Source organism: Biomphalaria glabrata, chromosome 6, assembly GCF_947242115.1.
Source record: "Biomphalaria glabrata chromosome 6, xgBioGlab47.1, whole genome shotgun sequence".
In the NCBI taxonomy this organism is placed as follows: Eukaryota; Metazoa; Mollusca; class Gastropoda; family Planorbidae; genus Biomphalaria; species Biomphalaria glabrata.
The window spans coordinates 39059821-39203999 of record NC_074716.1 but is presented as its reverse complement, the minus strand read 5'-3'; the positions used below and the strand labels follow the sequence as shown (position 1 = coordinate 39203999).

At 35.5% G+C, this 144179-nt stretch overlaps 3 protein-coding genes and 1 non-coding gene across 8 annotated transcripts; 2 read left to right on the top strand and 2 right to left on the bottom strand.

Moving 5' to 3' along the window:
• Positions 1-6999: 6999 nt before the first annotated feature.
• On the top strand, positions 7000-27633 carry LOC106056459 (uncharacterized). Of its 2 annotated transcripts, none has more exons than XM_056033175.1 (6): positions 7000-7179; positions 16620-16735; positions 20578-20853; positions 25100-25276; positions 26180-26273; positions 26612-27633. In XM_056033175.1, the coding sequence occupies exons 2-6, from the start codon at positions 16639-16641 to the stop codon at positions 27180-27182; spliced, it is 1215 nt and encodes a 404-aa protein (XP_055889150.1). In that variant the 5' UTR covers positions 7000-7179; positions 16620-16638; the 3' UTR covers positions 27183-27633. The 2 variants fall into 2 exon arrangements, with proteins under 2 accessions (XP_055889150.1, XP_055889149.1); XM_056033174.1 differs by having other exon boundaries at positions 7002-7179; positions 25100-25291.
• Positions 27634-30384: 2751 nt separating this feature from the next.
• On the bottom strand, positions 30385-35696 carry LOC106056460 (putative methyltransferase DDB_G0268948). Of its 3 annotated transcripts, none has more exons than XM_056033176.1 (7): positions 35634-35696; positions 33921-34247; positions 33507-33670; positions 32453-32561; positions 31813-31910; positions 31559-31690; positions 30385-31125 (listed from the first exon to the last, which is right to left on the bottom strand). In XM_056033176.1, exons 1-7 carry the CDS (start codon positions 35679-35681, stop codon positions 31029-31031), a joined length of 975 nt encoding a protein of 324 aa, XP_055889151.1. In that variant the 5' UTR covers positions 35682-35696; the 3' UTR covers positions 30385-31028. The 3 variants fall into 3 exon arrangements, with proteins under 3 accessions (XP_055889151.1, XP_055889152.1, XP_013068689.2); XM_056033177.1 differs by lacking the exon at positions 35634-35696 and adding an exon at positions 35295-35348; XM_013213235.2 differs by lacking the exon at positions 35634-35696 and adding an exon at positions 35073-35207.
• Positions 35697-39420: 3724 nt separating this feature from the next.
• LOC106056462 (uncharacterized) lies at positions 39421-135847 on the bottom strand. 2 transcript variants are annotated; one of them, XM_056032777.1, is made up of 46 exons: positions 135072-135847; positions 103028-103180; positions 72548-72678; positions 71070-71199; positions 70677-70757; positions 67658-67714; positions 67045-67140; positions 65021-65157; positions 63945-64149; positions 63485-63596; positions 62901-63055; positions 62674-62790; positions 61701-61885; positions 61149-61299; positions 60384-60518; positions 59575-59735; positions 58987-59079; positions 58367-58580; positions 57445-57555; positions 56336-56470; positions 55473-55805; positions 54581-54697; positions 54057-54158; positions 53846-53944; positions 53209-53389; positions 52593-52726; positions 51991-52065; positions 50862-51071; positions 50569-50693; positions 50166-50304; positions 49179-49364; positions 48876-48991; positions 48538-48715; positions 48021-48239; positions 47476-47576; positions 46105-46227; positions 45906-45996; positions 45687-45773; positions 44418-44603; positions 43826-43915; positions 43239-43398; positions 42704-42870; positions 42299-42466; positions 42074-42176; positions 41607-41774; positions 39421-41144 (listed from the first exon to the last, which is right to left on the bottom strand). In XM_056032777.1, exons 2-46 carry the CDS (start codon positions 103157-103159, stop codon positions 41008-41010), a joined length of 6333 nt encoding a protein of 2110 aa, XP_055888752.1. In that variant the 5' UTR covers positions 103160-103180; positions 135072-135847; the 3' UTR covers positions 39421-41007. The 2 variants fall into 2 exon arrangements, with proteins under 2 accessions (XP_055888752.1, XP_055888751.1); XM_056032776.1 differs by lacking the exon at positions 135072-135847 and adding an exon at positions 110430-110612.
• Positions 135848-138604: 2757 nt separating this feature from the next.
• Positions 138605-138676, top strand: Trnam-cau (transfer RNA methionine (anticodon CAU)). Its single transcript has one exon. It is a non-coding gene; the product is annotated as a tRNA-Met (tRNA).
• Positions 138677-144179: the final 5503 nt, after the last annotated feature.

Genomic DNA, 144179 nt, shown 5'->3' with positions numbered 1-144179 from the left:
CTATTGGCCTAAATATCACAATTTAGTTTTCACAAAAACTCACTTTCAAATACTTCTTGTAATATATATATATATATTTATATATTTAAATACCTTTGCTCAATGTTATATCAAGAAATATTACCTCAGTGGACTTACTCACAGCCACAATACTTGAATACAACTCAAAATTTTATATCACCTTAATTCAGTGGACTTACTTTAGACCACATAAACAAATATCAATACCTCAATACTTAATTCAATGGACTTACTTCTTGCCAATAAATACCCCTAGGACTATTCTAGTCACTAGTCTAGATTCAATACAACTTCAATACAACTTCAAATAGATAAATCAATATTATACCTCCAACAGTAAATCACAATCCAGTGATACTGACAAAAAATTTTATTCTGACCAATTAGACTGTGTTTAAACACATCTATAAAATAATGTCAACCGATTAATCGGGACAAAAGATCTATATATAAATAATTACTCCTTAGACTCAGTTGTCCTCAGGATAAAATAGATCTAAGGCTCTCATAGGTATAACAATTTAGTTAATACCTGGAAACAATCTAGAATTTATAATCTAGATTAAACGTGGCTTACCTTATCTACTTAAGATAAAATTAATAATATATAATAAGAATAATGTAAAATAAACGTAATAAGACACAAAAAAATAAATCTATTCTAATGAGATGAGACTTTTTAGAGGAAGTATACACTGAAAGAGACAAATAAAGATAACTTCACTTGACTTCTAAAAAAAATAAAATGTACGTGGATACGAACAAAACAAGACAATCTAAACAATCATCGAGACTTTATTAAATGGAGCAGGTCCACTTTCTAATGTGTCCTATAATGACGCCCTTATCAGGCAACCTGCTCTTAACAAAGATCTACTGTCCCTAATAGACTTAATTTAATAATAATGGAGAGAAAAAATAAACTTATCTTTAGTTAGATCCCCTTTGTTCAGTCCACGGAGCTACAACGGTCAGTTCCACACAAGTTCCCCACTGTCTTAGTCTTAGGCAAGGCAAGGTGTGCTCCCACAGGCTACTCGACAGGCAGTACTGAGTTAGGCCAATCTCTCCTGGTGCTGCCACGGTATGGTACGGTTCTCAGATAAAGTCCTCTGGTCAGGTTCCAAGGTTCCGGTTCCACTTGATGATCTGTTGGTGCTGGCTTCTGTCTTCAGGTCAGGAACATAAGTCAATACTGAGACAAGCTGGTGGTGCTGTCTCAAGAGAGGTAAAAAAAATGACTAAGTCCAACTCTCTCTTTTGATGAATATAAATTAGTCAACTTTACAAGTTGATTAGATGGTCACGCAGTGTGGTAGTAGGGTATACCATCACTCGTGTGTAGATTAGATTGTAAGCTCAGCAACACTGCAACAGTCAATTAATAGCTTGAAAAACAAACCTGACAAGGTGACTCGATCCAACGGTCAGCTTGTAGATACTAGATATGTAGACTCAGGTGACTTCCCGTACTCACAATAAACAAATAAACCTGACAAAATGAGGTATCTTCACTCTTGAGGTATAGCCTATAGATAGAGGTATACTGACGACGGACTGCCCTAGATCACTTCAACGGACGAAATAGTTCTGGATTCAGACACAATAGATATACTCAATATAGATCTATATATAGATCCAGGTTTAATCTAAAAATATCCAACATGGCTGACAAAGCTAGACGCTGGTAACGGTTTCGAATTTTCTCTAATAGAAAGTCTAGATCCACTGGAACAAAGATGCCAAAATCCAGCTGCAGTCCAGATAATTAGCACAGACGTAGGGTAGATCTAGTAGAAATAAACGAATGTTAATCCAGTACTTCTCCAGTGTACTTCGCCAAGTGTAGAATTGTAGATAGATATATCCAGAACACGAAGTTAACTAGATTGTAGATCAAAATGACGCCCTGGCCGTCGTGGGTCGCCACATCTGTTGATGGTCTATTTTGTTGATGAGTCTATCTATGTTACTGGTGCATGCGAGTCCATATGACACAACAACAGAATGAATCAAGAATATACTTAATAACGCAGGCTGATAACTTCAACAATTTAATAAACAATAAAAAGGGCACAGTCCTCTGTCGTCGCTAGCCTAGCGTCGTCCTCTTAGGCGTCTTGTCCGTTGTTCTTCTTGTTCATTATCCTACTCTGTTCTTACTCGTCACATTACTTAGGAAAAACCCGATTCACATCAACTTCTACGCATCTTGTGTCATTACACATGCAGCACTGTTCTCAAAGGGGGGTGATTTTTGAAATCTCATCTTTCTGTCCCACAAAGCTATTTCTAAGTTGCAGTACTGGTCAAACAATTAAACATCTTGCATAATCCTTTAGGTTCTGTATTCGGGACAATAGGCCTACATAATATATGCGTGAGTTTGTGTATTTAGACCAAAAGATATGAAGGTTTGATTGTTGTTTGAGGGATAATTTGTCATAGCAACAAACAACAGAGTGAACGCTGAACACTGTTACACTTAAAGACCACGCCTACCGGACGGAGAATACGACATCAAAAAGGAGGACATGTTATTCTTTTGCCGGACCACTGATAACTCTATTCATGTGATTCATTAGGGCAGAAATTCTCAGATTCCTTAATAGGCGTGGTGACAACAGCATAGGTGACACTTGAGTTTCTCTTAAGGTTTAAGGATGAACGTTTTAAGAACCCCAGAATTGACAGAACATTGTCCTCGTAATGGCCAAATGAACAGGGTGAAGTAACAACGTCGACAATATTCCCCCGACCCTCGGTCCTAGACTTATATTTATATATATATATATATAATAACAGCAAGTTTAGCTACCTCCTGTTGCACAAGGCAAGCAAATAATTACTTAACAGAGAGATGTTGAGAACTGAAGGACATATTTCCTGGATGTTTTATAAAAAGGGCAGGCGAAGACTTCTTCATCAGTTCATGCAAGATCTGATAGTGAGACGGCTGAACGCACTAGCGGATCCAGCGTGTGTGTGTGTGGGGGGGGGGTGATTTTTTTCAAAACCCTAACCCTAACGCCCAGTAAACCCTAACCCTAAGCATAAACGAGCGTACAGCACATACATACACACACACATATATATATATATATAACTCATAATCTCAATTGTTACTCTTATAATGAAAAATTTCGTATGAATTCTAAATTTTCCAAAACAAAGTCTTTCTTAAAATAACTAATTCGTGTCCAATTACATAAACTCTGTCGCCATATTTGACTATTCTGTTTTAAAACGTTATGTTTTTGTCTGGAAAGGGGAGAGGGGTTGGTGTGACTCGATATAAGAATTTAATTTATAACATAAATACATTATATTAGTGACATAGAAACAATCGCTCCCCACCCCCACCTCATTGAATCGGCTAAGATACCATTATAACATTATATAGTAATTCAACTAATGTTGTGGACTATCATTTCTCCGACCCCCCCCCCACTCAAAGGGTTTATGTGGGAAGGGCAGTTGATGTATTCGCCCCCCCCTTCTACCCAATCGGCTAACAGGGGAACGACATAATATAAGGATATGTTAAAATATCAATAACAAGTTTTAATTAAATAGATATTTAATTGATTCTGTTAAGAAGCTGTGATTTCTACAAATAAATTGGACCGCTCTACCCACTTGAAAGTTTATGGGGGGGGGAGGGGCGGGATTGATGTCATTGCCACCTCCCCATCCCACCAAATCGGCCAACATACCAGAGGGGGGGGGCGAAATAATATAAAAATATGTGGAAATATAAATAATTAGTATATTATTAACATAACTAACGAATTCATATACAAATTGTGTAATTAATTTGTGCCGAGTTGGGGGGGGGCTATTGCCCCTACCTCCCCCCCCCCCCCATGGATCCGCCAGTGGCTGAACGTGGGTACTTATGGATACTTCTGTAAAATAATACATATACCTATATTCTAGGTAATAGCTATGAAGCTTAACCTAAGCGTTTTGTTTTTAAATTGTTAAATAGGTTTAAAAATTTATTGTAAGGGGTAGGGAATATTTGCTATAAACTTAATTAACTTACAGGAATACGGGCGTATGCTATCGAACCTGAAAGTGCCCTGCGATGTCGCAACCTGTGGGTAGTTTAGACCAATAGTGCACCAAAACTGCCCACATGACCACATGTAGCGACGTCGAGGTCAGTAGTGTTTAGGTATGTTACATATATGTATGTATACAGAATGGCTTGTTTCTTTATATTTGTTATCTTTATAATAAGTGTGTCATTCGCGGCGGTGCAGAAGGTTTCATATGATGTCAACCAAAAAAGTGCAGTTACTTATAATTCATTCAATACGTCACTTCACGAATGCTGCTTACGTCACAGAGACTTTCGGTATATGGAATGCTTTGTTATTAATCTAATGGTTATAGTGCGATTCATCGCGTACAATGTGCACCGATTGTTTGAGATTATCCCCCTTCGCCTTTAAAGCAAAGAAACGATAGGGGGAGTGTGGGAAACTGGGTTATGAAAGAAAAAAATATATACCGTGCCAAGGGTATTATGGGAATGTGTGTAAAGTTGAACTTTCGTCTTTGTTGTTTACCTGGTCACACTAAAGGTAGCAGGTTGATTTACCTAGAGCTGCTTTACTTCAGTGCATTGGGTTTCTCAGGGCTGAAAACACTTGTTTTAAAGGAATCATTTAAATAAAAGAAACTCTTGCACAAAGGATAGAGCAGTGAGATTCATAATAAAAGAATATTCACAATTGGCTCGAGTAACACCTTTAATAAAATCATTAAAGTTAGAAAGCCTTCAGGATAGAAAGACTCAAAAGTAAATTAACAATTATACATAAAACCCTGAACCATAATCTTCAAATACAAAAACACAATCTAATAAAATACACAAAATGACACCAAACTGACAATACTAAGACTAAGACTAAGACTAAGACTAAGACTGCTTTATTGATCCTTACGGAAATTTGTTGTGATTACAAGGACTCGTTTCTCATATAAAGACAACACAACAGAAAAATACACATAAATACAACAGACAACATAAAGAGTTCATTCAGCGACTACACACAGGTATCTTGGTGCATTTCATGTTCCCTGATCAATGAGTGGCGGTGATAGAGTCTGACCGAGTGAGGTACGAACGAGTTTTTGTACCGCTCCGTTCTTGTTTTGATATCTCATCCCATATGCTAAGACAAATTTGTACAAGTGCTCCGTCTTCCATAGTGCTATTAGAGCATGCAATGGGTAGCCTGAGCCAGCCAGGAAAGCCAGTGACTTTGCAGAATTTAGGTCATTAGTATAATATGCATGACTGAATGCATGACGCGCACGACGTAATCATCTTTCTTTTTGAAGTAACGTCTATATTATATAAGATAAGTATGTTCTCACCACCAAGAATTCTTCCTGTATTGTCCTGGCGCGAGGTTTGGTTGTATTAACAACTTCTCCGTAAATCAGTGTGGATCATGGAAGGAAAGGGGTGGTTTAGAAATGTTGGAGGCTCATATGGGTAAACATCCACTACGTCGCCTTCATGCCTACTATACTGCTGATAGGAAACACTATTATAGATATCCCTGAAAACAGAAGTTATTTTTTTAAAGCAGCTTAGGATATCTTCTAAAAAAAAAAAACGTGTTTTTTTATTTATCGTGGGATGGGGGGGGGGGGGGGGGAGGTGCTTCCCACAATTTTGTTACACAACTTTAAAAGTAAGCTTCCATGCTACAACTCTTGTGCAGTCTTTCGTTTCCTCTTCTAATAAACGAAAAACCTGCGAGAGAAAAAAAAAAAAAAAAAAAACAAGACCTGCTTTGCTAATGAAGTAAAATTTGATTTTTTTTTCTAGATAGTTTAGACAATATTGAGAGTTCTTTATCGTGACTTTAGGATATATCTATCTACTATCTATTTCTCCATCTATTTATTTATATCTATCTTTTTTCTTTTTCTATCTATCTATCTATCTATCTATCTATCTATCTATCTATCTATCTATCTATCTATCTATCTATCTATCTATCTATCTATCTATCTATCTCTCTCTCTCTCTCTCTCTCTCTCTCTCTCTCTATGTATATATATATATATACATAGAGAGAGAGAGAGAGAGTGACAGAGAGAGTGACAGAGAGAGAGAGAGAGAGAGAGAGAAAATATGTAACTTAATTGAGCGGAAAAGAGAAGAAAAAAACAAATGGGAAAAAAATGAACCCATCCTTATTTTCATCCTTATTTTCTTAAATCTCCCCTGAAATATATTTAGTTGCTTTTCTTATCTACATGTAATAAAACAGAATAATTGAACACTGTCTTTATTTCTATATCAAAAAGTGAAAGCAATAAAAAAAAATTGTAGCTATTATTTTAATGTAACGTCTGTATATTATAACATAAGATAAGACGCTTTCTATCCTAAATGTCACGGACTGTAAAACAACGCGAATGGATTCTGGATGACTTGGTCAAATTATGAATCTTAGTAAACTAACATCACATTTTCAGTTTTCGAAAGTAAGAAGCAATTGATGATCATTGGGAGTATTTGAAAGAATTCAACTAAAAATTGCTGTGCAACAGCCTGAATATTAGGGGGAAAAAAAGGTTTAGAATGTGATGGCACGCAAAGAGAATTTAAACGAAAGTGAAGAAACATACTCTCCCGTCGTCGTCCCTCCCCCTTTTTTTCCCTCTCAGCGAATTAAGACTCGGAAGTCTTCAAATATCTTATGTAAACAAGGGATCTGGAAGCAACCCTGCGACATGGGAAATGTTATTATCATATACGAGTTGGGCGTATAACCCACTCCACCCGCGTTTACAAAAAAATGCAATGCTTATATATTTTTTTTTTTACGCGCGGGATGTAGAGGAAGATGGATAGAGCGTAGGGGAGAGGGTGGAAGCCAGAGAGAAAGCGAGGTCACAAGTAGTCACAACAGTTAAGCGCCTGCTCCATTTCCCATGCCCCTACGGGCCCCTCTCTGCTGGTGTTTCACCCTGGACTGAAGCGTTGCCACTACAACCCACCGTATTTCTTTTTTTTTTTAGAAAGGGTGGGAGCGTGTCGGTGTTGTCTCTTCTGCACATTCTCTTTGTTGTTGATTTCTGGGATTACTTGATTTAGGAGTACGTCATCTAAATCTATACGTCTAGGTATGCATTATTTTATCAATATAGATTTTATTCATCTAGGAGTAACCTTCTAGATCTATACAGGGTATGCTGCATTTCAAAAAAATAACGTAAACTTTGCCGATTTCGTTATTTAGTTCCAATCCAATCGATCATTCATTACTGGACTTTAAATTTGTTTTTGTTTTTTTTACTCATTTCAATTGTGTATAACCGAATTTTGTTTCTTTTTTTTTTAAGTGGAAAAAAACAACTCACTTACTTATGAAACAGAGCAAAATGTAAACCAAAGTATATTATTCCAGCACAAAGTAAAATAATTATGTTTCATCCTTTGGTTTGTATAGTATTTTTGATTATATTTGGTGTGCCTGCCGCGAATAATTAATGCAGGCCTAAATGCAGAGACAGGAGCTAGGTAGATCTATGTTAATATGTTGCTTATAAAAAGTAAGATGGTCGGAGGCTGACCGAGAAAGAAAGAATCAGACTTGGTGCGAGTGGGTAAATTATATATACATAAATAGATAGAAAGGGAGAGAATATATAGACGACTGTCTAGCAGGCATGAATGATCGGTAGTCATTCATGTGTAAGAGTGTGTCATAACAGACAGGCAATGTGAAAGACAGTGACACATGCAGGGTGTGTGAGAGTGACACATGCATAGTGTGTCATAACAGACAGGCAGTGTGAATGACAGTGGCACTTTCATAGGCCCCGCGCTAATTCTAGGTGTGAATTATTAAATTATAAAACATTATAACATGTATTATAACAGGGTTTCCGTGGCCTCCTGATTTTCCAGGACATCCTGTTGTCATTTTGGGGTGTCAATACTTCGCGCGATAAAAAACAAAACAGCAATGTCAGCTTTCATATAATAAACATTTATTGTAAAGACGAATGTATTTTCTAATACAAAATCTTAATTTTGACATTATGCAGTTATGCTTAACTCTACTCAGACTGGGCCCCGCGCAATCAATTTTGCACAGAGCCCCGACATTGTTAGGGCCGGCCCTGTATACAGATCTAGTCTTGTCAGTCTATAATATATTTTTCTAAAGATTTATAGCATTTCATTTAATATGAGAAAAATGCTGTTAACTGTCACGTATTTCTAACTATTAACCAATAATCAATCGCGTATAAACAGTTTGTGATAATTTTTGTTTACTGGGTCACATTGTGAACCAGTCAAAAAGAAATAAAAATGTACTGTAAATTGTCCCATCGATATGTAAGTTTGACAATTTTTCCGATTTTCAGTCGAATTTGGCAATCATCTCATTTAAAAAAAAAAAGTTTTCTTGTCAGAACAATGTGGTGCTATTTTTGATCGAGACCAATCGTCATAGAAGACCCCCAACACTGACCCGCAACGTCACAACCTTTAGGCAGTGGAGCTCCATAGCTAGTTGCCATGTCACAGGTCTGTACCACATAACAATGAGCTATTGGTCAAAAGTACACACAGGTTGTGACGTTGCAGGTCAGTGTTGAGGCCTACTGTAACGCTTGGTCTCGGTTTGGCTCGATGATCAAGCCCCGTCCCCCCCATTTCACATACAAACACAGTGTTGTACTTTATATATTGCCGGTATGCTACTTATTCCTTTTATCAAGGTACCAATAAAACATTCATTTCTGAACACAAAGCTATAGATCTAGATTTGTGTGTAATATTCCATCGTCTCTACTTTTTCCAACTGTTCACTTTTGATGTTAAAGTCAAAGTCACCATTTGATACTTTTACAATGAACAAACTACTAACAAGTGGGGGGGGGGGGAGGAATGTCTAGTGACATCGTCAGATTTGAACTTTTGAAAGATTGCATTCATTAAACTATGACATATCTGTTGTGAGGTGGTAGTTTGCTGTGCCTCTACTCACGTATGTTTTTAAGATCGTAACTTTAACAGCTACAGCACATTTTATTTTCAAGTCACATGGTTTTTACCTGTTGCAAGAAGAACAAAAAATCGAAGTGTGTTAAATATTTCCCCACCTGGCCAATTTCTTTCACCCTAGCCCACATTAAACACACATACACAAACAAAGTTATTGCTGGAAGACGGCCTGGGCCGGTATGGAGAACTTGCCTGGAAGATGCGAACAATGAAAGCACACCTGTAAAGTTAAGGGTTGGCATGATTGCCTCCCTCCTCCCTTGCCAAAGCTTGGCAAATGTCCTGCAAAAAAAAAATGATCTTTTACTTTTTTAGCGGCCCCCGTAAGGGGAAAAAGCCGCTATTAGGTTTGTGCAAAATGTCCGTCTGTCCGTCTGTCCGTCTGTCCGTCTGTCACACTCAGATCTCGAAAACTAGAAGAGATATGAAAAATATTATTTCATCATTAAATCCGGCTTGAAAAGTTTAGGTGCAACGGCTACTTTTGGTTTTCTAAAAGCAAACCGTTTAATTTATAAAATTAATTATGCAAGCGATTTTTTCATAAAAATACACCAATTCTAAAACAATTACGTAAATGTAAGGGAGGCAATGTTACAATATGCTAACAAAGATGGACAATTTTTGTGTATTTTCAGTATCACTTAGTCAAATATATTTTTAAAATGTACAGGAAATGTTTACAACAAATACAAATAATAGTTAAAGACGTTTTTTCTGGTCAACTAGCTGCTAAAATTAAAAGAAAACATTTCTGTTTGTTTATAAAGGCTAATAATGCACTTTGTATGTAAATATCACGCACATTTTTTTTAATGGACTTTTTATGCAGCGATTTTCGTGCAGTAGCGTAACGTCGCAACATGATCAGGTGCTAAACCAATTCCTTAACTTTTTTTAAAAATCAGATTTTATTTATTTTTTGTTTAGTGCCCCCATCCGAATAAAAGAAGATTATTTTTGTGCGTTTTGTCTGTTGGTCGGTCTGTCCGTCACGATTAGATTTAAAAAACTAGAACTCTAAAAGCTATTGAAAATCTGATTTACCCTTTAATGTTCCTCCCATAACATCTCAATAGTTTTAAGTATCTAAAATTGAATGTTCCGGATTTTTTGTGCAAAACTAATCAACGCCAACAAATGTTTGTTTGCTCTTCTAACTTATATTACATTCAATTTCCATGCTTTAACGTTGCAAAAACACATTATCAATAATATGTTGTTCCGTTTTTTATGTAAATAGCATACTAATGCTAAATCATAATCTCTATACTGACTTATATAAGGCTTTTAAAAAAAGTAATTTACTAGAATTGATTACTGAAAATTACTTTTTAGACATTTAATTTTCTTGTAAAACATAACATAGAAGTTTTGTAATCGATAAAGAAAGTTCCGGATTTTGTTTCTTACAAATCGTCGCCAGAAATTTCCGAATTTATTTAAAAATCTACTAACGCCAAATAATTGTTTGAACTCCCTCTTCTAATTAATAAACAAATAATCTTCTCATTTACGAAATAATGTTTTTACGGATTTTTAAGAAAAATATTTTAACTCACTACTCTCTTACAGTACATTTAACTTTCTACCTAAAACATTAAAAAATCTAATTATCGTTAATATTATGTTCCGATTTTTAAGGAAAACAGAATCCAAACACCAAAGTAAGGTATGAAAATCTCTCCACGTGGCTGTAGTACATCTAATTTTTATACGAGACCATCCAAAAAATTTAATTAACGGTATTACATTTATCTGAAATTCTCTTTTTCTTTTACTATTTATACAAACATCCGGAACAATCTATTATATAAACTTTTCAATTGTGTTCATACCTAAAAATTATTGCGATGTTTTGAAACGTAAAATAAAGGTTAATCAATTTTTAATAACTTTTAGTTGTTTTTTTTTATATCAAGATAACGGACAGACCGACTGACAGACAAAACGCAAAAACAATGTGGCTTTGATCCTTTTTAAATAATATCTATTAGAACTCAGTGCACCAATGTCTATGAACCCTCGTTAAATATCTCGTGTAAATAAAGACATTTTTTTTTATGGTACCGGTACTAGCCTATTGTGAGGTAATGGAATTTTTTTTCTTTGACGTCATATGAATGGACTCTTTAAATGTAATGTTAAAAGAACGCACTCGGTGCACCAATGTCTATTAACCCTCGAAAAAATTGCTTGTATTAATGAAAACATATTTTAGTCTAACTAAGCCGTGTGACGTAGTGTTTTTTTTTTCCTTTGACGTCACATGGAATGAATTCTTTAAATGAAATGCTAAAAGAACGCACTCGGTGCACCAATGTCTATGAACACTCGAGAAATGGCTCGTGTTGATAAAGGTGATTTTTAGTCTAGCTAGGCCTTGTGACGTAGTGTTTTTTTTTCCTTTGACGTCATATGGAATGAATTCTTTAAATGAAATACTAAAAGAACGCACTCGGTGCACCAATGTCTATGAACACTCGATAAAAGGCTCTTATAGATGAAGGCGATTTTTAGTCTAGCTAGGCCGTGTGACGTAGTGTTTTTTTTTTCCCTCTGACGTTATATGGAATTAATTCTTCAAATGAAATGAAAAAAGAACTCGGTATAGTAATGTTTATTAAGCCTCGTTATGTGACTCGCGTTTAAAAAAGGAATGATATCTTGATTTAGATCTAATCTAGATTTTTTAAACTAGATCTAGATTTTTATTACAGTATATCTAGATCTGGATTTATATTCTAATTAAAATTATTTTAGAGTCTAGATCTAGAATTTCTAGATCTAGTTTAGACTAAAATAGACTAGATTAAGATGTAGAATTTCAATTTCTAAACTTAAAGTGTAAAAAAAAAAGTGTAGATTTTCATTTCCAAACGTTTTGATCAATATTGTAATGTTTTAATATACTAAAACTAATCTACTATTTTTTATTAAATTTAAATTTAAATTTACGGCAAATGAATCTTTGAAACATTATTACTTTTGACCATCGGATGGCTGCCTGGTCGTGCGGTTTGCGCGCTGGACTGTCGTTCAGATTTATGGATGGCCCAGGGTTCAAACCCTGCCCGCTCCCATCCCCCGTCGTCCTGCGGGAGGTTTGGACTAGGAAGTAATTATCTTCAACTCTGAAGGAACATCCGAAACGTGTAAAACATTTTACATCAAAATTAAATCACCTCTTGAATATTATTTGCGAATATGCAGATCCGACAGGGATCCGACTTCGACGGGGGCCGCCTCTGAGTTTGTGTAACACAAACTCTCTTTGTAATCTTGTTAAAAATGTGTTTACTAAATCGACACAATGAAATCTTAGCAATTAAAGACACACACACACACATTTCGCAACAAAATAAAATCAATTATTGTTTTCGACCCTCAATTTAATTTGTAACTGCTTCCCATTGTAAATTAGAGATAATGCCGAGGTGACGCAAAGGACAACATATATAGGCCCTAATACATAAAGTCTTTAATTAAATTAAAAATACAACTTTATATGAACTTTTAATTAGGCTACATAATTTTATTTATCTATGTTATGAAATATGTATAAAAAACAACTTTCCTTCAATTCAAGAATAATCATCGGATCCCAAAATATAGGATTAATGCAGGATTTATAATTTATGCAGCTATGCACACTCAATATTAGTCCAATACTGTAAGTCTAAATTTAAAAGTTAAACAAAATATAGAAGTGCAAACATACATGTTGCTCACCATCATGTGACATTTGTTCACCATCACGTGACAAGATGTATATTTGGCTACTTACTAGATAAGTTCATTGTTTCGTTTCTCCTCCCTGGCGGGATTAAAACCTTTTTCAAAGTGATCCGAAAGGTATCTATACATTTGCTCAAATAATGCGCGCTGGACTGTCGTTCGGTTGTCTCGATAGTCCCGGGTTCATACCTTGCCCGCCGCCATTACCTGTCGTCCTGCGAAAGGTTTGGACTAGGCAATGGATTATCTTCAACTCTGACGAACCTCCGAAGCATGTAAAACATTTTACAAAGAAAGCCAGCTGTTTCACTTGAGTTCACCACCGTAAAATGTTGGTGACAACAAATTGAAATGTACAGTCTAAAAGTAAACATATTTTATGATAAGCATTAATGACCCTATTTATTGTGTTCAAGAAGTGTAATAAAAGTCTGTGTTATTATGGACATAACTGTTGATGTTAAAAGCCCGTCTACAATGTTCTTCTATAAACATTGATATAATTTTATATAATCTAAAGACGGTAACTATCCCTTTCCATGCTATACGATCTGTTGGGCAGATAATGCAAAGGTCATCTGCTTTTGTGCCTCACGGGTGTCATCTGACCAGCACAGCGACCAACTGGCTTTTTAAAAAACTAATATCAGATACCCATTAGACTGTTAGTTGGACTCGGGCACCTAAAAGTATCGAAATTAAAAAATCCCTGTCCTCAAAGAAATTCGAACCCAAAACAAAAAAAAAAAACATAAAAAATTGAAAGGTCTAATCTAAGATTAACTTTGTGTCGCCTAATCACCTAATTATAAAACATAATAAAGCATCTCTTTCCCCGCATGTTTAGGACTAACTTATTTAGTAACTCTTTCTTCGCAAGTGTCATAGAGCATGGTGTGAGTTGCCTGTATCAGCATGTAGAAACTATTGAAATTACTAATTGACATTAACTAGTAGATTAACACATGAAAGAATGGCACTATCTATTTTGAAGGAACGTCTGTAGTGATAAGATAATATGTGATTGCAAGAATTACATTGTGAATGCTATTTGTAACCGCGAGGACCTAAGAAATTCAATGCTGCAAATAAGACTTCAATTGAATTTTTTTTCCATTAAGGAAAGGGTTAATGCTTTTTTTGAACTTGCACAATACAATGATATTGACATGTAAGAAGAAGTAGTTAATAAGTTTTTATGTCCTTTTAAATAATAATTCAACATAAAATAAACAGAACTATGTTATATGGCCTGTCAATAAAATACCACTATAACTTTAAAAAAAAATAGTCTAGACATTATGGCTTTTTTTTTTCTATGAAATTTTGTATTTTTCTACATTCTATCGGTCGTTGTTTCCTCGTGGTCGCGTGGGCTTTCCTGACCCTGACCTATCCCCATCTGTTATGTTTTAAGTTGAAAAAAAAAGAAAAATCTAGAGCGTGGGCTGGGCTTGGGGGACACCAATCAGAAAAGGGGCATTGTTGTATTTCCCCAAACAAGGCTTTCCTTTCCCCTCCTATTCTCTTGTCCTCCTTCTTTCACAGCCCCCACCCCCGTCTCTTCACGTTTTAGATGGCATGCTCCCTCCATTGAGATCCGACCAGACCTGGTGCGTAACCTGCCGGTGACCTCCCATGGCAATTTTATTATTGAATATAAAATACAAAGTTCACTTGAGGAACTGAGGACTTGCGAGCTAGCAAGGATTCTCACATTACAGCTTTGTGTACCATATTATTATGTTACAAACGAACTACTAATCATTCTTTGGCACTGCTAGGGTCGAGATTCGTTAGAGAGAAACAAAATTCATTGCAGTCTCTTTAACAGTGTCCACTGATACATTTTCCAGGGATTATTATTATTATTATTATTATTATTATTATTATAATTAACTGCTATTAAATAATGAACTAGTTGTCATTCTATGTACTGACTTTGAAATCAAGTTATCAAAAGTGAATTTCAAAATGTATCTAAATGCCTAGTTTATGAATGAAAATAATACCCATCTATACTATAATCAGTAAATTCAAGATAAAAATAAAGTAGCAATTATACATAAAACATTGCATAATAAAATTCAAATACAAAAACAAAAGTAATAAAATAAGGGGCTCAGAAAGACACAAAGATAAAGGTACATTCCTTGTTCCATATGCTAGGATAAATTTGTACAAATGCTCCTTCTTTCCTAGTGCTTTTAGAGCATGGAATGGGTTGCCTGAGTCAGCCAGGAAAACCAATGAAGCAGAATTTAAGTAATTGATTAGTACGAATGAGGAACACGCGTAGGACGTAATCATCTTTTTTTTAATTACATCTGTACCGGTATTTCATAAGATAAGATAATTGTAGAAATGTCTACTGGAAATTTGAAACAATGTAATTGATTGCAAAAAAAAAAAAGTTTACTATAGATACAAGTGATTCCTATAATGTGGTAGATAGTTCATATAAAGAAATAATGACGAAATATTGTTACTAGCTAAGACCCGCATCCGCATTACAGGAAGCAGGCTAAAGAACACAACGGAATACTTACATATCCTCTCTTCTTATCTTATACAATACAGACGTTGCTTCAAAAAGAAGTTTACGTCCTACGCCTCATGCATTCAGTCATGCATGTTAACCAATGACTTAGATTCTGCCTAGTCACTGGTTTTCCGGGCTGGCTCAGGCAACCCATTCCATGCTCTAGTAGCACATATACTGCCTGACTCAGGCAACCCATTCCATGCTCTAGTAGCACATATACTGCCTGACTCAGGTAACCCATTCCATGCTCTAGTAGCACATATACTGCCTGACTCAGGCAACCCATTCCATGCTCTAGTAGCATATATACTGCCTGACTCAGGCAACCCATTCCATGCTCTAGTAGCACATATAATGCCTGACTCAGGCAACCCATTCCATGCTCTAGTAGCACATAGACTGCCTGACTGAGGCAACCCATTCCATGCTCTAGTAGCACATTGTCTGACTCAGGCAACCCATTCCATTTTCTAGTAGCACATATAATGCCTGACTCAGGCAACCCATTCCATGCTCTAGTAGCACAAATACTGCCTGACTGAGGCAATCCATTCCATGCTCTAGTAGCACATATACTGTCTGACTGAGGCAATCCATTCCATGCTCTAGTAGCACATATACTGCCTGGTCGTGTCAGCTTTGGCTGATGGTCCTGAGTTCGACCCCTCCCTCCTCCTGTAAGAGGTTTGGACTAGGATATAATAATCTTCACTTCCAAAGCAACGTTCGAAACTTGTAAGCTTAAACAAACATACATTCATGTTTGGGGTGTGTCCAAGTTGATGTGCTAGAGAGGGTGACCAGACACCTCATCATACGAGACATTTCATCATTGCAACATTTCATCATTATAGCAATTCATCACTTACGGTTAAGGTTAAGGTTTGGGTTAACTTGCTCAGTATGTTAATGACTTAATTACACCTACATGTACTTATGTTTGCAAAATTCACTTTATGCTATGATGAAATGTTATGGTGATGAAATGTTGCAATGATGAAATGTCTCGTATGATGAGATGTCAGGAAACCGCTAGAGAGATATGTGTAGACCATGCTGGTCATTCTTGTACCTACTTTGATCTGGTCATATGATGCTTTGTAATATATCTCTTCCCCCTGCCCCCCCCACACACAAAAGAAAGCTTTGGGAAATAGCTATTTTAATAAGATGGACAAGTTCCTTTGAATTGTCTAAAAAATGCGGTTAAGCTCTATAAACTATAAACATATTTAATTTCTAATGTTGAATTTATTCTTACAGATCCTATGGACTTCAAACAATGTTGGCAGGAGCAGTTGGTTGGTCTTGCAGCAGGGTAGCTAACCTTCTACTGGTTTTCTTACTGCAATTCCCTGGTCCATTGACCCTGGTGGCAAGTAAGTTTTTGCTAGCGATGTATGTGTTTATAAGTATTGGACATGTTCGTTTAAGTGTGACCTATGTAACTTGATAAGTTATTGATGTTGATAAAGACTACTTGTGATTATAATTCGCTCTATATCTCTTAGGGAAATCCTGGATGCATTGGTCTAATGGACCAAAAAATGTTGAGGAATTTTCAGGTTAAGTCAAAGTTGCGTACTTTGTAAAGTGTAAATAATATACTCTTGCAGGCCTGCTTTAAATTAATATTTCTATACTACTTCCCTGAGCCATGCAAACTATGAACCAACGGAACATTGGCTCGATCTGCACTCGGTTAATCTGCCTTGTTCAAGCCTAGGCAGAATCCATCATATCATCATAGCCATTCATAGCTGTTGCGAGTGACTGGGCAGTCATCGTGAGAATGCATTGATCTTTTTTTTTTTTTAATTGGCAATGCCTAGTCCAGAGGTATAGGGCCTACATTTCTAAGGAATCTCTTCTCTATGAGTTTTTTTTTTTTTTTGTTTTTTTTTTACAAAGCTTAAATCAACTCACTTCACTCTGTCTGTCTGTCTGTCTGTCTGGTTCGTACAGTTATTGATCCCATACCCATACTCGGATCAAGTTGAAACTTTGCACAATCATTCACTGGCGAAGACAATAAACGAATCATTAAGACTAAGACTAAGGCTGCTTTATGGAAATTTGTGGTGATTGCAAGGACTCTTTTCTCATATTAAAACAACACAATAGAAACATACATAAATAGAACAGACACAACATAAATAGTTCAATGAGCGACTACACACAGACATCATGATTCTTCTCATGTTTCCCGACCAACGAGTGGCGTTGATAAAGTCTGACCGAGGAAGGACGTTCCAAGATTTCTCCGATTTTTTTGAGACATTTTGTTCAAAAAGTTCCTTTACATCCGGTAGTGTTGTGCCTGTGATTTTTGTTTTTTTGATGCTTTTTAAAAAATAATATTGTCTTAGAGGGCAACAGTTTAGAGAAAATTATTTGTTTAATATCAGCAAGGAAAATTAATCCTTCAGTATTCGCAGATACTGCTGAATATGTAGGGTTTTGTCCCCTTAGATAATTGTACACGTTATTTCCATACCCATTATCGTATCAAGTTGACGCTTTAAACAATTTAAAAAATTAACCAATTAGTCAATTAATTATTGATAATTAATTATTTTGTTTGATTTTGAGATATATATTTGTATTTTTTTACTTGCATTTTTTTAGGCAAGAGTCTCGAAGCGGTTCTTTGGTTTCAGTTGGAACTGTCCTGCAATATTGCAGTCTTTCAGCTTGTCCACGTTAAACGGTCATTGTCGAATGACTCGTTTTAGTCGGCGTTTCAGCCGGAGCTTACATTTGCCACTGACAAGGTAGTGGTCTGAGCTAATATCCGCTCCTCTACGGCCTCGCACGTCAAATAGAGATGCAAATGTAATATATCTAGTTGAAGGTTTCTCCATTTTTAGGGATCGCCATGTTTTTTTGTGTGTATTTGTTAGTGCTCAAAATATGTCTCCGATTGGCTCACCATTAATTTATATTATTATTTTTTTATTTTAAAGCGTAAGGAAATATATTTTAAACCAGCACGTTAAAGGCATTTAAAGTGAACAACACATATAGGCCTAGATGTATACTTCTTTCAATAAAAGATAAAGCCACTGAACTAATAGGATAGGTCTACTATACAGGATGCCTGCCTGGTCGTACGGTATGCGCTCTCAATGGTCCCGGGTTCAAACCCACTGCCCCCCCTGCTATCACCACTCCTCCTACAGATTAGGATGTAATCATCTTCAATGTGACGATTCCGAAGCAGACATATATCGTATGTCATAACAAAGCAATATAATGTCCAGGTAATGTCATAACAAAGCAATATACTGTCCAGGTCGCCTTCTTATTGTTTACACTTCCCTAAGTATTGTTGAACCTTTTTAATCAAACAAAAGTTGTATATCATTGTTTATATGTCAACTAGTCTTTAAAAATTCGCTGACTGAGCACAATGTCACGCATCTGTTGTGACATTAAAAACTTCAGCATCCCCTGATTTCTGGCTAAATATATTTCTGTTGTTGGCTAACGGTCAAAAAAACGTCAAATAGAGTTTGGCCTAACAGTGAAAACTCTGGCTTGAATATTATAATGTTTCAAAATATAATCATCTTCAAATTAAAATTGGCGTAGATCTTGAACACTCATTCACTCTTTTTTTTAACGGATACTAGTCGACCCACGGCGTAACATACACCGTTATTTTGCAGGGCCGGCCTTAGGCAAATGCAGCCTATGCGACTGTAGTGGGCACCGCACTTTCAAAGAACCCCCGATAATTCTAGGTGTAAATTATTAAACTAAACCATTGTATAACTTATAACAGAATTTCCGCAGCCTCCTGATTTACCAGGAGCTCCTGGAAATCTCCAGAAATTGCAAAATATACGAAAAAATCTTTTGAAAACTCATACAATTCTCTTATAATATATAGACAAAAATTGTCATTTTGGGGTGTCATTCAACATGGAAAACGCCAATCCTACGCGCGATAAGTAAAAACGCTATTATGCGTTACCCGTAATTGTATAATCTGGTGAAAGAAGCTTCTCGCGCCTCAAACTAAAGAAGAATTACTTGAGGTCAACAATTCTCGTAGATAGATTGAAACATTTTGTAATTGAGCTTGATCTATATAGGAAACAGAATTATTATGATATACTCTATGATATTGTTATAACTCTGCAATGCGCACCGCCATCCAGGCTAGTGCTAATGTTATAGAATAGACTGGATGTCAACATTAGAAGAGGAGAACGATTTCCGCCCAAGTTGAGAGCCTATATGGAGAGATTGTGCCTAAGATAGATGTTGTTTTGTGTACCTGTGATCTCGTGTAAATAAACGTCTATGTCTCTTTGAGTTGCCTCACTACACGCAAGGCTCTTAAAGTAATTAGTAGGTAGTAAATGAATGAATAAAATGCAAAGACGAATTTATTTTCGAATACAAATTCTTAATTTTCACTTATTATCCGTATCCCTACTCAAACTTGGCCCCGCCAAATCTGTTTCGCATAGAACCCCACAACGGTTGATTCCAGCCTTGCTATTTAGTGACCGGTGAATACAGAGTAGATTACTTGTTCTCCCCTCCCCTCTCCCCGCTAAAGTAACGAGGGGGTAACTCTAGTCCGACTTGCAGAAATAAAGAGTGATCTTTCCATGGCTTCTTGGTCACAACGGTTAAGTCTGGCCCTGCTTTTTTTCTGACGGGTGAATACTACTTGTTCTCTCCCCCCCCCCTCTTTTTTTTTCGTAAGGTAACTCTAGTCCGTCCCCCACTTTTTTTTTCGCTAAAGTTACGTGGGGTAACTCTAGTCCGACATGCAGAAATAAAAGAGTGATCTTTCCTTTACTTCTTGCCTGTCCAAACGCTTGTGCCATGAAGATAATTATATATATAGATTCCCGTTAAAAATCTCAAATGGTTCTTTGAATTAGGTAAAGAGTTGATTCAGTAAATAGACATACATGAACATACATGAACATTTTGCGCACCGTCACTGTGATCATTAGGTGGATCATGGGTGGATTGTTAATAGAAGAACGTTATTGTGCAAAGTCAACTAGACAGAACTTTTATAATATAGAAGCATTACAAAAAATAAATAGAATGAGAAATTACATTCTATAGACCGCCATCAGCTTTATAAAGGAGAGTTGATTTACAAAATAACTTTTTTTAAAAAGTCATTTAAAGGCTATCTAATAACTTTTTTTTATAAATGCATTAAAAGGTTGTCATTAATTTTTCCCAGGTGGCGTAATTCGAATATGTTTTGATGGCAATGAAGATCATAATTTGGGACAGGTCAAGATCCAATGTGGGGAGGACGATGTAATCGATATTGAAGAGGCTTTGCTCGTCAGAAATAAATGGGGACGCTGCCTCTTCATGGATGGCGATTGTGTTGAGAAAACCCGCATCTTCAACAGTTGCAATGGCCAAACTATATGTAACAAGAGCTACAAGGTCTATTCTGCGAAGTGTGGATACAGCACTATGATGACGTTATTGTATTCCTGTCGTCCGGGTAAGCAACTGGGTTTCTTTATTCACTTCGGATGAAATAAGTTGTGTGTCACGTGTTTTTCAAATGATGGACAGGGAGATCACTCACACTGCTTTTCTATCCAACAGAACTATGAATGTTTAAATACGAAAAAAGACATTTTAGAACATTATCTAACAGAGCTGGCCTCTGGCATAGACAAACTAGGCAGCCTCCTTAGGCCTTCGATTGGTGGGGGCCTCACACAATACTCAAAACAACTTTTTTAGAAAAAAAAATAGCTAAACCTGTGCCTAAAGTTATTGTTGGAGTACATTAGCCTGACTAGGTTTTTTATACATTTTATTTTTCACTGTTTATTTTTTAATTTTTAAATTTCATTTCGAGCCACCAAATTCACTTTGTCGAGACTCTAGAGCCTCCAATTATCTAAGGCCGATCATGCATGCAGTGGCGTCACTAGGGTGGGTGTCACCCGGTGCGGTCAGCTCAGGGTGTCACCCCCCGCCCGCCACTTAAAAATGTTTTTTTTTTTCGTTAGTTCGTTGCAATGTAATACATATAGTTTACAATAACCTACGTTATTTGATTGTTCAACAACTATAAAATCAGGGTCTATTAAATTTTAAAATTCAGTTTGTTTATTACAATTTATCTACACTTCACTGGGTTCACGTAGTCATGTGAAACTCTGCATTTATCCTTAATCTTTGGAATCGAAGACATTGCCATTAATCTATAGTTCAGTTTTAGCAACAATGCAACTATTAGTAAATTACACTGTTGTTTTTTTTTTCTGGATTTCAAACTTAAAAACTTATCATTAACTTGATAAAAGTTAATGTCTTTAACGATCTTATTTTTAATAAAATTTCCCTTTGGGAAAGTGTAGTTTGTTCTTTTGTCTCAAATAGTTCTTAATTCTAATTTTAAAAATCCTTTTTCACATGACGCCAAGATTGGCAGATGGTAAGAAACGGTTGAAGGCTTTGTTAAATTGGTTTAGAGATATTTTTTAAGGTCTTTGTGGCTTATGAATCATGCACTGTCAACTTTTATTTTCTTCAAGAATAACTTTTGTTACCTTTAGATCCCTTCTCAGTCATGGTATTTCTGTTTGAATGTCGCATGTTGAAAAATTATTATATGTGCCAATATTTTGAACTAAAGAATTTTTCGGTTGGATTGCTTCAAATTTATCTGCTGCTTCAATTATTGCTTCCAATAAGAGTTTAAACTCAGAGTTAAAAAACGATTAATGCACATAAGAATAAATAGTGAGTCCGGCAATTGGTGATTGCTCGATTGACATTTTCTTCTTATTTTAATTTTTTTTCTGAACCACAGTGCTTTTTTTTTTTAGAAGAGTCTTTTTTTTATAACAATTTGGGCTAGCGTGTAATGCTTTTGTTAAAGAAAAGGTTTAATTAGTCAACACTTTGTCAATAGTTAAAAGATAGGCCTACTCTTGTGTATCTTTGGCCTTCTAGTTCATCTTCCACCCCCCAAAAAAGTAAATAAAGCTAGGTAAAATAAAAGATCTTAAGCTTCGCCTCTAGTGGCAATAATTCCAGAACGAAAAAAATATTTCAATCGTATTAAAAATGCTAGGCAAAAAGCTGATTTCTGAAAAAGTATGTTGACCACATACATTGAGTGAATGTTATACACATTTATTAAATGTCTTTTCTGTTGATCCTTTATAAATTTTCTGTACTCCTCCATGGTTCCAAACATTGAAGCTGCATTTTCATATCTTTGAGCTCCACATATAAAATCAAGCTCAACCTTTTGTAGACATTTTAAGATATTAAGTTAGGCTTATCAGCTTTTTTGTTTCCCTTAAAATCGTATAACTTCTGAATGTGGTCAGTGTGTGCTATGTTAGGTGTGCACTATGTCAGGTGTGTTGTCAGACAAAATACAAAGGTGCTTACAGTCATACTTTTACGTCGTTTGCTAAAACATTTATAAACTTTTTAACATGACAGATGTACTTTCAGTTATGGGTTTTATCTATATAACATGCCCATCATCTCGTGGACATTCTTTATTCAATAAAGACTCGTTGAGAATATGGTCACAAGTGTCAAATATTTTGCTTGTATAGAACAGTCCGTGCAATTTATCCTTCCATTGTTTTTTTTTTCTTTACATCAGTCATAACAACGACTTCCTTGTCAAATGTATTTGTAGCCAGATGCTCTTGTTTTCCAATTTTCCTTGTCAAATGTATTTGTAGCCAGATGCTCTTGATTTCCAATTTTCCAATCCAGATGAATTCTTCATAAGTCTTTTAATATTCCAATGTCGGACTTAATTTCAATCACACATTAAATTAAGTTACACATTTCTATTTCATTTCAATACAATTAGTTGAAAATAGTCGACTAAAAAAGATTACAGTTTTTGCTATTAAGTGACTAAATCGTCCCCAAAAGGAAGCATCAGAACCATTCTTGGCACTAGCCAATAAGAAAAATCCCCTAAAATATTCAACTAAATAATTCGACGGACAAACTGTAACATTTCATTCATCTTGGCTACAGAAAAATGAAATAACAGCATCATCTTCAGAAATCTCAATAGCCACTTATTTATTTTCCAATTTCCAATTTACATTAATTACATGTGAAATTTCAATAATATTTTATCCCTGAAGAAAGTCTTCATTTGTTAAACAGTGACTACTGGTTGGCATCCTGATATTACGGTGCTAGCTACAAAGTCATTAAATTCGATTAAAACATTTTTGTTTAATCAAAGCAGTGTTCATATACATACTTGCAGCTGCTATACAGCTGAAAGTAAGGTTTCACGTTTTTCTTGTGATATTAAGTATGATATAACATTTAAAACCTTTTGATAGAATTACAAATAAAAATAGGTTTAGTCGAAATGAAAACAAAAAGTAGATATTAAGTATGATATAACATTTTAAACCTTTTGATAAATTAAAAAATAAAAATAGGTTTAGTCGAAATGAAAACAAAAAGTAGATAGATCTACTTATTAATTGTAAATAGCATGTTCCAATATTTAGCCAATGACGTTTTTTTCTTTTTTTAAATTGTCAGTTATTTACAAAGTGCATTTTTTTACTTGGGTGTCACCCCCCCTAACGGGTGTCATCCGGTGCGGACCGCATCCCCACCTAGTGACGCCACTGCCTGTATGTAAATATAAAAATAATAACCCATCGACGTAGAGCAATTCTATTTTAGAGCCTTTTAAATAGACCTCCTTCTGTCACAGGGGCACCCGCAGTATTTTTTTTTAAGGGTGTGCAAGTTGCGACCTATGGCTTTAAAATTAGTACTTTAGTCGTAGCTTTAACTTTCTTATTACTTTCTATTTATGCAGATTATTAAAGAAAACAACTAATGCACTAGCAAACACTAAACAGCACTCGTAAATTTACCACCCAAGCTTTACCCCAGCAATGGAGAGGTCACTCCATTTCAAGTTGCAAAGGGAAAAGATCGTTTCTCGAGAAGTAAATGTCACAGACATGGTCGACCATCAACTCCTGATTAGCTTATACTAGTTTATTTCAATAGCTTATCCTTGCATCTGTACTTAAGTGGAAGTATTGCTGGTTAAGTTGCTACTTTCATGAAGTTTATAGATTTGAAGTGCAAAAGATTGTCTAAAATATGGTTACTTGGAATTCAGGAAAGGGGGGGGGTGCACGTACATGCTCTGCATCAATCCCTGATTGCTAGTTTTTTTTTGTGTGTGCAGTGCTCAAACTTTAAAAAAATTTCCTTCTCGATAATAAAGATTATTATTATTATTGCTATTAGATTAATACAATATTTTATCCTTTCAACTGTACTTCAAGCGAAAAAGCACCACAGTTGCTACTTAGAAAGAGTTAATAGATTTGAAGGTGCAAAAATTGGCTAGAATTCAGCTACGCAGAATCCAGGGGGTGCACATCCATGCACCCCCCTGCGGGCGCCCATGTTCTGTCATGTAAAAATAATCGTATTACTAAGTGTGGTGATGATTGAATAAGAACAAAGTCAGAGGTTTGAATGGAGATGACTGAGTGTGAGGATGATTGAATTAAGACAAATCATCTGTGTGTTCATTGTTTGGATTGCTGCATTTCGTGTAAGTTATGTGCTTGAAGGATTTTAATCTTTCCCGAGTCTATCTCTTTAGATTTATGAAAATACACATTGGCCCCTCAAAATACACATTTCCATTTAGCCATGTAGGCATCTCTGTTATAATTATATATAATGCCGTTTATTTACAGCCTTGTCTCTGCTGTCTACCACTTCAACTCCTGCACCTTCAGTGAAGTCCAGTAGGGAATCGGCGCCTACTAGTGTTAGCAGACTGAATGTTCTGAATATTGTTCAGAATAGTAGTTCTGAAAGACCATCAGTGTATACAGTGGCCCCAGAAGTCAAGGGAAAAAATGAACATGACGGTAAAGAGTTCAAAGGTTAATTGAAAATGATCAATATAAGATCTAATGTTGAAATCATTGTCACAATGCAAACTTTGAAAAGCTGATAGATCTAATTATAATCAGTTCTAGTATGCTGTCTCTGTTTCTCTGACAAAATCTAGATAGTTCTAATGAGTTACCTTTGACAAGTAGAAGAATAACACTGTTCTTAAAGCAAGGAGATTTCATTTCAGTTGGTATGAATACATTTTTAGAACATGTGGAAAATTAAATTAAAATACTAATCACATAATATTGTAAGCTATGAAACAGAAAACTCCCTGGGACTAAATGGTTGACTTATTAGATCACATTAGAATTTGTCATTTTCAGAAATTTGTCATTAGTCACTTAATTGTATAATATGCAACTCTATTCTAAACTAGTTGTCTGCCTGATTTGGTATGTACTTCAGATAGTCGTCACAATAATCATGGCTGTAAATTCTGCCTGCGTCTATCCCATGCTTTCCTGCAGGAGGTTTGAGCTTGGATTTAAAATCTTGAGATCTGAAGAAACTTATAGAAATTAACAAAAGAGATCCTTAGAAAAATAATATGTCCACAACATTGTTATATCTCCTGTTTCATTTTTAAACAGATTGTAGAGTTTTTATTAGTAAATATCTTTTTACACTAAACTTTAATCAATCTTAATCTTTATTTATTTTTGTAAAGTCTTGATTTTTAACCAGTACCAAGAGATGTATACATGTTTCATTACTCTAGTAACATAGTGAAAATAAAATTAGTTGTCAAACATTGTATTAATTATATTAATTATTAATTTCAAAGGTAAACTAGAGTTATCTAACTTTGTTATTAGTTAGTCATATTGTTCAATCATGTCAGTGTATGTCATGAGGTGCCTATTTACTTACAGAAACTGCCATCATTGTGGGATGTGTCATTGCATCTGTTGTGACAGTCATAGCACTTTTTGTAGCCATTGTCCTAGTTGTCAAGAGGCTATTGCAGTAAGTTTAAATTGATAAGTTAAATTATGCTAACAATTTAGGCCAAACCAATTTTAACAACCTTGAGAAGTGATTGTCTATATCCACAAAAAAAAAAAAATAATAGAATGAAACTATTATTCTAATTTGCTGATTATTTCAGTATGTATTTTTAGCCAACTGAACCAATAGCTATTTTTTTATAATGTTGTTTAAATAGTGTTTTTTTTTAACTGTCTAAAATCTTCAGACTATAGTTTTTTTTTTAATTGTAATTAATTTATATAAGAAAGAGAAGAAATATGTATTACATTTGTCAGTACATTTTTTTTATTTCCTATTTTGGCATGATATTTCAGAAAAAAGAATTCTAGAGTGGAAGACTCACATTCTGAGAAAGATTGCACAGAGACAACTTGCATAAATTTAGATGTGCCTTGCTTTACACCTGGTGCAACGAGAGAACAAGCTGAGCGAGATATCAAGACTGCCAAAAGGACCATAAACAAGGCTTCATCTTTCAGAACCTTTACTGGCAAAACAAAAACTCGCATGGCACCAGTAGGAGAGGAAAGTGTAACGGATCAAGTTACTGTCCACTGTGAAAACAACTTGCCATCCTCCCCCCAATCTTCTGCCAGGATGGTTTCATGGAGTAGTACCAGTCATCCAACCTCAGATAATATTGACAAAGATCTGACTGGGTCATTCGTTGATTGCCCTGCTATTTTACAAACAGAGGTACACATAAGACGATCACTAAAACGTGATGCCAAAAATAACAACATTGGACAAAAACTCAATGAAAATCTAAAAAGTAAATCAAAATCCAAAAATAATTTGAAAACAACAGATGATTTCACAAGTTTGGCTGCAAAAAATGAAGAGGCAGCATCACCTAGATTAAACCAAAAATCATGTAGGATTTAAAAATTTAGCTATAAAAATAGATGAACTTGTGCAAATTAAACCTGACAATGTTTCAAACAAAGCTGTCAATAATGAAAAAAGAAATACAGTATTCCTTGACTTAGTCCCACAAAACTGCTCTCTGGGTCCCATAGTTACCAAACAATGCTAACCTTTGGTGAAAATGTAAATATTTCAGACAAGATACACAGCAGACATCTTCCCATTTGAAAATGTAAGTCATTGTTATACAGGAAGAATTGTACACTTTGGTTTCTTATAGTTATAATGTTTTTTGTTTGGTGTAATGCACAAATTGTAAGACAAATTTCCTTACGGATAATAAAGATTATTATTATTATTATTATTATTATTATTAAAATGTTTAGATCTATGTGTGTATTACTATATTTTTTTAAAAAGTTTTAATTAGCTTCAATTCAATCTGTTTTAAGATTCAGACAATATCTGTTTAAAAGAAAAACAAAAATGCAGAAAATTTGTCATAAAAAAAAAAGTAAAATGATTGCTGATTTTATTGTTTGAAAATGTTAAACTTGGAGTAATAATTATAGCTACCAGTGAAACTAAACATCATATTTAACAAAATTATCTTTGTTTAAATTGCAAAACTAAATATCAGTTGTACATCAGTTTTTTTGGCAAGAATTTGTTACCTGGCAATCTTTAAAATCCCAAACATTCACAACTAAGATTATCTTATCTTATAAAATACAGATGTTACTTCAAAAAAAGATGATTACCTCCTATGCATTATGCATCTTGTCATGCATGTTAACCAATCACTTAAATTCTGCCAAGTCATTGGTTTTCCTGGCTGGTTCAGGCAACCCATTCCATGCTCCTATAGCACTAGGGAAGAATAAGAAGCATCTGTACAAATTTGTCCTAGCATAAGGAACAAGGAATGTGCATTTAATATTTTTTTTTAGATTTGTAAAAATAATCTATAAATCACTTGATTACTTCAGACTATCTAAAATCATAGAGACAATTTTTTTTCTAAAATATGCTCCTATCAATGAGGTATAAAAACTAAAAGCAAAGTTTCCCTTTCAGACCTTGGGATCTAAGGGGTCAATGATGTAAAGGTCATTTGTTTCTTTTGCCTACCATTAATGAGGTGTCATGTGGCTAGCACAACTAATAACCCCCTTTACTTTTCTCCAACTAATGTAAGGTACCTACAAGAACTGGGTGGACTCAGAGGCACCCTTAAGATCCTGAAGTAAAAAAAATCCCAGTGTTCACTAGGATTCAATCCTGCACTCCTTGGTTGCAAAACTTAGAGCTTAACAACTCCACCAACAGGGTATAAGTGGAAACAAGTATGATGTAATTATCTTCTTTGTATCAATAAATGAGAAAAAGATGAAAAAGATGTTGCTTAAGTGTCAATCTTCCCTCCCTCTGGTCACTTTCTGTTAGGGTCTAAAACTGGCTATGGTCACTGGCCCAATGTTGCTCAGGGAAGCTCCTCAAAGAGGTGTATTTCTGATGTTTCTTTCAGATTTGTCTAAATTGGTATTAGGCATTATTATAAATAAGATACAGACTAAAAGCTTTGTTTGGACTCATTTCTCTAATAGAAAATCGCATCAATAGTGTACACTTTCCTATTTTCTTTCTCCACATTTTATGGAGGAGGTCTTGTCGATATGTCTAGGAGGAAACTGTCAATAAAGCTTAAAACCTTTACTTTAATTGGACTACAAAGCAGCACTGTGTTTTTGTTATGCAAGAAAGAGTCTGAAATCAGTTTTTTTTACATGTATATAATTCCTAGCTATACTTTTAAGTTTTTTTTTCTTTTATATAAATTTTTTTTTATGTTATCATGAGTGCATCATGTACTTTCATAACAGACATTTAGTTGATATCCATTTCTTTCTTTACTTAAATAGTATAAACTTTAAAAAAGAAGAATAGCTTAAATTTACATCCATTGAGTATTCTCTGTACAGTTTCATTAACCACTATAAAATGTGTTGATGATTTTTCTATAAAACACTTCAGTTAATGAAGAAATCAGAGTTACAGTACTTCGGGTGAGCTTATTGAAATTGGAAATCTTCAAACCTAGAATGAACTAAGCAGTTCTAACTAGTAAAAAGTTATTATTATTTGTATATAATGAACAGTTATATTTAAATTGCTCACTATGTATGTATTTATATTCATTAACTTAACAAATGACTTTGTTCAAGATTTTACTTTTAAAAAAATATATACATTGTATTTAATTTAGTTGTCAAATCTAATTAACATGAAATGTCATGAGACTGCTCTGACTGGTTTTGAGGCTACCAGAAGGTTGTCCCCCTTTCAATTTCAGCTCAATTTTTTGAAACATTAGGCCTATTTGATGCCAAAATCTCTTAACAGCAATATGAACAATTTTTCAGACAATAGCTGTATGTAGATATAAACTCCACTTCTATCTGTAAGCAGACTGTTACATGGTGAACATTAAAATAATATATATATTTATACAGTGTAAAGGGAGTTCTTTATTGAAGCCAATGAGTTTAAAATGTATTTTTACTGTAAATAATATTTAAAACTCTATAATAAATTCTTTACTGTATATATCAATATTTGTGAAAACAAATATTTATTGCACTCTTAGATATTAAAGACATTTTCATATGTTTTCTTCTTTTGTACCGGTAAATAATAAAGTAATTGTTTTATGAATGACTGACAGTCATATTCTTTTGCAAAATAAATATATCAATTGACTTATTTATCTTCATACATCTATTCTTTGAGGTTTTTTTTATAAAAACATTTATGTTTGGACTTTTTTTTATACAATTACCTGCAAATATGAGGTTTAAGCCTCATCGAGTAAAATAATCTCAAGGCATGAATCTTTCATGTTGTGAATTATTTATCAGGTGTTTTTTGATGTTTGAAAAGCCATTAAGAAATTCAGTTTTGAGAATTCCTCTCCCTCCATTAGCTTATTGCATACCAGGTGTAGAAAAGTTCCAACAATTTTTTAGCCAAAGATTTACAAAAGTTTTATAAATGCAGTATAACTACGCTGTTACAACACATCTCAGATACTCATTTAATGGGGGAGAGCATAAAATCTCAATTGAAAACCTAGTTTCTTCCAAGATCTCAAAGATAAAAATCTCAACTATTTTGTAAATGAGTAAATTACCATTAAAATGCAACTAAAAACATAGTCTAATATTGTGAAATTTTTTAAATGATACAAGCTGCTAGGCATTCCATTAGAGCCTAACCTTGAAGTTGTTTATAAACAAAGCAACTATAATTATATCATTTAATGGTATTATCAGTCACTACTATGATAAAGAGAAAAAAAGCTTGTTATGCTGCATACTGTGTTCTGAAATTTAGAGTTGTCACTTTAAAACCAGACCAGCAAAATAACATATAAGGAGAAGTGAACATCATATCAAGAAACATTCAAGCTTTTCATTTAATTCATGTTACCATATAGTTTGGCTTAATGCATCTATTTCAGGTGAATTCAATATTGTGATTTAAACACAATTGTTCCTTTTGGATTTATTATTTTTTGGATTTTTTTCAGATCAAAATTTGATTGTGTTCAATGTGAGGAGAAAGAACTGGATAAATCTATCAAATTGTAACTGGAGATATACACAATGAAAAATAACACAATAGAACACAATGCAGAATTATCTTCAACTCTGAAGGAACATTCGAAACATGTAAAACAAACAAACATAAGTTTTTTAAAAATTCACAATGTCACAATTTTCAAAACATTTTTTTGCTTTAATGTTTAGGTCTATGATAATACATTTGAATACAAGTATTTATACGACACATCAAAAATCAATGTTATCTAGAAATTGGCGTGTGACCCATTAGCATAAATACTGGCCATGTAACTTTTATGGCCTTTTGATTGGTCTGTGAAATTAAACTTGTTTCCAGCCTGCAGAATGAAACAAAAAAAAACAAAACCAATAGACATTTTATTAGCAGATGATATCATCATTCAAACTATTACAAATATAGAGCACTAGAAACTGTTTTTGAAATTCAGTTCAATGACACTTTTATAGTTAGGATATGTACTTTTAAAGAGTAAGAGAATATAAAACCACTTGAATATAACCATAAAGTTGTACACTTTTTTAACAATGTAAGATATTTTCCTATTGACACCCTACAACAATTTGTTAAAACTAAAACCACTATTGCACATAATCAGCATTTAAAGTAGGCTATTTATTTTTAATGGTAAAAAAAAGTGTGACAACTCTGGTTACATTCATGTGATCCATATACTAGTTTGATGCACAAAGCATGGTAAATATATCAAAGATTATTTTTTATTCCTCAAAATTTTGGTAAATTATTACAACCTTTCACGAACTATATCCAAGAGGTTTATATCAGGATTAGCTTTGGCATACTCATTCAAAGCTGACCATGACCCCATGTAGCCTATAAACTCATCAATGGTGCATTCTTTGACAATAGCCAGACTGTCATTTCTTAAACAACACAAAAAAATCAATTAAATGTTGCATAAATACATCTGAATGTACAATTAGATTGATTGTTAAAAGCATCAATGCAAAGCTTTGCAAAATGTTCTTTTCAATTTTTCACTTACCTTCTCCATCCAGGAAATGGAAGTGTGATTGACATATATTTTTCTTCTACAATCTTTCTACCTTCAGGCCAATAGTTACCCAATACATTACCGTAAAACTGGTGAAAACAAACAATGCTAAATAAAGAAAAATAAGACTCTTTTCATTCTCAACTTGAAACAAATGAAATACCAAACAAGCCTATGAGAAGTAAATACTAATCAAACAAAATAATCTTACCTATAAGATAATTCTCAATTTGAAATGAATAAATTCCAAGCATTACAAAAAGAATAAAATAAATTAAACAATATATTTTAAATTTGAATTTGTACGCAAGTTAGGAAAAAAAGAAGAATTTGTAGACTACTTAAATGTTTGTCTTGTACAAAAATCTACTGCAAAGTATACTTTTAATTAAAAACTACAAAGTTAAATGACTTTGTAACAAATACAGGATGCTAATGAAATATCTATGCATAAATTCTATGACATTAACTTTTTTAAGGCAGCATAAAACTGTAATTAAATTTCAAGTAAGAGAAATAAGCAGAATGTACAATGTATATCTCTTCTTTAAAAAATGAAAAACTTTACAAATTTGTTTTCTCATTTTTGTATTCCATGATTTGTTTTTGTAAAATTGTCCTCAAGACTTACATGTTGAACAACATTGTCAGCTGCTTCTGGTTCTAGCTTGAACAAACCATAACCATAGGTAACAAATGAACCACCAGGTTTTAAAAGCCTAAAAACTTCTGAAAAAAACCTGAATATGCAACCAAAATAAAATTATTAAGACAAATAATAAAAACTGAAACTATAAAAAAAGAAAATCTGGCATTAGAGAATCCTATAAACCTTTTAGAAAGATGGTTAATAAACCATAAACTGAAGCACACTCACACAGATAAGGGAATAATTTTTATAACCCTAACCTTTTAACATATAATTATTTAACAATTTATAGACAAGGGCATCTGGCAGCTCACAACAGCTGGAGATTTCTTACAAAGGCAGCAGGATACACACTTGTAACCAAAAGGAAATCTACTCCTGAAGATAGAAGTAAACAGCAAAAGAGAACCTAAACCGACCACCAGCAAACATTGATTATATTGGCGCCTAATTGTTATTATTTGACCATCAAAGGAAAGACAACTGATGAGAATGCGAAATACAATTTTATAGCTTATGTATAAAACTGGGACAATAAGGCTGCTTGAATCTTTGTTGATATCAAATAATGACAAATTTAGACCAGCCACTATCTCAAATGAAGAGCTTAAAATAATATTAAAATTTTCATATAAATAAATGTATGCGTTCACAATGAAAAAAATCTGTTGGTCAAGACAGCGCTAAAATATATATTATATATATATATCAACTTAAAACAAGAAGAAATTGATTGTGTAATTCTGTTGGTTTGGATTAACATTTATATTCATTGTGTTTCATTATTAAGATTTGGAATAGTGAACATATTCCTATGGATCCATAGATTAAAGTGTTTTCTTTATTTCTGGATTTGTTTGTGCTTCATTCATTTTGAAGTCAAGTTAAATTATATGAGGACACTAAGCAGCTGGAATTTTACTATTACACACAAAATATAAAAAACTAAAAATAACAACTCAACATCAATATTTAACTTGACAATCAGTTTGACCTATCTGATAAGAACATATCAAATAATTTAATAAAAACTTACTTCTCTAGGTCCAGCCAATGTAATGCTTGTGCGACAGTGACTAGGTCCACAGTGTTTGACTGGATGAAATCTAGATTCTCTGCATGGCTGACTTTAAAAGTAACATTCTCAGCATTTTGTGCAGCGTTGGCTATCTGGTTTTCACTGACGTCAACACCAATTACCTGAAAATTTAATTAAACATAATGGGTTAAGAAATATAAAATTCATGCAAGTAAGACATCCCATTAAGAAGATGAATGCTAATGAGTGCTTGATGACTAAACAGATAAGTGTGTCCATCAATGAAACAAAACTGGGTTCTATTTTCAATAGATCTTGAATGCTATTATAATTAGCTTAAAAAACATTTGCCTTTATGGATAGGTTATAACTTTTGACAAATAAACTAATTAAGTAACTTAATGGCATTACCTTTTTAAAATATTCAGTTAATGGGATAGTACTCTGCCCTGATCCACAGCCCACATCTACAGCTAAATCAAAGTCGCTGTGACTTTCTTTACAAAACTCTACTATTGTGTTATAGATCTCAGATGTGTAGTGTGGGCGAAACTTAGCGTAGAACTGTGTTTGCTTTTGGTCAGTAAACAAATTAGTTGTGCAGTATCTAGACATGACTAAATTACAACTCTGACTAGTTGAACTAATGTTCAACAAAACTGGAGCTACTTTTCTCAGACCTCTGACGATCATGTCAAAAATGTCACAAATCACTTGACTACATTCTGACCCATAAATCTGAAAAAAAAAGTTTATTCAAAACATCATTACATATACCTGCAAGTGGAAATATGATTCTATTTGTAAGTTTGATCAGAAGATGGAATTTTTAAAATGTTGTTTACTAAATCTTTTTGTATCAACATTCTGAATCACATTTTGGGATAGTAAATATTTTGCTGTATAGGCAGGCATGGCTTAATGGATTTCATATTTTAGCCTATTTGATTCTTATATAGGGTTCTAAGCCTACCGTGTCTAGTTATTTTATTCATGAATTAAATAAGATTTTAAAATTTTTATAATAGTTTTTTTTTGTCTTGTTTTGAATGTTTTGGATATTCCTTCAGAAATGAAGATTATTAGATCTTGTGAGTCTCCCAACCGCAGGTGGACAGGTAATGGTAGTAGGCAGGATTTGAAGATGGAACTGTTATAAAATTATGATATATATATCATGCATGATCACACCAAATTATTTGGGTACCATATAGTTTACTTTTAATTGATCTAGATTCTTTTTCAAAATCATCATCTCATCTTATAATGACTCCACTATATTAATTCAATATTAAATTAGTGTTAATTTAAAGATATAAAACAAACTTAATAACCTACATATTTCTTTAATTATCTTAGTATAATTATAATCTATAAGTTACTATAACTAGATCTATAGCAATTTGATTTCATGATAATTTAGAACATAACTGAATAATCTTCAATTAGGTGCTTGGTGATGAGTGGGTTGGCTAATTAATTAAGGCTTAAACTTAAATAAAGTAGCCTAAATATAGTAGATCTAGACATATAATAATTATAATATCTATACTATATTACTACCAGATCTATCTAATCTTTGAATAATTTCATGCTTTAGTTTTGCAACCTTTGACCAGAAGTGATGACCTTTGACCGTTTCTTTGTTTATTTACAATTACCCTTAAAAAAAACATTCGCAATTTTATAAAATACTTTTTTTAAAAAAAGTTAACAATAAAATCAGAATAAAATTCTAGTTAAAGACTAAGAGATAAAAATAGCGTATTTTGGGATTGACTTAACATGTATGTGACCTCCTTCAGCCGAATCGACAATGGACATGAATCATCTCGTACAGCAGTTCCCCTTCTCCATGCAGCTGATGTGTCGAAAGGAACAGCAAGTGCCAATACACAATGGGATCAGCGGTATTGTAGGCACTGTGTGTTGCAAGCTGCCTAAGGGTCACCGGCTCCTGATTTTTCCTCAGTGTTGTCTCCCAAAGCTTTACCACTGTTTTGATATTGCTTGCAAGGCAGCGGAGGTTTGAATTCAGCTAACCTTTTCGTTGGTGGGTATGGGCCTACCTATCCAAGGCTAACCAGCCCCCTCCGGCCCGAAGCTAAGACAATAGTTACTCACCTTTGCTCCTTGTCCTGTCAGTTCCGTTTCATACTTCAATAGGCTCATAAGATTCACATCGATTTCTGAACCACACGTGAAAATCAGAAGTTGGACTGGCTGTCAGAGTCTGGGGCTATTTGAGACGCATTCCATCGGAAGAGCATTGTTTAGGACAGTTTAGGTAGATCTCCATGGGTAGATGAGGCTTTATATATCCATTACTATCACTTCCAGCAATAACAACCTTACCGAACGACTTAAAATGTAGACTCTACGATTCAGGAAAACCAACGACTTGGCAGATCTTAAGTCACTGATTTTTTTTACAGGGCCACAGCTACTTTATTAATGTGTGCATTGCAGGCAGGCGGACCAAACCTTATTTAAAGGTTAAACATAAAAAGAAAATAGTTTAATTTAAAAAAAAATTAATGACCGCGACGAATGGTCTCATCTTATCAATTACAGACGTCTCTTCAAAAAAGAAGATAATTACGTCCTAAGCATCTCATGTGTCAATCTAGTCATGTATGCTAATTAATGATTTAAACTCAACTCTGCTAAGTCGTTGGTTTTCCTGGCTGATTCAGGCATAACCCATTCCATTCTCTAGTGGTACTAGAGAGAAAGATCACTTTTACGAATTGTTCTATCTTATATTTTGGAATAAGAAATATCTTTGTGTCTTTCTTTAGGTTTTGTTTTTCTCTTTGTAAGTTTGGGTTCAGTGTTTTCTGTATTATAACTACTTTAACCTTTTATTATTCTGTCCTTAAGTGTCTCTAAGTTGAGTGATTTGACTATATGGTGTACCGTTACTCTAATCAAAGTGGAATATTGGTTTGTTATAAATGTCATTGCTCTATTTTCTATTTGTTTTAGTTTCTTTGGTTTTTTTTTAGTTGAAAGCTATTTAGTTTTATGTTCTTGTTTGATTTGTAAACATTTCTTTTAATGAACCCAAATGTTTTACTTGATTTTTTAAAATATTTAATTAATTCTATAACTTTTCATTTATTATTACACTTAGATATTTTGAGTTTTTAGTCTGTGTGATTGGTTTACTATGAATAAAATAGTTTTTATTTCTTTTAGTTTTTTTGTTACTCTTAATAACTGGCATTTTATTTATGGATGCTCCAATTTGATTGCCATTTCTAAGATTTCTAATTGTTTTTGTTAAATGTCAATATGTTGTGTTGCTTTTATTGTTCTATATACCATTCAATCGTCTGCAAATAATCTGAAGAATTTTAAATTTACTGTTGTATTATTATATATAATTTTATATTATAATTAAATTGAATCATAATCATCAACAGTAAATTGTTACATCAGCTTAAATTCAATTTTATATCAGCAATGAAAAGACTGCAAATTACTTTAGAGACCTAAGATCCTATAAAATGTTAAGATAATATTATCCTGGGAGCAAGAAAATTGGCTTGTGTTCTAGAATGTACATGATGAGATATACCGTAACTAGAATAAGAACAAAAAATAAGAATAATAATATATTTGATTTCAAGCATTATGATGAACCAATTTACCTCTACCAGCTACCACAATGGCTTTCAGACAACAAAAATTAGGCCTACTCAGGAATTAGGACAGTCTGTCTACGAGTTTTCTCACTAATAAAAGTTTAGTAATTATAGCAGTCGGAAGTGTCTTACAGAGATGTGATTGTAGCCACCCAGCAAAGGGGGAACAAGTCTGTTAAACTTTCCATGAGAGCAGCACACCCATTTTGTAAATAAAAAGCACATATAAAAAAAAAACACTAAAAATTTGTAAAGTTCTGCAGATAATTTATTGCTTCAATTCTAAACTGCACAAAAAAAAATATTTTTAAAATATAGACTACACTCTGATTACTAGATAAAAATGAATGACAATAGAGATAACAATAGCTACTTCTTCTACATATTGAAACTAGATTACTATCTACTGGCTATAGGAACAATATTCATTACATGTACTAAATCCTGAGAAATGTGTACATATCTTTACAAGTCTTGAAGAACCATGAACATTTTCAAAGGAAGGTACATTTTTAATTTACCTGTTTCTGAGGCCAATTATTTGCTAAAGTTATGTGTAAAATGATTAATCTCATTTACTTCCTCTCCTCCCCCCCCCCCCCCCCCCATCCAAGCCAAGAACTAGATGAATTCCAGCCCTGAGTTTAATAACATCTCCTCCAGGATTAATAGAATCTCAAGATTCACAGCTAAATGTTGAACCCATCAATCGCTTTGGTTCAAATTATTTCTATGAGTGCCTACTCAAAAATGAAATTATAAAAGTTTAGTTACATTTACTTAATTTACAAGCCTGTTTTGACTGGGTTTGGCAAGACTTTTATGTATTTTTATATTTTATATGCATTACACGAGTACAAAATTGTGGACATTGTTTTTTATAATGTATAGTTTAGTTGATTATTAGTAGTTGTTTTTTTTTAGGGTGATCTACACAATTCATATTATTTATCACAACATATTTCAAAATGTCAACAAAACTTTTATAACTATTATGTATATTCAGGTCAACAAACTTCTATATAACAATACAAAATACTGCACTCGAGAATATCACTTGTCTTTCAAGTTTGAGCAATAGTAAAAGACAAAATGTTAAGCAACTAAAGTGGCAGATAGGAACTTTTTCTAGTCCCATTCCATGGTCAAATGACAATATGTTTAGCATGTCACAACAACTGCCCTTTAAATGTAGGTCACAAAAAAAAAACAACAAAGAATCATTCATTCAGAGTGCAAGAAAGACAAAATTATGCATCAAATTTTGTATCAAAGTAAAACTACTTGATTTAACACATGTCTAGATCAAAGAACAGTGTAAAAACTAAAACATTGATTAAGGCAGCTATTCAACTATATAAATAATCAGGCAGTTAAAAAAACTAGTAACACAAAACATTTACCAACAAAATATGACTCTTTGGGAAACTGTGCAGTGACATCGTATAAATCATTAATAACTTGAAAATAAAAAGCCCAAACTAAAATCAAACAGACCAATACTTTTCAAATTATATTTTCATTATCTTTACCAAAAAAATCATAATTACAGGCATCTAAGCATAGTTTTTAAAAACTAAAAAATTAAGTTTACACAAATAATTATTAGAAACAGATGAAATAGAATCAATTTTCATATTCAAGCTACCCTATTTGGCTTTGATTATATTATGCCCAAAGAATAAATACCATTGAAAAAAAAAACAAGCAGATGTCAATTATATAACATATGTAAGTCACAGTCTATGCAGCTACTTGAACAATTCTGCAATTTTTCTTAACCTTCAGACTTGAAGACAATGCCCTTTGTATCAAGCAAGATCATTAGTTAAACATATCTGAACATGCTTAATCCTAATAAAGTGACTCCATCTTGTTATCAAAAACTCGAGGAGAATATCATATAAGACATAGACGTTACTTCAAAAAAGTAGATGATTACATCATACTTAGGAAATAGCTTAATCATGAAAAGATATAATCATCTACACAGAAAGACCTATATATTTGTTATTTAGACTTTTTAACAATATGTTGAGTGTTATGAAGTAATTGAATATATTAAAAGTATTTATATATGGGAGAGTAATGCAGTGTAAAACCAAACCGGCATCTCTAATACAGCCAGCATCTTATAAGCTTTCCTTGTAACAAAAGAAAGTTCCAGCAGATAACAATAAAAAGGTTATTTACATATTAATTAAAAAATCTAGTGTTTTTTTTCAAAATGACATGTCTTGACATAATATAGAATAAAAAAAAAATCATGATCCAACCTGCACAAGAAACAAAAAGTCATTGATCTAAATTACAACCTACTTCCTCATCAAAAACAAAGTGTGTTCAGTACAACCAATATATGTTACATGTAATAAAACATAACATCAAAGTGACATTGGTTGCTAGCACTGACATATATTAAATATTTATATATAATATATATATATATATATATGGAAAGTAATTTTTTTATATCACAAATGCACTCTTTAAATACAATACAGGTCTAGATAAAAAAAAAAGACTTTTCACATTGCAAAAAAATTAAATTTGTTTAATAAATGTATCTGGTTCATTTCACATATAACTCACAACCAGCATAATCCAATTGTTAGCAAGACAAACAAAAAGTATAAATAATGTTAATAATTACAAAGAAATTAAATTAAATAAGCAAAAGATGGGCAATAAAATGAAAGTATTAATTTTAAGAGGTCCATGAAAACCAGTACATATGAAATTATACAGGGTATCAAGTCCGTAAATGAAGTTATCAGTGTTGGGAAAAGAACCTAATTTAGGTTAATATAGAGAATCTCAAATTTCATTTACTAATATTAATTTTTGTCTACATGTTGATTCAAATGTGAAATGATAGTTTTCACAAATACAATATGAAGCTGACACATTTCTTTCACAAGACAGTGACTCATTCAGGATCTAGAGTTGAATGGTTGAGAATTACTCATAAAACAAGAGAAGAAAAGAAATGATTTAATCAACAGGCTAATACTTCAATCACAATTCTCCTGAATAAGAACAAAATATGTATTTGTTTTAATGATTTCAAATAATAATAAAAAAAATTGATACAATGTGAGAATAATCCAATCCAATAATAAAAAAAAACTGCCATGAGTTGCACAGAACATCGCAACAGTAATTTCTGTTGTATATTTCTATGCATGATCCATTGATCTAAAGTAAGAAACATATAGATTATAATATTGGTCTACTGGAGCATTCATTTTTCTACAGAAGAGTCAAAATCCAAGCTCTCAGTTTCAATACTATAATAAAGGTAAATAATTGAAAATATCAGCATGACTCTTATTTGAATTCTCTTGTGTACCAGTAAGTAGTTAGGATTCACAATAGATTCAGCACATGTCTCTATTATTTATATTAATTGAAGGGAAAGCAGAAGCAAAGGGATAATTAAAAAAAAAAAAAAAAAAGCACACCTTCAAAAATTAAAGAAGTAAAATAATACAAATTCTAGAAGTGAAAAGCTCACACTCTCCCAAATTTCCACCCAAAACATCATGCAATTATTAAATATTGACATCCTAGAGTCAATCATAAAAAAAGTATAATTGAAATAAAAAAAAGTTGCTAAAATTTGCATTTTTAAAAATCAGTTGCAAAACAATAACAACATAAGATGTTCTACTAATGTAAATAAGATATTCAATTTTAGGTTCTATGTTGTTCTTATTTGTAATAAATGTTCTCAGCTGTCACAGATAAATAAAAGCAATCACTATTTTTAATGTATTGAACAGAATTATCAAAAACAAAAGATTGTTCTGAAGACATTAGATCAAATGCAGTGTGTGCAAAAAAATTTATGCAACATTTTTGTTCACAATTCCACCAGGACCAGCTAAGCTGCTTTCACCCATCAAGTCTATGTCTATTTGACGTGCTGCCTGTCTGCCTTCATTAATAGCCCAGACAACAAGGGACTGACCTCTCCGGCAATCTATGGACAAGAATGATAACTTCATAAGGATTTTGACATTAATTTTTTCTTGAGGATTACTGACAAAATAAACAAAAGTAAGATCTGAGTTAAAAAAAAATAATTTGATGACTACAAAAGATAGAAATAAGGAGAACTATGAGATCAGTTATTTATGAAAGAAGAAATATGTCCCAATGCATTAGACAACTTTAGCCTTAATCCTTAAACTACTCTGTATTGCACAAAAGATAAATTTCAGTATCTTGTGTTCCTGTGATCTTTAGGGCAGATGATGTAAAAATCATGTTTCTATGGCCGACAGTTAACGAGGGTGTCACCGAGATTCAAATCAGGGGCTTCTGGGTTTGGAAACTAGTGCTTTAACACTCAGCCACCACACCCCATTTGAAAAGATTAAATTTTGATTTTTTTTTAAAATACTAAAACAATAATTATAGCAACAAAAAAATGTGTTCTTACCACCAGCAGCATACAGTTTGGGAATACTAGTATTATATTTCCCATTTAGTGTATCCACATTTCCTCTGGGGTCAATGGGTACAGACAGTTCATCAACAATCTTGCGCTCAGGGCCAATAAAACCCATTGCCAGAAGAACTAGATCACATTTGTAGGTTTTCTCTGAGCCTATATTAGTTGAAAAAAATTTTTTAGTGAATAATCATCAGGAATTTGTTGATTTAAAAAAAAACAAAAAAAACAATTACATAATTTAGTGCAAGTAAACAAACAGAATCAGAATCACATTGCTAATTTTTTTTTCAGTTTTTTTTTTTGTTTTATTTAAGACACAATTAAGTATGAATTTTAAAAAATTTTATAGCATGATACAAAGAAAATAATTAGAGGTCTAAACAAATATGTAAATGATTTTGATTTAAAAAAAAAAATTTAATAGCTTTATCAAAACTATTGTATTGATATACCTGGAACATCTTTCATAATCCAGCGTCCGCTGTCATCTTTGACCCATTCAACAAGTGATGTTTTAACACCAGTCACATTGCCACTCTCATCCCCTTCAAATTCCTGATTAGGCAAACAACATTTTGCACATTGACATAAAGCTCACATGTACACTATTTTCTAAATGAATTTGGATAAATTCTATGTTATATTGTATCATTCAATATTTTAGATGATTGCCTTACCAAGCTCTTTATGTTGAAGACACGCGGGTCCCGACCCCATTTTAGCTGGACTTCCTCATGACCATAATCCACTCTGAAAATTCGAGGCCAAGTTGGCCAGGGATTATTCTCTGCTCTCGTTGCTGGAGGTTGTGGCAGGATTTCAAAGGTAGTAATGGACTTGGCTCCCTTTGAAATGACACAAGGAAAAAAACAAAGACTTTTCAGTCATTATGATTCAAAAATTAAAAGAAAAGAAAAACAAAACAAAGAATATAAGCATTATTTAAACAAACAAACAAAATTTGAATTATTTGTGACTAGGTTGAAAATGTCTTTTTTCAATGAATATGTCTTTCTCATAAAAACAAAGATGAGTTTATAAGTAGGATGATATGAGAGACCAACAAAAGTCAAGTCACTGACATGTCTTAGTGATGTGGCTATACAGTCACAACCAGTGTCTCCTCCACCAATCACAACAACATCTTTGTCTTGAGCAGATATGTAACTCTGGGAACTCTGACCCTGCTGCTGTTTTTGCCAGGACTCCAAAAAGTTCATAGCATAGTGGATTCCATTGAGCTGACGGCCTAGATAAAAGCAACACATGTTAAATTGGTGAACCTATTATTTAAAAAAAAAGACTACATAAGACAGAATGAGAAAACTAACAGATCTATTAAAAAGGTACACATTTCTCATTTTAATATTTAAAAAAAAAAAAGAGTTAAAAACTATCTTATTCTAAACAGTTTGTCAAGGTAGGACACTAAGGCAATAGAATTTATACACTGACATTTTAAAGATAAAGATATATATATTTTAAGTCAAAGGTAAAGTTATAATAGGTTAAGTGATTCAAGGAAAGTTTGCCAGAGCAATGAAAATAGAATGAAATGTTTAGTATAAATTTTAAAAATTGTTGACTTGATAAGGACTGAGAGAACTGCTGGTGTACCTGGTATGGGTAGATCTCTGGGCCAGGTAGCACCTAGGGCACACAACACTGCATCATTTTCTGCCAGAAGTGACTTGGCAGATGCATCCTTACCAACTTCTACATTAGTTACAAATGTTATGCCCTCTTTCACCAGAATGTCCACTCTTCTGTCAACAACCTGTAAATGTCAATAAATAATTAAATTATTGATGATGTTAGTCATATAGCAATTTGAAAAAAAATTTAGACTTGTCCAAGGCATTTGGATGACAAAATTACTTTTTAAAAAGATGTTTAAAATGAAATATAACTGAACTTAATTTAAAAAAAAAAAAGAAAATTTAATTTCTAGAGACAATCTTTTTAATTTTGATGTGTCATTGAGCTTTTTTATGAGAACATTAACAAAAAATCTTCATCCTAAAATTAATATGGGTACAATAAATAAAAAAAAGAAATGTCTTTTTGGGCTTTTTGACCAGATATTGATCTTAAAAACCTTTTCAGAAATGAAAATGAAAATTTCATTTTCCAAGTTTGCTAAGGAGGTTCTGAATAGGACGACTTTGTGATGTGTGTCTAAAAAAAATTTCATGTTTCTTTACCCTCTTGTCAAGTTTCATGGTAGGGATACCATATCGGAGTAGTCCACCTACTCTGTCATTTCGTTCATACACAGTTACCAGATGACCAGCCTGGAAATAGAAAAATGCATCTTGTGATTATTTAGGAACATGATTTGGTGATGTCTTCTCTTGAAATAGTCATGCAGATTAATTAATGGTTCACTGCATAAAGGTACTAAAAAAATCATGTCAAGAAATTCTGTTCATTATGCCACCACACTAATTGGTCATCCAATGATGAAATTAACAAATAAGACATACAGTATATAGACATATTATGAGACAAAAGTGGTAATGTATGCACAGAAAAAGACATTTATTGATAGATGATGAGAATAATGTCATTAATGACACACTGTTAAGCATAAGTTATCTAATATAAATAGTTGTAAAAAAAGTTAAATACCAAATCATACATTATAAAAATAACTAATATTATAAAAAATGTTTACAATAATAATTCCTATCTATAAGATGAAACCTACCTCACTTACATAGCTAGACTTCTTTTCAGAGGCTACACTAAAACAGTTACATTTTAAAGCCACTAAAATATGTACACAATCATTACCTTGTTCAGCTGAGCTGCAGCAGCCAGACCTGCAGGTCCACTGCCAATGATAGCTATTTTCTTTCCTGTTCTGACTTGGGGAACTATAGGTCTGACCCAGCCCATTTCAAAGCCATGATCAATGATGGAGTTTTCTACATTCTTGATTGTGACAGGTGGGGTGTTGATACCCAGCACACATGCTCCCTGGAAACAACAACAAACAAGGTTACAAAGATAGTTTCTGGGGAAACACAAACTCACTATCGGCCCCTGAAGTGGTCCATTCAGGCAGGTAAAATGGCAGCTTTTAATATTTTCAGCAAGAATATCAGAAACTATGAATTAAAACTACCAACAACCAAAACCCAGTCTGTGACAATACAAAAAGAAGACACATATACGTATAGAAAGTTTTGTTGATATTATTCTATTGACAACATGATACCACATAATATGTAGATATGGACGTATATTAATCCTATTATTATTACATTGTTAATTTTCATATGCATTCAATGAACTGATAGTTATGAAGATATGGTTCAATGCGAACCTGTGGACTAGCTGATGTTATTAAATGATTATCTAGGGAAGAAACTTTTCACTTTGATAAACCTCTAAATGTTTTTCAATAGTACTACATTGCAATCCAAGTGCATAATAAAAACACTGCTTGTTAAATGATGTTAAATTGAACTTGTATACATACAAAATGGATTTTTCCACTTTTAAAACAAAAATAAACAATTTATTGAAAATATAAGCTTATAAAACAAAACATACCTAATTTAGCTATAAAAGTATTTTGATAAAATAAATTTTCAGAAAATAACAAAAACTTTGCATAAATATCTTAAAAATAGACATGAAAATTATCTCCCTTAGAAATATAGTCTCCCCTGTTTTGTACTATTAATAGTGAATAGTTGTAAAAATGGTGTATTGTTATAAAAAAAAATACTTGCATATTTACTTTTAAAAATTAATTTTTTGGCTTTCAGAAAAGAAAAAAGTAGCCATTGCATCAGAACTTTGAAAAGTCTAAAATATCATGATGCAAGATTTTTCAATATCTTTTTCATCTAAATGGGACAGACCATACAAAATTAATAGCAGCTATTACCTTTTGGGGGATGGTAAAAATTTTAAAAAAAATCTTTACGCACAATAAAATAATAATAAATAAAAAGTTTTCTGTAAAGACTGATATTGATTAGAAATGTTTCTAAGTTTTTGTCATTAGACTGAAACTACTTGAAACTTTAGAGTACATTGAAGGAGACTTACCTCACAAGGAGCTGGGCAAACACGGCCAGTGAATTCTGGGAAGTTGTTTGTCTGATGTAGGTAATCTAAGGCAAGCTTCCATGCATTCTGAAATAGAATTTTGTGCAGAAATATACATATATAATGTAATTTAAAAAAGAGACGTGTTTACACATATTTGTATTATTACATTTATACGAGCTAAAAAATAATTAATTTAAAAGTCAAAAATTTACTGACCTTAAAAACCAGATTATTCCATTTGGGAATCAAATTACTCAGTGGACAACCATGATTAGATGTACAGAAAGGAACGCCACAGTCCATGCATCTGTAGTATAGAGTTGTTTTTTAAAAGGATACTGTAGGCATCATATTTTGTAAAAGTTATTTGAACATAAATTCCAAAAATATTATGTTTGAAAAAAAAATCCATTACCTTGCTGCTTGAACACGAAGACCTTCCATGACTTGCTTATGATTGTAAATCTCTTTCCAGTCCTTCTGTCTCTCAGCAGCATTCCGATATTGGTAAGTGGCTCTCTTGTACTTGACAAAACCTCTGGTCGTGTTTTTTAAGACAGACACATCAACAAATGAACCTCTAGCTTAATAAAAACTTAATCCATTTAAAAAAAAACTCTTCAGCACAAAAAATCATAATCTATGACAAATTATTCTTATTTGTGTTAAGCTTTCACTTCTGATAATTATATATTGTCATGCATCTAATAACCTGAACACACATTTTTTTGTTAAGCAGCTCAATTTTTTTCCCTTTCTTTGTTAGTCAGGGGGTTTGCTGAGTGGTAATGGTGATAATCATGTCAGTAACCCGAATGTGAGTTAGACTTCTAAACTGAGTGTCTCAAGTTCAAATTTATCAGAAGTGTGGAACTTAAAACGTACACACATTACTGATGTTACATAAAATTTGTTGGGGATATAAAGAAAAATTACCACTGTGCAGGCCATAAGACATCCTCATTAATTGCTAGTTATAAAAATATGTGAATTTTATCTCCACATTGCCTACTTACAACTGAAAGCAATAAAACAACAGATGTGTACAATGTTAACTCTTGCTAAACTTACAACTGAAAGCAATATAACAACAGATGTGTACAATGTTAACTCTTGCTAAACTTACAACTGAAAGCAATATAACAACAGATGTGTACAATGTTAACTCTTGCTGAACTAACAACTGAAAGGGATATAACAACAGATGTGTACAATGTTAACTCTTGCTGAACTTACAACTGAAAGGGATATAACAACAGATGTGTACAATGTTAACTCTTGCTGAACTTACAACTGAAAGGGATATAACAACAGATGTGTACAATGTTAACTCTTGCTAAACTTACAACTGAAAGCAATATAACAACAGATGTGTACAATGTTAACTCTTGCTGAACTAACAACTGAAAGGGATATAACAACAGATGTGTACAATGTTAACTCTTGCTGAACTTACAACTGAAAGGGATATAACAACAGATGTGTACAATGTTAACTCTTGCTAAACTTACAACTGAAAGCAATATAACAACAGATGTGTACAATGTTAACTCTTGCTGAACTAACAACTGAAAGGGATATAACAACAGATGTGTACAATGTTAACTCTTGCTGAACTAACAACTGAAAGGGATATAACAACAGATGTGTACAATGTTAACTCTTGCTGAACTAACAACTGAAAGGGATATAACAACAGATGTGTACAATGTTAACTCTTGCTGAACTAACAACTGAAAGGGATATAACAACAGATGTGTACAATGTTAACTCTTGCTGAACTTACTTTGCTTTATCTAACACAATGTCCATGACTTTGTTTTCCTGTGTCGTATTGCGGATGGCATCCTCAATGTCTACTACAGCTTTTGTTCCTTGTTGTGGATCCTGGGTGAAGATAATAAATGACAATGTAAACAAATCTAACTTAATTATTCAAACTTTGCAGAGTCTATAATTATCAACAAGGGATTTCAAAGATAAATGTATAAAAGTGTTGTGTCAAGACTTTGGTTAAGGGTTTGCATGGTTAGGTTGATGATATGAAAAGTCTAAATGTATTAGTTTCACAACTCCCCATCTCCGTCATTACACCACAATGACACTTGGTTAGATAGATGGAGCAGCATGATTCAAGGGAAAGAATTCACATAAATTATATAGTGGCTGACACTACTAACATTGACACTTTCTTCAAACGAAATAGTCTTCCATAATTTAATTTGGACGGTTACATGGCTCTATATAGATATCTAGTTTTATAATTGGTTGTAATTCTACATCCATCACAAAATCCACATCAAAGGTAACCATTTCATAACTATGACCTACTTCCTCATCTTCCAATTTATTAATAATTTCCTCATCATACATGTTGGAGAGTGAGCTAGCCCTGTGAAGGCCTGCATTGGGAATGCCTAGGAACAGACTGTCTGCCTCCTTATCAGAAATAATTTTCCTTTCAGCCGCTTCTTTTTCCATGGCTAATTTTTTCTCAGCTTCTTCTTTTGCAGCCTCAGCCAAAGCATGCTGATACTCATAGGGAAACACCTGAACAAAAAAATAATAGAAGTTATTGTGTGTGTAAATCATGATTGTAATGCCAGAATTTGTAGCCATAAAATGAAAGTATTTCTTGTCTAAAAAAAATGTATAAATCTCAAAAATCTTCTCCTCCAGTTTGAGAGAAAAAGGTAAAGTGATAATAATCATAATAACCTACCCATATTTTATAATGACAACATCCTTAAAACTAGGCAAGCTTAATGATAACCGTATTCCCTTAACAGTGTTTTATGAGTTATGACACAAAATAGTACACAATTTATTGAGGATGATAATAACTTACTTTAACAAACTCTTTCTGCTCAGCCTCCCAGTTGTCGGTGATAAATTTGGCAATCTCAGAGCCAGTGAGTTCAATAAACTCCTTCAACAAGTTGTAGACAAAGTCCAAGTCCTCCTTCTGAACCAATGGTAAGAGCTCAACAGATTCTTTGTTACAACGCTGGTGGAACAGCTTCAGTCTGATCAGAACATGAAAATATACAAGCAAAATATGTTACAATGTTACTTAATGCACAAAAAAGTTGCACCTGCACACCTAAAAAGCATGAACAGTGGATAGTTTGAGTTAAGGCACATCTGCACAATTTAGGCCATGTCGTATCAACAGTGTATACTTACTTGTCGTAACAGTAAGCAATGCCACCTGACATACCAGCAGCAAAGTTGCGGCCAGTTAATCCAAGAACTATAACTCTTCCACCAGTCATGTATTCACAACCATGGTCACCACAGCCCTAGAAAAATAAATTGTTCTTATAAAAATATTTTGTTAGAAATACATAATGAGATGCATTAACAATTTTTTTTATATCAATGGCAACCATTGCATTCCTCAGATGCTCTCTGAGACACTATTCTTCAAAGTACATTAAAACTGATGTGAATTCAATCAGAGATTAATTCAAAAAGCCATTAACTCACTTCAGCAACAGCAATGGCTCCAGAGTTTCTCACACAGAACCTCTCAGCAGTTTGCCCACGGAAGAAAGCTCTACCACTGGTTGCACCATACAGACAGACATTACCAACAACAATGTTGTCTTCTGTCTTGAACATTGGGGGCATGGACTTAGGAGGGCACACAACTACCTCACCACCAGACAAACCCTGGAACGAAAATAAATATTTAATTAGTAAAATAGCATATCAACGCTCAGATAAAAATAATAACAGAAATTAAAAGATACACAGATTTATAAGTAGTCTATAAGACTATACTTCATTATGTTTTTAGCTAAACGTTCTCCAATAATTTAGAGTATCACAGGAAATTATATTCTGTTATGTTATTATAGCATCTTGAGCCTACATTATTTCTGTTAACAGCGCTTTATAAATTAAATTATTATTATTCATTTGAAGACTTGAGTTTAATGACCAAGTGTTTAAGTTATTAAGTATTTTTTAATCAAATGCTTCTGCCATTTTGAACCAGTCACTTAATTAATTAGTACAGTAAGTGTCAAACATCACATTGCCTGCATACTCAGTAGTTTTCTAGTGCAATCCTGTCAGTAGAAACCAAACAGTGAAAGTTTCTCTTGCATCTTGCCCTGCTTGTCCCAAATCTGTCATATTTTTAATTTCTACCTAACTTTGTATCTGGACTGTTATAGGAAATGCCTGACAAAATGCAGTATGAGCTTCTTTCTATTACAGTCAGAGTATATACACAAAGTCTTTTCAGGCACTTTGAATGGAACACATTTAAAGTGTGCTACATTTATTTCATGTTACACTGCTCACTGGGCAATCTTAAATCTGTATGTTTGAAACCGCTCATAATTTGTTTTAGGTCTCTTTGCATAAACTTTCTAAAATTCTGCCAGTTCAAAAGAAAGATAACGTTTGATTATGAAATGTTGAGTCATACACTTGTACAATCAAAATGTGTCAATGATATTGTACCTTACAGACGTAATCATTGGCATCTCCCTCCAGATAGACACTGACTCCCTTGGCCAAGAAAGCACAAAAGCTTTGTCCCCCAGAACCAACCAAATTGATTTCAATAGATTTGGGTGGAAGTCCTGCTTCAACAGTCCTCCTGGGAAGACATTGATACTAGTTAACTAAACTACATTACTAACATATTATAAATAGTTAATTATGAAATAATTTTATAGTAAAAGTCAAAAGCTGAAAAGCTTTAAAAGAAGCTTGATGATCATAACAATACCCTCTAAAAAATATCTGAAAAGTTAAAATAAAAAATTAAAAAAATGGGCATTGCATTAAAAAAAAAAAGAACCTTATAAAAAAAAAACAGTTGACATTTATATATATATATAAAGGTGGAAAAACAACTCACTTTGAGATTTCATGGCTCAATGTTGCACCAAATGTCCTGTCTTCATTACAAATTGGTAAATTTATTTTTATATGCTTGCTCTTGCCATCTATCACATCTCTGGCCATGTCAATCACTTTGTTATCCTAACAAAGAGAAATTAAGAATTACATTTAAATAATCCTTGTTTTTTAGGTGACTGTGGTAGAAAACGTAGATACAATTGACAATGTTTTATCATATATCTTTGTTTTGAAATGATTTTTCCCCTACGATATAATAATGTCCTTTAAGCTTGACTAGACTAAACTTACCAAACGTTTCTGTAATTCAAACTCTTGTTGTGTAGTTCCACCTTTTATGTTAGTGCCAGGCCTAAGGTCAAGAGCATTGGTCAGAATATTTTTGAAGTCCAGGAGAGCAGCTTTAGGGTTCTTGGGATCAGGGTCAAATTTGAGCTTGTCCACTCTACCAACCATTTCCTGGAATGTTCTGAATCCCAAATCAGCCATAATGCTTCGAACCTAACCAAAAAAAAGAATTAAAAAAAAAAATTTTTTTAATTCTCCAAAATGACAAGAAAATATAGAAATTTACTCAGTAAATATGGGGTGAAAATTATTTTTTCCAATTCATTTCATGCTCCCATATTTACTGAGTGTTCTATGACTGTAGTGTAGCATTGCGGGTCACGCGATAATATAAAAACCTACTTATTAATTGCTGTTTTAAATTATGTCCAACTTATATATAAATAGATTTTTTTCTCTTAAAAAAAAGTAAACATTATTTTTGGGTAAATGTAGTAGTTAGTAGGATAGAAATTACATAACTTAGCAATACAAATGTAAAAAAAATTTTTTTTTAAACAAAACATCTAAAACCATTTGCATTGCGGGTCACGGGATAATATAAAAACCTACTTATTAATTGCTGTTTTACATTATGTCAAACTTATATATAAATAGATTTTTTTCTATTTAAAAAAAAGTAAACATTATTTTTGGGTAAATGTAGTAGTTAGTAGGACAGAAATTACATAACTTAGCAATACAAATGTAAAAAAAAAATTTTTTTAAACAAAACATCTAAAACCATTTGCATAAATGTGCTAAAAATATGGTAAATAGTCGTCTTCCCTACTAAAGAGCCTCCAGTGTTTGTTACTATTAATAGTGAATAGTTGTAAAAGTGGTTTATTTTTAATGAAAAAAACTGCTTGCATAAGTGATTTAAAAAATTAGATTTTTTGCTTTTAGAAAAGACAAAAGTAGCCGTTGCATCAGAACTTTGAATGGAATAAAATATTATGCTGTCTGACTTTCACTATCTTTTCTAGTTCACGAGATCTAAATGGGACGGACGGACATACATTTCACACAAAACTAACAGCATCTTTTCCCCTTTCGGGGGCCGCTAAAAAGAAATTAATTTGAAACTTACCTCCTCAGCAATAAGGAACAAGTAATTGATAACATACTCAGGTTTACCAGCAAATTTAGCTCGCAACTCTGGATCCTGTAAAGAAGCAAATACTAGCAATAGTACTTCATGACCATGACATATATATTGAAGCAAAAACTAAAAAAGCAAAAATCAATTTTATTTGAAAGAACAATATTTCACATCTTTTTGATAACAGAGAAGCAATAGGCACCAAAGAAGTATTGTGGATAAAATATACCAAAGGTAATATTTCCTAATGAGCTTAAATGAGGATGATGTAACAGATGCATTCTAAGGAAATATATAATGACTAGCTGGGTGTCAGCAGGCCATTTCTTGTCTGGAGGAGAACACTTGGCAGCTACTGGATTGTGAAAGGGACAGACGGAGAAACTCAATGAAACCACAGGGCATACATATGAGATACAAAGAAAAGCTATTGCTGAAGACTGACACAGAGGAAAGACAATTTTGCCCTTGACTGCAGCAGATGTGACAAAATATTTAGGTCAAAGCTGATTTTGCTTAGCCCTATAAAAAACATGTGACAAAATATAATGAAAAAAACAACAACAAAAAAAAACAAAAAACATTCTAACCTGAGTAGCTACACCAACAGGGCATGTGTTGAGATGACATTTACGCATCATGGTGCACCCCAAGACAATCAATGGTGCAGTACTGAACCCAAACTCATCAGCACCAAGCAGAGCAGCAATTACAACATCCTTGCCTAGATAGTACAGAGACAAGACAAAATTTAGGAGTCGAACACTAAGACACGAAAATATATAAAAACAACAAAATATTTAAAAATCCTTTTTTAAAAATCATTTACTTAAGGGAAAGAACTCTGTACATACAACTCTAGCGCTCAATGATATAGATTCAATATCAAACATACAACTCTGTACATACAACTCTAGCTCTCAATGATATAGATTCAATATCAAAAAAAATAATAAATTACCAATTATTAATTGACTATTGGTTATTTTTTTAACTGATTCATGTTTTGTTAGGTATAATAAATAATTATTTAAAGTTTCAACTTGATCCAAGAATGGGTGTGGGAGAAATAGTAAAGTACATTAAACTCTTTGATAGATAAAACAAGCCAAAGAAGCCAATGAGGCATATTTAAGTTTAACATAAAATCACTACAATCAAAACCAAAAGAAAAAAAAACCAATAGGTCTAGCCAACAAACTTTACCTGTCCTAATCTGACCATCAGCTTGAAGAACAATCCTTGACCTTAAATTATTCAAGGTCAGTACCTGATGTGTTTCAGAGATGCCAAGCTCCCAGGGCAGACCAGCATTCTTAATTCCAGTCCAGCTGCTGGCTCCAGTGCCACCATCATGACCTGAGATAACAATATGTTCAGCTTTACACTGAACACAAACCAAATGGAAGATCAATAAATAAGGGGGACACAATAGTTTCTTAATAAAAGCAATAGTCTGTGGTATTGTTGACATCAAATCATTTCTTTTAAATTTAATTATTAATTAATTGATGACAAGACATTATTTTCTTAACACTTGTATTGGCTTCATCTCAGGTCTTTTTTTTATTTATTAAATTTTTTACTGCAAGTCATTTTTTTCTGAAGAGACCAACTAACAGTTTTAATGTTAAATAAAAATTTATTTTTTTATAAATGAAAACTATATACATAGTAAATAGCTCATAAAAGTGTGAGAAAATCTTGTTTCACTTTTGATATATTACAATTGAAAAAAGATATTTGTTTTTTTTTTTAATTTATAGTTGACAGCCCAGTAGCCATGTAGCTAATTAGCTGAATACTTAATAAACTATAAATGATAAAAAAAACAAACTATTACCTTTGCAACACCTGATGCAACAATTCCAACACCCACTTCAGAAACCAACTTTACACTGATACGAGCTGATGGGTTGGCAGACTTCAAATCATAAATCAACTAAAAGAAACAAAAATGTGTACTCTGTATGTTTGGAAAGAATTGTTGCACAGAAATATCAATACGTTTGACTGTGTTAAGATCTAGTGACAGCAAGATGACTTGTTCCTACCTGAGATAAGTCTTCAATAGAGTAGATGTCATGATGAGGTGGGGGGCTGATCAGACCTACACCAGGTATAGAGTGGCGTGTTTTGGCAATTTCTTTGGTAACCTGAGAAAAAAAAGATACTACAAATATTAAATAATATATAACTTTACATTTTAGTGATAATAGTAACAAACTATTTATATAAATTTCCTAAAACTAGTTCAGAGAGTAAATGTTGGATCTAAAGTGTGTATAGGATATTATGGATGTTAATTTAGTTATTTATCTATCCTGCACTCAGTATTCTTGATTTGATTTTCTGTATAATGGCTATACATAAATAATTCATTTAAGTACAATTCAAAACCTAATCTACAAAATTAAGTGCCAGTATTGTGTACTATTATATGAAAATAACAGATTCACCTGAATAAACAAAAAATCATACGGGAAAGAGATAAACAAACTTTTTTTTACTCTGCTGAAGAAAACAAATTTGACTAACCCAAATTCTCAGATGTCATCCTGACTAGTACTAAACTCACCTTGTACCCTGGCAATTCTCCACCCTCTCCTGGCTTAGCTCCCTGTGCCATCTTGATCTGCAGCTCATCAGCATGAGTGAGGTATGAGCTGGTTACACCAAAGCGACCTGAAGCTACCTGTTCAAGATATACCACATCACATTTATTTAAGAAAAAATAAATTCACAAGCAAAAAGTTCCAAGTTTATCTTATATTAAAAGATGAGTCTTGTCATATAATGTATGAGTAGCTTGGAAATGAACTCCTACAATTCCACTATGAAATCTATAAAAAGAAAGAAAATTCTTGTCCTATAATAAAAACCAGGAAAACAGCAAAAAATTTTTACAGGCTACAACTCAAGCCAAGGAAAAAAACAACTTAACCCCCAAACCTTCAGCTTAAACGTACAAATATTATAACATACAATTATTTTACATTACTGGTAAGTGTAGGATGCAATAAACTTCATATCAAACTGAAAGCATCTTCTATGTATCTTAGGACTATTGTTACCAAGGTTTTATGTGGCTTACAAAATCCACTGCTTTTACTTTCTTTTCAAAAAGATTTTATGAACTCATTAAATTAAATCAAGTTGGTTCTTTCTTATAACCACAGAAAGCTTCCAACACCACACTTCAATTTAGGACCTAAGTTCAGAAAGCTTCCAACACCACACTTCAACTTAGGATTTAAGTTCAGAAAGCTTCCAACACCACACTTCAACTTAGGACCTAAGTTCAGAAAGCTTCCAACACCACACTTCAACTTAGGACCTAAGTTCAGAAAGCCTAAAGGTCTATCTTTAAGGCCATAAGTTTATATTAATTTGAAGTAACATAAGAATATTTTAGTTAAGAAACTTTTTAATCCATCAATGGAATCATGCAAATTATTTAACTTCTTTACCTGCTTGATCTTTGACCTAGCATTGAACTCAGGATCTTCATTCAGATATCTCTCTGGGTTCTCACCACCTTCACCTGTATTGGACTTGGCTCCAATTCTGTTCATGGCAATGGCCAGAGTGGTATGAGCTTCTATGGAGATACTGCCAAAACTCATGGCACCAGTGCAGAAACGTTTCACAATGTTCTTAGCATCTTCTACCTCAGAGATGTCCAAGGGCTTGTTGACTGAGACAAAGGCAAGCTGTCCCCTGAGAGTGCACTTTTTTGTGCTCTCCCATGCCGATTCAACAAACTTTTCATAGGCCTCCTTGCTGTTTGATCTGGTTGCATCCTGAGAAATAGATGTCGATTGCCTTGCAGATTACCAAACCCTACCATTTTATAAGTTTACCAGAGAAGAAAATTGTTACAAAAAACAAATATGATTTATAAATGACCAGGCTTAGAAGAAATTAATGAGACAATAGCTTAGTGTATAAGTCAGCCAGGAAACTGACAATATGTTGTATGTTATTATTTTAAAAAGTGTATTTTACATTTCTTTGAACTGTTGCATATAGTTTTAGTTTACTAGTGGTTGCTATACATTTTTCTAATTCTTCTTTAAAAAAAAATACAAATTTATTATTGATTATTAAAAGTAATCTTACTTGTAGTGGACTTTGAAGGGTACATTTTTAAAGCTGGAGAAAGAGACTAATTTATTTACCTTTTGTTGGGGAAAGATCAAAAGACATTTTCAAACTTTTCTTTTTTACTTTGTTGGATAATGTGCTATTATTGATATATTTAAATCTCTTTCCACCTATGTTTCAAATGAAAAAGAAAATGTATAATTGTTAGTGATAGATATTTCCAGACCTGCAGATTAGCAATAGTAGAAGGATCATTCATGTGCTTCTCTCCCCCTGACCTCCAGTGGTAATTGCCCTTGTTCATCACCATTACATTGTCACAGTCGTGTAGAGCATAAGCCAGAGCATGTCTATTGATAGCCTGGGAGGAGTATTAGCTCAAAATATGAACATTTTCATCAATAACATTCAATGTTTTTAATTTAGTAAACATTTCAATTCCATTAACACTGGACATTTACATCCAATTTATTTCTATTAAAAAAAACATAAGACTGTATCCTCCTAACTAGTCAGGTTTTTATATACAGTTTATATACAGTTATATACAATGCAAATAATAAAGAAAAAAACATTGGCAAATTTCTTTTTTTTATGAGATATAAATAAATAAAGCTGTTTTATACTTTCTTTATGTTTTAAAGATTGACAACATTGTAGAGGACTCTGTTAACTCAAAACTCATAAAAAAGACTCATAATTATTTATCAAAGTTTGATATTCCATAATGGCAAGTATCAGGACATGGTGGCTGAGTGGTAAAGCACTTGGCTTCAAACCAAGAGGTCTTGGGTTTGAATCTCAGTGAAGACTAGGATATTGAATTTGGGGATTTTTAGGACAAAACCTGAGCCCACCCAACTCTAATGCGTACCAGACATAAGTTAGGGAAAGTAAAGGTGGTTAATTATTGTGCTGACCACATAATGCACTTATTAACTGTCGTCCAAAGAAACAGATGATCTTTACTTGGCTGCCTGGTCATGCGGTTTGTGCGCTGGACTGTCGTTTGGATTTATTGATGGTCCTGGGTTCAAACCCTGCCCACTCCCATCCCCCGTCATTCTGCAGGAGGTTTGGACTAGGAAGTAAACTATATCTTCAACTCTGAAGGAACATCCGAAACATGTAAAACATTTAACAAACAAACAAACATTATCTGCCTTAAAGATTGCAAGGTCTGAAAGGGACACTTTACATTTTTTTAAACTGGCAATTATCAATATTGTAAAAAATATTTTACACAATGCTAAATTTTAAATCTTGTTTTTCTCAAGTGAACCTAAAATAACATACACATCAATAGCATTTTGAACTCAAGGATTAAGACTTTACCTCTTGAGCTAGGACTTCAAATGTGACACCGCCAACACGTGAGGCTGAGCCAGTGAAACACATGTCCACAACTTCTTGATGGAGACCAACAGCTTCAAATATTTGAGCCCCCTGAAATACAAGAAACTTTTAATCTATTTGCCTCAACAGTTGCAGGAATATGACTAGATGTAATGAAAATCTCTTTTGAAGAGTCACCTGAAATTTTCAGCCAAGTTCAAAAGCATATTTAAGCTACAGAGGAGACTTGACAGAAGGAGCATCAGTTTTAAAAGGGGGGGTCCTCAGCTCTCTTTAAAACAGCCTAACAAAGTTTTTTTTGAATTTTGATTTTAGTTCAAGATTCACTTTTGATGAGGTTAATTTAGAAATGCACACCTTTTTAACAGACTTAATAGTAAGACGTGTAGAAGTTGGGACTAATCAGGGATTTCCTTAGTGATGTGATGGTATATCAAAAACTTAGAATGGAACTAGGTTAGAGATAGACTAACGGATGAAAGACCTCTTGTAGTAATGCTTAGGAAAGAACGTATTTACTTTAGCTGACGACCTAGACTGTGTACTTCTTTTTGTAATAAAGTATTGTGTTCCTGAAAGGTCGGATTAACTTATTCTATTTATTCTGTTGTGAGTGTATTAATTCTTAGGACTCACAACTCAATATATTTAAAATTAACAACATCTCAAGTCACATCAGATTCACCTTTTCGATAGAAATAACACCTCAACAACAGACATCAAGCACATATCTTTAAATATGGAGAGTTTGTTAAAAAACAATATTCTAATACCAAGAGAAAGTCCCTAATCAGAAGTAAGTGTATTAAAAGAAAGGACCCTTAGGTTGGTAGTGTGTAAGTTCTTTCCTTCAAAACATTCTAGTTCTCAAACTTTCAAAATGTGTTCCATAAATATTTACCTTATAGCTGTGAAGAGTGGAGATTCCCATTTTGGCCATCACCTTGGATATGCCTCTAGCACAAGCACCTCTGAAGTTTAGGTAAATAACTCTGTCATTCAGCTGCTCATCAATTAGACCTTGCTCTCGAACTCTCCTCAACAGTTCAAAGGTCAAATATGGGCAAATAGCATCAGCACCAAAGCCAAGCAAAGTACAAAAGTGGTGAATTTCTCTGAACAAAATCAAAACACAATTTAGATCTTCAGAATAAAGTTATTTACAATTACAATTTTATATTAAAAAAAGTATTTTCATTTTAACACATGTTAGAAATGTTTTTTGTTTATCATTCTAACAAAGGTATAGCATAATCCACTGAATGCTTAGGCATCAGAAAGCTTTGATATCACCCTTAATGAGCCAGGAAGTTTTTTTTTAAACATTTTTTTTTAAAATTAATATCTTCAATATAATTACATTAAAATTAATACTACTTCTCTTAATCACTCAATTTACAAGTAGTAAAACAGCCTAAGTAAGTAGACTTGGAAAAAAAGTTAAAAAAAATAATTTAAAAAAAACACTTAATTAGTTTAGGAATTTTTCTTTTCAGTTGACCTACAAATCTGTGTGCTTACCGAGCTTCCCCAGTCTCCACAATAAGTCCAACTTTCATTCTCAGTTTTTTCTCTATTAAGTAATGATGTACAGCTCCCACAGCCAGTAATGAGCTAAACAACATTTGGCATAATTAATGTAGAAAGATGATTGAAAGAATAAAAAAGAAGCTGTCATCATATATATATATATATACAGGGCTTTTTTTTTTGTGACGGCACGAAACGGTATGGTGTACCAGCACCTTTTTCAGTGTGTGGAAAAAATTATTATTTTTCTTGTATTTCAAAGTTTATTATTAATATATTAGTAGTAAAAAGTTAGGCAATTCATCACAGAGTACCGGCACCTAATCACTGAGTACCCGCACCTATTTGTTTAACAGAAAATAGCACTGTATATATTTTGGTTTTGGTTAGTCTTGATTTATTGCTTTTGAGAAAGCTAAAAAAAAGGAAGTTTATTCTTTTAAGGAAACAATAATATAAGCAAGTTTTAACTTAGATGTTGTGTATTTCCTAGTTAATGATGAACATGACAGTTTACTACAAAAATTGTGTAGTACAGCAATTAAAGCATCATTAAAGTATGTAAAACATCCTTCTAACCTGACTGGCACATTTTCTGGTCCAGCTTTTCTGTCTGTCAAGATCAATAGCCTAAATCCACTAGCAGCAGCTGCGGCACTCTCTTCACATATTCTTTTCAGAGCTGGTCTAAGTCCAGCTATCCCTTCAGTTACTGGGTATACAGTGTTGACTTCCTTAGCCTGGTGTTGAAACAATTCCAAAATGTTTTTAGTTCAAGATTCTCATATAAAAAAAAAGAACTTTAGGTAAAGCTATGATTAATAAACTGCTAGGCTACCTTACAGGTAGACTCAAATTCAAATCCAAATGTAGACCAGGAATTTTTTTTTTGTTAACTGGAGCTGGCTTGTGTGTACTGAGAGCCCATAGGTACCCAGAAACCTCCCAGATGCCTTACTTCCTTCTCCCTCCCCAGCCCAAATGTCAGAAAAAAAGATGGGACCAAAGTGCACTGAACATGCTATAGCTTGTTAGATGTGCTGTGCAAGATGTTAAAATGTTAAATTAAAAAGATTCAAGTGAGTTAAACCTTCTATAAAAACATATCACTTTTTGAGATTTCAGTCTCTATAGGATAGGTTGGCCTGTTTCTGTGGTCCAGTGTGTTATACGGCCAGCACTAGAATCAACCCCTCAAATATTGCAGAGCAGTTAATAAGGAATACAATGGAGATGGTAGGACTCAGAAATATTTTCAATTCGTGGCTATTGTCAAGAATCAATTCTGGAATCTTTATTTTGGCAATAAAATGCTTTAACATATCTCATCAATGTATATCTTATGTTCCTCTGTCACATGATACTCAAACACTAATGAACATACTCACATTCCAACTTTTGTAATCAATATATCTCAACATTTCCATGTCAGGAAGGGACAAAATAGGTTGCTCCAGCCATAATCTTCTACACTGTTCTGGACCTGGCTCAAGGATATTGTATTCAGGACCAACTGGACAGGCCTGGAGACATAGACAAATAAAGGAGAAATCAGTGAGACTTTTACTATGTGATATATATGTTCCTATTTCTGCCACCCTAGATCACTACATTAAAGCCACTTATCTTTTTTTAAAGTTTTGTCTGAAACATTAATAATAAAGATATAAAGTTCAAAATTAATGCCATATCTAATTAACAAACAACATTACTCATAATATATATTTCATAAAATCTACTTTATTAAAAATATGAGTGAATTTTTATTTTAAAAAGTCATTTATCATTTTTATACATATATAATGACAATTTGTGATCTACAGACAAAACAAAAATTGTTCCTTATGAAAGGTAGCAACTTTAATTGTTTGTTTGTTTTATACATTTCAGACACTCTTTCAGAGATGAAGATTATTACATCCTAGCCCAAATCTCCTCCTGGATAGCAGTAAATAGAAGCAGGCAGGATTCAAATCTAGGACCATCTTGATGACAATCCAAAGTGCATAATGCATGACCAGCCAGCCATCCAATTTAATAGAAACACATAGACATTCTAAAAAATCTTAAAGATCAAATTCTAAACAAAATCAAAAGAAAAAAAAATATCATAAAAAGCAAATAATAATATAAAAAGAAAAATAATGTTTTACCAGTGACATGACAATCTTCTCTCGGAAAGGGTCAATGGGTGGGTTGGTCACTTGGGCAAACAGTTGCTTGAAATAGTGGAACAGAAGGGGATTGAACTGTGACAGACAAGCCAGTGGAGCATCATTACCCATAGAGCCCAGCGATTCCTTTCTGTAAATGGCAATGTAAAAAATTGGAAAAAAATTAACAGATTAAAAGTTTCTGTAAAGTAAATATAGTTGTTACTTTTATGGAAATGGAACTCCCAGTTTCTATTTACAGCAAGACATTGGTTACATTTGCATTCATTTAGTTATTCATTCAATGTTTATTACTAATCACATTATTTCAATAATCAGAGAGCCTTAGCAATGAAATCCTATCTTCATGTTATTCCCCTTTCTTGCATAGCATTGATTTCAAGCTTTGATGTTTTAATTTTTTTTCTCAAAAATATTTCCAGTTTACATCAGTTGATTATATGTGAAAATTATAGAAAAACAACAGCAAATAAAGTTTGACAGTGCTGAATGTTGAGGACAATTTCTCTTTAAGAAGATTACATTTCTTACTTGTCTCTAATCATTGGAAGTACCAGGCGGTTCATTTCATCCATGGTGTAAGAATACAAGGACAGACGGGGATCCTCCTCTATACAAGATCCTACTGGTGCCTGCCTCAAGGCAATCTCTGAAATTTGGAAGTGATCTTGTTGCTCTTTATAGACATTTCTCAATTCTTGCATTGTCAGAACTTGCTGGAAAAACAAGGAGGTTTTTTTAAATATATTAGACAATCTTATTTAGATTTAAAGAACATTTTCTTTTGCTAGTGCTATTTTAAAGCATGTATACTAGAAGTGCTAGAAGGACCTCATAACATTAAAGTGCACAATTACTATTTTCTAATTTTTTTAATGGTGACCCAGAAAAAAGTCATGATGCATCAAAATCTATTCCTAGCTAGAAGAAACTTTTTTTGTGAACAAAACTACAGAACATCTTTGTTTTGTACATAGTCAGACAATTCTCATAAGAGTGAAAAAAAATGTTAAAAAGTAAAGTATGTTGTTTGTTTGTTTTTTAATTTATTTCCAAAGTTTTTTTGTTGTTTTTTTTACTGATCTTAAATAAGAAATCATATCTGTAAATGATCACTTTACTTTGTCTCAGTAACAACAGCTACAATATGAACTGTTATTTTTATTTCCTTTATATGTAAATCCATTCAAGAAAAAACTAACTCTTTTCCATAACTTTGCCACATTAGTATATGTTTTCTGGGGAATCTCTGTAAATTATTGTTAAGAATTTCTGTCAAACAGTGTTAAGTAAAATGCTATTCTTTTCTTTCAGCATTAATACTTGATAGACAACTAAACCTTAAATCAATATGTAAGCTACCAGTTGGTTAAACAACATTTTTTTCTTACCAAATTTGGTTTCCACATGACTATATGTTGTTGTGCAGAGAGAATATGTCAATGTTTTTCTATGTTCTAACATTTATTGAAATTAATTTGAAGATGAGTACAAAATTACTTACAGTTAGCCAATCCCCTACAGGTCGAAGCTGAGCAAGGTCATGTTTTAGATCTTCATCTTTGATAAATAGTTTTTGTTTGGTGTCAACAAGCAACATGCGACCTGGTTTCAAACGACCCTAAAATATTTTGAGCAGATTGTTAAATGTAAAAAGCAGATGCATGTTTAAATTTTTCATTGCATTAATTTTTGCAAAGTTTTGAACACAAATGATCAATAAAGACAAACCTTTTGAATGATTTCTTCTGGTTTCCTGTTTGTCACTCCGACCTCACTGGACATGTACACAAATCTGTCTCTAGTTACATAGAATCTTGATGGACGAAGCCCATTTCTGTCCAGGATTGAGCCAATGTACCGTCCATCAGTGTAGGCCAACAATGCTAAATGTAAAGAAGTTTATGATGTAGCAAGAATATATTAGTGAATAATGACAATGCTAAATGTAAAGAAGTTTATGATGTAGCAAGAATATATTAGTGAACAATGACAATGCTAAATGTAAAGAAGTTTATGATGTAGCAAGAATATATTAGTGAACAATGACAATGCTAAATGTAAAGAAGTTTATGATGTAGCAAGAATATATTAGTGAACAATGACAATGCTAAATGTAAAGAAGTTTATGATGTAGCAAGAATATATTAGTGAACAATGACAATGCTAAATGGATTCAGCTTTCATAATTGATATCAACAGTGGGTGGACTCTTACTTTCTGATCAAAGTGTTTATTATTATTTCTATACTTGACTGCATTTATGTACATTGAATCTGTGAATGAAGAAACTAAATTGATGTTCACTACTGTACCTGGGCCATCCCATGGTTCCATGGAGAATGCACTCCACCTGTAATACAGTTTCTTCTCCTTGGTCATGGCCACATCATTCTGCCAAGCTTCAGGGACCATGGTCATAATAGCCTATTACACAAAGAAAAGCAAAGGTAAGAATAAACAAACAGTTTAGCTGTTCATCTGAACACACAACTGTTTGTTTGGTTTCAATCTCAGTAGATTAAAATAAAATAAAACATGACTTGTATTGTGGATGAAGAGTTTCCAAAGATGAAGACAATTAGAGAAACACATTAACTGCTAAAAAATTTCCTATAAAAAAAAAAGACAGGAAAAAAAAAAAAGGACAAGCCAAGAAAGCAGAAACAGTTTTGTTGTGATGTTTCTGACACTCAGAGCAAACGAGTAAGAGAGATAGAGATTATATGTTGAAACTATTTTATCTTTTTATTTTTTAAATTTGATGTTTCTCACCTCAGGTAGAGCTCTGTTTCCAGCCATACACAAGAACTCCAAGACATTATCTACACTGCCAGAGTCAGACATTCCTTCTTCAATGACTGGATACAACAAGCTAAGTTTATCTCCAAAATCTTTACTGTGCATGACACCCTCTCTGGCTTTCATCAAGTTACAGTTGCCTCTCAGGGTGTTGATCTCACCATTGTGGGCCAGCATTCTGTACAGTTGGAAGGAACAACATTAATATGAACAGTGTCCAACAACTACACAAAGATTATAAACAAGCAACGATGTGACACTAGCTTAAAAGTATTACAAACTTTACAAAATAGTCTATTTACAATGAAGGAAAAACACATTCAAAAACATAAGAAAATACATGCTACCAAGCCATGAGACTATGAAAAGAATATGTTGATATGGATGAAATGGGATAGTATTTGAAATATTGACAAGAGCAGCAGACGATCAGTGTGAACTAGTGAGACTTAGAAATAGTCTCCCATTAATTTTCCTATGGATTTTTCCAGCAGAGACTGACAAATACAGACAAATGTTACTAACATTACTATATATAGCAAATTAATCTACAAAATTTCATAACTTTTTATTTAGTCAAATCAGCAGATAGGAATTCCAGATGAGAAGAAAGGTTTAACTCTTTCTCTCCGTAATTATTTTTCATTGTTCCGATAAAATTATTCATTTTGCTTATTTGTATTTCACTATCCTGTTGTGATTAAACTTCAATAACTTTTGTGCTTGTTAACAGAAAATGTTATATTTGGTATTGAATTATAGGGAAATGCTTTCTCTTTTTACACAACACAAATTAAAGTTATAAATCCAAAAATCAATTTAGTTTAATGGGGTTAAATCAACGTTGGCATCATCAATTAGGAGAGAGCTTATTTCAAAATTACTTAAATCTGGTGAGCTTGTGGAAGAATATTAAATGTTATTTAGTAACAAAATCTTCACTAACTTTATTCTCTACCTACTTTCTCCCACCCATGTTTTAATTAGACTCCTCCACCCACAATTAAAGTCAGCTCAGCTACTGGGTGTGAGTGTACTTCAAGTGTTACCTCTGAGGATGTGCTCGCTCCCAGCTTGGGAAGGTGTTGGTAGAGAATCGACTGTGGACCAGAGCCAGGTGTGTTTCATACTCTGGGTTTTGGAGGTCTTTATAAAACTTCCACAGCTGCTCTGTGTTCATTTGACCCTAGAGAGTAAAATGTGATTTTTTTTTAGAATCTATATATACAATTCTCTTCGTCGCCCAACTATGTGTGACACCATGCATGCACGCTGACACTCTAACCTTCGATGAAAAAGTCATGGAAGGATAACTCTTTTATTTCGGCAAGTTGGACCCACGTAACTTTGGCAGCGACAGAGAGCACGGCTCAGAAAAAAAAAGGGGGGGGGGGGGAACAAGTAATCTTTCTCTTTACTTTCTATATTTGCCTACATTTATGTATGTATTTTTTACACACGTCAATATCTGGTGCCATTAAAATAGTTGCATGTTTTTTTCAGTAGCTTTGTTTTGATTTTGCCCCTTCATATTGCCCTTTGTTTCCTAATCATTGCCACCGCTTCACATATATTTCATGGCGTCAACAGGTCATTCAATTTAGTTGAAATTCCTGCATCAGGTATCTGTTTATTTCTATCAGTTGCATATGCTCCCATCAACAAGATATTCATGTAGAACAATACAGGGAACTGATGGATGCCATCCCTGCGAAAGCACAAGACAATAACCTTCGCTCTAGACAGTTAATCATTCTTCCCTCTACGTTTCAAGGCAGTCCATGGTACATGCAACAGAACTACCAAGACACAATGGCAAATGTCTGCAAATGTGGATTACCTGACTTAATCCTAACATGCAAATGTGGAAAGCCTGACTTATTCCTAACATTCATGTCACTAAATAGTAGTGTATGCTACGCTGAGGGTCGACTATATGTAATATTTAGAGAACATGTGCTATTTAAAATGAGGAGGTGGCCAAGTAATTAAGTGATCAGCACATGATCCAAATAGCTCTGGCTTCAGGATGGTGATGCTGGTATGTTAGATCTGAATTTTGAATTGTCATAATGGGCTAATGACATGAGCAGGGGAAATGTTTTTAGTCATTGGACTAGCCACATAACTCCTATTAAAATACAAGCTACAGACACTGTTGAATCCAAAGAGCAATAAGTTTTTGAAGATATTTTGCTTTTACCTTTTCATGCAAACATTGTAGACTTTATTATTTTAAATAGATGTTCCTATATATTAAGCATGTTTCTCAGTAATGATGTGAATAACAGTAAAAATGTCCATGCAAGGTAGCATTTAACTAAATGTTCATGAAACAAACTTATTGAGCACCACTTTACACTGAGCCAATATAATTATTTGTTCCTACTAATAATACTATACCATGAAATAATTTACTACACATTGATACAATTTTGCAAAGGGCAGAGTTTAATGTCAGGTTATAACAATAGTGATTGTTCTATAGCATCTCAATGAATAGTCAGGTTTCCCACAAACTACCACTGCGGCCATCTGTTCTACAATGACATTGCATCAGAGCATAATGTCATACAACTGTTGGAAACTCTAGGTGTAAGACATATGGTTGAGTTTATTTGTAGAGCATAAACCCAAAGATTCATAGCACAAGTAAAGAAGTATGCATTTATTTTTGTAGCCAACACTTAATACAGAAACAAGTTTCTACAAAGGATTTTAACCCCACACCTTCACATGTGCAACCAAATGTCCTAGTATTGACTACTTTAATGTATGAGTAAGTGAAGTTCCCTTTTAGACCATGTGGTCTATATTATTAAGATCATCTGTTTCTTTAGCCAATGGTTAACGAGCAGGGTGTAATGTGGCCAGCACAACGACCAACTGTCTTTTCTTTCCCCCACCTAAAGTCAGGTACCGATTAGAGTTTTGTGGACTCAGGCACACCCAAAAATCCAGAAGTTAAGTCTCCACAGAGATTCGAACCAGCACCCCAGGTTTGGAAGCCAAGCGCATTACCACTCAGCCCCCTTTAATGTATGTGTATGTGTGTGCAATTCTGAAACAGTACCTTATAGACTATTGTAGTAGAACTCAAACTGCAGATGTAGAACCTAACTTTGTTCTCTGGGATATGGTGAGAGGAATACTTCCGCAGCAAATAAACCTAAAACAAAACATTAAACAGTTCATTATGTTGGTGGATTTAGAAAATTAATAGTTTGACTTGTCTTATACACAACACAACTAAGTTATAGATAAAGTTTGTGAATCATCATACTTCTAGAAAAACAACATAAAGAAATATCATTTGAAACAAGAAAATTACTATTGAATTAATAATTAACAAAATCACCCTACTTTAACACTATATGTATTTTTTTTTAAGGAAAAATTAAGAAAGCTAACCGGTTATTAAAAATAGAAGATTATAGGCTAACTTCAGTTAACCTTTTTAAAAATTATATACCAGCAAAACAATACATGTTGGAAAATTTTATTGATCAAAACATTTTGCAACAGAAATCAAGAAAAAAGGAATTGCATACATCTTTTAAAAGAAGTTTTAATTTTACTTTCACAGAATGAAAAAAAATATCTGTTACATTATTTTAGATTTGTTCACTTTGGAAACAGAACATCATTACAGTCTATTATGGCTATACAATTTCAATGAACAATACCTGTCTAAAAAACTCTTGTTCATCACTGGGGTGACCATTAGCTGATATAATAAAAACCTAAGGGAGAGAAAAAATTTGTGTAAGCCAACCATAAAAAATATTATTATTTTAAATGTCAAAATGGAACTGACCACCATTTTAGAATGTAGAAAAAGTCAAGCAGCAATGCTGTAAAGGTATAAAGACAGAAAAAAAAAAGATTGAATTTCTTTAATCAAAATGTCATTGATTTTTCAATTCCGAATATTGATACAACATAATGATATAATAATTGTGCTGTTGGTTTGGAAAGATTTGATTAATTAATGGTTCTATGAATACTTTATAACACAATATGTCCAATAAAACGTTTGAAAAGAGTCTCTAAGAATAAAAATACTTTCATGCAAAATATTTTTTAAAATTAAAACTGGATTCTGGGCTGCTGAACTAGCAGAAGAATAAATATAATTTAAATCTTTCTAGAACAGAATGATTTCAGATATTCCAGGAAACAAAAAAAAGATCAATACATTCCATCAAGTATTTAAGATTGTTTGTTTTTGTTAATTAGAGATTAATTCAGGAAGCCAATATAATGTTGGAATGGTATAGTTCTAGAATTGTGTTTGTCTGAGCATATGAAATAATTTGTGTGCATGTTGAGTTATTTTTAATCAATTTTTATGAATAGCTTTTTATATTTGAAATCATTTAAATCATGAAGTATTTCTACATTTATGGAATCTAATTATAGTGTTACATTTCTGTAAATATATACTTCTCATATATTTTACTGCCCAGTGTGTGTTGAAGACTTTTCTATTTTCTTTAGAAATACCATTTTGCTATTTATCTGACTAGGTGGTTAAATTAACTTTAATATGCACAGAAAGTTGTACTATTATATTTAGAACAAATTCTGTAAATAATAAGATAATACTTCTAGGAGTGATAACAGAAAGTACAAAATCAATGCAAGATTTAAAAAAAAAATGAATATGATCTATTTCTTGCTTGCATAACATTGGAATGAGTTCAAGAGGTCAGACAAAACAAAGTCTCTACAACATTGGAATGAGTTCAAGAGGTCAGACAAAACAAAGTCTCTACAACATTGGAATGAGTTCAAGAGGTCAGACAAAACAAAGTCTCTACAACATTGGAATGAGTTCAAGAAGTCAGACAAAACAAAGTCTCTACAACATTGGAATGAGTTCAAGAGGTCAGATAAAACAAAGTTTCCCTAGCCACAGTAAATGAAAGAAGTTGTGTCTGAACCTAAAGCTACAGAGGAAATCAATAAAACTTAATTCTCAAAGTTATTTTTAGACTAATTACTTTTGTGCTAAGGTCAAGTCAATAAAATCTATTATTCAAGACATCTATTGTGTTAGGAGGCTATGTCAACTTAACTATTAACTAGGACAATGTAAGGTTAGGGCTATCCAGGCTACATTCCAATGTATACTAGTTCTAGCTTGCTAGGTACAATACAGCCTTAAGTTTTATAGCCTACAAACTTATGCATGGACAATGAAGTCTAATTGTAGATTTATATTAACTGAAATTTTTATGTACCTAATAGTTCTATTCAGTTCTGATATTTCATTTAAATAAGTTTTAAATATGTGTCAATACTGCTGGGTCAGGACCATATTAAGTTGATGCAGTGAGATTTGTAAAATGTAGAGAGAGGAAACTATGATTTAATGTTCTATAACTGGTGTATAGCCACAGCTTTACTGCCTTGATATCCAACAACATTGGTTCTATAAGATTTAATTGTAAACTGTTTGCTTTGTCTCCTTTATTTAAGTATAGCTAAATGTTTTATTAGTTTTAGTCCACCAGGGTTTTCTTTATTATATTTCAATAGTGTCAAGAGAAAAACTGGTCGCTCCCACCTCTGTTACGTTGATATGATAAAAATTTATTTAAAATCAGTGAACATTGATACTGACCATTGGGAAGAAATAGCCTTAGACCGCACTAGTTGGAGAGAGACGGTGAACAAGAAAGCTATGGACAGCAATAAAACATAGGCCTCAGGTCTTGAAGAAAAGCGTGCCACACGGAAAATGGCCAGATCCTCTACCAACAAAGTGAAAGCCACCTTGACCTGCAATATATGTGGACGGGAGTGTCTCTCCAAAATAGGGCTCCATAGCCATATGAAAAAGTGTTCAAGATGAACCTTAAGTCGTTCTACGACTGAAGGAGTCCAATATATATATAATAATATAGTGTGAAGAATATAACACCATCATAGGAAATCTAGCAAACTTTAGATCTTTAGATCTACTGTTTTGTTAATGTTTGTTTGCTTGTTTAATATGTTTGGAACATTTCATAAGAGCTGAAAATTTTTACATCCTAGACCAAAGCTCCTGTGGGACTGCGAGGGATGGGAAAGGCAGAGTTTGAACCTGGGACTATCAAGATGACTGTCTAGAGAGCATACCACACAACCAAGCAGCAATTCTTGTACTCATTTCCTGTTCTATCCAACTCCCACTTCGTAATTAAAAAAAAAAATCTTAGTCCCCCAAAACTACACTAAACAATTTACTTCAATTTAATATTCAATATCAGATTTTAATGTGGTATTTAAAGTCTACAGAGAACACACCACTGATCTAAAGCTGATAAAGTGAGTAGTAAATAGAACAAACAATGATATTTGTATAAAGAAGTCATAATTCTTATGTTATTACCAATAACAAATAATGATAAAAAAAGAGAACAGCACATTTTTTATTCTTTTGAATGATTCTCATATACACATACACAAGATATGTGATCAAGATGTGAACAGATTTAATTTACACCAGATTAGTTGTTGAGATGTGAACAATTTTAATTTACACCAGATTAGTTGTTGAGATGTGAACACGGTCACCTGTTTCCATGTTATTGCCAACATGTGAGTCATATTGATTTTGTGTTGTGGTCTAATGAAATAGCTTACATTTCAATGTTTAATTTGTTGTGATCAAAGGCTGGTGGGTTGTTAGGTTTAGCATAAAGTAAACAGTACCTGTCTTATTAAAGGCTCCAATGCTCTAGCCACCTTTCCAATAACATTTCTGTTGACTGGTACTGTACGCCAACATAAAATCTGGTTTGTTGAAAGAAAAAGAAAAAAAATGTGTATTTCAAAATTAAGTTAAGATCTTAATAATCATTGCAGAAATATCAGTGATATCTATTGAAAATGAAATGGGGAATTTTCTAAAGTAGATCATGAAAGCAAATGTACAATGTCTTGTCTCAAATGTACAATGTCTTGTCTCAAATGTACAATATCTTGTCTCAAATGCTAATAGACAAGTTCTAAAAATATTTATTGCATTTTGCTTCATTGAACATTCAATGTTCACGAGCACCCCACCCCTTTCTCATCCCCTTCCTTAAAAATTTAATATTTCACCTGCAGCCCAAAATCCTGGGCATATTTCTCAAAAAGTGCTTCTGCTGTGGCAGCTGTCTTGAAGTCCATGAACATTAAACCCGTGGCATACTTGCCCAACTCTGGTAGCTCCACTGGGGGAGTTGCAGCTCTGTAATAGAATACATTTTTAATATTGAAAATAGACATGGTGGTTGCAAGAAAATACAAAAAAAAAGACAAAAATCCTGAATTCAAATGGTTTACTTTTTATCTGGGGGGCTGAAGTCTATACAGTGTGCTTTTGTCTTTGTGACTACCATCTTGATAGATATAGGTAGGTTTAGGTAAGTTGGGCATGAATAGATTCAACAAAATGTTTCAATGCTAAACTGAGTATAAACTGTATCTCTTTCTTCAAATTAATTAGAGACAAATATTTATATATTTCATAGAAACATTTTAAGTTTTATACAAAATTAAAGTACATTTTAACCTTTCATAAATTTTTGATCAAAATTCAAGCACATTTAGAACTTTCCTAAGTTCCTGAAATGCCAGTGTAATCATTGCATAAAGTAAATGAAAATGTATGGCAGCTGAGAAAAAAAGTGCACTATGGGTAATAGAAACTGATTTGACTGTGTAGATCTGATCAGCCTATTGCATCAACTATCAGCACCACAAGCTATCGAGAAAACCTTTCATACAATCATTGATTGTCTCTCTAAGAGCATCCTTATCACAAAGTGCTTCTAATCAATCTGCTTGATTCCATTATCTTGATGTGTCTTTGACCAACAGCTCTAAAATAGCTTTGAGTAGTCTGTCCCAAAAATAACTTGTGGACCTGCAATGTTAACCACCTCACTTTACCCCATTGATAAGAGGGGGAAAAAACAATCTTTCACTTGGTTCCAAGCTGGTTTATCAGCAGAGTACAATTCAAAAGCTAAAAAGTTTTAATTCCGTTTGGGTGTGTGTGTGTGGGGGGGGGGGGCTGAGAACTTTATCAGATGTCAAGAAACAAGTTGGCTGGATAGTATACTCACCAAAACAAACCTGCTGGAGCATATTTCATCAGTACATAAAGCTCACTGTTTATGAGTATAACCTTTAACCCTTCGGCATTGACCCTGTTGCCACCTGGGAGACGGAAGCACATGACAGAGCACCATGGTGTGGCGCACACAAATTGCAGAGGAAAAGAGAACAATGCTGGCATAAGAAAACAAAGCAAGGCCGAGGACACTAGCTCTAGAGCTGGAATAAACTGCCCAGTGTACAGCCGAACTTTCTGGTCTCACCAGCCACATGAGGAGACACAAATCCCCAGTGGATGACAAAAAAAAAAAAAGCAGATCGAACCACGATGGAGGAACTATATAATCTAGTATTTCTCTTCATTAATTGTGTGAATTTGTTTCTCAGACTTATAAGATGTTGTCACCACTTAATGTGATTTGTGCAATAGTGTCCGCTTCATTCCTACATATTATATAGAAGGCTTGTGAACCTACCTTAGTTCTTTAACAAACAGGTCATGTGGTATGCCTGTAAGAACTCCAGCTCCATCTCCAGAGTCATTATCACAGCCGCAGGCACCACGGTGTTCCATTCTCTCCAACATAATTTGAGAATCTCTGAGAACCTAGAGAGTGGATAAATACAGAGACATATAAATGGCATGCCGAAAAAAATTTTGATTTGTGTTGTTTTCTTTAAATGTATTAGTCCCTAAATACGGATTCAAAGCAGATAATTCTTGGGAAAATAAAATACCCCCCAAACCAAATTCAGTGACATATTCCCTACAGGGAGAAATGTTGTACCCATCCACCATTCTTCAGTCTATTCCTTTTTAAACTGTATCTTTTTGTTGCTTACCAAAACTCCCCCCCCCCTAAAAAAAAAAAGAAATTGCTGGCCAAGAAAAGGAAATGGCATTGAGAAATAAAAATAAATTCTCGTATCAAGTTTGGTCAAAAAATATCACTGTGAGGTTGTGGTAAAAAATATCACTGTGAGGTTGTGGTAAAAAAATATCACTGTGAGGTTGTGGTAAAAAATATCACTGTGAGGTTGTGGTAAAAAAAATATCACTGTGAGGTTGGAATCTGCTTTTTTTTTTCGCAGACATAGTATATAATATTTTGATGGGCAGAACAACACAGTCTGATAGAAAGAAAAGTCGCTAAATCGAGACAAAGGAAAGAATAGAAAAAGGGGGCTGGGTGGGAATGGAATTTAGTATAACTTTCTAAACATCCCATTATTTCGTCCAAGAATATAAACAAAATAAAAGGTTCCCATTTTACTTAATCAAGTCATTCTACCACAGAACAAACAATATCACGTGACTCATGTTTAAGCGTTTAAAAAAAAACAACTAAGGTCAAATATTAGTGCCTCAATATAGTGTATGCTAAAAATAATAAGATAATTAATTAATTAGGGCAGTTCACCACTGATCAATCAAGGTCAGAAGTCTAATATTAGAACTTGAATATAAACAAGGCTCTGAAGATAAGCTTACAGTTATGGGGTTACAGATATGATGCAAGTTTTTGAACCACGCAGGACACAACTACAATAAAATCCCTGACCCATATAGTGCACGGCCATGTGATACAGACACCATTTTATCTTATACACTGCGCTGAACAAGAAACTAAATCTATATGGGATAGAGGTCTTGGACCGTGGAGGTCTACAATAAAACTAGTTACATAACAACACTGACAAAGTGAGTGCATATAGGGCAGTGGGGAAAAGCAAGAAGAACACAAATGTCAGCTTATAAAGAATACATCGTAACTTTAAAAATAGAAGTGTGTAAACCATTTTACCATAGAGTTGGTTAATCGAAGAGTCAATACACTCTACATTTTAACTCTACAAGATCTAGATCTATATTTTGCTACAAATAATAAAGACATTTCCTATATTCCTTCTTCATTTAAGATAAAAAGCCACCAACAAGCAAAATCTAAAAATCCTATTTAAAAAACAACATGGGAAGAAGTCCACAATTACAACTATATCTCTCAATAATCTAGAAGTTATTTTCCCTTATCGATATGGAACAAAATAATTATACTGGTTGACTAATTTATTTTTTAAATTATTTCATGTTTTGTTAGGAGCAATAAATAATTTTTTAAAATTTCAACTTGATCGGAGAATGGGTATGGGAGAAATAACGTGTATAATTATTTAAGGGGACAAAACCTGAAATATTTAACCATATCTGTGAATACTGAAGGATTAATTTCCCTTGTTGGTTTAAAACAAAATAATTATTATGGTGAATGTTTGTTTTTTAGATTGATCCATGTCTTGTCTACGCCAATGAGTAATTGTGCAAACTTGATCCGAGACTGGAAGTCGGAGAAATAAACGTGTTCAAACTTTTGACCAGACTGAGCTGATGTAAGCTTTGTCAAAAATGAAGGTCGGTGTTAGACTTATTAGCAGGAGGGCTAATCTTTCAGATAAAGACGTGTGTCGTATTGTTAGCTCAATATAGAAGTAGAGGTCCATGACTTGTTGTAAGCCTGACAACTTGACAGGCCCTTGTTATGAACACACTGTCACAAACCTGTCAAAAGTAATCGACTCCATTTCCAATTCGATTACAACCCAAAAAGTAAGAAAATAGCGTGAGCTGATTCCACTGGAGTGTCCACGTCTGGCTAGGCGTGTGGTGAAAAGATTGTCAATTGTTCATTTCATTACTAACCCGTCTGAAACAATTTGAAAAGACACTATTCCAACTAATAAAATATATTCAATGTTTCCTTGTCAATAAAAAAAGGGAACTGAAAACTGAATAAGTTTCTCTGCTTACAACTCGATCTCTCACTTGAGACGATACATGATACATCATCCTTATAGATGGGACTAAAGCAGTGGTTCCCAAGCTTTTTCCTTATTGGAACACTTCGTGCATTCTGACTATTTGGCGGAACACTTTACTTATCTTTTTAGAGAAATTATTTCACGTGGTGGCCTACCAGTTAATTATTTCAGTAGTTCGCGGAACACCTCTTCAGGCCTCGAGGATCACTAGGGTTCTGAGGAACACAGTTTGGGAAACACTGGAGTAAAGCTTTCAGTGCAATTGTTTAGATTAGGACTAAAATCAAACCTAACACAGATCTAGATCTTGATCTAATTTAGTTCCCAGCAATTACAAGTGCATTGCACATAGAATGATATTTTAAGCGAATGGGATTCAAGTCAAAAGGGAAATAGCAATGTTTTTGTTTGCAACGACATACAACACACACACAAAATGAGAAGGAGAGAGAGAAGAAGAAGAAGAAAGAGAATGTGAGAAAGAAAAAAGTGAAAAGGGGACCTTGTAAAACCGGAAAGAAGAGAGAGAGCAGAGTGTGGAGTAGAGGCAGAGGGAGAAATGAAGCAATGGAAACAGAGGAAACGTAACCAAATAAAAAAATTAATTCGAGACTGTCTCTTGAAGTCATTCTTCGACTCCAGTAGTTTAAGTGTATCCTCTTGAAAAGATTTTCACTAAGTAGTTTGTTGATTTGACCACTGGACCAAGCGAGTGGACAATACACTTGTGTTGACAAGTGAACGTGATCGACATTCTAATGATGTCAACACTTAAATGTGTGTGTGAGAGAGAGAGAGAAGAGAGAGAGAGAGAGATTAATATAGTTCATAAGTATTGACAGAGAGAGAGAGAGAAAGATATTAATATAGTTCATAAGTATTGACAGAGACAGAGAGAGAGAGAGAGAGATTAATATAGTTCATAAGTATTGACAGAGAGAGAGAGAGAGAGAGAGAGAGAGAGAGAGAAATAGAGTTTGTAGGTGTGTGTATCTTAGAAAGAGAGAGAGAGAATATTTGTAGGTATCAGTGTGTATATCTGAGAGACAGAGATAACGTATTAAGAATTCGCTGGTGTGGTCAGGGGGGTCTGCGTGAGTGTTGCAAGTAGGATTAACACATTTTAATAACAGATGGTAAATAACGGTCAAGGAATCAAATTAATTAAAAAAAAAAACGATGTTGGAAGAATTTGTTTTTATGTTTACAAAAAAATGACAGAATAAATTCTTTAAAACAACGGTAAGCAACTACATTAACCAATGCAAAACATGTAGGGGTTATGTTTTAACAAAAGATAGATCCATACACACATACAGTGTATCGATACAGAGACAATATAAATATTTTTAAATACCAAGTGAGAATATTTCCTTCACAATTTTTTTTACCGTATCTTATCTATTACAGACGTTAGTTCAAAAAAAAAAAGAAGATAATTACGTCCTTCGCATTTCATGTGTAATTCTAGTCGCGAAAGTTAATCAATGACTTAAAAACTCTGCTAAATCGTTGGTTATCCTGGCTGATTCAGGCAACCCATTCCATTCTCTAATGGCACTATGGAAGAACGAGCATGATTAGAATTGAATTTGCCATGGCTGTATTATAAAGATTTGCAACCCATTCAATATTTGAAACGGTTTGGGCCTCTACTACACCTTCACACTTTGACTGGGTCTCCTTCCCACCAGTATCCAATATGGACTCCAGCGAGCTTCAAAACAAACGCATGCGTCATAGCCCCCAACAGGCACAAGTAAAACACATGCTGATATTTAGACTATGTGTTGTTTTTTCAAGTTGGAAGATAAAGCTACTGGTTGAGGGTGTGGAGAGGTGTTAGAACAGGCTGACATGTTGGCACAAGAAGACGTCTGACAGACATTGAAGATAATGCAACGTAACCACTTCAACTGGTGCTTCTGTACTCTGCCGGAAGTTTCCCCAAACATGTCACGTGAACGACTAGTGACTACATTCACACGTCTTCTCGATGGGAAATAATCAAAGTTGACAATTCAACATATAAAATCTGCTATCAAATGTCAAGCACATGGTGAACAAACAATACTCAAGCCATTTTGGTGTCTTTTTTTAACATTAAAGCACACTGTGGCTGAGCGTTCGAGTAGACAATAGTATAGGTTCCCAGTAGATGAAGTAGAGTAGACAATATTATAGGTTCCCAGTAGATGAAGTAGAGTAGACAATATTATAGGTTCCCAGTAGATGAAGTAGAGTAGACAATAGTATAGGTTCCCAGTAGATGAAGTAGAGTAGACAATAGTATAGGTTCCCAGCAGATGAAGTAGAGTAGACAATAGTATAGGTTCCCAGTAGATGAAGTAGAGTAGACAATAGTATAGGTTCCCAGTAGATGAAGTAGAGTAGACAATAGTATAGGTTCCTAGTAGATGAAGTAGAGTAGACAATAGTATAGGTTCCCAGTAAATGAAGTAGAGTAGACAATATTATAGGTTCCCAGTAGATGAAGTAGAGTAGACAATAGTATAGGTTCCCAGTAGATGAAGTAGAGTAGACAATAGTATAGGTTCCCAGTAGATGAAGTAGAGTAGACAATAGTATAGGTTCCCAGTAAATGAAGTAGAGTAGACAATATTATAGGTTCCCAGTATATGAAGTAGAGTAGACAATAGTATAGGTTCCCAGTAGATGAAGTAGTGTAGACAATAGTATAGGTTCCCAGTAGATGAAGTAGAGTAGACAATAGTATAGGTTCCCAGTAGATGAAGTAGAATAGACAATAGTATAGGTTCCCAGTAGATGTAGAGTAGACAATATTATAGGTTCCCAGTAGATGAAGTAGAGTAGACAATATTATAGGTTCCCAGTAGGTGAGATAGGAATCGAAGCCTGTCGAGACCAGCTAAATCGACCCCCCCCCCAAAAAAAAAAAGGCCTTTGTAGTGGCCATATATTTCCTTTATTTAAACAATAATTACACTACACTGACTTTTTTTTTTGGGGGGGGGGGGGGTTAAGGGTTGAGGCTTTGTTTCATATGTATCAGTGTATATAGGTCTAACATTTCTTTATACACAAACATTATCCCAATACACAATGTAAAAAGCCAAAGTGTATTTCTTGAATCGCTGATTATGTCTGATACAACTAACAATCTTCAGGCTAAAACAGGGGTGGGCAAATTACAGATCGCGGACCAAAATCAGTCCGCCAGAGAGTTTTATTTGGCCCGCGGACACCTACGGAAATTAGTTGTATCCACAGATCGTATCTTTAAAAAAAATGCGTATCTAATCGCGTTTTTGCTCAACCGGAAGTTGTCTTTACTTTGTTTTAAAATGTTGTGTAATATTATAATATAGCGTAATATTTCAATATTTAGTAGTTCGACGTGTTGAAAAGATAGCTGATAATGTGTTGCATCAATGACGCAATGCAAGCAAGGAAGTACTCACATACAGGACAAAGCACAATTATTGATATTCATCCTGGGAGTAGATACTAAGTTTCAGCTCACGGAAGAGTTTCTCACTGAAGATACAAACTCAAGCCAGGATTTATTCAATGGTATCAAGAACTGTGTTGAAACAGTTTGGGTAGGCATGGATCATGATGGCAAGTGTAACAACTGATGGAGCCCGAGCTATGACTGGGAAAAACCCTAGTGAAGTTGAGTGACACAGTGAAAGAACAAGACCAAGACCATACACCCTTATCTCTTTACTAAGTTAGACCAGTCGTTAGAAAAGTTTGCGAAAACCTGCATTGAATATCAAGCATTGTAGTGATCCAATTGTCACAGTGATCAACATTTTCCAGGGCAAGGGGTCTTAACATTCATCCTTCATATAATATATATATTCGGTCCCTGTTACCAAAAATAAATCTGTATGCGGCCCATCATTAAAAAGGATGCCCTGCTACGGGCTAGAATATGAACAAAATAATAATGACATATAGGAGATCTCTATATTTATATTTCTGTCACACCAATCTCAAATGAAAACTTCAATTTTGGTTTTAGGATTAAAAAAAAATAAATAAATAAAAGGTTTCCCTGCTACGGGCTAAAATATGAATAAAATAATAATGACTGTGACATAAAGGGGAAATAACTATTTTTGATTACTTGTATAGTTAGGAGTGAGTCCCCTTATGTAGTTTATAAAAGGCCTTGCAAACTGTGTTTAGTGGCCACTTGCTCCTGAGTTACCAGCTTGACCACTTGACCTGTGTTGTGTATAGTATTTTTTCTGTTAGTGGTCGTGTGTCATGGGGTACTCGGAGAAGTGTGCCCTGCTCTGGAGATCTTTGGGCTAAGTATATCTTTAGTATTATTGTATTTTATATAATGTATTTATTAATAGATATAGCCCAAATGATTTCCAGGCAGTAAATTTTTTTTTTACCCTGATGTTCTGCATCCTGGGGTACTCCCAAACGTGACATATTTTTGTAACCCTTTTCTGAGGGATTCAACCTGTATTGAATCATCAGATGGACTTTACATATTTTTATAGCCTTGTCTCTGAGGGATTCAACCTGTATTGAATCATCAGATGGGCTTTACCAAACGGATGGCTATAGGTGGGATTCTATGAAGCTTGTAGGCTCATAGGTTTCCCTGAAGCCTATAGTTCATCATGACCATTTTGTGTTTTTTTTTTTGGCTAAAAGTGGCTAGTGTAAGCCTGAAGCCTGTAACCATAGTGTAGCCAAAAGTGGTCGTGTTTCGACCTGAGGCCTGTGACCTTCAGTTGGCTGTGTAAGCCGGAAGTTTGTAACCCAGTGGTCAAAAGTGGTCATGTGTTGACCTGAGGCCTGTGACCTGTATTTTTGATAACCAGAATGTGACGATAATGTAACATATGACTAGGGCTGTGTGCCATATTATTTTTGAGTATCTTTTGTTTACTTTTTGTTGTGTCAGCCTGTGAGTTGATGGTCTTTTATTTTGCTCATGTAAATAAATTTTGTAAATATGTTTACCTGCGACTTTGTAAAGTCTTTTGTTGCATACATTAGTTGAATTGTATACCTGGAGGTTATACCTAATAACCTAGGCAGTACAAGAAGGGACCAGCACACCTCTGGACGAACGTGCCAGCACACTTAACACTGATCTGTTGATCTAAAGTACCTAAGTCTAGCTATAATTCTAATTGAATATTTTTAGCTATACCCGCTAATAGGTAAATTAATTGATCAAAATTTTGTTATATTGAGTGGGGTGCTCTTTTAGAATCAATCTCCATTACTATGTAATATGGGGTACTGTTACAAGCAACCTCATTTCATTTGTAACAATGACATAGAAGATCTCTATATTTATATTTCTGTCACACCAATCTCAAATGAAAACTTCAATTTTGGTTTTAGGACTTAAAAAAATATTTATTTTTATGTGTGCTGCAAGCCGGTGATTTTTAGAACATTTGAATAGCAGTTCTTTGTAATACCTCCATCCCTCACCCCTACAAAAGAATCTTGAGAGCTGGAAGCATCTTCTTGTCCAGGCGATTAGAATGATACTTAGTAGCTTTCAGCACAGAATGGGTGTTGGAGGGGGATGTGAGAGAGAGAGAGAGAGAGAGAGGAAGAGAGAGAGTGTGTCGAGAGACCAAACAAGAGACCGAGAGAGAACAATCTAAATTAGGGAGAAAGAAGGACAGAGATACGTCGAGAGAATGGAAGGAAGGAGAGAAAAGACGGACGGGTAGAGAGAAGAGAAAGTGAGCGCATGAAGGAATAAGGTACGAACAGAAACACAGAGAGAGAGAGAGAGAGAGAGAGAGAGAGAGAGAGCTGGAGAGATCAAAGTGAATCCACTTCAGCACACGTGAATGAGAGACGAAATGCACAGAATATGAGGGAAAGTGTGTGTGGGGGGGGGGGAGGGGAGAGGAACAAGGGAATAGTTGTTGTTTTTTTTAAAGGACTATTTAAGTATAATTATTGACAGTCATATACTATTTACAAGGGAGTGCAAATAAACGAGAAAGTGAACGAGAGAGAGAGAGAGAGAGAGAGAGAGCTTTACAGACAGAAAGTTACTCGGCAAAGACTAATAAGAATAAGAATGTTCCTACTTATATGTATATAATAGTCGGTCAACTACCGCTGTCGGGTCCACTGGTCACTTGTTTGGTCTCTCTGGGCTTAAGGTTGTTGACTACAAGCCAACATTTGCATCTTTTCCTGCTGTCTTTCGCCCGGTTCTTATTTCAATACTTAACATTTCAACATCAAACTTAAAAAAAAAAGCTTTGACCCCGTTTTTTTTAAATTCATTTGATGAAGCTGACGTAACAAAAGCGATAATTATCAAAGGGTCACCATGGACATAAAGCTCTGGATACACGAAGATTTCCGATCGAAGCGAACAAGGAATGCCATTTTTTTTTTATATCACATCTGTAGAAATTGGATTTTTTTTTTATTTAAAATATCAGACAAGACATAGCCATACTGAAACTTCAGCCACACTGTGACGTGTCGTAGAAATTGTTACCAACCTTTTTCTGTTTTCACCAATATGAACTATCCACAAAGAAACATGGACATCATGGACAGCAATTTCTATCTAAAGATGTCATAGAAATGCTTAGAAAAATTGGAAACGTTTTAGTTTGAAATTTTAAAAGCTTGATACCACGAGGATGTTTGTAGTAAATTCACACATTCTGATAAAGTTAAGAAAGGACAATAATTTTTTTTAAATAATATGAGACTCGAGCCAACGGCTAGCCAGGAGTTTAAATAATTAATAATACTTTTCTCGGGATTTCGCTCAAAATTTATGCAATAAATACTTAATTAGAAAATGCACAATTGTATTATGCATATTGAAAGATAATGCAATGTTACTTGTGTATATATCTGTGAATGTTTAATTTAAAAAAAGGGAAACAATTGAATGTCAAACGTCTGCTGAACTAAATTTTTTAGAAGTTTGTCTGTTTCGTGACGTATTTTACAACCACATCCTATCATTGGAGGCTTTCCTGGCCATCGTCTGCTGGTAATCAATACGTTAGAGTAATATTCGGAATGGAGATCAGGACATTATCTCCCCCTTTGAATGGACCAAGTGTTGGGGCGTCCCAAGAGACCTGGGGCGAGTGCTGTTTCTTTTAGACAAGATGGCTTTCTCCTGACTTGCATGCTGCTATCCTTCTACCGTGAGTTCAACGGGCTATTTCTTCCATTAGTTAGGAAGTAGTCTCACGGCCAGACTTACAGACATTACTTGTGTTGTTGTTTTTTCATTTTCTACACACTTTAATATTTACACCATTATCGATGCAAGTCTACGAGGAAAAGATCTTGGCCACGTCTCGGGTTCGAATCCATTGTGTATTCGTGACATGAATCCAAAGATGATAACGGTAATACAATTCACCCGAGTTCGAATTCGCGTCAGTTAAACATCGTATGAGGACTTGAACATATGAATAAGTGGGCTTTGGTTTGAAGTGACGGTCTCACAAAACTCTCCTAAACATTTGTCTCACAGAAACAGATGGGAAAACATCATTTACTAAAGTACCCTTTGTAGGTATTATTTCAGCTCATCCATCTATCCAATAGTCCAACGGTATAAATATATAAAAATATATACAATATAACCTCTTCCCACCGTCATTATAGACACACACAAACACACTGCATTACAGTCCGCTGTTTGGTAAGCAAAGTCAAAGTAAAGTATCCCTTTAAGACCTTGCGATCTATAGGACAGATGGTGTAAATGTCACTCTGTTTCTGCCAACGGTTAGTGACTTTGTATGGGAAAAAAAAAAGTTTATACATTTAAATTTTGTAAACGAAAGAGTTAGCTTTCAGAAGATCAAAAGTATCAGTAGCCCATGTTTCATCACCGGCGGACAATGGTTATGCTTGTGGAAAAATATGTAGGTCACAGCTGGAGCTGCGTTGTCACGGGAAATACTGCATTCCTCAATAATCTTTGGACTCGAAGACAAGCCTTATTATTATTATTATTATATGGTGAAATCGGATTTTCAATAGCGCTTTTGGTTAATCTAAGGAAAAAGAAGAAGAAGAAAAAAAGAGAGCGAAGAAGTTGCTCAAAACGTGACAGACGGACGGACAGTCAAACCATACACACACACACACACAAACCAACTGTTTGCGGCTTTTCCTCTTTCTGTGCCGTTAAAAAGAGCTCTTCAAAGGGACAACGCTGTGACTGAATTATTTGTTGATGGAATTAAGGGAAGAGTGTTGTTATATCTTTTAAAAAAAATACAATTAAAAAATTAAAAAAAAATGACAGAAGAAGCTAAAACAAGAGAATGGACTCTAGAAATAGACGTGGTATCAGAGGTATCTGGGATGACAAGTGGACAATTAAGTTGCGAAAGAATTTCATCAATTCGCTGAGTCCGAGAGAATACACCGAATGGCGTCTGGGGCTGGCTTCGTTTAACAAACGTCGCGTGGGATGGCCATCAGTCATGACGTCGCCAGAAAATACAAGGTACAAAGAAAGGGAACGGGGAGGAGGGGGGGGGGAGTCTATTATTTGTATTGTGTAACTGTTGCCAACGTAAGTGTAGGCTAAGGCAAACTAAAGTGAGAAGAAATCAAATAATAGTTTGAATGTCAATTAGTGCACCCAAAAATGAGAGATGATGTTATATCGAATAAAATGTCCCTCAATGTATAACCACAGTCAAAGAATGCGAGGTTACTATGACCCTCATAAGTCGCAGGAGAGAGAGAGAGAGAGACTATAATATAATATAGCTAGATAGCTAGCTAGCTAGCTAAATAGATAGAGAGAGACAGAGAGAGCGGGGGGAGAGAGGGGGAGAGAGAGAGGAGAGAAAGAGGGGAGAGAAAGAGGGAGGGAATGAGGGGGAGAGAGAGAGGGGAGACAGGGAGAGAGAGAGAGGGAGGGAGAGAGAGAGGGAGGGAGATGGACATTATAATATACAGCTAAGTGGAAAAAAAGCACAAACAGAATTGACACACACTTGCGCAAACAAACCATTGCTAAATAAACAGAATCGATTCCTCCGATTGTATCAGGTCAGTCTGGGAAACTCAAACACTATTCGACTACTCACTGCCAAGCCCACTAGTAAATTAACCCCATGCTGAGAAGTCCGGACAAGTTTCATTCAATGCGACACAATTCCATTTATGACTCGGAACGTCATATTCCACCCTGCGGAAATTTAATCTCGGCGGAGATCTGGCATCGTTACCCAATGCCTCGATACCCCCCCCCCCCAAGAGACCAGGGAAGAGAGAAGATGGAAACGGGACAATGAAAGCACACGGTGACTACCACCCGGAATCGAGAAATCGATACACATTTACACCCTGAGCACAAACACCTCATTAGCTTCCTTTAATCACCGCAGAGGAGCCATGTAAGCATCCGCTGAGATCGATACCAGAAGCGAGTATCACCGAGATCAATTCCTAAGCTTGTCCCACACAGCATTACGTTTTTATTTACAAAGATTTCTTTTTCTATCTACGTAGGGCGGCCGTAGGGCATCTGGTTGGAGATCTATTATTAATTACAGGATGGTTTCCGACATGATTGAACCGACTTAAACCAAGTTAACTTACTAAATGTGATTCAGAGGAAATATTGCAGTCATCTTGGTTATTAGCAAGCTGCTTCACGAGCAGAGAACATGAGAACTCGGTGTGCAGGCTCGTAATTGTGAGAAGCGTGGTCGACAGGCTTAGTACGCTTGAACTTGGCTTGGCTACCTAGAAGGGGGCTCGAGGTTCGACACCCGACTCGAGCAGAGTTGTGTTTACTGAGCACCTAAAGGCAGCACGGAAAACTTTCTCCCCGATTCCCCCCCCCCCCCCAAACTGGTTCACAAATGAGATTGTACCATAGTGCTCTGAGCATGCTATAAGCATATAAAAGCTATAGTTTTTTTTATTTTATTGTGAAAAGAAAGACAAAACAAAAGTAGGAATGTGAATTGGAAAAAAATGAAAGTCAAGGAATGGGGTGGAGGTAGAAACAAAACAAATAGGCCGCTTGAAACAAGCAAATCAGCTTCGAATTTTTGTATTCGATGTATTTTACTCATAAATTACCGCTCCCCATAAATCTACTATCTGACCACTGTACTTTTTCTTAAAGCCTTGGCCACATGATGTCATACTTTGCAATACATATTTCTCAATGAACAGTATGCTCAAAAGTTGTTTTTTTCTTTAAAGAGGAAGAAAAAATGCGAAATAATTCTTAAAACAGTTTACGGACAGAAAGAGAGAAAAATAAACGGAACTGTTACTGTGAAGCATAAAAGAAGTCCAGTCCCAGTATCAACTATACAAGTCACTCACTCCATTTTCAAATCAGGGGCCGCAATGTGTGTGTGTGTGTTTGGGGGTTGGGGGGTAGGTTTCAATAACGATTTCAATAACGACAGCACGTCAAATCTAAACCATCCAACTGTGTCTTAACTTCAGCAGCACGTGATGCCTGGCTTCCTCACATTCAAATTTAAACATCTCATTTACTGGCGGGAGTCAATGGCTACGATTTAGATGACCTAACCCCTCCCCCCAACCTCGTGCTTAGCAAACAACAAAGTGTAACAAACTGTAGGTCCTGGAGGCGTTCTGTTTTATTTCAATCTCTCTTTTACTATATAAGAAATACCTCCTAAGTAAAAGCAGTTCACTTCGTGTTCGGATGGTAAATTTATGCCGGGGGAATGGCAGAGCTGAATTCATTAAGAATGGATGGCGGCAAAAAAAGAAAATGTCATAATAAAAATGGCCGTTATTGATCTGTATCGGGAGGTCAACGTTTTTTTATATTAAGTCTCACTCTGGTGTCATTAAAAAGAAAAAGCCTTTTAGTGGCAATAAGGGAATGTGCCTTTTTTTGTCATAGCAAAAGCTGTCAAAGCAATGGTTAGTAGCTGTGAATACTATAGAACACACACAGCAAAGTTTGTGCTCAGCCTATTAGACCTAGTGACAGGCACAGATGAAGACAATGTTTTGTAGATGACCCCCAGTGCTCTGGTCTCTGATGACAAAGAGAGTGAGGAGGATCAGAGTTAGGCTCTGCGGGAATCAGAATATCATGGAGCTAGATTCCTGATGTGAAGAAAACTAAAATCCAAAGTGAACACCTATCGTATCAGAGGATCAGAACATGACAAGACGTAGATTCTAGAACAGTGGGTCAAAGCAATTAGAGTTAGCGGAAAGAGGGTAAAAAGTGGAATTTGAGAAAACAAAGTCTTTGCTCATTACTTCACTCCCCAGGCCACAATTACTGCCCTTGATTGGTAGAGTGTTTCTTATCTTCTCTGGCTAAGAAATAGAACAGACGTGACATAAATACCACATCGGCCTAAATCGGATGGATAGTGAAATCAGAAGGCTTTCTTTCTTCTAAGAATATTTGCACTCGCCTAACCCTCAAGAGAATATTATAGATGACTTACAAGTTACAAACATTTCGAGCGGCCTCTTTAAGAAAATCCCGCTATAGTTTTGTGTTGTCCTCCAGTCCGTCTGTCACGTTAAGATCTCGAAAACTAAAAGCGGTTAAGCGCTATTGTAAAAATTCTATTTCACCATCACGTGTTTCGCGCTAAAAATTGGCGCAACGGATATATTTAGTCTTCTGAAACGTGAGAATGAAAGCATTAAACTAAATCCCACCCCCACTGGCTGCCAACAGATCATAAAGCTCAGCAAACATTCACCTTCGAGGGAAATACTGATACCAAAACCGATCGGTGAGCTGGGCATCAATCGATCTTAATCAGGCCTTGCTTAAACGATAAGCTAGGGCTGCAGTTCATGGCAGATTTAAAATGTCGTCACATCCTTTCGTTTTCCGAGGCCCAGGTTAATCTTACATGATCAATATCTGCAGGATAGTCTCCAGCATCATAATGCTTGGATCTTGTAATAACTGTGGGTTCCGCTTATTAGCCGCCCCCGAAAGGGAAAAAGACGCTATTAGTTTTGTGTGAAATGTCTGTCCGTCTGACCGTCTGTCCCGTTTAGATCTCGTAAACTAGAAAAGATATTGAAAATCCGACATCATAATATTTTAGACCATTCAAAGTTCTGATGCAACGGCTATTTTTTTTTCCTGAAAGCGAAAAATCTAATTTTTAAAATCAGTTATGCAAGCAGTTTTTTAAAGAGAAAAAGCTAATTAGTATGCATTATAAGTTAGACCTAACTTAAAACGAATAGTAATCTTTAACATTTTTTATTTTTTTTTGCGAAATTTTTTTTTTTTTTTTTTTGAGGATTCGAATAAGAGATTGAGCCTTTTCAAAACAATTAAATTATTTATAAGACTTCAGTTAGGCCTGGCGAGGCGCGGTAGCTGAGTGGTAAAGCACTTGTCTTGAGAACCGAGGGTCCCGGGTTCGAATCGTGGTGAAGACTGGGATATTCAACTTCGGAATCCTTGGGCGCCTCTGAGTCTACCCAGCTCTAATGGGTACCTGACATTAGTTGGGGAAAAGTAAAGGCGGGTGGTCGTTGTGCTGGCTACATGACACCCTCGTTAACCGTAGGCCACAAAAACAGATGAACTTTACATCATCTGCCCTATAAACCACAAGGTCTGAAAGGGGAACTAGTTAGGCCAGGTTCACATCTAACTTTGCATTCACTTGCAACTGTCCTTTGATCTGCTGCACCGTTGGGGCACTACACAAGATCTGTCAACCTTCTTTCTCCATTCTTATCTCTCATTTGTCTTTGATATAATTTTATTTGGATGTTCTTTCTGAAAATATTGAAGCCTGCCTGGGTGGACCACTTCGGGGGCCGATTTTAAGTTTGTGTTTCCACACAAACTGTCTTTGTAACCTTGTATTAATGTAGATCTCTCTCTCTCTCTCTATATATATATATATAGCTAGCGTTAATGTTAATGTAGATATCTCTCTAAAGGTAGCTAGAAGCGAATTTGAATAATAATAGGATTATAATGCTAAAGAAATGGGGGGGGGGGAGGCGTTGAAAACACTAACAAAAGACACTAACAAAAGACACTAACAAAAGACACTAACAAAAGGGCGTTTGCATAAAGACAACATGTAGTTTTAATTTTAAAAAATATATTTAGAACAGACGTTTGCAGGGAAAAAAATAACAGCAAGGCGACTGACCCGCACATCTCATCATTTAACACGCTGTAATCAACTGTGACCTAGTACAGTGAAAGACTTGGCGTGGTTAATGATGATTGAATAGCAAGAGTGTTCATTGTCTCCCAACATGCGATGACTTCAATCTTGCTGGCACTTATTGGCGGACTGTGATGACTTGTTATAATATATATTTATGGCAGACAGTTTCTTGAACCTTCGAGTAAAGGAGACTTCTATAATCGTAAATTATTCGCAGGATTTTAATTCTACAAAACGTAGAAGCCTTTCCAATATTTGAGGGGAACAAGAAGGAAGAATTTAACAATCTGCTTTGGGGGGGGGGGGGAATCTAGCAATATGCTCAGATAATCTTACAATAAGCTCAAGGAATCTTAATAAAAAGCTACCTAGTACAGTGCCCTGTGGGAATGTTTATGACATGCCGTTTTGATCGTGTAACAATGTTCCTATCGTCTCAGAGTTTTGGCTTTTCGAATATTAATCTTATGGACCGACCGGTCAGATGTATTTTTGTTGGTGTTTTTCTTCCATATATGAAATGTCAAGAAAATTAAAATGCAAAACAAAAGCAAGAAGGATTTGAGGCAACGAAGACTTTGGTTCACGTCTGTAACGACTAGAGACTCACTTCTCAACCAAGTTGTCTCACTTCAACTTGCAGCCAAAACAAAAGGAATTCAGCTAACCAACAATGTGACGGGACTAACACTGGAAACCATTTTCTTGGTTCTGATAGTGGATGCATTTTAAATATATATATATATATATATATATATATATTGAATTCAGTGTGAATAGTTTGTTTTATTTTTATTTTTTTTTAAAGATAATCACGCGTTGAACATTTTCCTTAGCGCTCTTCTCTCTCTCTCTCTCTCTCTCACACACACACACACACACGCTCACTAATAGACGCACTGGTCCAACGAGAAATGTAAGACAATGTTACTGTCACATCATTTGTACGTCATTAGCGTTTCGAACTAATGTACTTTTTATTGACCTATGTTTGGATTTATGGCCAGCCAACCAGCAGTCACTTTAGCCATAAATGGTTTAAGCAAAAAAAAACACCAAGAAATAACAATAAAAGAAATTCAAAACATTGTATTGATTAGCCCGACCTACTCTGCTGGACGTTATACGAGAAGGCACAAATCTAACACTATTCCTAGATTAACTGCAGTGTAAGTGTACTTTCGTGTTGATCCAAAATAATAAATCTTTTTTTGTGTGTCATTCCCCATTGGAGTCCTAGTTTTATTAACAAGTACTGGGCCAAGACATATGCCTCTTTCAGACCTTGCAATCTACAGGGGCGACTATGACAAGGGTGTCACGTGGACAGCACAACGTCCAAGCGCTTTACTTTCTTTAACTAATGTCAGGTACCCATTCCCCCTCCCCCCAGATTTGAGTTGGGTGGACTCAAGGGTGTCCTTAAAATCCCGAAATTAAAAATCCCAGTCTTCTCAGAGATTCGAACCCGTGACCCCTCGGCTCGGAAGCCAAGCGCAAATGGCGTGAAACAACATAAGTTCGAGGCCGGTGAGAAGAACAGCAGGCTACCTTACCATGGCGTAGACTGCAAGAGAACCTAGCAGATAAAAACAATCTCGATCAAGAAAAAAGAAAAGAATAATTCCTAGTCCCGCTATGACTCCAGGGTCCTTTCCCCTCACTTCTAGTCCCGTCGCAGAGTTTCACATTTAGTTCTCTCTCATTCTCTTTTCTTATTATGTAATTTACACTTATAACACCAAAAAACAAAAATTCGATATTGTCTAAATCTCATTTGTGACATGCTTAATATTTCCTAGTCCCATTAAAACTTTCATTAAAACCCGTTTTTCTTTTTAATTGTGTCGTGTTTGTACATTTGTTTTATAACTTCTACCCAGCGTCTATCGACGTTTCCTATATCTCTATTGCTATACATTCTTCACTCCCCCCTCCCCCTTTTTTTTGTCACTCTCTCCTCCCCCACTCTTTTCCACAGCAACCTTTTCCCAAATGTATCTGAATGCTTTCTATAAGACTCCTCGTTAGCCGGAGCCTCACCGACACAGCAGTCTATTACAAGCACTAAATAGGCTCTAATGTGCCATTCTAAATGGTCAGGTCTAATTGATTTCTGACTAGCCATGTAGTCAACTTGGTCACGTCCTATGACACTAGGGGCTCTTTTCCTGGTGATAGATGGGCGAGGGTCGTCACTGAGCACGTAATAACCTAGCGCACTGAGCTGTCCTGATGGGCTCACAATACTTAGTGCTGCGTGCAGGAATAAAGGATGAAAAATTTCAACGTCTGCCAGTCTGTCTGTCTGTCCAGTTAGATTAAATTAAATTAGATTATACAGATAGACAGACAGACAGACAGACAGACAGACAGACAGACAGACAGACAGACAGACAGACAGACAGACAGACAGATAGATAGATAGATAGATAGATAGATAGATAGATAGATAGATAGATAGATAGATAGATAGATAGATAGATAGATAGATACATACATACATACATACATACATACATACATACATAGATAACATAATTGACAATCATTTTGGCGTCACTTACTTTTCTTCTAGTAATTTAGTCGTGTCCTGTTATCTCCAGCGATACAACAATCTCTCTCTCTCTCCCCTCCCCATCTAGAGCTTGTTTTATTCCTTGTATTGCTTCTTCCTCCCTCTCCCCCTTCCCAACCTTTTCTTGTGTTTCATTCCGTTTATCATTAACTCCTTCAAATGTGTATTTAAAAACAAAGTATTCCAAAATACACTAGTCCGTGCGTATAATGTATAAACTGATAAAGTTCAAAAGTTTAGGGAAACTCTAGACCCAGTCTGCTGAAAAATGGAAAGTGTGCTGGCAATATCAATCTGACCTAACGTGTAGGAGCTCTCATTGTGAGGGCAGAGCCTTCAACATGCATTGACTTCAAAGTCTTAAAACAAACACTATTTATTCCTGTCCCCTCAGTCCTGGGAGTCCAGCGGTAAGTGAATTAAGCTTGAGGAGAGTAGAAGGGGGACAGACATCTGGGATTATATCTGGGACTTTTACGGTCCAGGGCGCCATCGGGCAGACAAGCCTCCCGTCCCTCTCCAAAACAATCTAATAAGAGAAATTCAATTAAGGAGGACAAAGCGTCAATCAACCCACCAGAATTTTTTTTTTTTTGGTGGTGGTGGGGGGAGTCACCAGACTACTCCTCATCCTTCTTGTCCTCCAACCTGTCCCTTCTATCACTAAACGCGCTCACACACACTACTCCCCGCTCAGGACAACTAGAGACCACTAAATCTCAGACCTTCGGTAGAAGTGTCTCAACGGACTATCGGAAACCTTTTGTTGGACAAAAAGTCGTTAGAGACAAAATGTTAACGGCGAGCACAGTGGGAGACAAAACTGACCAACACACGGAGAAAGAGGGGAATGATTACACACAGGTCAAACTGGACCAAAGACGTCGATATAAAACACAGTTAACTAAAGCGAAACAACTAATAAATTGTGCACACTTTGAGTAAAGGTGAGTAAGATATTGGTGTCTAAATATGATAAAGAAAACACAAGGAGGCTGTGGCAATTAATAAAAACATAGGGCCGAAACCAGCCATAAAATGAAAACTGACAAAGCTGATAACTTTTAAACAACCAAACTGGCCAAAGTAATAACCAAAGACAATGTTTAATGTAGCCTGTACAATAACGGTCAAAAAGCGCTATTCATTTATGTTTAATATATGTATGTACCACATTTGTTTCAGCACCTAGCTTCAACTCTATGTTTACATCTCCCGTAACGGATAAATCAAGCATTTCTCTTTTGCTCAGCCGAGAGAAGAAAGCTCTCAAGGCGGCCAAAGAAAACTATTTAAGGACACTGTGAAGTCATGTTTGAAAGTGTTCATTACTGTCAAAAAGATTCTTAGTGCCTTGCAAAGCACACTGGCGCAAGACTCGGAAACGTGAAACACAAGCAATGAGGAAAGTTACACGATGGCACATCAGTGCTCAAACAGGAGGAAGTTCCTGACGAATCTGATCCTTCGGTTAACGAGGGTATTGTGTGGCCAGCACAACGACCAACCGCCTTAACTTTTCTCCAACTAAATGTCAGGTACTCAAAAGTCGCCAGAAGATACCGAAATTAAAAATCCCAGTATTTATCAAGATTTGAACCCGGGACCCCAGGTTCGGAAGCCATGCACTTTACCACTCAGCCATCGCGCATTTATACTCTTACTTTAAATCGCTTTGGCCTTTGCCTTGACCTCAAGTGATATGTATTCAAGTGCATGAATTATTTCGTGATTTATCTTTGTATCCCTGAACTTCTTCGGCTTGTCCTTAACTTACTGCATATGCATTAATACTGGAAACTTGTCTTATCAACAAGAAGTGGTAGAAGGTTTGGAAAACAAACTTTATAGCGTTTTATTTGTGCTCAGTGACACTAGTTAGTGCGTTCTATTTCTCATACTTTGAATTATTGACGCCTCGAGGCAGGGCGGTCGGAATGGGCCACCATTCTCCAGCAGAAGACAGCCATCTTCCCGGAGGAGTTGATTAAAAGTCAGTCCGTATGTCACACACACACACTAGGACTTCATTTCAATGACGCTCTAACAAGTTGTGCTGAATGACTGAATACACATAAGTGAAAGTAAGAAGAAAGTAGAAAAGGAAGAAAGAAAGAAAAATAGAAAAGGAAGTAATTTTTTAATACTATTATTATTATGGAAGAAAATTTTAAGAAATTATTAATAAAAACAAAAGGGAAAAAAAAATGGCGGGGTGTTACATAAATGAGTCCATTGATTAATGTTTTTGAAATAGCCTGCAGGCTATCTTGGACAGCTGGTATACAAATGAGTGATACGTAAAGGTTAACATCTCTTTAATGTGTAATAGTGAGCGTGAGAAACATAAACTAAAACTAGGGTGGAAGCTTGTGGTCTAACCATTGTGTACTACTTACATATCAACATCCCACTGACTCATACACTGACTCATACACTAACGTTTATCACCTTGTTTTCAACAAACATTCATAAACATTCCTTATTGCCAAAGTCAGTAAATGGCACGCTTTCAAATAAAAAAATTGAAAATAACAGCGACATGTTATAAAGCAAAATACAAACGGAAATAAAGTCCTTTTTTTTTTTTTGAAGATCATTTCCAATTTTGAAGACAAAAGTGAGTATGTCATACACTAGAGTGTGTCTTGGGAGTTGCGTTAAAGGTTAAACCGTATTGTCCTGTTCAATGTCAACTCTGTGGACGTACAAAGAGACAATGGAAGCTGAAGTTCTTGAGGTCTTTGATCAAATAAATGTATCACATTTGTCAGAAATCGCCTATCAGCTTTGATGCCTTTAAATTGGCCTGGGCTCACTTCAGAGACCTTCTCTTGCTGACAATTTTATTTATGCAGTCAATTCTTCTTTTAAAAAATAATCTGATGAATGAAACAAAATGTGGGCATTCAAGTCACATGAAGACAGATGTTCAGGTTACATTTTTTTTTCAATTCTTTCTTTGACGCGCATATAAACCACAATACGTGGAGCACTGCCAATCATAATGGTCGATAAAACAATCACAGAAATGTCCATCGCAATCATCAGGAGCGAGACATTAATGACACTGGATCTGAGGATCAATGACGGTGTCACGAGAGTTATGATCGCCAACAGACTTATGTTGACCAAGTCGCTGTCCAAATTAAAAGCAGACATCAAAATGATAGTTTGCATTGAATAAATGTTAATAACAAGTATTTACAAAAAAATAAAGTACTCCTTTTTTTCAGACCTTGGAATCTATATGGTTTTTAGGGCCAACTGTAAACGAGGGTATCATGTAGCCAGCACAACGACCAACCGCCTTTACTTTTTCCCTACCAATAAAAGTTAGATGGACTCAGGGGCGTCCTAAATAATCACAATATTCAAAATCCCTGTCTACAACGAGATTCAAACCCGAGACTCATGGTTCGGAAGCCAAGCGCTTTACCAACATAATATGATAAAATAAAGTCACACAAAAAGAGACTCCATCGTCAATTTTATTTTTTTATTTTTTTGTAATTACAAAATTACAAGAAAATCAGATTGACGATGAAGTCCAAGCTCCTCCATGACACAAGTAACAACGTGTTGACCATTAATACAAATACCACTAAATAAAACAGGAGATGATGCAGGGTGAACTGAATGGCGAGAAAGCTAAACAGTTTAGTCTCGTGTAGTCTTGACTAGTCAGGTATTTCTGAATTTCAGGAAAAATAATTCCATGAGTCGTTTTGTTTTGATTATTTCCACTGAATTATTGTAAATTTACTGCATACGGTGATTGCCATTATTATGTTTTCATTGTAAGATTGTAGAGTTTTATTTCTTTGGATTCTTCTCATTCACCTTTGTGTTATCACGTGCTTGTGTTGAATCTAATGCTCAAGCTGCTAAAAACAAACAATTGGGACAGAGACAAACGAACAAACTGATAACAATTGATCGAGAGAGAAGAGACTTGTTAATCTCTAACCTGACTACGCCATCGCCCAGAGAAGTACACAGCGAAATGTTAATGGAATTGGAGTGTTAGTGGTTAGAGTGTGTGACTGGACAATGACACTGTGGTCAGCATACAACTTGAACTTGAGAGTACAGAACAGGCAACAATGGAAACAATGACTCGTCAAACCAGCCGATCACTGGATCTAGACCTAGGCCCCTAGAAAATGGCCCAGTTACTTTCTAGTCAAGGTGGACATTTGTTTGAACGAGTTCATGAACACATAATGGCTGTGTTTCCTCCAAGTGTGTAACTCCACTGTACAGAGTTAATATTTCAGACTAAAAGCTTACTTCCTGACAAACGCCCGGAGACCATATTTACTGGTCGAACTCGATAGAAAATTCAAATATCCAATAACTTACTTCCCCTAATAGATTCTACCTACCTTGTTCTTTAAAACACAAAATCTCCTTTAATAATGTTACCAGTGTTTAGTAAAGTATTTCAGGCTCGTGTTCAGCCAAATAGGTGCAACGGCTATTAACATGTCCTTGAACTTTGAAATGGACAAAAGATGACAACGAGGTCATCTAAGTGTGTGTAACACAGTGCCCTGTGTAAGTTTGTTTCCTTCCTAGTTCAACTAAACAGGTGCAACGACTTAATTAAACTGTCCTTGGACTTCACAGATAGACACCAAAATGACAAACCAGCAGAGGCTGCCGACGATTTTGTAACAAAAGTTTCCTTCGTAAGCTTGTTGGCTTCATTGCTACATGCAACATCAAATTACAAAGTATCAATACTGTTATAACCCTACCATGCACACCGCCATCCCAGCTAGTGCAGAAGGTGCGCACTCTTAGAGACTAGACTGAGAAGGATGTTTATATTAGGAAGAAAATAACGCCCAAGTCTGGAGCTTATGAAGAGGCTGTGCTCAAGGCAGACGTTGTTCTATGTGATGTCCCCATGTAAATAAACATCTCTATATCGTTTATTGCCTCCCTTGAGTTACTATTCGCACTGATACTGATAGACTAATAGTGATTTCCCCAAACCACTATTCTGATTTTTCTCGACAATATCTCGACTTTATGCAGCATCAATCAGCCGAGACAGGGCTCCAATGCATTGTATTGTGTCGACTCCATGAACGTTCAATTTGGAAACGTATCTTCGAACATTATGTTTACACAGATTACTTGGCAGAGATGTCTTCCATTGAGAGAGAGATTGCCGCCTGAGTCTGGAAACAAGAACCTGGCTCAGTTAAGCTGATTTGATGTCATTAAAAAATATGGTCAATGACGAGAGAGAGAGAGAGAAGCTTAAAGCCGGCTCTGTCGTGTGAGATTTTTAAATTATACTTTTTCCTTCCTTTACCTCCAGCATCGTGGTTCAACTGGCAAAAGAAAGTTTAACTATTTAAAATGTAAAAAATAAATTTGGAGCCATCTCATTCAATCGTTAGTTGGAAACAGTGTGAATCTCTTCATGTACATGAGAATGTCAAAGGTAATGCCTTCAGGTGGGGGATAGTTGGAGGTGTGTCACAGTTTTGATATTTCCATTGTCACAAATATGGCTTTAAAAAGCAAAAACAACAAAACGTATATATTATACATTACAGTCTTTCTTGAATTGAAAGATTAATCACTTCTACCATGTGACCATCTAGTTGTTTTCATGTTTCAAACTTTAACTGTGACAAAGTCATTGGACTGGTCAAGTTATCATCGCTTACGACAACAATGTATCCACGTAAACTGATTTCGCTTACAGATTTCAAATGCACACGTGACTATTACCATTTTTTTTTTACAAAGACTTAAAAGAAATACGTCATTACATTTGGAGACCAACACCCACACGCACACAAACACAAGTATTAGCTGTGACTTTCAGTCAAAGATGCTGGGTCAACCAATCATCACTATGGATAGGAAAACGCACGTGACTAGAGCATTGATTTCCACAAACTAATAGCAAACAATGTTTGCTTAAACACAACAAAGATGGCGGGAAAGAAGTTGTGCAAGATAAAAGACACTGACAACACCTTCGGACTAGTACACGCAAGATTAAGTCTTTTCTGTGGCCACTCATTTCACAAACACCCCTCACTAATTTTGGTTCTCACTGATTGATTGTAGAGTACGAAAAGAAAACACATTTAAGGCAGGAACTAATTTCTTTGAAACTACATCTATCACTGAGTCCTGATTTATTTGTACAATTAGTCTGTGAGACTTTTGAGGACAAATAAAGGTCACACGCCTCAGTGCTCTACTGTAAACGGAGGTATCGTGTGGCCAGCCCAACAACCAAACAAAATAATTATTTACCCCAACAAACCTCAGAAGGTCGGATTCGGAAAAAAATTAAAATCTAGCGCGAAAAATTCTGAACTTCAACAAGACTCGAACCTAAAGGCCTTCTGTTAAGCTCCAAGACCTCGCTAAGCTCCGCAACTTAGGGCTACACGTCCAAGAGCCGCTTTTAGCCTAGTAGAATTCTTGGTTTACACAAGAGCTAATACAAAGTCGATATTTTTATAAAGGAAAAAAATACTTGGTGTTGGGAGGGGGGGCCCTCAAAACGACTACTTGTTTTTTTTTTCTCTCCTGGTTTTAAGGCGATTTCCTGGCTGTGGAAGCTTACAGAGAGAGAGACAAGGAGGGGCCACAAATAAGGGTTAAGCCCGCGCTGTTGATGAGCAAGTTGAATCACTTCCTGAAGAATCCACAGTAAGGCTAATTATAGAATCTTTAGAGAACTCATTTCACAATCTTTTCCAGTTTCAGCTTCAGACTTTCACAGAACAGACCCAACAAAAATGATCTGATAGAACGATGTATGAAAACTGAAGCGTTTATATCGATAGGGCGAGCAGCAGTAAAAACAAAACAAGGCGTCAATGAAAAACATTTGCCTCCAAGGTATGCGGTACATACATTTACTTGAGCACAGTAGGTAAGATGTAGTATGAATTTATGAAAATTTACAAAATGGTAAAAGATGACTTTTAAAATATTACTTTTCTAAATAGACTTAAATAGTTGCGTAACGTCTGTTTCAATGTGTGCCATGGAAATGTTCCAAAACATCAAGTTAACCCCAGTAATCTCCTCTTTGTTTACATTTCGCTTCACTAGTTCCGGATGAAATTAGAAGGACATTTTAAAAGATGAAATGCAGTAAGAGAATGTAAAATAAAAGCGAGACCAAATGGAGAATTTTTGGGGATGTGGAGTGAACCATTTGGGTAAAACATTACACAAGGACAAGAGAACATAGATGAAATGGGCTATGCAATTTAGAAAACCTAGCCTGGTAGTGCAGTATGCGCTCTGGACCGTCGTTCGGTCGTCTTGATGGTCCCGGGTTCATACCCTGCCAGCTGCCAACCCCCGTTGTCCCGCAGGAGGTTCGGACTAGGAAGTAGATTATCTTCAGCTCTGAAGGAACATCGGACACGTGTAAAACATTGACAAACAATACAAATACTTACAGGTATATTAAAAAGTTCGTTGCCAACGATTATTCATTGTCGATGACAACACATGAATCAATAAAAATTTAACCAATTAGTTAATCAAAAGGTCGTAATTAATTAATTTTGCTTTATTTAGAAACTAACTGGATATTACCCGCGGCCTGCGGGCCTTAGATTGCATATTCCTGATCTAGTGGTGGATTGGATGTTGATCTAGATCTTTGTCAAACATGGCGAATGTTAATCAATTTTCCCTTCACATTTTTGTTTATTTTGCCACGAAAATAAAAGTAGGGTGTAAAAATGGGTTTACCCGTTCAGCCGACATATTCATATCAAATGTGAAAACGGGTATCCCCCACAAGTTTCGTTCTTTAATAAAGATACAATTATTTACTTTTGTCTACTTTTAGGGCCCTCCGGTTGTGAGAGGGGCATTAAACATAAACTACGGTCTCCGCCATGATTTATTTATACCAAGTTTATTAATATTTGTCAAACGGTTTTGATTTTTATTTTGTGAAATGCATACATAAGCCTTATTTTTGTGCTTTATATCATGGATGGACTAAGCTAAGGGGAGGTAAGCTTTTTTTATTTTATAGAGAATTAGGTCATTCGCAAAAATTTAAACTATAAACGTTTTAAGACTATAAAGCCTTCTATTTTTATAAGTACTTGTATAGCTCAGTGGCTAACGCGTGGACCTTCCATCAGACCCGAGCAACTTTAAAAAAAAAAAAAAGCAGCAGGAAAACTTCTCCCAGATCTCTACCAATGGGACCCAAGCACACTGAGCATTTTTTTAAAATATTTTGAACTTCAATTTTATTTGATTAAATTCACAGCTACTGCAACCACAAAAATAATACTTCGCCAATAATTCAGGATTTCACATTGTTCTCTCAACTATCAATAACACATTTTTTTTTTCTAACACCATTTTACCTTTTAAAAAATAAACTTTGAATTCAAACCGGAACTATTTAATGGAAATATATACTAACTCATGAAATTGATATGAAAGAATCCAAGTGTAAATATAAAATGACCCCCCCCCCCTTTCTTTGTCCAATCTACATATCTAAATTAAAAATGAACAGCCTAGATAAGGAAAGTTGAGGCCTATTAGACATCTGTCAAAAACTTCAAACAAAAGAGTCAGACATCAGGCGACCAAAAAAATAATAAAATGTTCGAACACGTGAGTTGAGTGAAAGTTGGGTGAAAGTTGGGTGAAAGTTGAGTGAAAGTTGAGTGAAAGTTGGGTGAAAGTTGGGTGAAAGTTGAGTGAAAGTTGGGTGAAAGTTGAGTGAAAGTTGAGTGAAAGTTGAGTGAAAGTTGGGTGAAAGTTGAAAGTTGGGTGAAAGTTGAGTGAAAGTTGGGTGAAAGTTGAGTGAAAGTTGAGTGAAAGTTGAGTGAAAGTTGGGTGAAAGTTGAGTGAAAGTTGAGTGAAAGTTGAGTGAAAGGTGGCTCTTGATGCAGGAGGAGGCCATTGAGTGGAGAAGACATTAGCAGAGCCCGGGTTTTGATATTACATAGTATTATGGTGCCGCCACTGTGTGTGCGTGTGTGTGTGTGTGTGCACTGGGGGTTATAAAATAAACGTCAAGAAATTGTCTGGTTGCGTTTCACTGTATAGCGAGCGACCTTCAATTTTTGGGTCGGTCTAATCACCGCCGTAGGAAAAAAAAATAAAACAGCTAAAGAATTCATTCACTGCATTCCTAACAATAATAATTGCCCAATTTTAGTGGTAATGATTGGATACAGGCGTGACACCGTACATACTGGAATAGGGGAAGGGGATATAGTCTGGTGCCCGACCTTGAGGCCATATACATATACATGGAACATAACCTGACTCAACAGCTTCATTTTGCACAGATGTTTAGAAGGGTCGGATAGTCACATCGCGGGCCCGCAGGACGTTGGTCGGAGTCATTGATATATATCATAGTATGTTACGGTGAAATAAAAGAGTAGGATTTAAAGTTCAATGATTGTATCAACAAAATGGTCAGTGTATAGAACTGTCACTCGGTGAAATCATAATATAAAAGAAAAATAATTTCTGAGCTGGAAGAAGGCGCGGTTACAGCGGACAGCCAACTATGTCAACACTTAATGAAAGGTCACCTCCAAAAGACTGAATTGACGCAGGTTAACGTCTGCTACCTCTGTTTCATCTTTCAATGTCGGCGAACACAATATGTCCCTTCCTTCCCCCCCCCCCCTAAAAAAAAACAGTGAACACTAAATGAGATAAGACCTTACCACTGCATTAGACCGTACATAGCATTAGTCATAGCAACTCCGTCTCACCCTTTTTCCTTCTCCCAATACCCCCACCCCTACACCACCCTTATATCAAGCATCAACACCTCTGTCCTGGTTATTTCAAAAAAATGTTTAACCAAATCCAAAAGGTTATACCCAAGGTGACTAAACAAGTGAGACACCATTCACTATTACAGCAGTACCAACAAGGCAGAACGTAAGTGTACAAGACTGAAAGTAAAGGACGGGGCAGAGACCAGCAACACACTACGACAATGGTTGGTCCATTATTTAGGCATTCTTCTTCTTGCTACTGATATGAGTAAGTCAACAAAGAACCCACGCAAGCACAACTAACGTCAAGTATTAAATATCACATTATCTCCAGCTTAGTAGTCTCTAAGACGTCGTCTATAACCTAGAGTTGTATTTGTTCTCTTATACAGACAGACAAGAATAGACAGAGATTTAGACAGACATTTTAGACATACATACATTTAGATGACAGACAGACAGACAGACAGACAGATAGATAGATAGATAGATAGATAGATAGATAGATAGATAGATAGATAGATAGATAGATAGATAGATAGATAGATAGATAGATAGATAGATAGATAGATAGATAGATGTTTCAGATATTCCTTCAGAATTTAATATTATTAACTTCTAGCCCAAACATCCCGCTGGAAGGGGGGGGGGTGGCGGTGGCGGCGGGCAGGGTTCGGAACCATCGAAGACCCCCTTGACCAGGCAGCCATCCATGTGACAAGTCTAATAACCCGCATATCTGCATTGTCCTCGTGTATCTACATGACTTATCCTCCCTAACAACTGTTATCTGCACACTGAATACACGATCAACATACTTAAAATATTTAGTTTACATTGTCAACACTAATTATTCAATGAGTCTTCCGATGAGCCTTTTTTTTTTGTACTTTGTACTGGCGTGTTTGAACGATGTAAACAATTGTCTGTGGCTATCTAGTTACACATGGTTATAATCTATTCGTTTATATTTTTGTTCTTCATAAAATCAATCCATTATATACATTCTCATTATGATAACGATTTCAGAAAATTGTTGTTTTGTATTTGTAAGAATATGCAATTCCTTTTCAAAAATTACTTTTTTTTGTTTTGCAATGTATTTACTGCTATAATTTTTTTATACAAAACTCGCAAGGAAAAGTAAAAATATTTCTGGGAAGATGTGCTACTTTTATTTTTCCATAAGACTTCAAACCAGCACACGAAGACAACAGTTTAAATATTCCTATATAATCTGCAATAAATTCTAACTTTCGATAGGTTAGAGTAGTTAGAGGGCTTGCCAAGATCAATACCATCTACATTTTATGAGAAGTATTTAGTGCAAACGCTATCAGTACATTAAGGATAGACAATAAATCAAAGGTGTCCGAAGGTGGTGCATTCTAAATACTACATTAGACTCCAGCAACTAGTTCACCACACTGACGCAATACAATATGAAATTGACAGAACTATTTTATTTAAGAGCTTTTAACAACAAAATTCCTTAGATGCAAGATTTATTCTCAGGGGTGATTGTTATTTATTTATTATTATTATGTAATAGCAGTCTTTGCTCATGTACAAACATTAAAAGTCACCTTCATATATCTCTTTAGGTCCCTAGGTCTGAGAACTTTGAAACTGAACAGAAGAATATGAAAAAAACATAGAAAATACTTTTAAAAAAAAAAGCTTATATTACCTTGTATCAACTAGTTTGGATCAGTCATGTAATTTATTTTGTAATACATCTAGACTAACAATTAAAAAGAGCATTTAAAAAAAAAAAGGGGAAACGATCTAAATTCGAACTCATGGCTCAAGCCTGCTCAAGCTTCTTATGCTAACACGGTAACCACTCTGCTAGTGGAGAGCTTATGAACATGGAAGATTGTAGAGTTATCTATGGTTTCTATAGTCTCATCCTATTTTTCAAGTTGTGTTCACTGCGAATCAGAAGACGATCTATAAAGGGGACTAGTGCAGCTTATACCACCACTTCAGTCAAGTACAAATTCTTTCCCTTGTTTGAGATGCCAAACAAAATAATTAATTACCAGCAGTTAATTAACTATTTGGTTAAATTATTTTATTGATTCTTGTGTTGTCCGGTAAAAGAAATAATTGTGCAAATTTCAGCTTTCAAGTACGAACCCAATAAATTAGGACTAATTAAATCTTTTTTTTTTATTGAATCTTACTGGAAACCAATTACATTGATTCAGAAAAGTCTTTGGAGTCTTAATGGAAGCCAATTAGATAGAATCAGATTTTTTTTTGTTCAGAAAAATGTGGGAGGTTTAATCATCAGTCCTCAGATTAATTGTATAAGTGCTAATACCTTATGGTTACAAGTACGTTGAAATGTCTATACGTTAACAATGTTTGTTTGTTTGTTGTTTTTACTTTCTACCCAATAGGAGCTTTACATTTAGAGAATCTGTCAAACAAGCATCAATAGTCAAATGTAATGTAACCACTAATGAAATAAAGACTATACGAGACATTTAAGTAACAGATTGACCACCTGATACAAGACAGGCTGATGCTCTTTCAGGGGCTTACCAATTTGCCCACCCTGACCCTCGCCCACTCGATTGCGTGCCAGAAGACAATGGAACTGACCTGGTGTGACTTGATGCCATCTATGTTGACCACGAAGCCCACGCCGCAGGCGTCGGACTCCAGCGACGGGTCGTAGAGGCCCTGTGACGCCGGAAGGCCGGGTGTCGAGTACTGGGCGCTGACCACCGGCATGCTGGCTCCGTGCTGCAATCACTGTTGTAAGAGAAACCAGAAAAAAAAAGGTCAAGTCAGTAGGTTAATCTGCTTCAGAACATTAGCTGAATAATTATACTACATTGTATGGTTTATAATAGCGAGAAAGTGATGGTAACAACCAATATTCAGAGATTAAACTTAGTGCAATAAAAACATGGGCATGTAAATGTAAGTGGAATGTCATGATAATTTGCTATAGATGCAAAGTTAAATAATACACAAAAAAAGTCAATGCAAATTATGCATATAAAGAAAATAGCTTTTTATATTAATTTCACGTAATCATAATAAGATGAATAACTTTTGTGTAAATGAATTATTATTGTAAACAAAAGAACATTCAATGAATAGATAATGCAATTTTGAAAAGCTTGTTGTGCTTAAAAACCTATTTCTTTTATTTTCATTAAATAAAGGTACACGACAGGCAAACAGGCTAAAATACAAAAAAATAATAATCAAAGACTATGACTATATACTAATGATTCTACTGCATAGAAATATGTATAAACGTATTATGTTGTTGTTGTTTGTTTTTTTTTAAAGTAATAAAACTGATGTGATAGAAGATTAAATCTGGAGAAAACTTTACACCAGAGATATGATAGAGAAGCGTGGATGCCTCCATGATTGATAAAACCTGCATCAGATAAAGCCGATGTCTCATGTAGGATCAGATGGTTGCCATATTGTAAAAAAAAAAAAAACATCACCAAAAGATACATATTTTATAGGTGACATTTCTTTTCCAGATTAGATCGTGAAAAGTAAGTTCATCAAATTTCTTCGATCCCTGAAGTTTCACGAAGATAGCTGAAGTTGGCCAATGGTCAAAACATTGACATGGTCAAAACATGTACATTGCCAAAACATGTCATTGGTATAAAATGGCTAGCACAGAGACGCAGTAGCTAGATCTAGTTTCCTCTCAAGAATCCGTCACCATTCAAAACTGCTACTATTATTATTTATATTGTGTATATGAACAAAAATGAAATGCGAAAAATGCGTCGGGAGGCAAAGAAGCGAAGAAAGAAACTCCAGACAGAGGATAGGAAATGACTGTGTTCATGTAAGGGAATCTTTATAAAAAGGAAAATAAAAATGTGTGTATATCCAGTAAATCATTGTTCGTTGTTATTTTCGTTGAGCTGGTGTATTTCATCTAACGATGTCTCCCGTCCATCGCCCTTGTCTGTCCCGAGACTTGTCACATCTAAATTAAGTATAAATTACGACAGCTCTTCCCAAGATGAGCAACTAGCTCGGACGCCAGTGCCACACGCACGCACACAAACACCATCTCACACAAAGCACATACACTTGGAAATAATTTGGGCTTGTGTTTCGTTTGAGACCCCGACACGGACCAATGCAACAAGAACGTGCAAGGGGGGGGGGATATCGGTTATTGATGAATGTCCGCGTTCAGTATCATGCGACAGAAGCTGCGAAGCTGAAGCAGAGGTGGGGGAAAGATTGACTAGCGATACGTTGCGTGCTAGAATCAGCTCATCTTAGATTTGGAAAACATAGTTCTGATAAAGGAGTTGAGGAAGCCATTAAAACTTGCGGGCAAACCTGGCCAGTTCTTCTGTCCCCCAGAGTACATATGTAACCCGTGCCAACGTGCGTTACTTCACATAAAGTACATGTCTTCAAAAGAGTGGACGGAACCAATGTCCCTAGGCGAAATGAAAAGTTAGAGAAAATAGAGTAGAGATTAATACTGGTAGATGTGTTGAAATGGGTTTTCCCAAACCAGAAGCGCAACAACTTAAACACTAAAAGAACTATAAAAAAAATAATATGTACCGTTACATCACGCTCAAATGATCTAATCTGTATGCGCATGATTTACCCCATAGAGAAAACAGGAAATTCTGTATAGTAGCCGAACTTACATTTTACTTTTGTTGTATGAAGAAGCTTTAGAAGATTTTGTGGTTTTATGAAACAACGATTTTTTTGTGGTTTTATGAAATAACGTCTGTAGACTGCACTTTAATCAAAGATTGTATCAGTAGTTTATATATAGAGAGAACTTTTATTTTAGATTTTAGTCTGTGGTTAATGTAAAACATGTTTTGAAGATCTGTGTAAAAAAAAATACCTAGTCACACTCCTCAACAAACGAACACACACACGCTGCTTTTTCACAAACGTCCAAAAATAAGACTAACAATCCCAACAGCTCCACCACTATTTCAGAACCAATTTAATTAATTTGGTGCAATGATCGACCAATTAACGGTCAGAAATGAGGGTCCGTCGATACATAAAGGGAATGTATAGGGCAGTAGAACAATTGCTTCTGCAAGTCCGTCCATATCAAACACAATCAATATCTGCATCATTCGTAATTAACTTCAATGGCCGCCGGCCAATGTGTCTGCATTCCATGACCGAGGTTTGTTTTTTAGAGGCAGTTGTGATTCTGTGCTTTCATTTTTATTTTATTTTATTAATTTTCTAAAGAAAGTTCTGCAAGAATCACACTATAACCAGAGTCTCCAGTGTCGGAAATGAAAGCAGACGACGCTGGAAGGGAACTAATAGTCGGTGGAAAGAAATGTTTAGGAAATAAAGAAGTCGATACCGAAGTATTGTAACTAAAAGTAAATTATAGATTGTATATAGCGCTACTTTCATGCTTATAAGCAAGCTCAGGTCGCCATGGTCCAATCTCATTGGTGGACCACTTGGGGAGAAGGTTTTCCGTGCTACCTTTGCTCAGTAAACACAACTCTGCCAAAGTCGGGTGTCGAACCTAAAGTTCAAGCGTACTTAGCCTCTCGATTGGAAAGACGTGGTGGAAGCATCCATTTTAAACAGTGACAGGTAATAATGTCAGCTGACATTGACATGGCTTTCTTATTTGTCACAACGTTCCGATTTTATTACGTCATACGCTTATCTGTGCGTTGATTCAGCCAAGTTGTTTAATTACAGATATACACTTCACATAGTCTTTGGTTGTCCTGAGTCCAACACTCACTCCTGTGTGGCACTTAAAAAAAATTCTTGTTAGAGTTTGTCTTGGAGCAAGGAACAAGAAAAGTCTTTATACTTGTGTTTCTCTGAAGTATTTGTTTTAAAAGTTATGTTGTTATAAATTGTAAGACCAGGTTATTGTTATGTTGTTCTGCTTATTGTTATGATTTATTGCCACTTTACGCTGCACTCTTCAGTCCTGGAGTATTGTGAATGTTGCTGAAGTGTTGTTCTTGTTATGCTTAATTATTCACTTTGTAATAAGCCGATTTCTGATTTTTTTTCTAGTAGTATTCTAATATCCATAAAATATTGAGCTGCGAGATCTAATAAAAGAGGAAACATATTCTAGTATTGCTCTAGTCTAAGTCAAATATTATTTTAGTTTGATGATACTAAATCTGTAAGTAATCATTTTTGCGTAACCTTATTGCGTTCTTTGATTTCTTTTTATAGAATCTGAGGATCCCTTGACAACTTTTCACTTTTTCGAATACTAAATACATATCTGGATCTCCACTGCCCGTTCATCTCATGCTTATTTCGTATTGTTCTTCTATTGAATCTATTGTATGCTACTATTGTCTTTTAATAAAGTTAATGCTTCAAAAGGATTATTAAGTATAGCGCATGTATTCGTGGTCTAATTAAATTATCAATCATTAGTCTAGTTCTCATTCAATTAATGTCAATAAACATTTTCTATAAGTGAAGCTATTTATAAGTACCATCGTCACTATCTCATTCACTCTTTCCTTCTCTCTATCAATATCTCTTCCTTCTCTCTTATCTCTTTCTGTCTCTCTTCTTAAGTGTCTTTCTATTCGTGAGTTTGTGTCTCTCCATTTCTCTCTGTTATAGCCATTTATTCCATCACTATCTCCTGAGAATACATGTCTTTATATTTTTATATCTCTTTCGTATTTTTTTCTTTTTCTCACTCCCCAGACTTTATGAAATAGAACGTACTTATGAGATCCTCACGAAAAGTCTCACGTACGTTTGTCTAATATTAATCAATTCTTAACCTCAAATACTTTATTTTTATAGCTCAACATCCAACATTGTATTAATTAAGTCTACTAAACATATCAAAGCTAGTCATTAATGTTTCAAAATGAATTCCATCAATTTACCAGTGACATCAGCCAATAATGAAACACGCAGGTCTAGTCAAGGCACTTCACTCTCATGCACGCACATCGCGTACACAAAAGGTTGCCATAACTACCATTTAGAAATACATCATCAGAAAGCTACAATAAGGAAGAAAAAAAGAGAGGCGGGTCTCACGTTTACGGAACCTGTGTGCTGCAGAGATTATATCCAGTTTAGGAAACTTTTGTATAATGTTATTTTCGCGATTGGCCTTTAATAAAAAGAAGGCATGTAAGAAGGGACTACAAAACTGTTTGGCATTTGTAACTAGAGAGAGACACATTGTTTTTCTACAAATTTGTTTCAGCGTGAATGTCAAGCAGTCAGCATAACTCCCCAGGGCCTTCACCTCAATCAGGTATGTGGAATACCCTTAACATGTTCTAGAATCTAGAGATCTCCATCTCAGATTCGAACAACTACTTGCAGCTACTGATTCCGAAGCCTAAAGCTCCACCAATGTTGCGTGCCTGTGTGAGTGTACGTGTGATGCGTGCGAGCTTATAAAAAGATAAATGTGTATATGTTGTTTAGATATTAGGTGGAGAAAAGATAAAAATCTCTAGTGGAGGTCACATTTGTGTTCAGACTTGTATCTCTGTTATCAAAACAGGATGTTCTCACCATTGAAAGATGCCTATTAAATACAATAAGAACCGCAAAAGGAAACAATTGACTTTTTTGAATACTGAGACACATCACTTTTAGTTCATGCACCTTTATACACAGCCAGTGTTTCCAAGGGTCAGTTTACAGGAAAATGTTGGTCAGTGAGATAATATAATAAAGGGAGATTTGGAAAAAGAAAGAAAACAGAAGGAAGGGCGAAGCATAGGGTAAAAGGAAATGTGGGGAAAAGTAGTAAGGATGAGAAGGAACAACGAAAAGAAAGAAGAAAAAAAGGAAAAGAGAAAGGGAAAAAGAAGAAAGAATGCGAAGAAAGGACGGAAAGAGAAAAAAAAATGAAAAACAATGAACCAATGAAAGATGAAGCAAATAGAGGCAAGAAAATGAAGGAATAAAATAAAGAAAAAAAATGAAGTTAGGAAGAACTCGAAGATTAAGCAGAAAGTACACCCTTGTCATGTTTAAAATCTGACTTTTGGTGTATTTCTGACAATGTATCAATGACATATACATTCATTTAAGGAATGAGAGACATGGGAAGGGGAGCAGTCAAAGCTTTCCCCCAATGGGCACCAAGTCATGGCCAAGGAAAGTACAGAAAGATTTTGTTTATATTTTTTTAAATAGCTATTTGCCCAGTGAATCTTAAGTCTTAATGATCTGCCAATACATTTCACAACATAGGCCAGTAGTTACTGGAGTACAAGCAGTTAATAAAACCAACCAACCAAGTGAGGAGCCTTGAGGAGAAGTAGATCAATGAAGGATTAAAGAGAGGCGTCATGCAGCCCCCCGCAGTCTTACTGACTTAATGCCTTGTAGCACGGGACAATCGTAAACATATCATGGCCAGTCACAGCTTGATAACTACACACCACTATCCATCTCAAGACCTGAACACAGCAATTAAATAGGGTGGCTGCAAGCAATTTTAGCTCTGTTTCTCAATCTTTTACTTTCTATTTTCTTGTATTGCAACACTTATTCTCTTTATCCATATACATAATGAAACAAGTTGTTCTTTTTAAGAAGCTTTGTCAGGCATTTTCTATTTTAACGAGGCTTTTATGATTCCCGAGTCCAGCCAACTCTAAAAGTATGCCTTACATTTGATAGAAACGGTAGCTACCCGTAGGTCTCTTGTTTTACTGTTTTTGCCCTATGTGTTATAAAGGACACAACAGAACTTTTGTTACATTAACAATTAACCTTACACTAACAATGAGAAGGGAGGGGGGGGGGCAAAGCAGAGTAAAAAAAAAATACGATGCCTAAACTCACCAAACTCAAAGTTTTGCCAAATTTATCAAGTGATTTTGGTGCCATCAGAGGTATAGATCTCATTTCCAAACAAGCTCCGGGAAAGTTGCCAGAAAAAAATAAACCAAGCATCGCGCTTGATCCATTTCTTCCTCACTTGCTCTCTTTGGATCCAAACATTATAGGAAACGTGACACGAGGGTGAGGGATGGAATTAGTGGATTCGGAATTGTCATCACAAGACGAGCCACGTCGTATGACATTAATGTGTGTATACATCAGTCCCTCGCTATGGACATTTCAGATCCAAACCCTGCAATGATTGCTTTTCCTAACGATGGTTTCATTTCTTGAAAACAAAAACTGAGAATAAGGATTTCATTATTTGTCCTATACTTCCGCTTCAATCAAACTCGTTCGGAGCCTCGGCGTGTGGCGTTAAGCAAGTAAGTGGGATTTGGGAGTGAGTGGCATACACTCCCGGGGGGGGGGTCGCTGGAGTTCCCAACTCCAATGTGGGGTAATTCTACATTTGATTCTATCTGTGATTACGGAGCTCCTAAAGCTAGTACAAGTCTACATTAAAGATCGGACCAGAGAGCACTGAGCATAACTTAACAAGACTGCCTTTATGTTGTACACCGGAGTCACCAAATAATCTAGCTATTTATAATTGTTACTATTTGATATTTTCAGGTGGGGTTTTTTTTGGCACAATTAAGGCCATTTCGTGCCCATAACCTCTCAACGGTTATTTCCCCTTTATAGCTCAAGAGCTAAATGTTATAGAGCAAAGTTATTAAAAATAAGGTCCATTCATAGCTCGAATAGTAAAAATGTAATAATGATGATTATAATAATAATAACATTAATGATCGGAATACAAGTAAATATACAAGAATACATCTTGTCTGTCTTTTAGCCTCTCATAGAATGTATTACGCATACAATGAGATGACTTAAATTGGTACTGTTTATACACAAGATCTTCTTTCCTGATTGGCATTTTACAATAATCTATTCCATACATAATCTCTGTGGAATTACAGCGGGTCTCGGGGTCTATCCTCGCGCAGGTCATTGGGCATAATAATTCACATTATAATATTCAGCAGCATAAAATAAACAATGTTACGTGCGGATCTACCTAGGATCTCCCTATTAAGCTTACTTGAATGCAAACTACCTTTTGACTTTGTCTACTTACCAATCTGATGACTGCCACCACGAGAAACGTCTTTTGTTTAGTTACTGAAACTTTCCCAAGACCGAAACAAAAGACATAACAAAAGGACAATGGATGGAGCCCGTTCAAGATGCGATCAAACTTTCACGTCGTACGTTTTGTGCACGAAATAAAACTTGGTTAATGAATGGATAAAGCACTGACCCATTAATCTTATATAGGCTTTGTCCTTACAACGTTGGGGAAAAAAAGTGGCGTATAAATAGATTCACATGATAAACATGCATCTTTATCAATGTGTGCACATTATGTATTGGTGATAAAAGGTCAATGTATAGTAAAAAAATGGGAGCGACAGGGAAAAAAAATAAACATCCAATGACTCATTTATAAAAATCATTGATAGTAGAACGCCATAATTCTGACCTTTGATACAAATGAACTAAAAGAGCCCAAAGTATTAACACAAATACATACGTGGCTTTATCTCGGGTTTTACATCAACTATTTCATTGACAAACAAACAAACGAACATAGTGATAAAAAAAAAAGTACGAAGTTCGCCATGTGACAGCTGTTCTAATTAGATGACCCTTGCAGTGTTATTGAAGAAAAGATGTGACTTAACTCTCACAGCACTGACGGTCAGATATGTCTATAATACACATATTGCCACGGACTGACATAGACATGAAGTAGACGTAATCTGTAAATGTTTTCAGAAATGTTCATGTTTAGATCCAAAAGATACAGAGATAGTGCTGCCCAATAGACGCTTAGCGTTTAAGATGTCAGCAATAGAGAAAATATAATGCTGTCTTTTAGGAATACCAAGTACTGCAATTAAAGTGGAAGCCCAACACAAACATGTACATAGTAAAACTATTATCCAACTCTCAAAAGTAGCCTGCGTTTAGTTCCCATTTAAACATACCCATGAACAGCCAAAAGTTTAATTTTGTTGTTTTTGAAAACTTTCTCCCATAAACACGTTGTAAATGGTATTGCGTTAAGAAAGGCTGACATTAGAAAGGTGTGCCCAAAAATGAAAACATCTGGAATCCACTGATCACCAGAAGAAATTTCAGACCTCAACGTAAGGCAATAACAATATGACTTTTATAAAAACTTACTTTGCAAGTATTCTGACTCATCGGACTTAAAGCCAGATCTTGTTACCAATTTCTTGTGACAGATACATAACAGTGCCAACCTTTTTTTTTCAAAAGTACCTGCTATGTAAACAACTTTATGACAGTGATCATTCCTTCACTCCCTTGCCAATATCGTTTACCAGGTAGCTAGAGCAAGCGTGAAATGAACAGTACATAGTATAAAAGGTTCTCAACCACAAAACTTCTACCTCTATGTCACCACAAACGAAAAGTTAAGCCACTTCGTGACTAAAGCACGTTCTAGTGATATTATTATTATAGCTTTTATATAGCGCTACTTTCATGCTTATAGCATGCTCAGAGCGCTTTGGTCCAATCTCATTTGTGGACCAGTGGGGGGGGGGGGGAGGGGGGGTATCTAGGAGTTGGTTTTCCGTGCTGCCTTTAGGCGCTCAGTAAACACAACTCTGCCCGAGTTGGGTGTCGAACCTCGAGCCTCCTTCTGGGTAGCCAAGCCAAGTTCAAGCGCACTTGGCCTCTCTTCCCACCATATAAATGAAATGACCTACTCATATAACTCAACTTCGGAACACGAGCATTCAGTGGACAGCGGACCACAGAGCGAGAGCCCCCCGTGTAGTTAAACGGTAAGAGACTAACAATACAGTTAATAATACCGGAGTACTGTTACACTACAGCGACATCCTATTTAACTGAGATGAACTCCAATTGGTGACAAGGCAGGGAGACCTAGGTCTCCCGTAGTGCCCTGGTAAGGAACTCTGCTGTTTGGCGTAGTGCCTCGTAGCTTCCATACAAACTTAGTGAACCACTAGATACGTCCTCCCGCAGCTCGCGGAACTGCGGACACTCTTGCAAGACGTGCGCCACCGTCTCTTCTGATTCCCCGCAGTGTCGGCAACGGCCATCAAAATTTGGCCGGAACCGGGCGAAGTACGCACCTATGGGGCAGTGTCCCGTACGCAACTGCGCTATTGTTGTTTGTTCCGACCTTTTTAGCCTCCACCACGGGTCCTCTCGATTTGGGCGGCGCATGTGCTGCCAGACTCCCGTGGCAGTGTTGGAGTCATCCCAGGATTTCAACCACTTTTCATGTACCCACTCTCGTATTACTGTCGTAGCCTGTTGGAACGTACTTGGCGATTCGAAAGCGGGCACGGCCAGCGCTCCTTCTCGTGCTAGAGCATCAGCCACGGCATTGCCCCTCACGCCGCAGTGCGAGGGCACCCTATGCATAACGATGACAGCTCCAATAAGCAGGCGGATGTTATTTGCGGCGCCTAATGCCTCTTCCACCAATTTGGACTTTCCCCCTAAGCCAACCATGGCTTGGAGGCAGGACTGGGAATAGGTAACCATTACAACGGTAGTCGCAACGGTTATCTTTTCGCGCAGTTTTTGGAGCACGTGTTTTAGGGTATTTGTAATCGCCGTTAATTCTGCATCAAAGCTACATGCGGCGAGGCCGCATGTGCCTGACAGCTTTTCTGGGTCGAGGTCTGGGTAACAGATATAGGCCCCATACCCAGCTCTTACGGGGTCCTTCATGACCGACCCGTCTGTGTAACAGTATATGGCATCGGCCGGGTAGGTCTTTAGTGTTTCCTATTTAACTAGTTATGTTCAAAGTAAAGACCCAATGACAAACTATCAAGTCGTGACCAATTTACCAACGTTAAGTGTTTTGATATAACAACTAATGAACTAATTTCGACTTTATAAAAATTGATAAATTTATGTTGACAAAAAAATGTAGAATGTGCTTCAAACACAAGCATAAGTAGAACATGTATATATGTGAGGTGTGCACATCACAACACATGGACTATTCGAGGGACAATTAAATATAAAATATACATATTTTCTGTATCTGTGTAAAGTAAAGTGAGTAATCCTTTCTACTTTGCAATCTATAGGGCAGATGATGCTAAGTTCATCCGTATCTATGGCCGACGGTTAACAAGGGTGTTATGTGGCCGGCACAACGTCCAGCCGACTTTACTTTCCCACCGGTTGACTCGTGGGCGGCCTAAAAATCCGGAAATTCAAAATTCTAGTCCAAACCGAGATTCGTACTCGAGAACCCTCGGCTGGGAAGTCAAACGCTTTTTCACTTTTCACACTTTTCACTCAGCACCCCCATTCCAAATGTGTGTACATTGGTAAACTTTGGGGACATCTACTTGACCATGACAAGTCTACTTCAACAGATACTTGGGAGAAGAGAAAATTTGACAACTTTAGACCTCATCACAGGAAAAACAATGCCAACTTTCTTTCCCCCCCCCCCCTTTTCAATACGTCATGACAACTCGGGTCATGTTTGTAACAAAGTCAATTACCATTCTTGGCTGAACTCTTTCGCTTAAAAAAAAAACAACATACACAATGTGAATGGAGTGAGAGGAAAGGTCAAGGACAGAGTCCTTTTGAATGATGCAAGTCAGAGACAAGTGACACGTGCTATATCTCATGTCATGTTCTTTGACCCCACCGAACCATGACCTCCTATCTGCCAGGTGGAAAAACAAAACATTCCATGGCTCATTGAATTTTTCCAACCAAAAAAAAAAAATACAAATCTTCACCTTGCTTTTGTTTTTCTCTTCGAACCGAAGGTCAACAATTTTCTCGATCAGGTGATGAGCCGATTAGAAGACGTACTTATCATTTCAATGTATCCAATGTGTTGTTATTTACGTACATCCGCCTTTCATTTCACCCACGTGACAACTTGTCATCTACGTTACGTGTCAATGGGTAAGGACAATCAGTACTGGAGAACTCATTAAGTCAACGTAAAATTAACTTAGGGGATGCACTGGCAGACAGACGGAAATAATGGACAGACACAAAGCACTGATAATAAATTTTCGCTGCCAGGGTTGTTAAAGTATTTGCTTCATAACTCGTTGAAGAGAATAGGAACTCAGTTATAAAGTTATGCAAGTTCATTTCACTTAAGTATGGTCCAAATAATTGTAAGATTGGAAACAATAATCAAACCAAAATCGGAGCTTCTCAAACTGACATAGACCTGCCTATATTTTTTTTCTTTATATGGAGAAAAAGAAACACACAAATTTAAATATATATGTATGTAGGAAAATGGTATATCAATATTCCATCAGCCACACGTCAGCAGTTTTGATTTTCGCCAGTATTACATCGTAACTGAAACATCAGCAATTTTTCCAAACCGCCACTTGCAATGATAACATTTGAGAGATGGCACAAATTAAATTTAAATATGAAAATAGAATGCGATTTTTTGGGGAAATTTGTTGGTTAAATTGCATTTGACATTAAAGCAAGATTACAAAGAGAGTTTGTGTTAACACATAAACTCAGAAGCGTCCCCCATCAAATTCACCAATGAACGAGAAAAATATTCAAGCCATATTCTTGTTTTGATCGTTTAAAGAAATGTAAAAATTTTGGCGTTATTTTTCACATAAAAATAAACAGTGTAACACGTCGCCTTTGATAAGCCTCTTCAAACTCTTCTGGAATAAGTAGAGTAGCCTTAAGTGATCACCTAAGATCAGCATGGAAACCTCCCGATACAGTGTCGGTGGCACCTAGTGCGGTAGCTCTAGGTGTCACCCCTCCCCATCAACTTTCTTGAAATATGTTCCAATGAACACTATTGCTAGTAATTTGTTTTTTGTTCAACCAATACGGTGAGCTGTACCAATGCGCGAATCTATGAATGAAGCTTGATTTATTAATGAAGAAGTCTGTGACCTTTTTAAAAGACTCACCTCCCCTGAAGTTTTTCATTTAAAAGTGGTGTATTTTTTTTTTTGAAAAATCTGCTTGAATAGATAATTTAAAAATTAGATGATTCACTTTCGGAAAAGAAAAAAGTAGCCGTTGCATGAGAACTTCGGGGGCCGCTAAAAAATGTGAAAAGAAGAATGACAATCTTTTGCTTATTATATAAATGTATTCAAACTGTCAACTTAAAGACACAATTTGACATTCCCATGTCCACATTTAAAGTCACAAAATAATCTCCCTTTCCTGCGTGAACACTATTAAAAGCAAAAGTTCATCTACTGAACACACGCAGCTAATTATCAAGTAATTTATATTAATTGTGTGTAGATTTTTCACGTTATGTAGAATTCCGTGTAGGCATATACATTTTTCACGAAAACTATGGATGGATTCGTGTAAGTTATAACCATAGGAGAGAAACAATTTTAGTGCCACGAATGACCACAAGGTTTGTGCTCGCAGAATTATTTTTTTTTTCCCACGTTTCAAGTCTAAAATAAAATGTGATAAACCGTTATCAAAATACCGGGCGTTACGGGTGGGTAAAAGACTTGCCTAACACTACAATTCATGTAGCACTAACGGTAGTAAATGGTTATTTCGTTTCCCAACAGCACTTCTCTAGTGTTACTACTGTTCGCGCACGGATGGGAGCACAGCACGAAATCAGTCGGAACAAGTCGTCATTGTTTTTGTATTACTTGCTCTTTTGTCCCTATCAAAATAATATTTGCCGTGCTTCCGTTCCGACCTGCTTTGTGTGTGTGTCCCGTCATTCAATCAAAGGGCGGATTCGTGGATCGATGGAAGCGACAAGAAAGGGATCTATTATGACGTGTGCTTGCCACTGATGGGCCGGCATTAGGTACTCGCTAGCTAGTCAATTGGCGAACTTCACTTCAGCTTATGGAGATGAGTAGGGGAACTGAGGTAGCGGGAAACAGAATTAATTAGTGCTCTCTCTCTCTCTCTCTCTCTCTCTCGTTCTCTCTCTCACTAGAGAGATCCTTTAGATCACCCTCAACTGTGTTGACTAAGAATCAGCCTTTGTAATCTAAGTTAATATTTAAAATGAAGCAGCGAAAAATCTCATTTGAAATGTACGCTAGTCATGTGATGGTCTATCTCAGCGATGCTCAAACTACGACCCGAGGGACATGTCCGGCCCGTACTTTGAAACTTGTGCCCACCGTGTGTCTTGAAGCTGAAAAGGATAAGTTCTATTAGACTCAACCACTTTTTGTGTGTGTGGTAATGGGAGCCGTGACACATTTATCAGAATAGTGTGGCCCAAAAGTCGAAAAAGGTTAGCCTCACTGCTCTATTTGATGCCATCCTTCAATAACACTTAGTTTCTAATCATTGATATTTCTCCATTACACTTTATTTCAGATTCGGATTCGAACCTCCCTTCATCGCTATTAACTGTAAACTCACTGACTTTAAGCAAAAAATAAAAATAAATCAATATTGGTTATGTTAATGCAATTACAAAGAGACGAGTCTCATGGACAAATGGCAATAGCCAGAACTTAATAAATAATTGATGATCGATGTCAAAACTGCATTAAGGATGCCCTCTCCAACAGCACTAATTGCAAGTGGTGTACATCTTTGATCAGCTCCAATACCAATAGTTTCTGCTTTCTTATTATTATATGACCCTCTATGCTACCCAAATCGGCCACTCAATCAAATGACCATATTTCCCCAATTAGATACTCCTCTGTGACGTTATGCTTATAATATATCGAAGAACCCGATGTAAGAATGACCTGTTGACATTTACAATGGCAAATTCGTTATTTTATGAAAGACTTTTTTCCCGAAAAGAAACAACATTGTTGTTCAGACAGGGCAATAAAAATTAAACCAGTAATCTGTTAAGAGAAACATTAATTATGTCCCCTCTCACTGAACTATATAAAAAATAATCCATACTGATTGATAACCTAATTGACTAGTGTAATCTACTGAGCGAGGTGTATTTAATTGTGTAGTGGATGGCCAAATGTCAACAAACATGACCTGAAGAAATGTAGATTGTGTACAGAGAACAGTGAACTTACCGTGTTCCATCTTTAGTTATGTCTGAGATTTGTGTAAATATGACTATATATTGGTTATTTGGATTGTCTGTTCTCAGGATATAAGAGAGTGCTGGCTAAGTGGTAAAGTCTATCTAATCGCGGAGGAACTGAGATTCTTATTTTGGGCTTCCAAACAGCTCCAATGAACATTTGAAATGTAACAGTGAAACTAGTGAAAGTATGAGTGGTCAAACTTTGGTGCGACTATATAATCTATGGATGGAGACAGACATGGGATATGGACCTTTATGCCTTGAAGAAAGCTTCATTTTATTTTACTTCTAAGGGTGTAAACAATAACTAATTTAGCAATACCATTACTTTGGCCAAGGATGTGCTTTGGGACGCCCTGATCGGATGAAAGTCTACATGCCGGTGGTATATTTTCATATAAATATATAGATAATAGTCTAATATTTCACTAATTCAAAACATGCCCATATGTAAGGTTATTATACGAGCTTTTTATACCCATTGGATATGTTTGGTATTTCAAACTGGACATATATCTTAACACAAAAATACAAGACAAAATAAAAACGTAACTAGTCAGGATTCGTATTCGGAATCGCACAAGGCTCCAGAGCACTAAACGATACTCCAGTTCTGACATATATGCAAAACTAAACACGATTAAATACGACTCCGTGACATGGTATTAACTTATCAGGTGATACATTCTCTTCTATTCACAATAGAGCTTTGAGTCTCATTAGAACATTTTAAAATGCAATTTTGGAAGAGACAAAAGTAGTCAATAAGAATCTGTAAGAGAACCTGTCACCTTTGAGATTATATAGACTTTTTAACGTTATTTATACAGTGTTTCAGTCCTGTTTAAGAAATATAATCTTGTTTACGAATGTACACAATTTACTAGTTAGTATAAAATACAACAATTAACAACACCATGTATAGCTCTAAAGTGGACTAACCTATTTCGTGGTACAACAACCGAGAGAGCAGAAGGGCAGTGGTTTCCACGCACTCTTACAGCAAGGCCAGGACGAATACAACAAACAAAAACTAGTTTCAGTGAAAATGTGCCAAAACGATATCTAGAGACATTGATGCTTTATAGTTTAGGCTGGTCTTATTGTTCAAACATGCCGCTAATATATTTATGTAACAGCACTTGTTATGCATTCACAGAGTCAACCACTTAATCCCCCGTCGAAAAGCCAATTTGTTTCATAACATGGGGCAGCAACGAGGAAAGCCGCCATGCGAAAAGGGGGTCAATCAACTTGTACAAGATGGTCCTTTCTCGACACTCTCGATTCGGTTCAAAAGATTGACGCAAGTTTCTTTTCAACTGAAAACTTTTAAATGACATTTAATTCATACTTGTTCTCCATGACTTTATGCTGGGACCTGGGACTTTTTTTAAAATTGAAACTTTTGAGAGAGGGGAAAAATGTAGATCATTCGTTAGATATAAATCTAGACCCCCCCCCCCTTTTTTTTTTACCCCCTTACACCCCTACAGAAAGACATATTGCATTTCGAGTCATTTTCAAAAGTTGTCTTAATGGCCCTTTGGTTCGTTTGTGTATGTAGGGTAAAGGACTAGGACTATGTCGGTGCAATGACCGCCGCAATAGACAACCACTTTTTTTTTATAATGTGTTGTTGATTTTAAGTTTGATGGACCCGATATAATCACAGAACTAAATCAAATAGTATTGCAATATAGGTTTTACTTCCAGATATTCCAATCCAACACCCATGCTCGGTCTACTGTCTAACTCAGTGTTTCTCAACTGTGTGCCGCGGCACACTAGTGTGCCGCCGAAGATTTGCAGGTGTGCCGCGTGAGTTTTCAGAACGCCACAAGTGCAGGCGTTACACAGGTCTGCCTACTAGTAAATTTTTATTTTACGTTGCGATGACATCCCCACTTGAAACGACCAGTAGTCGTAGTGGATCGCTCCATTATGACGGAAAGGGCAGTTATTTATTCAGGTTATGGAATTTTTTAACTATACATATATTATTATAATGACTTAAATGTAGGCTGCCTAAGCAAACGCACAGCAGTTCTTGAATTGGTAACGATAATAATAAGTAATGCGTTTCATGTAAATTTTTTAGGTGTATGCTAATAATAACAAATTATCAATAAGCCTTATTCATTGTTATCCATGGAGAAATACGTTAGCGAGAATGAAACTGCGAAAGCGTTAAATGAAAAGCAAGGAACCAAATGAAGGTACAAAGAAGATTTCATCGGATATGATTTCATATCTTCTGGACCTGAAGATTCTACATTGCCATTCTGTCTGATCTGCAATGCAACTTTGTCGAATGAGGCGCTTGTTCCAAGCCAATTGAAGAGACACTTGGAAACAAAATATCCAGCTGTAAAAGCGCAACCGAAGAAATACTTTGAAAACATCAAGGCTCAACAAAATAAACAAGCTAAGCAACTTACGAAGTACCTAAAGCTAACAGAAAAGGGATTGATTGCAAGTTATAAAGTTGCTCAATTATTAGCAAAACGCAAGAAAGCACACACAGAGGCTGAATCAGTCATTGCACCAGCTTTAGCAATAGTTGTTGAAACTATCCTTGGATGCCACCGAAAAAGTTAAAAAAGTTCCTTTGTCAAATGATACTATCTCGCGCAGAATTTTGCTCTTCAAACTACAGTGGAAAAACTGTGTCAGCGTTTGCACCGATGGCTGTCCTTCCATGCATGGAAAGGGATTCGTCACTCTTGTGCGTCAAGAAAATCCAAATGTATTAGTTGTTCACTGCATGATCCACAGAGAAGCTCTTGCCTTCAAATCTTTATTTGATGTTTGCTCTGGATCAAGTGATTGAAGTTGTAAACTTCATCAAATCTCGACCGCTTGCACCCCGACTTTTCTCAGAGCTTTGTGAAGCAATGGATTCAGACTACAAATGTCTTCTGTATCACACCAACGTTTGTTGTCTCTCCAGGGGAAATGTGTTAAAGCAAGTCGTCCTACTCAAGGCTGAGCTAATTTCATTCTTGGAGGCTGAAAAAAAAAACTTTGGAGATTTTCTATTCATGACGAGATCTGGTGGGTTAAGGTGACATTTCTCTCTGATTTATTCGACAAATTAAATTCATTGAATTTAAGTCTTGAAGGACCATCGGAAACCATCATCACTGCATCCTCAAAACTGAAGTCATTTGGTGAAAAATTGTCTTTGTGGCAAAGTAAGATCTCGAAAGGAGTCTTCGACTGCTTTCCTACTTACTATGAATGTGCTTCAAATAAAGAAATCACCCCCGAAATTCTGGACACTTTGACCCACTTGCAGTCAGCATTGCAGCATTACTTTCCAACAGTTGGAAGTAATGAATACGGATGGGTCAGTTATCCATTTGAAAACAATGAAGCTACAAATCTGACAACTGAAGAAGCAGAGCAGCTCATTGATTTAAAAAACGATGCAGTTCTAAAGTCAAGTTTTGCCGAGAAAAGCCTGGATGTGTTTTGGATTTCAATCAATAAGTTATATCCTGCAATCAGTTTAAAAGCAATCAAAATAATTATTCCATTTACATCTTTATAGTTTTGTGAGTTTGGATTTTCAGCATTGACTGAAATCAAATCTAAGAAAAGAGAGAGACTTCTTACAATAGACGATGAAATGCGAGTTTTTTGTCGACTCTGGAGCCTCGATTAGATCGCATTTGCTCTAAAAAAAAACAACAGGCAAACCCTTCACATTAAATGTAATACTTCAAAACAGGTAAAATACGTTTTTTCCTTTTTATTATAAAATAACTATTGCTCTTCGTGGTGTGCCGAGAATTTTTTGTAGTTTTTTTTACTGTGCCGCCAGACAAAAAAGTTTGAGAAACACTGGTCTAACTCTTAGCACTGAAACAATGCACGAATTAAGTTTAACCTTTATAATCTAATCCAAAATACATTCGGTCACATGACGGCTCCGCCATCCCTGGACTACTGTTCTGTTCTTTAGTCCCCCATGAATATGAGGCCATGACTATTCTCTCCTACCTGGTGTGTTGTTGTGGAGGACTGCGCTTATCTAACGGAGTTGATGAAACACACAAGGTCAGAATGACGCTACAACACGTGCCATGACTCGCGCACTTTAGTTTTGTTTCTGCCACCCAGTACGCGTGTTTCTTGTTAACTCTTGTGTGTGGCTGTCAGTCACTTGCGTGAGTGTATGCGTGCCTTAAAAACACAGAATCATACAAATATATCACGAACCAAAACTTGTTCGAGACATTCTTTTCGACGAGCCTACTTACCACCCATCCCAAACTCACCTTTACCATACAAAGTTACTAAACAAAGTGGGCTGTGAGGCTCATAGGGAGTTGTGGCCAGCTTAGAGACCTACCCCCTTTACTTAGGTCCATATTGGAGACTTATGGACTAAAAAAAAGTGAATTCAAAACTCTCGTTCACATTCCCTTTATTATGAGACTTGAATATATTCATATTCACATAGTTGTTTGTCCCTGTGATGAGGCCTGTGCTATATCAAATTATCATCAAATTCGAGACTGACAGACGTAGACGTCGAAAAGAGAGCCTAAATCGACGTTAGACGGACAACAGTTATGTCTGAGCTGGATGTGGCAAAATATGTCCAGCTAGGTTTGGGTGCTGATGAAGACTAAAGTTCACTCAAGATTCAACGAAGTGCACCTAATTTTACTAGGTGCTCCATAGCAGCGGAGTCCACTCAATGAAGTGCACCCAATTTTACTAGGTGTTCCATAGCAGCGGAGTCCACTCAATGAAGTGCACCCAATTTTACTAGGTGCTCCATAGCAGCGGAGTCCACTCAATGAAGTGCACCCAATTTTACTAGGTGTTCCACAGCAGCAGAGTCCACTTAATGAAGTGCACCCAATTTTACTAGGTGCTCCATAGCAGCGGAGTCCACTCAATGAAGTGCACCCAATTTTACTAGGTGATCCACAGCAGTAGAGTCCACTCAATGAAGTGCACCCAATTTTACTAGGTGCTCCATAGCAGCGGAGTCCACTCAATGAAGTGCACCCAATTTTACTAGGTGATCCACAGCAGTAGAGTCCACTCAATGAAGTGCATCCAATTTTACTAGGTGCTCCATAGCAACGGAGTCCACAGCAGCAGAATCTATGTGTGTGGTCGTTTTCATGATAAAAAAAAATATTCGTAAGCCTTAGACAAGATCAACAAATTAAGTCGGCCTGCTCAATATACTTTAGACGTATGGGGGGGGGGTGACCTGGTATATCAAGCTAAAAACTGTTACGGTCAAAATCTTAAACCAGCATGTATATTTACATCTCAAGAGTATCGTGGATTCAATGTTGAAGAATTATCTTATTGTTAGAGGACTGTGCTCAAAAAGTTACCGCATCCGGGTCTCCAAGGGCAGAAAATGAAAGCGTAATTAAATTGTAAATAAATAAATGAATATAGTCACGTAAAGTGACTTAATTGTGGCATTTCATTTGTATTCAATACTTAGGTTTGAAACGTGCAGCAGCGAGTGTACATTTATTTCCTCTCACCGAGTCCAAAGCTTTATGTACAAGTGCAGTATCTCGTGAGGCTACCTAGTCCTAGCTGTAACCTACAATATGTACTTGTACACGTATAATTGTAAACAGCAATATGCATCTTTGTTTGCATGTTAATAGCTTTAAGATCCAGCATGATACACGCTGATCTTAAGTTTCATCCTACGGGGAAACATTGGCTTCAAAACAAAAGTTCACTTAGTAAAATGTACTGATGCTCACAACTATTTAGGTCGACTTTTTACAGACTACAACAAGCACAACCATGAAACGAGAGCACGGATACGGGGAGGGAAGGGGGGGGGAGTGAATCACACGTGGCTGCCCTAACACATCAGGGATTAATCGGAGAATCGACCCGAGCGCTATCTCTCAACCAAAGAGGAACTGATCAAATCAAGATAATGCCGCTAAGGGGAAGACAAAGTCAACACGAGGACTGGTGTTTCTCAGTGCATGGTGACCAGACTGCTGGAAGCCGACTCAAGATTAAACTTAAAACATTAAGTCTAGACGTGATACCAGTACCACTTTAAGCACGCGACTTATCAGTAAGTAAAACAATCGAACAAACAAAACAAAAACACAGAGGTATATACTGTATGGGGCGTGATGACTGAGTGGTGAAGCGGGGTGTCGGGTGCGAATCCCGGTGAAGACAGTGTTTTTGAATAGAGAATTTTCAAGACACCCCTGAGTTTACCCAACTCTAATGGATACCTGACATTAGTTGGAAAAAGTGAAGGCGCGTGGTAGTTGTGCTGACCATATGACAACCCAGTTAACCGTCTGCCATAGAATGATAGAACCAGATGTTCTATATATCATCGGCGATATAGATCGCAAGGTCGACATGGCTACTTTCATACTTTACTAATATACTTAAAATGTGTTACGGAACGTATACTACGTCACGTGCTTGTTGCGTCTTTCTTTGCTGATCCTAACTGGCATTTCATTAGTCCATACACACATAAGTAAAATTGATACACTATTTAAAATAAAAAAAACAACATGTTTATTAGAAAGTAAAGCAAAGGATAAGTAAGTTTCAACAAAAAAAGATTGTGTCCAAAATGAGTGATTCTGGGAAAAGTATTAATGTGTATATATATATATAGCTGTTTCATCTGTATGTTCTGTACCACTTCATTCAAAGCCAAAAAAAAAAAAAAAGAAATTCGATGTATATTCTTACAATGTGCACCCATTAAACCACACTTACATCCAATCTGGACGAAGTGGTCAGCTCCTGTCCGTTAAGGCTAGAAGGAGCCATATATAGTAGTAATATCTGGGAGCATCCATTGTCTTCCAAGACAGAAGGAGCCATATATAGTAGTAATATCTGGGAGCATCCATTGTCTTCCGAGACAGAAGGAGCCATATATAGTAGTAATATCTGGGAGCATCCATTGTCTTGCGAGACAGAAGGAGCCATATATAGTAGTAATATCTGGGAGCATCCATTGTCTTCCGAGACATATATAGTAGTAATGCTGAGCTGGACAATTGTAGTCTAACAGAATTTCCATTTGTTGGACCAATCAAATTATCCTATCTTTATTTGTAGCAGAAGTTATTTTTCATAATTAAACTAAGACTTGGATTAAAACAAGACTAAGTTTTGTTGTACTAATGCTAATACTTTGTCCTTATAATTTTCCTTCTTCCTAAACATCAAACTACAACGAAATCTTGTATGTGAAGAAATGTCTGTGATTTAGAAGGTAAACACAACTTTTTACTTTTGTAAAACAACAGAATAACACAAATCATAACTTGGGCGATAAGCGATTAAAGAAAAAAAAAAGATACGAAACTAAATTTGTTTTCAAATAAGATTTCGCCTATATATGACTATATGTTTTCTAAATGTACCAGCGCATTACAAGGAAAGCTTAATTCAAAGATTGAAATCAGAACCATTCTCTGTTTCTAGTAATGGATCCAATGACAATATGGGGTGGAGGGGGGGGGCGGGGGGATGATGTTTCTTCATGTACAAGCCCACGCATTGATTGCTACATGAATGTCGAGATACCCAAAATGTCAATCCGAGAAGAGAGTAGAGTCTTTGTCTTTACCAATCCCGGCCCTTTTCCCTCTTTTTAGTTTAATCAGATGGTGGTTTCTCAACAAAATGTTTTTCTTTAATCTCAAACACAAGTTTATAAAAAATAAGCGTCCTCAAACACTGTTTCTACTGTATTTATGTTTCTTCACGAGAGAAACATCCCTGTCTATTTGATGACATAATTAGAACAGATCGTGACTAAAGCAAAACAAGCTGTTTGTAAAACATATTGATTCAAAACATGAAAACTCCAAGCAGAGATCAAAAGCTGAGACTAGCTTACAGATCACATTGCTCTATCACAGCACACGCAACAAGTCGTGGAAGAGTAACTTGTTGCTGTTTCTCCTGCTTGTACTGTGAGGAATTTTCCCAAGTCATGACGTGTACGTTCTATTTTTATCTCTATCCGCCATTGTTTAGTTTTACCTTTCTAGACATGAGAGAGAAACGTTTGATAAAAACATCTGGGTTGTCTTCCCAGTTTCATCATCGCTGAGAACGTATCTCAAGAGCAGACGTGAAAGTTCTAGATACCTGACTTCACGTGCATAAGATCAGTGGTTCTCAAAGTATTCTAATACCGGGAAATCAAAAGAATGTTGTTTAAATTAGTACAAGAGTCTACGGTAGTTGTAAAATAAGATATGCATGAGCTAAATTTGATATCGTGCGGTGAAAACAGTCTATCACCACCAGACTCATTAAAAGGACTTCAATGGAGAAGTTGTTTTCTATAACAATGTTACTTTGACTTCCTAATTATCCATAGACAAGAATATTTTGGGTCATCAATATTTCGTAACACACACACCTCTTTTGAATATCCACTATATATATATATTCACAAACTAATTATTAGAAATGTGAGCCACTAAATCTTTAGAATACTCTCATTTCTTTTTTTTTTTTTAATACCGCTCTGTTAGTACTACAGGGGGTTACTTAATCCCCAGATTGAGAAACATTGCTCACGTGACCCAGACTGAGGGAGATTGCTCTAGAAAAAAATAGTGTGTCGATCTTTGAAGCCATGGTCGTGAGGGCAACGATTGAATCTTCTGTCCCTCACAGCCCTGACACTCTGCTACTGATGGTTGGAATTCCTTTCTCCAGCAATACAAGAACTTGTGTGCTCACTATCAATAGCAATTGAATTTCGATCTGTGTCAATGTCCTCATAATTGGTAAGACTTACACGAGCCTAAGAAGTCAAACAAATTACTAGTGTGTACATGATGCCTTATACGAGCATATTGTCGCGTAATGTCGAGCACATGTGGGCTAAACTGACAATGACAATGCGTTGAACATTAAATGCCGTTTTGAGCATGGGACATTTTTTGTTTCCGAGTATTGGAATTGCGAAAGCAATTCTTGGTACTTGTATGTTTTGCAGTATTGTCACCATCACTTTAAACAACGTGAGCGAGTAGAACCAAACCCCCGAGTCGAGCATCCAGAGCTCTATCCCCACAGATCAGCTAGTCGTCTATCAAATAGCAAGAAAAAAGGATACATGTGTTACATATATTAACCACTACCGACCAGAACAGAGTTTTTATAAAAGGCTCCATTGGAGACATTGAAATTGATAAGACGAAGTAAACTATGTTAGGTCCACCAACTTTTTAACGAGATTATCATGTGACTAGCACAACGACTAGCTATCCTTTGTTTCTTTACAAACGTCAGGTGCACATAAATACTTGGAACTTTTCTAAAACTCAAAGTAAACATTCAGAAACTTAGATCTCTTGAATCCTATAAATAACGATGCATACGATGGACTGCTGGTGGGGAGGCAACAACAACTTAAGAGTTCGGCCTCATAGAGACGAAAAGCTCAAGAGAGATCTGAATGGAAGGATGAGTGGAAGCAGGCCAAATCTGTAGTGCTGATTGGATGTATGGGGTTCCGATAAATATAAATGTCTATAATCAGCTCAAACTAGAAATGGTTTCTCTAAATTGGTAGAGGTATGCAATACCAGTGATAAAAACAACAACAGAGGTATTCATAGACATGCAAAGTTGAATTGTGTTTTTAAGATAAATAGAAAACGTTTTGCTCTAAAAATAATTTCCAGCCAACTTTAACCGAGGCTGAGTACCAGCAGGTGAGCGAGTTGGCTGACAATTATTATAATAGGTATGCAAGAAGAATTTTTGTAAACAATGAGGGTTCGGCAAAAAGAGTTTGACTATAGCCATGTGGTGTTTGCAAAGGACTCAACAAAATAGCACAGCAAGCTGATACACAAGAAATGTACACAGAGTCGTCAACACTTAAAGTAAGGCATTGTCTTCGAATCAGAAGAGTTCTTATACGTGACTTCGTTGTATCTGACGCACACAAGAGCCGTTGTTTGCCAGGAGTCTGAGTTTAGACCTACATCCTATAGTTCTACACATCTAGATCCAATACGCTACACAAGTTGTTTACTGCCAAAGGTGTACGGTTAGAAAAAAAACAACATTGTTTTAAAAGCAATCAAAGCGTGTGACTGTGCATCACATATTTGCGTCATCATAAGAAGAAGATTTTATTTTCATTGATAAAACTGACACACACACACACACACATTTGTTGGGAGATAACTGATTTTCTTGTTGAAATGCATCAACAATCACAATATAGAAAAGTACATTACAGCTACTTTGTAAACAATAAACAAATTACCAAAATAAACTTGTTCTAGGACGTTATCGGGATTCGGTCACATTTTACTGACAGCAATAGACAAGTCGAACTTGTTCACCGAAATAAACGTGTAATTAGGTTAGCGATGCATTTCAGTTTGAAAGACTTAATACAAAATACTTTAAAAAAACAACAACAAAGCTTATCTAAAGAGGAGTGTTAAAATACTTGAAATGAACGGACAACACTTTCATAACGCAAACAGATAGCGTCTTTAATCAGCCATCTTGGCTCTCAGACAGATAAAGGCACATTTCTGGTTCCTTATGCTAGGACAAATTTGGACAAATGCTCCTTCTTTTCAATTGCTATTTGAGCATGGAATGGGTTGTCTGAGCTAGCCAGGATAACCAATGACTTGGCAGAATCTAAGTCATTGGTTAACATGAATGGCTACATGCATGACACGTAGGACGTAATCATCTTTTCTTAAGTAACGTCTGTACATTATAAGGTAATAAGACAGTATCCGTATGTATGGGCACAGATCTTGATACCACATATAGGGGACAACATACAATATAAGGTGAGCTCATGAGAGGGGACGTTTCATTCCATCAACAGGGGGGAATTCCGCCCTTAAAACTATATCTATCAATAATGTACACGATATTTCCCTTATTCGATATCAAACAAAATAATTAATTGACTAATAGGGTATTTTAAAAAATTTGTTTATAGGTAAAAAAAAAAAAAGTGTTTATTTATCAACCAAATCGGAGAATGCGCGAAGGGGAAATAGCGTTAACAATAATTTAAGGGGACTAAACTCAACAAATTTAGCCATACATGTGAATACTGAGTAATCAGTTTCCGTTTTTGGTATCAAATAAAATAATTAATACCAGTAATTAAATTAATAATAGGTAACTTTTTTATTGATTCATGTCTTGTCTATGCCTATGAATTGCGAAGTTTTAACTTGATCCGAGAATGGGTCTGGGAGATACAACGTTGTCAACGTTTTACCAGACAGACAGACGATATACAAACACAGACAGACATTGAGTTGATAAACACGCCATAGGAGTCGTAGACAATGATATTACAACATTCAGGAAAATGACAAATTTTATTTCCTGACTAGGACTACATATTGTATTAGGGAGCTAGCGTCAGGGCTTTAAAAAAAAAAAAAAAAAAAACAATGAACATTCATCAAAATCATTTTACATTTGTGTCGGCAGAGTTTTAGAGCGCTCGACTTCCCAGCTTGTTTAGGAATCTGAATTCACATCTTGGAAAGATGCAAGGATTTTACGTTTAAGATTTAGAGCGTCCATCCAACAGTATTGGGAACGTGACATTACTTAGACAAAGTCAAGCGGTTGGCCATCGTGCTGTCTATAGGACACACTCGTAAACAGTTGATAACAGAATCCGTTGAGCTTTCGAAGAATGCCTCCTCCCCTTGACAAGCATACCGAGAGGTCTCAAAGAGAAGTGCATTTCTAAAAAAAACACACTCGCACCTCCATGAACAAGACAAAGTCAACGGCCCCACGTTGTCTCCATCTCAGAGTCTTTAAATTGTTAAATCACGTGCTACACCAGGGATGACCCTGGCTTGATAAGATATTTCGTTAAGAAACACAATCTACTTCTGTCAATCTCTCTAGAAAACTGAGGTCAACAAATGGGAATTTTCAGCTTGACATGACATTGCTCTGCTAGGTAAAAGATAGGACTATTTATTTCTATGCATATATCGCTACACTGTATAAACCTGAGGTCAAAAAGCTGAGAAAAAAGAAATATGTTGGTATAATATTTGTTATAACTTCTATATGTATTAAACACTATGAACTGAGGACTAAATTAATACATTTTATATTTAGTGGGTTACTTACCCTAACCCTATACTCCATTAAAATAAACTCAGTTGTTTCTTTATTATTTGGAAGACTTTAATGTTGCTATTTCTTATTGAGATGTTTGTGTCCCTTTTATAAAAGAAATGTAACTCTTAGTTGAATATGTACGCCCTATATATGTACGCTGATTAATCTTTATATCAATTGTCTTCAATTTTAGAGATGTATTATATTCAGCTGTTATTGTATGTTAGTATCAGCGGAGGTCTACATAAGGACATACTATCCCGCAGTGCGTGTCTTGTAAATTGTAAAGTAGAGACAACTTTTACAACACTTTACAATGAGCGAAAACATTGTTTCATTGATTATTAAAAACTGTACAAGTCCCAGAGACTCTTCGTCCCCAAGCAGACTCCGAGTCTTAGTTGTGTCAGTGTCTTTTAGCTTTACAAAAAAACTTCGAATCGGAGAACATAAAACACTGCACTAGAGAGGAGGGAGGGGAGTGGTCGAGTGATGTCTAGACGGGAAATGTGATCACTAAACAGAAAATAACGTCAAATACAATACAAAGCCACGTCATAATAATAATTTTCCTTCAATAGCTAGTATTCTGTGTGTCAGACGATGTGAAGTCTGCCTGTTTCCAACGGTCGGAGGTTATGTAAGGGTGTCCTATCACCTATCACAACGATCAGTGATACAAATTTCTACTTCAAAATGTGTATCATTTCTAGATTAAGAACTGAATTATATAACTAGCCGCTGAAGTTGTATTCAAAAGTAGAGTTCGAGTTTTGAGTTTTTGGCACATCGGCACAATTTAGGCCATGTCGTGCCCGTAATCCTTCAAGACTCTCCCTTCATATCACCAGAGCTAAATTCCATACAGTTAAATCATTAAAAAGCAAGGTCTTTTCACAATCAAAAGTAGAACAAAAATGCATGAAAGATTCGTTAAACTTTTGGGAGGCCAATCAAACGAACAATCCCCCCCAGACCATCTTTGACATGTTGGAGGCAAAAAAATAAATGCGGACGAACACCAAGAATTAACATTGTATCAACAGCACGCGAAATCAACCAACCGGTTTTCGTCAGAGTGTTTCCAAATACACCATTAAACAGGATCAGATCAATAATCATTTTAAAAAGATGATTCATATATTTTATAAAGTGCGAAATTTTTATTCATACTTTTTGTAACGGTAAACTGACTTTCTTTAATCACGCTTTCAGTCTAACAGCAACGACAAAATAGCAAAGGCTGCAAGTGACACAGTCAATAGAACTGTCAACACACATTCAATATGACACCGTTGTCGTACAAATATCAAGTATTTCTAGCACAAATAACAAGCACTTCTAGCACAAATAACAAGTACTTCTAGCACAAATGTACCCCACTCACACACCAATAAAAATTGTTGCGCGACTTACAGGCAGGAAACATTTTGTGTTTAGATTGCAAGAACGTCCAATTTTTGATGTTTTATTTCGCAAATGATGGCTTTACTTGTCACTTAACATGACCAACTCAGAATCTTGATTAAAAATTTTTAAAAGCCGACAGAAGAGGCCCAGCGCGTTAGCGTAGAGACACAGGCATCTGTAGTGTTAAAAAAAAGGCCCTGTGTATTAAAATTTAGCGTAGAGACACAGGCATCTGTACTGTTAAAAAAAAGGCCCTGTGTATTAAAATTTAGCGTAGAGACACAGGCATCTGTACTGTTAAAAAAAAGGCCCTGTGTATTAAAATTTAGCGTAGAGACACAGGCATCTGTACTGTTAAAAAAAAAGGCCCTGTGTATTAAAATTTAGCGTAGAGACACAGGCATCTGTAGTGTTAAAAAAAAGGCCCTGTGTATTAAAATTTAGCGTAGAGACACAGGCATCTGTAGTGTTAAAAAAAAGGCCCTGTGTATTAAAATTAAGCGTAGAGACACAGGCATCTGTAGTGTTAAAAAAAAAAAGGCCCTGTGTATTAAAATTTATCAATTTTTTTATCTTTCCCCATCCCAGGACCATACACACACATTCACAAGCGACATATGGTTAGCATTTCCCAGCATAAGGTTATGTTTTAGTCGAAGCCAAGTTTCAGCTAGCTTTGTACACCAGTGCTAAGTAGATACTGAAAGGTCGATAAATAAATAAATAATATTTTTAGTTCCCATGAGTCCCGAAGGATACCTGCTTGAATGAATATCTCATTTAGATGCGGTAATGAGAAAGGACTTAAAAGCCGCACACTTTCATCTCGCCGGTGCCAGGTTTAACATGAATGTAATAAAATGTACTGCCAGTGTTTATGCATATTTCAAAGCGCCCACGCTATGCATCGATCTCTCTCAGTGCCACACTTTCTGTGAACTGGTCATGCTTTCGGACCGACAGGTCATTTTATAGAGCTTATAGACTATACTACACTTCATTTATTCAAGTAACCGTCACGTGGAGCACGCGTGAAGGTCTCAAGAGAAGTGTAAACAGGAAATTCACTTAACATTATAAACATGTAAAAGTAGTTCATTAGAAATGAAACGTTTTTTGTTTTTTTTATTTCCGCTACGCCCGCTACGAGAAGTTTGGGTGTAAAAAATCTATATAGAAAGGAAACGAGCTAGTGTCAGCGTCGACTAATTAGTCTGTTTAGTTCGCAAGTTTGATGCTTCATCTTAAGTCTACTTTTTATGAATTTATTACTGACATTAGATTTTAATGTGTACATGATATAACGACGTTGTACAACGTGGCAACGAGCTATTGGTCTAAACTGCCCACAGGTTGTGACGTTGCAGGTCAGTGTTGAGGCCTTCTATAACGAATGGTCTCGGTCTCACACAATGATAACATCCCAGCCTCAAATGTTGCCTTGCTCAAGTTGAAATAGAAATAAAATAATAGTATGCTAGAAATACACACAATACAAGCAGGTTAAAAAGCACAAAAGGCTCCACTATCTTGGTTTGGCGGGCTGTGCCTCAGCAGAAGTGACAGGCTCGAATTTTAAATTCTGTGATTAGTGACGAGATAGAAGACGGTTGCTTTAGATGCAGTGAGACTCACGCTCCAATAGAGCTTATCAAACAAAACAAAGTTATAATTGTAAGCCTCAAAAAGCAGACAGGGAGTCCGCGGACACAACAACAGCTACTGATAAACGACAGAATCAAGGAACAAGAGCCTACGTGACCTAAAATTCGGAATGTCATTCAGATCTTAGTACACAAAGAAGACACAGGATACACAGTTCGGACATTGATACTGAGAGGCACCTGTATGCCTACGTGGGTACTTCATAGCATAAAACATTTTTTAACATTCGATTAAAAAATATATATAATATTGAGCTTAGATATTTAAAATTGGATTTGGTAAATAACCCATAGTACACAGACCATATTATAATCATCAACTTAGGAAGACGAAAAAAAAAAAAGGCAATGTGATAATGCTAACCACTGGACACTTGGTTAGACCACTTTTTATTTATTGTCCACAGATTCAACTGTACAGTCACGTTAAAGACTTTTTAAACCAGAATGACCTTTACTTGAACTGTTCTGTTGACCGCTAGGCATCCCGATGACAAGTTACTTAGACCTGCCTGTCGTACCGCGAACAAGTGCCAGTACATTAACAGAGAAAGTCGTCTTATGTTTGACCTCAGCTAGAAGGTCAAAGTGAATGCCATAAGAAAGCAACACGGATTTCAGCACGCGCTGTGTGTGTGTATGTGTTTTATTTATTTTTTTTTTACCTGGAAAGGTACAGCAGACTCTATTGAGAGTAAAAACTAGCCTAAAGTAGGGGCAGCTAAATAAGTAGGTCAAGTTGATTTATTCACAACTCATTAGCTCTCAAAGTTTGGGGAACAAGGATGTAAGTTCAATGTTTGTCCAGAGAAGGGGATAGGGAGGTGAGAGTAAGAGATACGATGATGATAATTGCATGTAGCCTACTCATTTTTTTTTATCTACACCCCCTACATCTAGCTTTACATATTGACGGTTTATTTATTACATACATCGAAGAACTATAAGCTTTTGTTTTCAGTATTTACCATAATCTAGTAATTAATTTATTGGAATTAATTAGACGCAGTGTTTCCCAAACTGTGTTCCGAGAGGCCTGAATAGATACAGCTAAAAATACTGGAATAATTAACTAGTAGGTCACAAGTGAATTAATCTCTCTAAAAAAAAAGGAAAGTGTTCCGCTAAATACTCAGAATGTACGAAGTTTGGAAAACACATAGATCTGTCTTAACAAATCTCAGAAATATTTATGCTATGTAGATCTAGTCCAAAAGTAAGCCAACAGAAGCTCATAGTATCAAGGTACACCCACTACACCCTGTGTGAATACCATGGTTGTTTTACTCTGTGTGTTTGCTATTATAACTACATTTACTTTGGTTTGGTTAATAAACCCGATGATAGTCACCAAAACACGTTGTTTGCTTGTTAATTAACATGTCAGATTAGATCTAGATCCTGATCAGTAAGATTTAAAATCTATATTTAGATACCTGGTTGTCAATTATAATAATAATCTTTATTATCCACGAGGAAATTGGTCTTAAAATGTGTGCATTAAAAAAATACATTAGGCCTATAACTATAGACCTAGATCTAGAAACAAAATCTACGTTCACATTTGTTTTGGTCAAACATTGTATGCTTACCTCAGATAGATCAATTCTTTTCAATGATTTTATTGCCGGGGGAACAAAGTTTTGTGTCTGTTTTTGTAACACTAGATAAGATCTAATTAACCTAACATATATATATAGATATCTAAATAATCATTTCTAAAGTCTTTTTTGAAGTAATGTCTGTAGTCTGTATTTTGTAAGATAAGAAAAGAAAATTTGATGGTAGTCTACATCTAAATCTAGATCAACTTAGATCTTATCTAGATCTATTATATGTCTATATAAGATAAGATAAGTTTATTGATCCAATCAATGGAAATTCAGTTTGACTACAATTGACAACCTCAGTGTTAACTACTGTACAGTAACAATATAGATGCACAAAAGATGCATCTCTAAAGGTCTAGATTCTAGATCAAGAGTACAACCATGTCCATGTAGAATCTAAGAATGTTACTGAATGTAGTCAATTTTTTTGTAGACTATTGTTGAAATAAATTAATAATTTAATCAATCATGATCTAGATCAAAATCTATATAGATCTAGATTCTAGGTCTATTATATAAGATCTATTCTAGAATTCTGGATCTAAGACTAAGTGAAGTCTAAGATCTTTTGTTTTGGCGCATCTAAACTATTCTATATATACATATACAGTCTAGATCTAGATCTAACTAAAATACTTTAATTACTATACTAGATCTGCTCTAAATAATAGTAAATAGACATAGGACATAGCCAAAGACATAGATCTAAAATCTAGACGTCTGACTTGTCAAATAGAATTAGAATCTAGATTTCTAGCGCTAGTTCAAGTTGGATCTAATCTAGATTCAAGATCTACTCATCAAGAGGATCTACTTACCAAGATAATTAAAATTTCCAAATATTTGTGCTCATACAAGTGTGCCTTTCGGAGCGCAATGATTGATCTAGCACTATTATCTGAGTGTGTAGTCTCTGAGTCTGTTGTGATGTGAGTTGTGTATATCCGAATTCGGCGAATAGTCTCCAAGTCCTCAGCTTCCCAACTAGATCTAGACTTACTCTCACTTAGACTCTAATTCAAAAAGACACTAAATAATTAATAATAGCCAACGACGTAGAATCTAAATATTGTCTTAAATTCTAGATAGATCTAGAAATATATAGATCTAGATCTATATAGATCCAATGTCATAAAATGAAATAAAAATGAAGACTCAGATCACTGAAGCAATTTTGGAACAATAGAAACACTGGCAAGCTACAAACAGATTCAAAACATGAGCAGGGTCGAACACGCGTTTTTCTGTTACACAGGTTATAGCGTGTACTGTTTTAAAGAAGTAACCGGAACATGACGACCTAGATCTAGTTCTACACACATGCTAAAACGGAGCTAACAGATTTGAACCGCAGCTTTAGTTGTTCCACATTTTATATTGTCACTACAAAATAAACGATCAATATAATAAAGATAAAAACAAATGCGCCGTTGCTAAGTCAGACTTATTAACTTAAGTCTTAACATTGATTTAATTTCTTATCTTAGACTTAGAGATAATGGACAGAACAAAACATTAATGACAGAAAAACACGCTCAGTACTCTCCAAAGGAAAAAAAAAAGCAACAACAAATGCTTTTGTTGACAGTTTCGTCGAGATGGACCCTCGCCTTCAGCGAGCCAGTGTTTTGATTGTGAAGCCAGTTCTCAGTTCACGAGGTCTAGAAAATAGATCTAGATCTAGTACAGTGTTTCTCAACTCGGTGCAAATGTCAGCTGTTATTAAAATAAGAAGTTGTAGTATTCATTTATGAGTGGCAGGGTGTCTGAGTGCATTGTGCAGCGTTTTTTAATAATCATGCATCACGATCACTGTCCACCAATGATGTGTGAGCAATAATCCATCTTCGGAGATTGGTGCAACCAGAAATTAGATTGATCTAGAAATCTAGATCTAGTTGGTGTAGTTGTAGTTTTTGATATCACTGATGATGCAGTGCAAGTAATGCTATCACTGCCTGTCTCGCGTATTAGAGAGAAAAACAACTCGTAAACAGATAGCCCATTAGTGACAGGTTGTTTCCTCCCATTCGGTAGCTAAGTGTAGCCTATGCCTCTGAATACTCTAATAGGCCTACTAGATCTAGATCTTTTCTCTGCTATTACAATTAAAGCAATTAATTTCAAAACTTTATATTATTTCTTCATCATTTATTTAAGCACGGAATTAAAACTTGTGTTAGATTGTAGGCTTAGTTCTCTAGTTTCCAAATTAGAAACATTCTTCTACAAAATTATTTTTGTGAGCTGGTGGTTGGAATGGTTTCGAAACAAATGATTATATTTTGTATCATTTCTTTCATGGACATCTCTTTAATAAACGAATCTTCCGAATTACAAATACTGCATAAAGAGACTTAATTTCCATTTGCCTGCCGCATGGATTTGTACATTGCATTCCATCTCGTCTTATTTTATAGCACATTTAAGTTGGAAACCGCATTTTAGACAAAAGTATTTAAAGCCTTAACTAGAAATGAAAGACGGACTCTCTAACCTCGGTTAGTGAAAAGAAATTGACTTTTAAAAATTATTATGTTGTATAGACATTTTTATAATTCATTTTTTATATTTCCCATTGGTTAATAGCATTGCAATGATTGTTTTAGAATTTCCTATCTGACAGGGGCGTAGTTAGGAATTTTCCATCATCTGGGGGCTTGACCTCTATTGGTGCCCCTGCATTTTGCGTAATATTTAATGTAAAATTAATTTGCCCCCCCCCCCCAAGCTGCTGTACGTACGCCACTGCTCTCTGATTCAAGAATATTTGGGTGCTTCCCTTATTTCAAAAGCTAGAAGGTAAAAGTAAAAAAAAAATAAAGTTTATCCCGTTCAGACTTTGCGATCTATGTAGCAATCTATAAGGCAGATAATGTAAACGTCATATGTGGCCCACAGTTAACTAGGGTGTCATCTGACCAGCACAACGACCAACTGCTTTTTCTAACATGAGGTCTAACCCTGGCGCAACTAAAACCGGGAACGTCGGGCGGATGAAGTTCGAGAGAGGGACCATGACGCTTGGGACACCCATGATCCCTTTATCTATGCCTTCTGTAAACCCTGGTGCTGCTTCAAAGTAACTAAAATAACACGGGAGACAACAGTTGCGGGTGATACGTCCAACTTATGTTGTTTTTTTAAAGAAAGGGGCGCAACCATATACTTTTATAATTCGTATTTATGTTGTCAGGAGTTCACGGCAATGTATCTTATTCCATCGTTGGTAAATTTTTTATGTTTAATCCAATACGCTTTGTATATGTGTTTTCTTTTTTTTTTTTCTAATTATATTTTATTTAATCTTAAATTTAAAAATAAATCCTGTTTCTTGATATTGTTAGAGCTCATTGTCCCCGATTTTTTTAAGCTGCAGGTCAAATATATAGCCCCTTAAACAAAAGCAGAGAGAAATGTCATTCAGAACAAAAGTCGCTTTAAAACCCCGTAATGGAACCGTGAAAATAGGGGGCAGGACAATTAGCAGCAACATAAACATGACAGTTATGTCAACAGGGCCGGACTTACGCGTTACGCCCCTGCAACCTATGCGGCCGCAGAGGGCCCGCACTTTAATAAGCCCCGCGCTAATTTTGGGTGTAAATTATTAAATTAAACTATTATAACTGGAAATCTCCTGAAATTATTAAAATCTTCTGAAAACTTATAAAAAAATATCCTGAAAAATAGACAAAATTGTCATTTTGGGGTTTTATTTTTTTATGGAAAACGCCAATCCTACAGGCAATTAAAAAAAAAAAAACACGTCATTGTCAGCTTTCATTTATCAAAACTGTAATAATAGGGTGCATTTTAACCTAAACCGGAAGTTCCAATTAAGAATGCATAAAATGCAAAGACAAATTTATTTTCTCTTAGTATCCTTACCTTTAACCAGACTGGGCCCCGTGCAAATAGGGCCTCACAATTTGTTAGGGTCGGCTCTGTATATCAAGAGATTGAGGTGTGTCAATTAAGTTTAGAAAAAACTCTTATGAAAGGTGGTACCGAAGTCTGAATCCAATAAGAGCAAAATGTTATCAAATCTGTACCGACTGTTGGAGGTACTCTCCCCTCCCTCTAGCCACAGATATTCTCTAAAATATTAAGAAAATGTGAAGTATAAAAATACATAGAAAAAAATAAATAAATATATTGGGCTGATGTACTTTATGATCTTTGCTTCCTTCTTATATTTTATATGATCTACTAATACTGGGCTAACGGCAAAATTGAAAGACTGTTCCATCACAGATATAACATGGTCTGCATAACTTAATTACTAGGCCAACAAACCAATGGCTATTTTATTTCACTCTTAACATTTACTCTCTAATTTACACATGTAAGCAGAGTGGCGCAGCGGAAGCGTGCTGGGCCCATAACCCAGAGGTCCGTGGATCGAAACCACGCTCTGCTAAATTTTTTTTAATTTAATTTTTTTTTTCAAGTCTTCCTAGTGTTAGTGTTAGAGATGTTAGATAAAATAATAATGATTCTAACTATTATGATTTGATTTATATTGTTCAAGTGAATGTATATATATAGGCCTATATAACTTTGGCTGAACAAACATATATAATATCACATTACACAATTTTACAACTAAACATAAAATCTACTCAGAGCAGGCCTCAGATAATTGGAGGCACTAGGTAAAGTGAATTCGTTGTTCCCAAATCAAATAGAAAAATAAAATTAAATACAGCGAAAAAATATATGCAATTTATTTAAAAACCTAATGTACTCCAACAATAACCAACAAAAAAAACATAAAAAAAACTTTTAAAATTGTTCAAGGCCCCCACTAACGAAGGAAAAGAATAGGCACTTAGTTTACCTATGCCTAAGGCTGGCCATTATTTAATGGCTATATATTAATATTCTGTTTAACCAGACTTACATAAACGTAATTAAATGCAATCAGGATCAAGTAGATGCATGTATACTAGTCTAGATAAATATTAATGAGGGTGTCTGTTAGTTCACTACGGAAATTCATTTTCTGACGGATGGGTACAGAAAAATATTGTCCCTGTTCTTGTGGTATGCGCTCTGGACTGTCGTTCTGTGGTCTTCAATGTCCCCGAACCCTGCTCAGAACCTCCTCCCGTCGCCCTGCGGGAAGTTTGGGCTAGGATGTAAGTATCTTCATTATCTGAAGGAACACCCGAAACGTGAATAACATTTACAAACAAACATTCTAATTCACACAAATCCATCAGTCCAGATTGACTTTGTCATCTTCGTTAAGTCTTCGTCTATACAGGATATAATTGAAATACATTTGTTATTTCCTTCAATGTCTCCATCTTAAGCCATTCTAAGGGAAGTGAGGGTATATTAATGATAGCGGACATAGATCTACCACTTTACTTAAAATGAAATGTATACATTTTTATTTTAAAACGCTTTACTACTAAATAATAATAATAATAATCTTTATTATCCGTAAGGAAATTTGTCTTACAATTTGTGCATTACACCAAACAAAAAACATTATAACTATAAGAAACCAAAATGTACATTCACACCAGACTCACTCATAGGATACATAACTCCTATAATTTCTAATACTATAAATTTAAAACAAAGTTATTTCCCCTTTTTCAACAACGATCAATCCTGTGACACTATATAAAATGTTTTGACTGATAATAAAGCATGTATGTACCACAGGGCCTGCAAATCAAATTACTCACTTTTTAAATCGGTATTATAGAGAGATAGACAAAGAAAATGAACAGCAGAGTTGTGTTCCACCCAATTAACATAGCAACTAGCCAGAGGTCAGTTCGTTGTTAAGACATTAAGATACTATTCTGCACAAGCGAAATAGATATTTCTACTGGTTTCCAAATTGGCCTATGTAGTCGAGTGGTCTCGGTATAGTTCACTAGTCGAAAGTGAAAGAATAACATGAAAATAGCTTTATTTCCTTAAACTGACCACAACTGAAGTAGAGGACAGAAGTTTTCTCTACGGAGGGAAGCTATAAATATCAACACACGAAAAAAAAATTCCTTACACTGGCCACAATTGAGGTACAAGACAGAATTTTCTCTACGGAGGGAAGCTAGAAGTTGAAAAAAAAAGAATATTTCTTTTAAAATGACCACAATTGGAGTAGAGGACAGAACTTATCTCTACAGAGGGAAGCTTAAAGTTGAAAAAAGGATATTTCTTTTAAATGACCACAATTGAGGCAGAGTACAGAAGTTTTCTCTACTCAGGGAAGCTACAAATACAAACACATGTAATGAGATGCTCGAAGACTTAGAAAAGAAGTGTTACTTTTGAACTAGTTCTTTCCATTGATTATTATAATTTTTGAAATGTGTCGCTGAAATAAGCCTGTCATGTGAAGCATCACCGTTCAATCAAAGGTCAAGTTCAACGGAACCCAACCTTTATAGGCTATGCATTGTGGTCAGAAGTGTTTGAGGAGTTGGATAGCATCTCGTCAAGGGTCATATTGGCCCGCGAGTAGGGGCGCCCGCAGGATTTTTCGTAGAGGGGTGCAAGTTGCGACCTATGGCTTTAGTCGTAGCTTTAACTTTCCTATTAGTTTCTAGTTGCGCAGATTATTACGATCGAAAAAAAACAACTGTAAACGTTGACTGCGGCTCTCGAAACTGTCAATAACTTTACTGAAGACTTGCTTCTCGACGTCATGAACAAGCTGGTGATGAACGCTTAACGTGCACAGTGCTGAGAGTCTTCTTCACGTTCCAACTCTTGCATCGTTTTAGGAACCCTAACTGAGCATCCAGTTCTGGACCCCCTTAGGGAGGGGATAGAGGGGACACTGTTCTCCGGCAAGCTCTCCATCAACCTGACCCAAAATGGCGAGGGCTCTCAATCCCTTTGGATCTGGTCAGTGTGGAGGAGAGGCGATTGTTGACGTGTGGGCAGCCCAGCACAAGCACATTTTTCATCCATGCTTTCCCACAGCAATGGAGAGGTAACTCCATCTCAGGTTGCAAAGTGAAAAGATCGTCTCTCGAGAAGTAAATGCCACACACATGGTCGGCCATCAACTCCTGATTAGCTTATTCTAGTTTATTACAATAATAGCTTATCCTTGCAACTGTACTTAAGTGGAAGCATTGCTGGTTAAGTTGCTACTTTCAAGATTGATTTGAAGGTGCAAAAGTTTGTCTAAAATTTGGCTACTCGGAATTCAGGGAGGGGGTGCACGTACATGGCCTGCAACAATTCCTGATAAGCCTAGGCAAGTTTTGTGTGGTAAAATGCACAAATTGTTTGAAAATTTCCTTCTCGATAGTAAAGATTATTATTACTATTACTGTTATTAGTCGAATACAATAACTTATCCTTTACAACTGTACGTCAGTTAAAGCACCATAGTTTTTACTTAGAAGAAGCTAATGGATTTGAAGGTGCAAAAAATGGCTAGAATTTGGCTACTCAGAATCCAACGGGGGGGGGGGGGGGTGAACGTGCACGATTTTGCACACCCCCTCACCCTACGGGCGTCCATGCCCGCGGGTCGTAGTTTGGGTTTCACAGCACTACGTTAACACGTGGGTGCACGTAGGTCCCTTAGGAAATAGATCTAATAGGTTTTAGTATAGATTGGTTAGGTGGTGGGGGGACATTAGCTTGACTATTGAAATAACATTCACTCTATCACACACCTATAGAAAGAAAACAAAATGGAGAGAGAAAGAGCGGAGGCTCAAGATACATCGAGACCTATCTTATGCCAAGAATACGGGAGGGGAGATTCAACATGTTATCTTCGTTCGCATCTCATCAAGCGTGTTCCCAGGTGATGTTCACTCATGAGTTAGACGGGTACACAGATAATCGGAAGTAGCAATGCATAAAAAAAGCAAAAACACGATAAAATGAACATGTGTTTATTACAAAGTTTATATCAACTCCAGGGGCGTAGTTAGGAATTTTCCATCATTTAGGGGCCGGGGTGGCGCTTTACCTCTTTGGGGGCCCCTGCATTTTGCGTAATATTTAATATTTAAAGTAAAAAACTCTCATTTTGACCTCCCCCTGAAGTGGGGGTTCGGGGGATTTAAAATTCTCCTCCCTCCCCTAGCTACGCCACTGATCAACTCATTCTTTGGCTTCCTGGCTGGTAAAAAGTTTGTACATGTTATTTCTCCCACACCTAATCTTGGACTAAGCTGAAATTTTACACAATCATAACTTTTATCTAACAACACAAGATAAATAATAATTTTTTAAAAATTAGTTAATTAACTATTGGTGATTAATTTATTTTGTTTGGTATCTCGAACAAGGGAAAGAAATTGTAATTGACTGAAATAGTTGAAAAACTCAATTAGGTCATCGTCTGACCACAGACCTGAAAAATAGGTCAACACTAGCAGAGTGGTTTCCGTGTTGGCTTGAGAAGGCTTGTGTTCGAATTCAGATCTTTATTTTTTTTTATTTCTATGAATATTTTTTTTATTGTCAGTCTAGATCTATTACAAATTTAATTACATGACTCATCCAAACTAATTGATACAAGTACGCTTGATATAAGCTTTTTTTTTTAAAGAATTTTTTAAATTATTTTTTTTGTTAGATTTTATTTATTTTGTAATGTAATTTATTTTTTCAAACCCTAGGAGAATTTGCGCCCAGTCACATCACTTTACCTCAAATTACCTCACATTACCTCACTCTTACAAGTGGGAGACATTTTTTTTTTTAATTTTAAAGATTATTTTGCGAGCAACAGAAGTTCACCTTGACATATTTCTCGACGTAATTATTTGACCCAGAGCTTACCACTTCTACCCATCCTATGTCCAGGTAACCACACACTCCTTCAACACACACACACTGAATTATCTTGTCTGTTAAAAGCGTTTGTTTTTCTCCCTTCCGAATTTTCTTAGCATTAAGCCTTACCCCAGTGTTTCTCAAACATTTACTAGTGACGCCCCTTGAAGTACTCCTTTTAGACCTAGCGATCTATAGGGGGACATGATTTAAAGGTAATCTACCAAAATAAAAATAAACGTACGATCGCACCCCCTCCCGTAAGCAAGTTAGGAGGTTTAGGGTGGGCCCCGGGTGGGGCGCTGTAAAAGTCTCAAACGGAGTCCGTGGCGGAGCCCCGTCGCTATACGTCTCCCTTCATAGTGAGCTATAAAAATTCATTAACTATTTCTCCTGTTGAATAAACTGCAGGTCAAATAAAGTCACATTAAGAAGGGGTGTAATAGACACTGAGGTAGTGAGCATGTAAGTTTGTAATGACCTTAAACTTCGTAAGCTCATCCTCCAATTCGGCAATTGACTCGGAAGAAATTTGAACTCTCTGAAGTAAAATTGAAATGCCTACACTTTAAAATTGCAAAGTTGAAGATGTACTGAACTGTCACTCTTGAAAAGAAAACATGGATGCATAGCTACAACGCCCTCATCAGCACATCGCATCAAACTGGGGGGGGGGGGGGGGGGGGGAGCGCAGCACAGTTTGAGAAACGCTGCCCTCTCCTAACACCTGGGTAAAACGAAGTTGAGGTTTAGGAACTGCGTTTCTATGTGAGTCTGATTCTTGACTCAAATTCTTTACCCATGATGCAATACGCGGCCTAAATTTTTCTGTTATCTGTATTCATTTTCTGAAATGTAATTTAATTAAAAGAAAGCATGATCTTAAAATAATATTTTTAAGTGCGTTTTTTTTTTTTAAGGTAGAAATTAGGAGTAACCTTCCGTTTTTTTAATGAAAACTGGGTATAGGAAAGTTTTGTGTTTAGTTTTGCTGCTGCTGGAGTTGTGGGCGATGTTGTGTGTTGTGGAGGAGTCAGACTCACCACACAGGTGTTTTCATGTCTAGTGGTGGAAAAAAGTTAGACTTTTTTTTTTCTTATTTTATGTTATCCTGTTGAACTGCCGATGGTTCGGGTGCCAAGTTAAGT

Excerpts from the sequence above, each read along its gene's own strand:
- LOC106056459 (XM_056033174.1), top strand. The coding sequence starts at position 16,639 with ATGTTGGCAGGAGCAGTTGGTTGGTCTTGCAGCAGGGTAGCTAACCTT. Across the intron at positions 25,292-26,179 it reads TGACGGTAAAGAGTTCAAAG|AAACTGCCATCATTGTGGGA; the intron begins GTTAATTGAAAA and ends ATTTACTTACAG. Across the intron at positions 26,274-26,611 it reads GTTGTCAAGAGGCTATTGCA|AAAAAAGAATTCTAGAGTGG; the intron begins GTAAGTTTAAAT and ends ATGATATTTCAG.
- LOC106056460 (XM_056033176.1), bottom strand. The coding sequence starts at position 35,681 with ATGAGCCTATTGAAGTATGAAACGGAACTGACAGGACAAGGAGCAAAG. Across the intron at positions 32,562-33,506 it reads CATTGGCTGGACCTAGAGAA|GTTTTTTTCAGAAGTTTTTA; the intron begins GTAAGTTTTTAT and ends TTGCATATTCAG. Across the intron at positions 31,126-31,558 it reads TTGGATATAGTTCGTGAAAG|GCTGGAAACAAGTTTAATTT; the intron begins GTTGTAATAATT and ends TTCATTCTGCAG.
- LOC106056462 (XM_056032777.1), bottom strand. The coding sequence starts at position 103,159 with ATGCCGGTGGTCAGCGCCCAGTACTCGACACCCGGCCTTCCGGCGTCA. Across the intron at positions 54,159-54,580 it reads GAGAATTGCCAGGGTACAAG|GTTACCAAAGAAATTGCCAA; the intron begins GTGAGTTTAGTA and ends TTTTTTTCTCAG. Across the intron at positions 42,871-43,238 it reads CAGAGATCTACCCATACCAG|GCCGTCAGCTCAATGGAATC; the intron begins GTACACCAGCAG and ends GCTTTTATCTAG.